At 33.8% G+C, this 139,325-nt stretch overlaps 22 protein-coding genes, 1 long non-coding RNA gene and 1 pseudogene across 24 annotated transcripts; 3 read left to right on the plus strand and 21 right to left on the minus strand.

Annotated features, from left to right (window-relative positions):
• The first annotated feature begins 14,448 nt into the window (after positions 1-14,448).
• LOC126671579 (pentatricopeptide repeat-containing protein At1g63330-like) lies at positions 14,449-17,387 on the plus strand. Its single transcript, XM_050365362.2, has 3 exons — positions 14,449-16,571; positions 16,647-16,781; positions 16,861-17,387. The coding sequence occupies exons 1-3, from the start codon at positions 14,631-14,633 to the stop codon at positions 17,188-17,190; spliced, it is 2,406 nt and encodes an 801-aa protein (XP_050221319.1). The 5' UTR covers positions 14,449-14,630; the 3' UTR covers positions 17,191-17,387.
• Positions 17,350-18,203, plus strand: LOC126672301 (uncharacterized; annotated as a pseudogene).
• A 2,281-nt stretch (positions 18,204-20,484) lies between these two features.
• On the minus strand, positions 20,485-26,434 carry LOC130014619 (phytyl ester synthase 1, chloroplastic-like). The gene is made up of 13 exons (XM_050365685.2): positions 25,423-26,434; positions 25,243-25,294; positions 24,728-24,783; positions 24,085-24,243; positions 23,893-23,997; positions 23,602-23,708; positions 23,272-23,393; positions 23,054-23,162; positions 22,597-22,730; positions 21,595-21,964; positions 21,348-21,461; positions 21,117-21,202; positions 20,485-20,909 (listed from the first exon to the last, which is right to left on the minus strand). Exons 1-13 carry the CDS (start codon positions 25,877-25,879, stop codon positions 20,609-20,611), a joined length of 2,172 nt encoding a protein of 723 aa, XP_050221642.1. The 5' UTR covers positions 25,880-26,434; the 3' UTR covers positions 20,485-20,608.
• A 2,819-nt stretch (positions 26,435-29,253) lies between these two features.
• Positions 29,254-35,429, minus strand: LOC126671872 (phytyl ester synthase 1, chloroplastic-like). The gene is made up of 13 exons (XM_050365686.2): positions 34,356-35,429; positions 34,183-34,234; positions 33,845-33,900; positions 33,204-33,362; positions 33,012-33,116; positions 32,702-32,808; positions 32,378-32,499; positions 32,159-32,267; positions 31,563-31,696; positions 30,538-30,907; positions 30,197-30,310; positions 29,914-29,999; positions 29,254-29,676 (listed from the first exon to the last, which is right to left on the minus strand). Exons 1-13 carry the CDS (start codon positions 34,804-34,806, stop codon positions 29,376-29,378), a joined length of 2,166 nt encoding a protein of 721 aa, XP_050221643.1. The 5' UTR covers positions 34,807-35,429; the 3' UTR covers positions 29,254-29,375.
• A 3,055-nt stretch (positions 35,430-38,484) lies between these two features.
• LOC126673528 (uncharacterized) lies at positions 38,485-49,643 on the minus strand. The gene is made up of 17 exons (XM_050367704.2): positions 49,539-49,643; positions 48,318-48,476; positions 47,870-47,935; positions 47,689-47,778; positions 47,204-47,506; positions 46,964-47,061; positions 46,361-46,396; positions 46,133-46,253; positions 45,745-45,981; positions 45,303-45,398; positions 45,162-45,227; positions 44,911-44,949; positions 44,690-44,824; positions 44,235-44,596; positions 43,895-43,988; positions 43,541-43,732; positions 38,485-38,597 (listed from the first exon to the last, which is right to left on the minus strand). The coding sequence occupies exons 1-17, from the start codon at positions 49,635-49,637 to the stop codon at positions 38,508-38,510; spliced, it is 2,283 nt and encodes a 760-aa protein (XP_050223661.1). The 5' UTR covers positions 49,638-49,643; the 3' UTR covers positions 38,485-38,507.
• On the minus strand, positions 42,006-43,363 carry LOC126673529 (uncharacterized). The gene is made up of 2 exons (XR_007639308.1): positions 42,957-43,363; positions 42,006-42,710 (listed from the first exon to the last, which is right to left on the minus strand). It is a non-coding gene; the product is annotated as an uncharacterized LOC126673529 (long non-coding RNA).
• Positions 49,644-50,066: 423 nt separating the features above from the next.
• Positions 50,067-54,271, minus strand: LOC126672302 (pentatricopeptide repeat-containing protein At1g62914, mitochondrial-like). The gene is made up of 4 exons (XM_056105015.1): positions 53,335-54,271; positions 50,674-51,335; positions 50,506-50,562; positions 50,067-50,462 (listed from the first exon to the last, which is right to left on the minus strand). Exons 1-4 carry the CDS (start codon positions 54,269-54,271, stop codon positions 50,067-50,069), a joined length of 2,052 nt encoding a protein of 683 aa, XP_055960990.1.
• Positions 54,272-55,123: 852 nt separating this feature from the next.
• On the minus strand, positions 55,124-56,795 carry LOC126672303 (putative pentatricopeptide repeat-containing protein At1g12700, mitochondrial). Its single transcript, XM_050366250.1, has 3 exons — positions 55,722-56,795; positions 55,554-55,610; positions 55,124-55,510 (listed from the first exon to the last, which is right to left on the minus strand). The coding sequence occupies exons 1-3, from the start codon at positions 56,793-56,795 to the stop codon at positions 55,124-55,126; spliced, it is 1,518 nt and encodes a 505-aa protein (XP_050222207.1).
• Positions 56,796-57,647: 852 nt separating this feature from the next.
• LOC126672304 (putative pentatricopeptide repeat-containing protein At1g12700, mitochondrial) lies at positions 57,648-59,319 on the minus strand. The gene is made up of 3 exons (XM_050366251.1): positions 58,246-59,319; positions 58,078-58,134; positions 57,648-58,034 (listed from the first exon to the last, which is right to left on the minus strand). Exons 1-3 carry the CDS (start codon positions 59,317-59,319, stop codon positions 57,648-57,650), a joined length of 1,518 nt encoding a protein of 505 aa, XP_050222208.1.
• Positions 59,320-60,171: 852 nt separating this feature from the next.
• Positions 60,172-61,843, minus strand: LOC126672306 (putative pentatricopeptide repeat-containing protein At1g12700, mitochondrial). The gene is made up of 3 exons (XM_050366252.1): positions 60,770-61,843; positions 60,602-60,658; positions 60,172-60,558 (listed from the first exon to the last, which is right to left on the minus strand). The coding sequence occupies exons 1-3, from the start codon at positions 61,841-61,843 to the stop codon at positions 60,172-60,174; spliced, it is 1,518 nt and encodes a 505-aa protein (XP_050222209.1).
• A 1,441-nt stretch (positions 61,844-63,284) lies between these two features.
• On the minus strand, positions 63,285-64,367 carry LOC126672307 (putative pentatricopeptide repeat-containing protein At1g12700, mitochondrial). The gene has a single exon (XM_050366253.1). It carries the CDS (start codon positions 64,365-64,367, stop codon positions 63,285-63,287), a length of 1,083 nt encoding a protein of 360 aa, XP_050222210.1.
• Positions 64,368-65,226: 859 nt separating this feature from the next.
• On the minus strand, positions 65,227-66,892 carry LOC126672308 (putative pentatricopeptide repeat-containing protein At1g12700, mitochondrial). The gene is made up of 3 exons (XM_050366254.1): positions 65,819-66,892; positions 65,651-65,707; positions 65,227-65,607 (listed from the first exon to the last, which is right to left on the minus strand). Exons 1-3 carry the CDS (start codon positions 66,890-66,892, stop codon positions 65,227-65,229), a joined length of 1,512 nt encoding a protein of 503 aa, XP_050222211.1.
• An 852-nt stretch (positions 66,893-67,744) lies between these two features.
• On the minus strand, positions 67,745-69,416 carry LOC126672309 (putative pentatricopeptide repeat-containing protein At1g12700, mitochondrial). Its single transcript, XM_050366256.1, has 3 exons — positions 68,343-69,416; positions 68,175-68,231; positions 67,745-68,131 (listed from the first exon to the last, which is right to left on the minus strand). The coding sequence occupies exons 1-3, from the start codon at positions 69,414-69,416 to the stop codon at positions 67,745-67,747; spliced, it is 1,518 nt and encodes a 505-aa protein (XP_050222213.1).
• Positions 69,417-70,268: 852 nt separating this feature from the next.
• On the minus strand, positions 70,269-71,829 carry LOC126672310 (putative pentatricopeptide repeat-containing protein At1g12700, mitochondrial). Its single transcript, XM_050366257.1, has 3 exons — positions 70,867-71,829; positions 70,699-70,755; positions 70,269-70,655 (listed from the first exon to the last, which is right to left on the minus strand). The coding sequence occupies exons 1-3, from the start codon at positions 71,827-71,829 to the stop codon at positions 70,269-70,271; spliced, it is 1,407 nt and encodes a 468-aa protein (XP_050222214.1).
• A 1,554-nt stretch (positions 71,830-73,383) lies between these two features.
• Positions 73,384-74,466, minus strand: LOC126672311 (putative pentatricopeptide repeat-containing protein At1g12700, mitochondrial). The gene has a single exon (XM_050366258.1). The coding sequence runs from the start codon at positions 74,464-74,466 to the stop codon at positions 73,384-73,386; it is 1,083 nt and encodes a 360-aa protein (XP_050222215.1).
• Positions 74,467-75,318: 852 nt separating this feature from the next.
• Positions 75,319-76,990, minus strand: LOC126672312 (putative pentatricopeptide repeat-containing protein At1g12700, mitochondrial). Its single transcript, XM_050366259.1, has 3 exons — positions 75,917-76,990; positions 75,749-75,805; positions 75,319-75,705 (listed from the first exon to the last, which is right to left on the minus strand). Exons 1-3 carry the CDS (start codon positions 76,988-76,990, stop codon positions 75,319-75,321), a joined length of 1,518 nt encoding a protein of 505 aa, XP_050222216.1.
• Positions 76,991-77,842: 852 nt separating this feature from the next.
• LOC126672314 (putative pentatricopeptide repeat-containing protein At1g12700, mitochondrial) lies at positions 77,843-79,514 on the minus strand. Its single transcript, XM_050366260.1, has 3 exons — positions 78,441-79,514; positions 78,273-78,329; positions 77,843-78,229 (listed from the first exon to the last, which is right to left on the minus strand). Exons 1-3 carry the CDS (start codon positions 79,512-79,514, stop codon positions 77,843-77,845), a joined length of 1,518 nt encoding a protein of 505 aa, XP_050222217.1.
• An 852-nt stretch (positions 79,515-80,366) lies between these two features.
• Positions 80,367-82,038, minus strand: LOC126672315 (putative pentatricopeptide repeat-containing protein At1g12700, mitochondrial). Its single transcript, XM_050366261.1, has 3 exons — positions 80,965-82,038; positions 80,797-80,853; positions 80,367-80,753 (listed from the first exon to the last, which is right to left on the minus strand). Exons 1-3 carry the CDS (start codon positions 82,036-82,038, stop codon positions 80,367-80,369), a joined length of 1,518 nt encoding a protein of 505 aa, XP_050222218.1.
• An 852-nt stretch (positions 82,039-82,890) lies between these two features.
• LOC126672316 (putative pentatricopeptide repeat-containing protein At1g12700, mitochondrial) lies at positions 82,891-84,562 on the minus strand. Its single transcript, XM_050366262.1, has 3 exons — positions 83,489-84,562; positions 83,321-83,377; positions 82,891-83,277 (listed from the first exon to the last, which is right to left on the minus strand). The coding sequence occupies exons 1-3, from the start codon at positions 84,560-84,562 to the stop codon at positions 82,891-82,893; spliced, it is 1,518 nt and encodes a 505-aa protein (XP_050222219.1).
• An 852-nt stretch (positions 84,563-85,414) lies between these two features.
• Positions 85,415-87,086, minus strand: LOC126672318 (putative pentatricopeptide repeat-containing protein At1g12700, mitochondrial). Its single transcript, XM_050366263.1, has 3 exons — positions 86,013-87,086; positions 85,845-85,901; positions 85,415-85,801 (listed from the first exon to the last, which is right to left on the minus strand). The coding sequence occupies exons 1-3, from the start codon at positions 87,084-87,086 to the stop codon at positions 85,415-85,417; spliced, it is 1,518 nt and encodes a 505-aa protein (XP_050222220.1).
• Positions 87,087-87,938: 852 nt separating this feature from the next.
• LOC126672319 (putative pentatricopeptide repeat-containing protein At1g12700, mitochondrial) lies at positions 87,939-89,610 on the minus strand. The gene is made up of 3 exons (XM_050366264.1): positions 88,537-89,610; positions 88,369-88,425; positions 87,939-88,325 (listed from the first exon to the last, which is right to left on the minus strand). Exons 1-3 carry the CDS (start codon positions 89,608-89,610, stop codon positions 87,939-87,941), a joined length of 1,518 nt encoding a protein of 505 aa, XP_050222221.1.
• Positions 89,611-111,695: 22,085 nt separating this feature from the next.
• Positions 111,696-112,855, minus strand: LOC126672320 (uncharacterized). The gene is made up of 3 exons (XM_050366265.1): positions 112,781-112,855; positions 112,330-112,412; positions 111,696-112,215 (listed from the first exon to the last, which is right to left on the minus strand). Exons 1-3 carry the CDS (start codon positions 112,853-112,855, stop codon positions 111,696-111,698), a joined length of 678 nt encoding a protein of 225 aa, XP_050222222.1.
• Positions 112,856-116,884: 4,029 nt separating this feature from the next.
• On the plus strand, positions 116,885-128,471 carry LOC126671921 (uncharacterized). Of its 2 annotated transcripts, none has more exons than XM_050365747.2 (20): positions 116,885-117,459; positions 119,548-119,802; positions 119,919-120,043; positions 120,184-120,228; positions 120,344-120,425; positions 120,503-120,571; positions 120,645-120,815; positions 120,944-121,009; positions 123,370-123,438; positions 123,522-123,665; positions 123,753-123,826; positions 124,085-124,357; positions 125,810-125,901; positions 125,974-126,050; positions 126,869-126,979; positions 127,058-127,100; positions 127,188-127,234; positions 127,564-127,625; positions 127,715-127,766; positions 128,091-128,471. In XM_050365747.2, the coding sequence occupies exons 1-20, from the start codon at positions 117,292-117,294 to the stop codon at positions 128,124-128,126; spliced, it is 2,061 nt and encodes a 686-aa protein (XP_050221704.1). In that variant the 5' UTR covers positions 116,885-117,291; the 3' UTR covers positions 128,127-128,471. The 2 variants fall into 2 exon arrangements, with proteins under 2 accessions (XP_050221704.1, XP_050221705.1); XM_050365748.2 differs by having other exon boundaries at positions 116,886-117,459; positions 125,977-126,050.
• A 1,381-nt stretch (positions 128,472-129,852) lies between these two features.
• LOC126671287 (uncharacterized) lies at positions 129,853-132,413 on the minus strand. The gene is made up of 7 exons (XM_050365048.1): positions 132,256-132,413; positions 131,191-131,238; positions 131,058-131,104; positions 130,421-130,487; positions 130,303-130,346; positions 130,150-130,207; positions 129,853-130,028 (listed from the first exon to the last, which is right to left on the minus strand). The coding sequence occupies exons 1-7, from the start codon at positions 132,313-132,315 to the stop codon at positions 129,978-129,980; spliced, it is 375 nt and encodes a 124-aa protein (XP_050221005.1). The 5' UTR covers positions 132,316-132,413; the 3' UTR covers positions 129,853-129,977.
• Positions 132,414-139,325: the final 6,912 nt, after the last annotated feature.

The raw sequence follows: 139,325 nt of genomic DNA on the forward strand, positions 1-139,325 counted from the left end.
AATAATTACTGCAACGGCGTATGGGATGACAGTTTTAACTACTCGGAATACAAAATCAAAGGAGTTTTGATTAAGGAGGACACAGATTTTGAAATGCTGAAAGCGCTGATATGTGGTGTAGTGAAAGAGAATAGTTGGGAAACCAATTTAGATCTCAAATATCAATTGGAACCTAATCAGCAACCTTTGGATGTCGATGATAATGAAAGCTTCCAATTCTACCTAGAACTGAAAAGAAACGAAGTGAGAATGACACTTTCCTTTGTGTGTCACGGGGAAACAAATTGAAAGTCAACAACTTATGATTGATATCAACAATCAACCTTTGAATAATTTTGATGAAGATCCAATGGAAGAATCAATCTCAAGTAAAACGAGCTTTGATATTATGAAATATGCTGAATTGATATGCAAAAATTCAGAGTTTACAAAAGAGGAGACCTTCAGTACCAGCTGATTCAGAGATTATGTCCACCACCAGTGTGAAAGAAGTTTATGTTGGACAAGTATTCAAAGACAAAAGGTATCTTCAATCTTGTCTTTATTTTTATGCAATTGAGAACCACTTTCAATTTAAAGTGAGTAAGTCGTGTAAAAAGGAATATTTGGTGAATTGTATAGATGAAAATTGTAATTGGGTAGTGAGGGCTTCTAGCGATGGGAAAACAAGTTTGTTTGTTATTAAAAGATGGGATTACTATACTTTTGGTGTTTTAACTTTTTACGAAATGACAATATGGCGTTTGAACTTAATTTTGTCACAATACGGTGTTGCAACTTGTTGAATAGTTACAATATGGTGTGTTTGCCAGTTTCGGACTTTAACCAGTTTTCAAACTTTTTTGTTATTTCAGTTTTAGTCCTTAAACTTTTATTTTTCAAAACAGTTCAGAAATTTCTAAAAATCTACTGGGCTTTGATACCATCGATGGTGAGCCTACTCCTACAATGGCGGAACTAAAGAGTTACTCAAAGATCTTTAATTTTTTGTCTATTATTTCTAGACTCCTTCAGCTTCTCATACTCATGAAAGTATCGAGAGCTAGCAACAAAACCTAACGGTTCTCTGTTCTTAAGAAAATAATTCTCAAATTCACTCTGTTTAAGAGTCAACTCTTCTAAATGCTTAGAAAAACTTTCTACAGATTTGTTTAAAGTTTCTAAAGTCACACTTAGAGAATTAAGACGATCAATAATAGAATTTAACAATCCTATTACTGGTTCCTTACCTACTCCGTGATCTAAATGGAAACAATCAGGATAAGGGCAATTACCATTCATCAACCTTTAAATAAAAACTTCAGATAAATAAAACAATATATTCATCTAAATATATACCTTCAATGAACAGGGTCCACTAAGCTTCCGCAATTGCTTCCACTTCCTCTACGCTCGTCACCAGCAGCTAGAAGGATCTTCTGTGTTATGAATTCCCGCTTCTCTTTAATTGATTATGGGACTTATGAAACACTCCTTCACTAAAACAGACCGTTGTAAAATAAACAACGTATATAGTAGCAAAAACTCTCAGAAAATTATATGAAAACACTCTGATTTATTTTTGCTCCCTTTGTTCATAGAACTTCAGGGTATTTATAGGAAAATACACGAGTAGTTGGTGCCTCTAGTGCTGTTTGCCAACTCAAAAGCAACAATAATTACAAGCACTAACAAAAGTAGTGCGCAATAATAAAACAAGACAGCTGGTGTCTCTGGTACTGTTGTCCAGCTGGTGCACACTAATTTACAATAATTAGATTCCCATACAGCACTAAAGTTGTCTCCACTATCTAAAGTAGTATGGGCCAGTTCACATGTAGTGCTTTGGGAAGGGTGTCCGCCTCAATTATGTATTGAAGCATTCGTCACGCATGACATTTTTGTCATGCCACCTGTGAGTGAGTGAGAGGCAGGTCCCAATTCATTTCGTCTAGTTCCTGCCTTGCTTTTTCAAAGAGTTGATCCTTATACTCAACTACTTTTTTCCAAATCTCAAAGGTTTCTGATTTGAAATTCAAGCTATCATCTCTTTTGACTAGCTTCAAGAGTAATACTTTTGCCTCTTCTCGTCCAGAGATAAATTTTTCATTATCAACTACTTCAAGATCTTTGGACCAGATAGTTATGAACATTCTTCCATCTTCGATAATGATATAGTTAGAATTATTAACAATATTCTCCAGAACAGACTTGAGGAATTCAATATGAAGAGCTTTGTTCGCGAGCTTTGATTCTTCATACATCTTCCACCTTAACTTTTGATTTTGACTATTAATTTTTTGGGGTTCCACAAGTTCTCTATTGGTAACAGGACGAAGATCCCAAATTTGATAAGGATATCAGACCTTGTCATCCTCTTCATATTCCATCATTGTACTTACAATTTGAAATGTAACAAACTCAGATGTTTGTTTAACATAACTTAGAGCTGTTTGCACAATTCCTGGAAATACTGACCGGGGAGTTTCTAAATCCACTTTTAAAATTGAAGTTAGACCTGCTTCTGTGAATTTTAGACTTTCCACCACCATATCTGCTTCAACTTGCAAACCAGGCCATCCATGTGACTGCCAATGGATATAAGGTTGTAACATAGAACATTCTTTGAGAGAACGATCTATCAAATCAACTATTTTCTTCTTGATGGTGTATCTTATATCTGGGGGCAAATATTGATTCATTCTTTCAAGAAGTTTTTTCCTCTCAGAAATATGGTTAAGGAAATCTTCTTCTCCTGCTGAGCGGAGTCCAAGTTGTTTTTCTAATTTTAGGATGTACTGAACAACTTCATCTGCAAAGTGTGATATTTGCTGAAAATCTTTATTTTGGATTCCTCCTTTTAAGCCTGCACACAAATTAGATCCGTCTTTTGAAAGACCAAGACTTTCGTCTTCATAATAATTCCAGGTTTATTCAACCTCAGGATTTTCTAATGATGCAAGAAATCCTCCAAGATCAATATCTTCAGATTTGTTTTTTGAATCTTTTTCTTCTTGAGAATGTGCTGGTTTTTCCACATAATATTTGACTTTAAAGTCAATTTTCCAGAGGGTTCACCCAACGTATCCCACTCAGGACCATCATCGAGAAGATCATCACTTCCTGAATAGTCATCTTCAAAATCACTGAACACTGGTATTTGATGATACTTTCTGTTTGGATTTTTAACCTGCTTGTTGGTGCTTGCCTCATGACTTTTACCAGAGTTGTCTTTTGAAGAAGGTTGGTCATAACAGTCTTCTCTCCTATGCATTTCTTCAATAATTTTTACTGCCCGTTCTTTTGATAAGCCATGCTTGGCAGCTCCTTCAGCTAAATAGTCTCTTTCTGTTGTTTGAGACTCTTGCAGCTTCTCGTTCTTTTGAACCAAGAATTTTTCTTTTCGTTCCTTTTGGGGAACCAAAGGTTTTTATTTAACCTTTTCATAAACCTTTTTAGGGTTTATCAGTTCTTTTGAACTCGCAGCTTCATTTCCTTTTGGGCATTCTGAAGTAAAATGACCAAGTTGCTTGCACCGCCAACAAAGACTATCTTTTGAAGCCTTTGTTTTCTTGTTCGTCCTTTTAGGACCAGAGCCTATGCTCTCGTTCTCTTCATTTCCTCGCTTCATAGGGAACTTCTTTCTTGTATGCCCTTCCTTCTTGCAAATCCAACAAAGCTTGTTTTTGGCAGCAGGATCCATCTGCAATGTCAGAAAGTTCACGAGAAAGAGAATCAACTATTACATTTTTATCATATGCTATATATTCAATATCAAACCTGTAATAACTAAACCATTCTGCAACCTCAAGAGTCTAGTTTGTCTAGCTTCTTTGAAGTTCAGATTCCTAAACCTTTTAACATAAGTAGAATATGTTCTAAGAATAAACCCTTTTGGTGCTAAGAAGAGATAAAAAGCTTTCATACCGTTTTTTGCCGCTAATACTTCCTTTTCACGAATTGGATAATTTAATTCTGCTCCTTTAAAGGTTCCAGACCAATACTTACAAATAGGTTCAGGTTTCCGTCCTTTGATTTTAAGGATTGCACCCCAACTCTTTTCTGAAGCATCTGTCTCTAAGACTAACTCATCTGTATCAGAGGGTAAATTTAAACATGGCAAATTTTTCATTTTTTCTTTTACTTGTTGTACAACTAGAGTGTCTTCTTCATCCCAATACCAAGGAGTTTTATCAGAAGATTTCTTAGATATCCTTCCTAAGTATTTGGACAAATCTTTCACAAATTGTCTAGCATAGTTAGCAAGTCCACAAAATCTTTGTACTTGCTTCCTATCTTCCAATTCATCAGGAAAATTGATAAGTTTTTCAGAGATATGACTTTGTAGCCATATTTTTCCTTTTGCTATTTCTATCCCTAGAAATTTTATCTTTTTCTTAAACCATTCTATCTTTCTTTCAGATAGAATCATACCTTCCTTTTGAAGGATATCAGTCACTTGTTCAAGGTGACTCATGTGTTCAGCTTCATTATTGCTAAAAACTAGCACATCGTCTATATAGACCACACAAAATTTCTTTAAGGCCTTAAAAGCATTATCCATTTTTTGTTGAAATATTCATGGGGCATTTTTCAAATCGAATGGCATTACTAACCATTCATACATTCCTTGAGGAGCATTGGATGTTGTTAATGGTATAAAGTCTTCCTCCATTTTTACCTGCCAATAACCGCTTTTTAAATCAAATTTAGAAAAAATGGATGGTTGTTTAAGACTTAACCTGTCAATTACATCTCCAGTTGTAGGAATTTTATAGCCATCATCTTTGGTCATTTGATTTACCTGACGATAGTCTATAACCATTCGTGCTTTTCCACGCACCTGCTCTGCATGATTAATTACCATAAAAGCTGGACTAGAATGTGGACTTTCACTATTTCTAATCAAACCTTTTTCGAGCAATTCAGGAATTTGTTTATCAAATTCTTCTATCATTTCTTCAGAATATGTTATATTTTTTAATCTGATGATAGTATCAGGATTTTTCAGTTCTAGTTTGGCTTTTATACCATTTAGAACCCATAACTTTAATGGATCTTCACTAAAGTTATCAGCTAACTTGTTTAGAACCTTATCCCATTTGTTTCCTGCAAGTTGTATGCTTCTTGTAATAGGCTTTTCTATTACATCTTGTGTTTGACACAAAATTCCATACCAATTGGTATCATTTGGATTTTCCGATCCAAATAAACAATATATCCATGACTCACCACGATGTGCTCGCACTCTGTAAGCTGGTTCACAAGGTATAGATCCACAAAGTTCGGAAACTTTTACGGGATAAAAACCGAATTTCAATTTTAATTGTGGACTCGTAAGAGTTGTGATTTTGACACCTGCAATTGAGATAAATACATCATCTTGCACAAAAGGGCGATTTTCTTTTTGCCCTTTTAGGAATGCATTTCCTAAAATATCTGCATCTAGTTCGAGAAAGGCTAAAATCTTATCAATAATGAATTGTTTTTCATTAATGATAACAGGAACTTTTTCAGCATAATGTGTTGCTAGATTTACCTCACCTCCTGCCATACGTAAAACAATAGGTTCGGCCAATGACTTCCACCATTCATCTGGTAATGCATTAGGTCTTGCACTACTGATTGTTGCTCATGTGTCTATTAACGCATCTAAACAATAATCATAATAACCTGAAAATTTGAATGTTAGTGAAATATAAGTGCTCAAATTGGTTTTTTCCAAGCTAAAGATCTTTTGTGATGCCACTGGAATAAGTGAATATCATGTTCCAAATATCTTCAAAAGGCATTGACCGTTGTTGCGAAATAGTTTGAATTTTTCGAACAACCTCAGGAAGTATTATTGCTTGTCTCATTAATCTTACACTTTCCTGACCTTCCTCTTCATCTGCATAAATAGGTAGACTTATTTCTTTGTAGCCTATAATTCTCCTATTATCGGATGATTGTCCATCTTCTTCTCTTATTGATGTTCTAGGAATTTTTACCCTATTTTCAGTTGCACTAGACACTGATCTTCTAGGTAGTTGGTCTGATGTTGAAGCATTAAACATGTTCCTAGAGGATAATGATCTCCTGAGAATAGGATCAGAGATTCTAAAAGATCTCATAGGCTCTTCTAAATTCAGAATGATGTCTTTTCCCCTTTGGGTTATCTGAGAAGATCCTATTTGCCTTGAAGATTCAGCTGGTTCTGTAAGCACCCAACTCTTGGGCCAACTTAGTTCTACAGGATTTATCTTTTTCCTATTGAATTGCTTATAGTTATCTGAACCTTCTTCGAACAATTCTGTTACTTTAGAAATGTTCCTCACTCCTGGATTAGTCGTGTTAATAAGTCTAAAGACAATCCTAGTGTGATACGCCAAATACTTGGCCTGAGAACTCATTCTATTCATCTTAGAGAATTTAATCCTAAGAGTCAAAGAATTTCCCAAACATTTATCGCTTAAAGCCATCAAATAATTTGGATAGGCTTGAAACCAGACTGGACCATTTGCTAGGTTAGTCTGAACACCTGATATTAGCTGGTCTTTAAATTCTTTCCATCTTTTGTCTAAGACTGCTGCTATCACAGGAGTGTCCGCTGGGAGATTAAACAAAGGGACTAATCCTACTTGCACTAGACCAACATGGATGTATTTATATTCACCTTTAGACTTGTTCATCATTTCTCTAATTTTGGCAAGTGTAATTAGAGATACATCCAACGTTTCTAATTCTGTGCTAGAAACCTGAGCTGTGGACTCAGACTGGGAGACATCGACTATTGATTTGAAGCTAAATCTAGACTTACTATAAATAGAGTTGATGTCTACCTTTGGCAGTTTCCATTCTAGACAGTTTCTAGATGGATCATCGTACTGAAATGATTCTTCATGCACCAGAATAGTATCCAATGGTACTAACTCATCATCCATATAAGCTCCTGAAGTGTTCATCATGAATATTTTAGCTGTCCATAAATCAGATTCATCATTATCAATTTCATATTCAGAAACTACTTCATAAATTGAATCTACTTCAAAGTCTATATCAGAAAATTCTTCTTCATCTACTGGCTCATATGCTAGACTCTCATTTTCGAAGAATACTCTCCTAAGATTTTCCCTTCGCTTATTCTTTTGAGGACAAGTATCGGCTTTATGACTCTTAGAGCCACATACCCAACAACAAGAACAGTTACTCAAAGGTTTTCCCTTAGGACATTTTGGTTCTCTACCATATTTTTTCTTAAATGCATCTATTCTATCTTTGTCTCTAAGGTTACTTCTTTTTCTAATAAACCTACCTGGTCTATCAGACTTCCTCCTTTCCTCTCTATCCTTTCTCGATATTCTTCTCTTTCTATATCCTTTGAAACTTTTCTTTTTTGAAGAATGTCCAGTTCTAGATTTTTCTTTTATTCCAGAAGAACATCCATACCTTTCCGGAACATACTCAATCTGAGAACAACAACTCTTGTTTAAATAAGGAAGACGTTTTGCATCTTGCCTTACTTGGAGTTCAGTGCATGCCTTTCTCATAGCATACCTCACTGCTTGTATCCTTCCTCCTAAACCATCAACTACTTTGTCTTCATTTAGGAGAAGTTGAAATGCAGTCTTTGCTACTTCCGGCCAAGGATCCGGGAGTTTAGCAAAAAATAATTCTGACATGCAATTTTGCGCCGCCAAGTCTAAATTATAATAATATTTTTGAAATTCACAGGCAAAGTTATCAAAATAGCACATGTCACAGATTTGTAGTTTCATTAAAGCCATTGAAGATTACTCTTTTTCTAATGACTCTGTTGACAACGAAAAACAACAAAATTCTCTTTTCAAGGCGTCTACCACTATAGCTAATACTCCATCTGCAAACACTTCTTTATCAATTTCTTCTTTTATTGGAGTATGAGTTATTAATAATTCCCAGTTTTTTTTAGCATTACCAACCATGGTGGCTTTGCACAATTCGTAGGCACCTCCAGGAGTGTAACCACCTGATTTGACTGTAAATCTAATCATAGTAATCCACTCATCTATTTTTTCGGACGCATGTTTTTCACAATCTAAGTTGAGAAATGCCGCCGGGATAATTACCGGTCTCAAAGGGTTATCCCTAGGTACAAATTATTCTTTTGTCCTATGTGGATAATTAGGTTTGTACATTGTTCTCTTCGTAGAGACTAGCTCATTAAAGGTTCTATCATCTATATGCAGAGGAGCTTCTTCTATCAAACCTAAGGATTTTCTAAGGTCTTGTACCAGATTATTATTATTCATGTTGGCTGCTTTAGTTGTTGGATCTGCAATAAAAGGAACAATTTTTTCTTTTCTTAATTGAAGAATTTCTTTTTCAGTTATTAGTCCTTTTGTCTTTTTAAAACCTTTTTCCCTTTCAATTGCATCTAATCTTTCATTTACCAGTTTTCCTACTTCATTTGCTAAAGTAGATCTTTCTTCTGGTGAATCACCTAAAATTCATTTTGCATGAAAATGTTCAAGGAGTTGGTGCACTTCACTTTGCACGTTGTGTAGCGAAGTGAATCCTGATGGATTACTAGAGTCTGAACTCTCGGCTGGATTACCCATTAAACTAGCTTAATTAAGCCCAATTTAATTAATTATTATTCAAATAGTGTTAATTACACTATTTCAGAAGTTTATTTTTCTTCTTAGTTGAAAATATGGACTAAATTGAAAGTATTTTTTCTTTTTGTACTTATCAGTACTGCTGCTTGAAAACTATAGGAACCAAACCTGCCTTTTTTTGATAGTTAAAAATCTGGTTGGTAACCTGTAACCTGATGGTGACCTGCTAAAAACACCAATTCGTAACTTTTAAACAAGTTCACACACTAACTTGTAATAAAATTTTGTTTAAACACAATTTTGTTATTTTTAAAAAAGTTCACACACCAAAGTTATATTAAACCCTTAAAAGATTAAACAACTTTCATACTTGTCCTACTAAAATCAGAATGGAAGAGAAACGGCAAGCAACCGCTGCAATAATTGGTGAAGTTATAAAATTGAGGTTTTTCAATGTCAAAACAGTGTACACCCCAACCGACATCATAGCTTACATTCAGAAAAAATATGGGGCGGTTTTGTCTTACAATAAGGCATGGAGGTCAAGAGGGAAGGCACTTGATACCATTCGTGGTCTACCGCGGGAATCATATTCGGTTTTGCCTAGTTTTAAAGCCTCATCTTCGTTTTAAAGCATCATCTTCGTTTGACCAACGTTTTTGTAAAAAACAATCCTCCAACCATTTTTAGTAACTTTTTCAACATTTCCAAAACAGATTGACTTAAAATCATATTCAGAGTTTTAAAAAAGCTTCTTGTCAGCATTACCACAACACTTAAAATCCGTTATTATTGAAAATTCATTGATTGAAAATTTCAGCAACTTTCCTGAAACCTTTATCCAAAACTTGTAAAATGCAGGTTCCTTAACCTCTCTCAACAATAAAGCATGAATCACTTGATGTTGAAATTTAAAATCCTTCATGTCTAGCAATTTTCCAAAACATGTATATGAAAAATTTTCGAACGTTTCTAGAATCAAAGTTCTTTTAATGTTTGAAATGACTTTTTCACCAACATGATGCGTAACCTTAATAGGAAAATGGTTCGAAGGTTGTATGAAATATTTCCAATCCTACATACAAATCATTTTAATAGCAAAAACTAGTAAATACATATAGTCAAAGTTATTCACTAAAAGGAACAATAAACAATAACACAAGTTGTTTTCAATTATTACTGAAACAAAACCAAACTCCTACTAAAACGAATCAAACACAAACAGCAAAAAACTATTAATTCCCTATAAAAGTTATAAAACAATATAAGAAATTGTTGCAAAAATTTAAAATACCTTTATAGCCAAAACTGTATATGAAACAGGCATATCCGTCTTCTTAGGAGGTATTTCGAAATCCTCGAAGTCACTTTCATCATCTTCATGAACAACCTTTCGGCGATTCTTCATTTTCGCTGGGATTGCAGCAAAATTAATTTTTCTTTTGCTAGAACTCAGATTATATGTCGATGTCTTCATTTTCTGGCGGGGAGGGGGGTGGTGGTTTACAGGCTGACCTAGTTGAAACAATTCGGAATTGAAATTATGAAAAACTACTGAAATGGGAAGTTTGAAAGAAATGAAAAGAAGAGTTTGAATGAGAAAAGTTAATTTTACAACTTTAACAAGTCAAATAATAGTGTATCAACTCAATCTAGTCAAACGGTATATGTCAAAATAAGTATCCACCGTATGGGTATTATTTAAAAAATTCTCTCTTTGTTATTGGTATGTGCATATTATAGAGAACAAAGGATCAAAAAAAACCCCTCAACTTGGCACGAAGTATTAAATATGTCCTAGTTCGCGATTTGGGGTCAAAAAACACCAATAGTTGCAAAAAACGGTCAAAAACACCCCTTTGTCCCAAAAGAGAGTGAGATTGATAATTTGACCTAATTAACTCTAATTAATTATACTTAACCCTAAACAAACCTCTGATTATAATCTTAATTGGATTCTTAATTTTATTTTTAATTAACTTAATTAATCTAATTTAATTTAATTAACTAATCAAAATAATCTAACCTAACCTAATTCAGTGCCACCGTCTTCACCACCATCAGCCGCCGCCTCCACCACAAGTACCAACACCTTCGTCATTATCATCTACAATTCTGCTAAATACTTAATCTAAGATTTCCATCTGCAATTCTGCCAATTCCTTCACAGCGATTTCTGGCTTCTGACGAGATCTTCTGCAGGCAGGTCTTCACCTGCGATTTCAAGCTCCAGATTGTTCAATGATGAAGCAATGATCACTGTAATAGAAGGAAAATAAGAAGAGGAGAAAACGGATTAGCCGGTGACCGGCTCTAGTGGAAACGGCAGTGATGGCGGCGGTAGTTTGGGTGGGGGTCGTCCTATCTGGCGGCGTGGTAAAAAGATGGCGGAGAAGATGAAGTCGGGCTTGCTGATGCTGCCGGAGAAGATGGAGTCGTGATAGGGTGGAGGCTTGCAGTGGCGGTGGAACTTCCACCGGCGGTGGGATCTATTATTTTTTGTTCTTGACGGCAAGAAGATGAATATGGGGATGGTTGTTTGGGTTAAGATTTGAGTCATGTCAATTCTTGAAACGTTTCATTGGGTTTGTAAAAGTTTTCAAAATCTCCTTCTTTAAAGTCAAGTCGTGTTTGTTGAAATTGTGATTTATTCGTATTGTTGTTTATGATTAAGATGGTATGTAATAATTGATGAATAGTTGAGAAATTTAGGTGATGTGATTATTATGTTTTGGCATTATATGAGTGAAATGATGTGATATATGGAATAGAATACGTTGGGATTGATTATTTTATTATTAGATTGTTTGATTGGTAGTAATGTCGGAATATATGATTAACCGCGATAGATTAGTTTTACCTCCCAAAGATGCTAGTACGTGGTGAGAAAATGAGTTTGAGGAATCATATGAGCTAGAGAATGATCCTAGCGAGGATAGGAATAAATTTTTCACAAATGATGATAAAGTAAAGTATGATTTGAACGAGTAAAAGAGTTCAAATAAGAAATTAAATGGATAAGGTACCCAGTGAGAAAATAGAAAGTATTGGAGTAATTGGTAGAACCTGAACCACAATACGTTTATGAGAGTAAGTTTTTGGACGAGGTTGTGTGGTGGATAAGTGCTAATATTATGCTTGGTATACATGAGTTTTTATGTTGTATGTTATGAGTAGATTGATCTAAATTGAACCACAAGGTGTGAGATCCAAAAGAGGAGGAAATCCAATGCAAGAGAATTGGCATAGATGACAACAAGGAAGAGGCTGGCAACAAGGGGAATTACAAACCAACAATGATCAACGCGATGAAAAGACGAGCAGACGTACAAATAATCAATGCTTCATCTGTGGAAAACGAGGTCACTATGCTTGCGATTGTTGGTACAAGAAAGTTGAAGGAAACATAAAATCCACACACCCAATGGTGGAAACTAAAGAAGAGTGGAATTTTTAATCATCGTGCATCATCGAGGAACTATCCATAAACCGTAAAAAGAACGAGTCTATGAAAGAACGAGCATTTACAACGGTGAGTGATAATCTTGTCAATTACGATAATGATTGGAATTTAGACTCTGGATGCTCCAATCACATGCGTGGAGACAAAAAAAATCTAAGCATCTCGGAGTATAAAGGAGCACGGGTCTTCGTCACTGCAAACGACTCAAAGTTTCCTATCACTCACGTTGGCAAGACAATGATAGTGCCTCGATACAACTCCAAAGAAGTAACATTGGAAAATGTGCTTCATATACATGGTATGAAGAAGAATCTAATATCAGTGTCGTAACTCATATCTTCGGGGAAATTTGTGGTGTTCTGAAGGTGTATTGAAATTTAAGATTGCCAAGTAAGCCATTGATGGAAGGACGAAGACTAAAGTCTATCTACGTGATGTCTGCTCAAACGGAATACGCAGACGAGACAAGGAAGAATGAGATTTTCGACTTATGGCATGCATGTTTAGGGCACGTAAACTATCAGAAGTTAAAGGTGATGATGCAAAAGTCAATACTTAAAGGACTTCCTCAGCTTAATATCCGAGAAGATACTATATATGCTGGTTGTTAGTTTGGGAAAGTGCACCAGTTACCATATGAGGATTCCGAGTATAAAGCGAAGGAGTCGTTTGAGTTAGTCCATTCAGATGTATTTGGACCAGTGAAGCAAGCATCAATTAGTGGCTTTCGATACATGATTTCCTTCATTGATGATTTTTTGAGGTACGTTTGGGTTTACTTTATGAAAGAGAAATCAGAATCACTGCGTAAATATATGGAGTTTAAGGAGATGATGGATAAAGAAATTGGGAAAAGAATTCGGTGCCTGCATTCTGATAATGTGAGAGAATATACATCACATGTTTTTTCAAAATATCTGCAAGATTGCAAGATAAGACGTCAATTGATTTGTCCAAACATTTCACAACAAAATGAAAATAGCAGAAAGAAATAATATACATATGGCGGAAACATATAGAAGCATGTTATACGCAAAGAATGTTCCACCCTGATTTTGGGCAGAATGTATGAAGACAGCTGCTCACGTGATCAATAGACTACGACAAATACCGATTGGATCTGTTTCACCTCATGAGAAGTTGAAGAATATAAAATCCACTGTATGTCACTTTCAAATTTTTGGATGTGTGTGTTATGATGTCTGATCATTTGCGAGCTAATTTGATAAGAAGGCGTTGAAGTGCATATTTATGGGATATGACAACGAAAGAAAAGGGTGGAGGTGTTGTGATCCAACAACAGAAAAATATTATACTTCGAGAAATATAATATTCGATAAAAATTCCTCGTAGTGGTCTTCTCAAGCAGTAGTTCTTCCAGACTCCAAAAAGATAGAGGAGAGATTACAAGAAAATTCTAAAGAAGACAAAATGATTGATTAGAGTACTTGAGATGTGGAGTCAATTGAAGAAAATACCAAAAGTTAATTCCCAAAAAAGGCTAAGTCTCTATAACGTACAGGAGTATACCAACGGACACCTGAAGAAGAAAAACCAAGTCAGCTTGAAGATGGTATTTAAAAAGAAATTCTAGTGGAGCGTGAAATACAATTTAGAAGAAGTGAGAGACAGAGGAAGCTAGATCCTAAATATGTTGGTGTGGCACTTGTCGAAAATGAGAATATAGAGAAACCTGAAACATTTGGAGAAGTCTCACGCAAATAATTAAAACTGAAGTACGTAACAACTGAAATTCAAAAAGCAACTTGATTTGGTAAGCAGAAAAACGCTTTAGTAGAGTAGTCGTTGAGGGGAAGTGTTAACTATCACTGACTCTCTACTTTCTCCAATCTTCTAGCACTTTCCTATTCTAGATAAGATTTTTGTAATGTAAAAAAAAATATACTAGAAAGCATTAGATAACCTACCTAAGTAGCTATAAAGAGTAGTTTTGTCATATTTTATATGAATAAGTGAAGGGTAATTGATTTGACCATTATTGAATTTTTTTTCATCTTATTCGTTGAAGTATTTTTTTTAATCACTGAACTTTAATTTTTTTTTTAATATTTTTCTGATAAAAATACTTAGATAGCAGCCGAAAATTAACGTGTTAATTGTTTTGCTAGTTTTATTTTGAAAATTTATTAGTCGTGCATAATGTTACTTTAAAATGGAATTTTTAAATCGAATTATGTATAAATGAAAATTTTTTAGGTAAAAATAAATAAATTGTGACTGTTATCTAAGTATTTTTGACCGAAAATAGTAAAATTAAAAATTAAGTGTAAAAAAGAAAAAAAATACTTTAGTGACTAAAATAAAAAACTAAAAAATTTACTGATCTTTATAATCAATTATCCCATTAGCGAAAGTGATCAAACTAATATGAGTGACTGAGTGAGTGCATTTGTAATTGTAGAGTGACGAATGTGAGGTGACTGTGCATTTGTAATTGTAGAGTGACGTGTGTGAGGTGACTGTGCATTTGAAATTGTAGAGTGAAGATAAGCAGCAAGAGTGAGTGATTATTACAATTAAATTAAGTTTGTCTCATTTTAATTTTTCTGCAACGGTCACTCCGACCACCACCACCGGAGTATCAAAACATGAGGTACTCTATGACCCTAAAACCCATTCTCTCCACACCCTCTGGTTTTCTAAAAAGGTGTACGCTTTATTCATTCTTCTACATTCACGCTAGTTCGCCTCATAGCACTAAGGTTGATGATGCCTTTGCATCATTCAGTCACATGCTCAACCTGAAACCCTTCCCTTCTATAGTTGAGTTCAATAAAAGGTTATCTTCACTTGTCAAAATGAAACATTTTCAATCTGTGCTTATTTTGTGTAAGCAAATGGAAATAGCGGGAGTTTCGATTAATGTTTATACTATTAACATGATGATGCATTGTTTTAGTCATTTGCATCATGTGGAGTGTGGGTTTTCTCTGCTCGCAAAATGTTTCAAACTTGGATTTCCCCTTCAGGTTAGAATGTTTAATCCCTTAATCAATGGCCTTTGTTTACAAGGTAAAACTGCTCAAGCTCTCCAATTGCTAGATGATATTGAATCTGATGGTTATCAACTCGATGTGTATGCCTATACATTTATTGTTGTTGCCTTCTGTAAAATTGGAAATTTCAGGGATGCCATTTGTCTACTTCAAACAATGACAGCAAAAGGTTGTCAACCTAATGTTGTAACATATAACACAATTGTCAGTGGTCTTTGTAGAGAGGGTAGAGTTATCATGGCCAGAGACCTTGTGTTAGAGATGAAGAGCAAAAATATATGGCCTGATGCCATAACTTTCACCTCTTTAGTTCATTGTCTTTTCAATTTAGACCAATGGAAGGAAGCATTAGCTTTACATGATGAAATGTTTGATTCGAAAATCAAGTCAGATGTAATTACTTTCAATGTATTGGTTGATGGTCTTTGCAAACAAGGCATGATTTTAGAAGCTCTTGATGTGATTAAAGTAATGGCGCGGAAGGAGGTAGAGCCGAATGTGGTCACTTATAATTCATTAATAGATGCATATTCTCAGCAGAATCGATTAAGTGACGCTAGAGAAGTATTTGACATAATGCGAAGCAAGGGATGCACTCCTAGTGCTGTGACTTACAACATCTTCATTAAACTGTGCTGCAAGAACAACAGAGTTGATGATGCAAAACAATATTTTCATGAAATGCAGCTTAAAAATATTACACCTTCTGTTGCTTCTTATAATTCTATGATACATGGCTTCTGCCAAGTGGGAAGGCTTTTTGACGGACAGAAGCTCTTTAATAACATGCTTCGTACAGGCCCTTCTCCGGATATTATTACGTATGCTAGTTTGATAGACAGCCTTTGCAAACATGGTGATTTTGATTCCGTGGCGGCTCTATTTCATCAAATGGAGAAGAGTTCGTTGAAGCCTAATTCTATAATCTACGGCAGCCTAATTCACGGTTTGTGCAAAGCTGGAAAACTCAGTGAGGCGAAGGATTTGTTTTTCAGACTCTCCATTCAAGGGGTGCAGCATGATGTCCAAACATATAATATACTAATCAATGGAATTTGCAGAGAAGGATTGTTAGATGAAGCATACCAGGTCTTCAGGAAAATGAGAGAGAATGGCTGCTTTCCGGATAGTTGCACGTATAATGTGGTTATTCAGGGATTTCTCAGGCACAACAATGAGGCAGGAGCAACACAACTTATTGAAGAAATGCTTGATAAAGGGTTTTGTGCAGATGCCACCACATTATCCTTGGTAATAGATGTTTTGTCTAGTGATGATGGTATAATGAGAAAGCTATTCGAATTTGTCCCGAAGAAGAGAAAGACAGATGATCAATCTCTTAATGATGGAGCAGCAGAAGTGGCTCCAGCAACCAGTGAGCAGAAGAAAGATAAGAAGAAGAAAAAAAAGAAAACCGATGACGATGAGACTCCGGTGCCAAAAGGTGGAAATGGAACTGCAGTACTGGCAATTCATTATGGTGCCCTTGGAGATGGCGAAGATAGCTCTCTAGGACTGGAAAGCCGAAGCAAGGTACTCACCAAGCTTTTGTTCTTCATTTATCTTATTTTTTCGTTGGGAACAAATTTCTTATATATAAATTTATAGCTGGAAGCACGGTTAAGGAGTCTTGAAGGGAGAGAATTGAGTCGGTCCCCTGGATCGGCTAAAGGCAAACCGGAGATAGAAGCTTATGACAAGGACCGAAAGAAGGGAGCTGGCGGATTGATAACTCCTGCCAAGGTCCATCTTTTTTCTCATTTTTTATTTTCTAGGCTTCCCCTGCATATTTGCATTATAACTCTCTTCTATGCTTTCACAGACTTATAATCCCTCGACTGATGCTATACTTGGACAAACACCAAACTCCACGGCTGGTAATGAGGTTGAATTTGTCCCCAAGAAGAGAAAGACAGATGATCAATCTCTTACTGATGGAGCAGCAGAAGTGGCTCCAACTATCCGTGAGCAAAAGAAAAAAAAGAAAACCGAAGAAGGATCCGAAAGGCCAAATAGTGGAAATGGAACTGTAGAGCAGGAAGATGATGTGGAAAAGGCTGATGCAGGAGAAAAGAAGACGAAGAAGCGAAAAAATTCCAAACAAGCCGAAGAAAGATCCGAAAGGCCAAGCAAGAAAGAAGAAAAGAAGTGAAAAAGTGAGGCTTAAGGAAATCTGGTATGAGGTTACATGATTGCTGGGATTGCTGGGTATTGTTTTGGTGTTGGAAAAGTTCAGACATTTTCATATTTTTCTTACCTTTTTCAAATTAACGTTTTAGGTCTGCTGATTGTGTTTATGTCACTGTAGTTAATGGATGGTTTCCCTTGATAAGATTTCTAATTACTGTAGCATGGTTCTATATCTCTGTGTTTATATTTAAATTGGAATTTTTTTTATTTTACTTAGACTGGATTATGCTGTTCAGATATAAGGGTATCTCACACTATGAAGAACCAGAATCCAATATTCATACTGCACTTCCATGCCCCGGTGAGCTCCATGGGCAGGTCTGCGAGATGTGTTTGAGTTCCTAGCCGAGTCTGCTCGCTTATCACCCAGCTCACAAGTGCTTGAGATTGGATGTGGACGTGGTAGTTGGCTTGCATTTTATTCGGTAGCTTAGTCCAGGCCACTATCACTGTCTTGAAAGAGACTAGCTCTCTCTAAGTGCTGCATTCAGATATGAGCTTCCTTCTGAGGGTCTTTTACAGAAGTGACCTCTGATTGTGGCAGGAGAAGGTATGGATTTCTCTAAGTTTGGTTCAGGGGTTATGTACGATCTTATATAGGCTAGTGCTGTTTTTCTTCACATGTCTGGTAAGCTTGTCTGGGTTGGATTGGAAAGATTAGCGAGTTAGTTAGTGTCGCACAATATCAAATTTTGTTCAAGACTCGGATGTGAGGAATGTACCAAGAGGCTAACGAATTTCGGACTTGAGTATCTAGGAAAACTTAACCATGATAGCCTACTTTTTAATCACTACGAAATTTTGTTCTGAGTTTAAAAGATTCAAAGCTTTAGAGGTGCAGCAGATCAACTCGTCTTGTATACTCCTTTTTGTTATTTTCCGCTGACTTGCCTCATAATCTAGAGGGCCTAGCTTAATCGTACTGTTGGCATTTGTAAGTAGAAATGATAGTCAATGATCTTGCAGATTTTTATTGGGGAAATCATCTCAACCTGGACGTAGTCTGTAACTGTATGCTTCTTTAGAAAGCACAGGTTAAATGAAACTTTGATTCCAAAGGATCCAAACACATAGGTGTAGGCCGTGAAAAGAAGTTTGCCCCATTAATTTAAACAAACGTGTGAAACATATAGATTCTTTTCAGATGTTTATGTTATATCTTTATCATTGCTAAAAATTATGATGTGAAATGGATCAGCCAACTACAGTTACAAAATCTGTTTTTTATTTTTGGAATTACAGTGTAATGTTATGATCCTCTTATTGTTATCGAGGACAATGTTGTGCGTGCTCTTGCGCGAGCATGCTAGTTTGTTTGCCCGAGCATGCTAGATTTAAAGAAAGTTTTATTAAAGAAAATGAGAACAGCTTTTTGTGTTAGGTAGCAATAGTACATTCACTTATATGAGTAGCTTTAAGGAGAAGAGGAACTTTGCAAAGTATCTTCGAAAAACACGTCGCCTCTAAGATTCTGATTTCAGATTATTTATTCCTGACACTTCATTGCAGCCTCCATACAGTCGATGGCCGTTGTGTAATTAACATCTCTTGTTTGTGGGCTTGGATGGATAATTGAACTTGTATCTCCTTGCATCCTCAGTGCTACCAAAGGTTTCTGTAAAGCTTGATTCAGTATAACAGGAGTTCATAGCAGGAGAGTGACCAGGCTGGGCAGCTTCTTTCAGAACCTCCATAGCCATGTTAATATCACTAATCGGCTTGGAAAGGTTGGAGTTAGGTGGCGATGCCCATTTTGCAGCACTTGGCCTAGCACAGCCGCGTGGGTAGTCATGTTTGGCTCCGTCCGGATAAAATCCCTGCCACCAGCATAGGCAGGTTCTTCATACGTGAACCGTGGAGCATTAGCATGAGAATGTTTCGCAGATTCCGTGAAGTATTTTGTGCTGATATCACTTGTTGGCTTGGAGTAGGTAGAATTCGGTGGTGCACCACCCCATGCTGTATTGTTATGTCGACACCATCCTCCGTTGCTGCCGTGCTTGCTGAAGTTGTCATCATAGCCATCATTTTTGTATGTTTTACCACTCTGATTTCGCCAATCATGGTTGTTGAAGTCGTCATCACTACTATACCCTCCAGTATGGCCAGAATCGTTGAAATCGTCATCACTACCATACCCTCCAGTATAGCCAGAAAAGTTTGTGGGTTTGGCAGTCTGACTCCTATGTGGTGGACCGAAGCTGTTTGTGTGTTTAACAGTCTGACTCCTGTTTGCTGAGCTTAAATGGCCAGGCCGGGGTTTGCTAGCCTCAGTGTGAACCTTGTTGAGGAATGCATCAACCTTCTGCAGGCGGCTGTGAGCCGGACTCGATGGTGAGTGCCACCTTTCTTTAACAACTTGATAACTCTCCCGTGGACCATGTGATCTGTGAGACACTTGCTTGTGTTCTGAAACAAAAGGTGTCAGAACATGTTCTTGAACAAATGTTTCAGTTGTCACATAGAAATCCGAGTTCTGTTGACCATACAAAACAATTGGCCCTTTCCTCCCTTCAGCACCAACAACGCCTGGCCGGCACACATGATCTAAGGCGCAGTTTGCTTTGCACCAGCCATCAACTGCCGGTGCATTGCAGACAGAAGAGTTTCTGAATGGAAATTTGTTCCCCGCCATCAGTATACTTGGTGTTGAAGCCTTTCTCCTTCAAAATACTCTAATAGATTCCAGTGCTTATGAATGAAGCTAATGCTTATTTGCTTTTATATAGAAAAGTTGTGTAGCGATGTAAGAAATAGAGTCTCTACTGCGCGTAAAAGGGTCGAATGCTAATGAATTATATAATTCCGCACTTATAGATTCCCTTGAAAATGTTTCATAGAATCAGATTCTGTATGTTGATGAATTATAATGCTTCCCCCAAGTTGGAAAAATCATATGAAAAGAATCATTGTGCAGAATACATATTATATAGATATGGTGCATCATTATTGAGATGTTGAATTCAGAAATTCGAGTTGTCTATTCTTACAACCTTTTCACCTCACTGAATAAAAGTTTCAGAATCAAGTTCTGCTCTATCTAAGAAAGATTGAAACGAGCTAGATAATCAAGAATCGAACAGACAATTTTAGTTCAATTTGATATTATAATTTTCGGCTCCATTCGATTTTGAAAGCAAATAATTCCTGTTTACTTTCCATACAAATGGAACCTACCGGTTCACTTCGATTCGGTTATCCGAAAAATTAGCATAACATCAGATGGTTTTTTTGGAAGTAAGAAACTGAGAAGGAATGACAATACAGAAAGCAGCAATTTCATAACTTCAATTATATGTACATTGTACAGACTTGACTGTTGTATAATTGCAAAATTACAGAAGTTTTAAGATCACCAGATCATGTATAACAAAAAAAAATCAAAGATCAAATGCAGGAACTTCATTTAAAGGAGAATAAAATGCACGGTATAGTGTTCTATCGAATATACTCCTAAGAGGATCCTCCTCTCTCTTCTGTATCAAGTAATCCATGTTACGTTTAACTTCAGATTTTACCTGCAAGTATAATTCATTTGCATAACCTCTGTCTTGCAGCAGGTCTTCCTTTCCCTTCAACTCTATCGGCTTTCCGAATAGAAAGTAGAAACGGCCTGGTATCTTCGGCAACAGCCCCGGAATAAACATTTTTTGGTTGGCTACCTCTCCTTGACTCTCATCCCTATAGTTAGATCATAATGTTTGTCAGTAAAGTAGCTAGAATCATAGCTAACTCGTTGAATTCTATGTTTTATTGTGTTGTTTCCATTTCTGAAAATGCTTCTGAAATTTCACCCTTTTTTTCTTCAGAACTTTCCCTTGCAGAGTTCCTGTTTCCATACAATATAGACCTAATTTAGCATGTGTCATCGTATGGACAGTAACTTACCTGATTTTCGTGGCTTTGCGACTAGCCTCTCGTATGTAGTTATTAAGCACCGGGATTTTCATTAGATCGTTGTAGTCAAGAACTAACTGCCACATTCAGGAAATAAGATAAAGGATTAAACTCTTAAAAAATCATCCAGATTCTTGGTACTATTTACTGCACAATTTCCATTGCCATAGCAAGAAATAAGATATAGCAGGCAGAAGGACAAAAAAGTGAAAAAGAATTTACTTCTGCTATATCATCTTCTCCTACAGTTCCAAATGGTACAATTGTGGCTCCACACTTCGCAGCCATTCTTACAAACTCGGGTTGATCAGGCCAAAATAACTTATACGCTTCCCCCTGCAATTGCAAAATAACAAATTGAGGTATTATTTAAGTAATGCAAAAGGACTATATTGAAGGATATCATGCAACAAATACATTACGCTTGTTAACATTGCAAGCGATAATTTAAAATGCCAAATCGGGGTACCTTGTAATGCAGAGCCTCGCGTGCACCTCCGGGATAAAGAAGAACATGTGACTTTGCTGAAAGCAATTTAAAAAGATTGTTTGGCGTAACGGGTGCAGCACCCATTATTTTCAACCAATCATTATAAGAAAAGTCATTGGACGGTTGCTCTAGAGTACCATCAAATAGCACTAGATGCGCTAAACCACGGAGTGGAGTTCTTTTCTCTCTTATAAATTCTTCATAAAATGAATAAAGTTCAAGTCCCATCAACATGTGGTAACCAATGAATATGACAGGACCTTTATTTGGAACTCCAGAAAGACCTCGGACTATCTTTCCATCATCCAGAGTTGAGAACATAGCAGTACCGGTAGAAAAACGTAATAACCTGAAATACAAGTAATCATATGAGTAGTTGGAGCCGTAAATAGATAAATTCATGGGGTGGGTCTCAACTTTACAAAGTCAGTCGACCCAGCAAGTAGTCAAAGCCTAATCTGGGACAACTGGGTAAGTTCACCAGTAATATCTGACCATGAATATTTAAGCAATGTAACAGCAAATAAGTGAGGACGAAAAAGATAGCGACGAATTGATCAAGTGTTCACAGTTTTGTGCTGGTAAGCTTTGTGTTAAATGAAAATTCGAGGAATGGACCATGGGACAACATATATTAAATTCAACAAAGGTTCAATGCACCTCTCCAACTCGGCACAAAAGATAAAAAATGTTTAAATTGGTGGTTTTGAACAAATAATAAACCCACAACTTGACAAACTTGGATCATCATACCCTAAACTTCTTAAAAATGACCCAGCAAACATACATATAAAATATCTGTTTTTAGAAAGTCCAGGAAAAAATGATCCAATTTTACCAAGTTGTGGGTTTATATGTCCAAAACCACCAACTTGAACACTAGATATTTTGTGCCTTTGTTGATAGAAAAATCACAGACCTCAATGAGCTAGATCAAGTTGCCTCCATTAAGAGACAACATGAAGGATTCTATTAACTTACCCAGTTACTTGGTCACAGCCATGTTTGTATTCTGACATGCTAGGTGGCAAGAAGTCTGAGACATGATCAAGCTTCCTTGAACAGCGGTATTTGCCGGTACCTTTAATAATAGTGAGCAAACTAATGCTTTCTTCCTATTGCATCAAAGTAAAAGTTCAAAGAAAGGGAAGAATGTATGATAAAAGCAGCCTACAGTCGAATAAAGTTAAAAGAAAGGAGCCTTATACACATGCACACACACGCGATCAACATCTGATCATTTAAAATGTGATCTCTTTACTCGGAATTGAAGAAATTTCAGGCGTTGATTCAATTTCAATAAGTCATGCAAATTTTAATGAAACCAGAAGCTCAACCGACTCAAAAGTGAGCATAAGGAGCCTAATACACACGCACACACACAAATATACAATCACTTATTTCAGATACATGGATAACATGCTTCATTTTTACATACCAATAGAAGTGTATGTCCATTGTCTTTGAAGTGGCGCACTATACAATTCTGCAGGGAACTATTCAGCCGTTTAGCTTCATCGGCACTAGGAAGCAAATAATCGGCACCGCTGTAATGAGAAAACCAAAACCACCACTTAACTTTGAATTTCATCTTACCAATTCTGGGGTTGCATACAGTGTTAAAGAAAAACAAGCACATGAAAGGAGAATAAAGACCTTGCAAGCACTAGCACTTCGGCTTTTACAGCATAAAGACGGGAATTAGCATAAGCTGCAGCTGTTTTTAGCAGTTTCAACTTCCAAAGAAGAGTTTCCTTAGGAAGAATATCAGCCAAATCCTGAAAATAAACATGTCAGAATGATTCCGATTGCCCATTAGAAATCAATGTATTCCGCATCAATTTTGGTCTATAGTTCTACTTTAGGTTATGGAAATACCATAGTGGTAGAAAATAAAACATTCCACAAGAACAATGAATGCAATGTAAAGAGTATACAGAATGGAAAAAAAAAAAAAAAACAGGCAAAAAGGCTAGCAGTGCATACAGAAAGATATGGCAGCAAAGCGGTGAGATTTCCAGACAGTTGCTCAATTTTTAATCTAGGAGAAAGCCTATATTCGATATCTGCCATTGCCATCTTCAACGGATTACCTGATGCCATGAAATGAAAAATTAGCAACTTTAGAGAAATTTCTTGTCTCGGTGGGGTAATTAAAAGTTGAAGCTATTAGGAACTGCAAAATTTACTGGAAGTTGGGTGTTAATTCAAACACACGCTATACGTGTAAATTATAACAAATAGATGAGTAATATCATAAAACAGGTGATTATGTACCCATCACAAAGCTAAGCAGATAAGGAACTGCATTATGTAATCCTTCAGGGACAGCTTCTAAGACAGGAAGAAACGGTTGCAACTGTGACCTGCCAAATGATGTAGCTAAAATGAAAGAATAAGAATTAATCAAGAACTTATTCAGAATATATGATGAAAAAAATTGTTGTTTATCCGGGAAGCGAGACTGACCTGGATTAACTAGTATCAATACAAGGTCGATTTTAGGATTACGAGCAGCAACAGCAAGTGCCAGACATCCTCCAAAGGAATCTCCTACTAAATAAACAGGCCTAGTAGGGGATAAGGCATGCTGAGCCCTTACAGTTTCCTCGACAAAACTCACAAGTCCTTCAAGAAACAAAATGACATTGTATTACTGCAAGAATACTGGAGTTGTTCTTATAATACTTTATCTTTTGCTCAAACTCATATGGTCTATATAGCACGGAAATAAAAATGCTGAAACAATACTTTTTATATGAATAGGCTATAAGTACATAGTTTCGGAGTTTAGAAAGCATTTCTGAAACTAAAAGCGAAATGCGGATATTGTTTTACAAAATAAGGTATACATATAGAGTTGCAGAGTTTCAGAAGCATTTCGGAAAAAATAAACGAACACCAAAACATAAGATTTGAAAAGTTTCGAGATAAGATAGCATGTGGTATCTATATGTTCTGAAATGGCTATACACTTGAGGATTAACTCTTACAGTAATTAAACAGATGGTAATAAAGTATCAATCAGAAAATTGACAAATCTTTTTCTTTTAAGATAAAATTTTATTTCTAGAAAATATAAAGCACATAGGAAGTGCTAATAGATAGAGACCTTCAAATGGTGTTCTGTCGTAAACTGGAATATGAAGGCACCAAACTTCAAACGCCCTGCATTTGCCAATATCATAAGAAAACAGTCATATTTCTTTACTTGAGGCGAAAACAACAGAAACCGAACAATAATTTCCAGTTTTCAACTATCAAGCATTATAATCACAAAATTATCTAACAGAACAATGAAATCATGAGTAAATTCATAAAACTGATATTTATCAAATTCAATATCAATAAAAACGAATTTTCACCTTTATTTACTAGTTTAGCCTATACTCACTAAGTAAAGCAAATCATAAATGAACAACTAGAAATTTACTCCCTATACTTATTTATAACAATATACTCATGCAAATTTATGTTATATCCATCTATTTAATTAGTTTCCATAAGAATTTATGGTTTCTATTCGAATTTATTAATTTGGAATAGTATAGTTTTAGAACAAAATAATTAAGATACAAGCAAAAGGGGTGTTGAAAACAAAAACCTTAAGTAAATATTACAACTTACTTCCCCAAAGCTTTATGGTGCAAAGTAAGTCCCAAGCCAACACCATCAAGCCCTGCACACATGAACAGCAAATCAAAAACAAATTTACCATTCTAGAATACCATAAATACTTGTACACATAGCTAAATTGTATCCACCAAAAGCTGATCAAATTACGACTCGATTCTTTTTTCATCTTACCGGGCAAAAACAGAAGAGACGGAGAATCTTTCAATGGTTGGCCACACTCGACAGGGCTAAACCACCTCGGTGGTCCGCCATCGGGCTTAAGAGTCATCTCCTTGGCTCCTTGAAGATAATCCTTCACTGTCTTGGTTCCATATCCATCATCCCACAAAACTTCCAAATCTTTATAAACTTTTTTCACCAACTTTTTACCAATCCTAGGTTTTAATGTACCATTTCCTCCATCAGTTAAAACTCTAATCTCCTCTTTTTCTAAACTTCCACCATTAACAAGAGCTCCATTCTTCTGTTTCAACCCAATTACAGAAGCTCCATTCACCCCAACTGAATCAGATGACAGCAGAGGTGAGTCACTACCACCTAAACTCTGAACTCTCACCCGAAACCGAGACTTAACCTCCGAATTCGCCACGAAATAAGGCGAAACCCGAAAAGATACAGCTGAAGCCATTTCTTGATCCAAGAAATGGCAGAGAGCTTAATTAATTCCCAAAACAACAACTTCCAAACACTTAATCTGAGGATTTCTTGAGAACCATTACAAATTCATCACCTTTTATTCTACCCTTTCAAGAACCAAGCAGTAATTAGTAGAGAATAAATTGAAAAAAAAAAGTTGAAATAACAGCAAATTAATAAATCAAACAGGCCTAGAAAACGCCCTAAACCACTCTACCTGAAACACTCACACTCTTTGTGCTTTCTTGCTAAAATATACAATTATACAAACAATAACAAATTATAAAAAAAGTTAAAAGATCAAATATTGAAGCAAACCCAGAGAGCAAAATGGAATAAATAATAACTTCTAGAACAAATATTTCCAAAACCAGAATCTTTCAATGAAAAAATAATAACAGCAAAAGAGATAATAATACCGACGAACGGTCTGTTATCAGGTGAGAACAGACGTTGTTCTCAGGTGAGAACAGACGTTGTTCTCACCTGAGAACAGACAGTGAGAACAGACCACGACCTCCGGTCGCCGGAAGTCGTTTTATTTTTTTAAAAAAAATTAAAAGCAAAAGATATCATTCGGGTCCCTAATTTAAAGGAATAATCCATTTCCAATTTTCCAGGTCCCTAAACTCTATCTGCTTTATTTATCAGGTCTTTAAACTATTTTTTATCCTTATCTGATCCTTCAACTAAGTAAAAATTCATTTTTAAGTCCGTGGATGATAAAGACAACGTCGTTTTGTTATTTTCAAAATGCAAATAAATACCCTAAGCGGCATTGTTTTTGTCTGTCAGGGACTGGAAAATGATTTTTTCTAAGTTAAAAGATCAGATAACGACAAAAAATAATTAAAAGACTTAAAGATAAAAAATAGTTTAAAAATCAGATAAATAAAACAAATATAATTTAAGGACTTGTAAATGATTTTTTTCTAATTAAAATTATTTATCAATATAAGTCATTTGGATGATTAAAATGAAATATATTATAAATAATAAAGATATTTTTGAATCTTTTTCTTAAAAACATTTGACGTCGTTAGCTGCCATATTTAACGGAAGGGTTTACTTGTTTGATAAAAAAATTAAGGTTTTTTTTTCAATTTAAAAATCACAAGTACTTAATTGTGTCCGAAAAATCAAAACAGTTGATTTGTATATTTGAAAAGACCTCGAGTTTTTTTTTTATATTTTTTGCCTTTTGTATTTTTAAAGTATTATGTCGTATTTTTATATTAACATTCTTTTTTTTTGTATTTTATTATTTCTTTTTGTAATTTTATATCATAAATTACTGTAAAAATTTATGAGATTGATTAACTAAAAATAATTTTGTTGGATAGTTGTCACAATCCAAATTCACGAGTCGCAACCGGCATTAGAGAACGATAGGGATTACTCCGAAACCTATAACAAATTTAACGATTTATCGATTCCACACATATATGCATAGCATGTTATATTAAATCTAGTTATATTCAAAATTTCTTCCTTTCTCTTTCGTCGATCATTATCACGTCATGCATATAAAACAGTCTGATTTTATTTTTTTTATTACACATGCCTCAATAACAACAGATGACATCATTTTTTCTGATTCGTGCATAAATATTTTCTTGAATTCAATTAGCACACCCTGTTTGCCAAATCATAATTTACTTATTATGGCAAATCACTTCATGTAAACACCAAGATGTCAGAAAACATGCCAAACATATATAAATAAAAACGATAAATATCATTCAAAATATATATAGCGGTCGAGACGACAGACTACTAATACACTACTACTGCTAACGCGGATCTACTAGAAGAAAGAAGACTATACAAGATTCTAAAAATAACTTTCGTGAACAGCAAAATCGGAAGTCAATCTCAAAGGAGTGAACCAATACCTGAAAATGGTTCAACTTTAAAACATTAGTTAAAACTGGTGAATTTGTACATTTACTAATAAATATTAATAAAACAATATAATAATAATAATAATACATATAACCGTATACTGAAAATAGACGAAATTATAATCATCGATTTATAACTATAACCTCAAATCACATTTATTCATAATCTTTCAATTTATGGGTTAACCGTGGGAATGAGGAACCACTGCCGTTAACTGTGTAGACCCGGACACAGACCACTACCGTCACTTATGACCGGGGCGTTCAACCACTGTCATTTGACTATCACTTATCCAAGAGTTAACTGTTGGTTTGAAAACCATTACCGTTAACTGTCTAAATTAGGGATATCCAAACGATTACCTATTCAACTAAGCAACAATCATTAACCAACATCACAATCCAATAATAAATTCAAGCCAAACGTATTCACATCAATTCCAATCAAAATCAAGCTTATATAAGAATATTTAATCATCCGCATAATTCATATGTAGACCCAAATCGCCTTATAGGCAACCAATATAATGTTATTGGCCCAAATCGCCTTTTAGACAACCAATAACTCATTCTACGTCGTTGGCCTGATTCGCCATTTTAGGCAACCAACGACCATTATCAATTATCATTGAATATCCAAATGAATAAAGGATCAATTTACCCAACTAACTTGCACGGGATTTCAAAAAATTCAAAGTTGAAAATCCGCCTCACTTATATCCTGAATTTGTCCAAACCGGCTCAAAAACATTACTGATGTGGCACCTTAATTAGAGAGTAGGTTTCTAATTAATCATAATTTACTCTAATTAATCATAATTTAATAGTAATTAATCATAATTAGATAGAAATTAACATAGGACCTATTTGAAACTTCTTTAAAAAAATCAATTTTTTTCTCAACGACGAAGAGGAGTTGCTCCTCCAAGACAGGTGTTCTTCTTGGGAGGACCAGATATGCTCCTCAACAAAGAGCTAATGCTCCTTACTGGTGCATCAGCTTCACTTCTCAGGCAAGAAGGAGCTCCTCCTCGCCTGAGATCGATTTTTTAAAAAATAATAAATTTATTTTGTAAAAAATATTAATTATAGGGATTAATTTGGTATGTAAAGTTTTAAATTAAAAGGATTAAATTGTTTTTTTACTATGCACTAATTTAAAATGTTAAAAAAAAATTAGGACCATTTTAAACTTTTTTCCATTAAAAACCAATGTTAGTATTGGCAATTTTGGACGCCAATTTTTTATTTTTAAACACTAAGCAATTTTCCATTAAAAATTTGTTAATGTTAATGCTGGAACAATGTTTATTCCGATTTGTACACATCTATCATTTTTCTGAAAGAAAATTTCGGTGTTTAGAATAGCAAAAAAATGATGATTGCTAATTGAAAGTTCGTGTTAAAACTGCAAAAGTTCATGATTTTTTAAGCCCTTTTTTTCCATAAAAAGGAATGACAATACAGAAAGCAACAATTTCATAACTTCAATGATATTTACATTGTACAGACTTGACTTTTGTATAATTGCAAAATTACAGAAGTTTTAAGATCACTAGGTATGATTATGTATAACAAAAAAAATCAAGGATCAAATGCAGGAACTTCATTTAAAGGAGAATAAAAGGCCCGGTATAGTGTTCTATCAAATATACTCCTAAGAGGATCCTCCTCTCTCTTCTTTACCAAGTAATCCATATTACGTTTAACTTCAGATTTTACCTGCAAGTATAATTCATTTGCATAACCTCTGTCTTTCACCAGCTCTTCCTTTCCCTTCAACTCTATCGGTTTTCCGAATAGAAAGTAGAAACGGCCTGGTATCTTCGGCAACAGCCCCGGAATAAACAGTTCTTGATTGCCTACCTCTCCTTGACTCTCATCCCTATAGTTAGATCATAATGTTGTCAGTAAAGTTTCTAAAATAATAGCTAGAATCATAGCTATGTTGCACAGTAACTTATTGAATCCTATGTTCCGTTATGTTGTTTCCATTTCTGAAAATGCTTCTGAAACCCCGAAATTTCACCCTTTTTTCTTAAGAACTTTCCCTTTCAGAGATTTCGTTTCCGTACAATATAGATCTAATTTAGCATGTACCCCCTTATGAGCAGCAATTTACCTGATTCTTGGGCCTGTGCGACTAGCCTCTCGTATGAAGTTATTAAGCACCGGGATTTTCATTAGATCGTTGTAGTCAAGAACTAACTGCCACATTCAGGAAATAAGATAAAGGATTAAACTCTTAAAAAATCAACCAGATTCATGGTACTATTTACTGCACAATATTCCATTTCCATAGCAAGAAATAAGAAAATCACATCCCAGACAAACAAAAACATCATCACAATCAGAGTCTGATACTGAAAAATAAGATATAGCTGGCAGAGTGAAAAAGAATTTACTTCTGCTATATCATCTTCTCCTACAGATCCAAATGGTACAATTGTGGCTCCGTACTTTGCAGCCATTCTTACAAACTCGGGTTGATCAGGCCAAAATAACTTATATGCTTCACCCTGTAATTGCAAAATAACTCATTGAGGTATATTTAAGTAATGCAAAGGGACTATATTCAAGGATATCATGCAGCAAATTAATTTTCTCGTTTTCTTTGAAAGCGGCATTAACGGAGAGTTAAACTATTGTTCTAGTACTCATCCCTATGACACTATAATAAGACTATGCTCCATCCATTGGTTAACATTGCAAGCAATAATTTAAAAGGCCAAAGAAGTCAGGGTACCTTGTAATGCAGAGCCTCACGTGCACCTCCAGGATAAAGAAGAACATGTGACTTTGCTGAAAGCAATTTAAAAAGATTGTTTGGCGTAACGGGTGCAGCACCCATTACTTTCATCCAATCCATAGAAGAAAAGTCAGTAGACGGTTGCTCTAGAGTACCATCAAATATCACTGGATGCGCTAAACCACGGAGTGGAGTTCTTTTCTCTCTTAGAAATTCTTCATAAAAGGAAGAAAGTTCAAGTCCCATCAACATGTGGTAACCAACGAATATGACAGGACCTTTATTTGGAACTCCAGAAAGACCTCGGACTATCTTTCCATCATCCAGAGTTGAGAACATAGCAGTACCGGTAGAAAAACGTAATAACCTGAAATGCAAGTAACCATATGAGTAGTTGGAGCCGTAAAATGATAAATTCATGGGGTGGGTTTCAACTTTACAAAGCCAGTCGACCCAGCAAGTAGTCAAAGCCTAATCTGGGACAACTGAGTAAGTTCAGCAGTAACCTCTAACCACGAATATATAAGCCATGTAACAGTAAATAAGTGAGAACGAAAAAGATAGCGACGAATTGATCAAGTGTTCACAGTTTTGTGCTGGTAAGCGTTTGTGTTAAATGAAAATTTGAGGAATGGACCATCAGACAACATATATAAAATTCAACTTTATTTCACCTCTCCAACTTGGCACAAAAGATCAAAAATGTGTAAATTGGTGGTTTTGAACAAATAATAAACCCACAACTTGACAAAATTGGATCGTTTTACCCTAGACTTCTTAAAAATGACCCAACAAACATGTATATAAAATATCCGTTTTTACTTTGAGAAAAACAAAATATCCGTTTTTCGAAAGTCCGGGAAAAAATGATCCAATTTTACCAAGTTGTGGGTTTATTTGTCCACAACCAACATGGACACTTATATATTGTGCCAAGTTCAGGGGATGAAATTCATAGACCTCAATGAGCTAGATCAAGTTGCCTCCATTAAGAGACAACATGAAGGATTCTTTTAACTTACCCAGATACTCGGTCAAAGCCATGTTTGAATTCTGACATGCTAGGCGGCAAGTAGTCTGAGACATGATCGAGCTTCCTTGAACAGCGGTATTTGCCGGTACCTTTAATAATAGTGAGCAAACTAATGCCTTCTTCCTATTGCATCAAAGTAAAAGTTCAAAGAAAAGGAAGAATGTATGATAAAAGCAGCCTACGGTCGAATAAAGTTAAAAGAAAGGGAGCCTGTTTGCGGTCAAAGATGAAATTTCTGTTACAAAAACAGTTGTACAAATTATGAAATACAATAATGCAACTGGTATAGTTCATAAATTATTGCCGAGAGACAGAAGTACAAATGCGAGAAAATGGCATTTCTTTCCTGAGTCCATGATGTCAGAGAAGTACGAGATGCATGACACGCGATCAACATCTGATCATTTAAAATGTGATTTCTTTACTCGGTGATGAAAAAATTTCAGGTGGTGATTCAATTTCAATAAGTCATATACAAATTTCGATGCAACCAGAAGCTCAACCGAACACATGCACACACTCATACAAACATACAACCACTTATTTCAGATGCGTACATGGATAACATGCTTCATTTTTACATACCAATAAAAGTGTATGTCCATTGTCTTTGAAGTGGCGCACTATACAATTCTGCAATGAACTTTTCAGCCGTTTCGCTTCATCAGCACTAGGAAGCAAATTATCGGCACCACTGCAATGAAGAAACCAAACCACCACATAGCTTTGAAGTTCAATTTTTACCAATTCTGGAGTTGCATACGGTGTAAAAGGAAAACAAGCACATGAAAGGAGAATAAAGACCTTGCAAGCACTAGCACTTCGGCTTTTACAGCATAAAGACGGGAATTGGCATAAGCTGCAGCAGTTTTTAGCAGTTTCAACTTCCAAAGAAGAGTTTCCTTAGGAATAATATCAGCCAAATCCTGAAAATAAACATGTCAGAATGATTCCAATTGCCCTTTAGAAATCAATGTATTCCGCATCAATTTTGGTCTATAGTTCTACTATAGCTTACGGAAATACCATAGTGGTAGAAAATAAAACATTCCACAAGAACAACGAATGCAATGTAAAGAGTATACAGAACGGAACAAAATAACAGGTGAAAAGGCTAGCAGTGCATACAGAAAGATATGGCAGCAAAGCAGTGAGATTTCCAGACAGTTGTTCAATTTTTAATCTAGGAGAAAGCCTATATTCGATATCTGCCATTGCCATCTTCAATGGATTACCTGATGCCATGAAATGAAAAGTTAGCAACTTTAGAGAAATTTCTTGTCTCAGTGGAGTAATAAAATTTAAAGCTAATAGAAACATGCAAAATTTACTGGAAGTTGGGTGTCAATTTAAGCACACGCTATAAGTGTAAATTTTCACGAATCTCGTAAATAAAAAGGAGTAGATGAGTAATATCATAAAACAGGTGATTATATACCCATCACAAAGCTAAGCAGATAAGGAACTGCATTATGTAATCCTTCAGGGACAGCTTCTAAGACAGGAAGAAACGGTTGCAACTGTGACCTGCCAAATGATGTAGCTAAAATGAAAGAATAAGAATTAATCAAGAACTTATTCAGAATATATGATGAAAAAAATTGTTGTTTATCCGGGAAGCGAGACTGACCTGGATTAACTAGTATCAATACAAGGTCGATTTTAGGATTACGAGCAGCAACAGCAAGTGCCAGACATCCTCCAAAGGAATCTCCTACTAAATAAACAGGCCTAGTAGGGGATAAGGCATGCTGAGCCCTTACAGTTTCCTCGACAAAACTCACAAGTCCTTCAAGAAACAAAATGACATTGTATTACTGCAAGAATACTGGAGTTGTTCTTATAATACTTTATCTTTTGCTCAAACTCATATGGTCTATATAGCACGGAAATAAAAATGCCGAAACAATACTTTTTACAAGAATAGGCTATATGTACAGAGTTTAGAAGCATTTCTGAAACTGATAATGAAATGCTGAAAGGTTATTGTTTTACAAATAAGGTATAAATATAGAGTTGTGGAGTTTCAGAAGCGTTACCGAAAACATAAACGAACACCAAAACATAAGATTTGAAAAGTTTCGATATAATATAGCATGTGGTATCTATATGTTATGAAATGACTATACACTTGAGCAGTAACTCTTACAGTAACTAAACAGATGGTTATAAAGCATCAATTAGTACAATATTGACAAACCTTTTCCTTTTAAGATAAAAAATTATTTTTAGAAAATATAAACCACATAAGAAGTGCTAATAGATAGAGACCTTCAAATGGTGTTCTGTCGTAAACTGGAATATGAAGGCACCAAACTTCAAACGCCCTGCATTTGCCATAATCATACGAAAACAATCATTTTTTTACCTAAGCCGAAAACAATAGAAACCAAACAATAATTTCCAGTTTTCAACTATATCTAACAGAACAATGAAATCATGCGTAAATTCATTAGATTTATATTTATCAAAATCAATATCATTAAACAATTGTTTACCTTTACTAACTACTATAATATAATTTTAGAACAAAATAATTAGGAAACAATTGAAGATACAAGCAAAAGAGTATTGAATAAACACCTTAAATAAATATCATTATAACTTACTTCCCCAGAGCTTTATGGTGCAAAGTAAGTCCCAAGCCAACACCATCAAGCCCTGCACACATGAACAGCAAATCAAAAACAAACTCACCATTCTAGAATTTGTATCCACCAAAAGCTAATCAAATTTAGACTCAATTCTTTTTCCATCTTATCACAACGAGACACCAAATTACCGGGCAAAAACAGAAGAGTCGGAGAATTTTTCAACGGTTGGCCACACTCGACGGCGCTAAACCACCTCGGCGGTCCGCCATCGGGCTTACGACACATCTCCTTGGCTCCTTGAAGATAATCCTTCACTGTCTTGGTTCCATATCCATCATCCCACAAAACTTCCAAATCTTTAGTAACTTTTTTCACCAACTTTTTACCAATCCCAGGTTTTAATCTGCCATTTCCTCCATCATTTAAAACCCTAATCTCCTCTTTATCTATACTTCCACCATTAATAAGAGCTCCATTCTTCTCAATTAAAGAAGCTCCATTGACTCCCACTGAATCAGATGACAGTAGACTTGAATCACTACCACCTAAACCCTGAACTCTCACCCGAAACCGAGACTTAACCACCTCCGAATTCGCCACGAAATAAGGCGAAACCCGAAAAGATACAGCTGATGCCATTCCTTGTACAAGCAATGGCAGACAGCTTAATTACTTCCTAAAACAACAACTTTCAAACACTTCAAACTCACAAAATCTTAGGATTTCTAGAGAATCATTACAAATTCATCTCCTTTTTTTCTACCCTTTCAAGAACCAAGCAGAGAATAAATTGAAAAAAAAGTTGAAAAAACAGCAAATTAACAGGCCTAGAAAACGCCCTAAACAACTCTAACTGAAACACTCACACTCTTTATGCTTTCTTACTAATATACACAAACAACAATAATTATTAAAAAAGAACAAATTTTGAAGCAAACCCAGAAAGCTAAATGGAATGGCTATTAACTTGTACAACAAATAGCCAATGAGCTATACTCAAATATAAATGCTAGGCAGCAATTCTGGCAGGTCGTGGGTTCTGTTCCTCCCACAAACGCTCCTCTCCCCTGTTTATATATTAAAAAAAATGAACTTGTAGAATAAATATCAGTAGAACTTTTTTTTGACAGCAACAAGAGATTGAGAGGACAGAATTAATAGAAAGATGGGGAAATAGAGGAAGCAACTAAGTATAAAGATGTTTTGGATTCTAGCTATATAAAACTTTCCATTTATATCTAATTCAATTTTACTGCAAATTTTATACTTCTATATACATGCAAGTTACCATTTTAACTTATTTTTTTTCTTTTTCTGGTTGTAATGCGGCCACAAATGCAAAATGTTTTTCTTGCTCTATCAGATATCTCAACGGCTATGATTTGTTAGTAAGCAAGAACAAACCAGGAAAAAGGCGGGTAAAAATGTGATTTAATGTTGCAGAATGACACGTGTCAGTTGGAAGTGGTGTTAAAGGAGGAGATGTTGTTGAGCAATAATTCAAGGCCATGCTTCAATGATGACACCACCACCGATTACAGTCAGTCAGGTACTGAACACGCCTTATCTAACAATTACAACATAACCGTTGTGAGATATTATTTTAAAATAAATTAATAGTAATACATTAGCCATCAGTAATATTCCATGATAAGAAAATAAATAATAATTAAATTAAATTTATTGCATATACTCATATCTTGACTTGACGTGGTGCAACAATTGTGTGGGATAAACTATCTTAATTACTTTTGATCTACTTGGAGTAATTGCAAGTTACTCGAAATCAATTAACAAGACTTATAAGTTTAAACAAGTTTAATTAAGTTAAAATTATCTCTTATCATATAAAATAATTGATGTTTAAATATCTTAACTTTTGATATTTTTAAATTTAATTATATTTTATTTTAATTGATCAAATTCCATATAAAAGGTTTAGATATATTGAAAAAATATTTTTTAATTATTAATATTATTATTTAATTAGGGCATAATTGATAATTTTTATAGGTCGGGGTGTAAACAAAAAAAAAGTTCAAGGTAAGCGATTTTTAAATGGGTAGGCCGCATTTTTATAATAACATTCTTTTTTTTTTTGTAATTTTTTTCCCGTAATTTTACACCATAAATTACTTTAAAAATCAATGAGATTGATGAGCTAAAGCCTAAAACAAATAGGATAGGATAGTAACTGACACTGTTAATAAATTATATATTCAAACTAAGCCAAAAGATAGTATTAAAAGGACATATAAAATTAGTTATTACACTTAAATTTTGCGAATATAAAAACGATATGAGACAAGAAAAGGTAAAAGGAGAAGAGTTCCGAAAGAGATGGTTGTAGGCTTATAACCATTTCATGCTACAATACACTTTTTCTTTTTAGGTTTAACCCATCCAAAGGTGGGTCTCTCTTAAAAATCTGTTATGCAATAGTTCTATAGACGGAAATTGTAATAGTAGCTCCATCACCGTTAAATGATTAACAATATTTATGTCAGAAATAATAAAAAAACTCTTATACTTTCAAATTTGTATTATCTTGTCTCTTCTTCAAAAAATTTATTCAATAGGACTTTATATATTCTTTTATTTATTTGATCTCTTTTAAAATTTAACGATGTGACACATTTTGTCAACATATTAACTTAGGTGGACATTTAAATTTGTTTCATGCGCATTTAACGGAAAATATAACGCTCGCTCCTTTATCGTCCAAAATAAACCTAAAAACTCAAAATTAAAAGATCTAAAGATAGGGGTGGCTTCTTTCCAACGGCAATACTACAAGATGGAACACCCATGCTATTGCTATGGTTATAGTTTCTCTCTTGCACAAATAGAATGAATGGCTGCAAATATGCAACGTAATCAATGGTGCTACACTCGAGTATATCATTACCAAACAGCAAATCTGTCAGTTCATAAGCTAAATCCAGCTATGACTCCACAATGTTTTATAAAACGAACTCTTTAACAAAAAAAAAACTAAATTCAAAAATACTGTGGATTATAATATCGATACAAAATACTTGGAGCCTTTAAGAACAAATAAAAAGGGACTAATTCCAAAAATTATATGGGAACTTTTAATTTCAGCAGTTTAAAATACAAACTACTATTAGTTTTAGAATTTAAAAGACCGAATAATTTTTTTAATATAAAAATACTGATGTCAATTGTTTTGACACCCAATATTATGACGTTCACATCAATATTTTTCAATTCGGTATTTCAAATTGCAAAATATTAATAGTCTATCTTATATTGTCAAAAAAAAAAGTTAAGATTTCAAATATGCTAAAGTTTATAATTTATTTTGCAATTAGAGAAAACTAATTGAATTATGACGAGATTGTATAGCTTGAAATGCATTAAAACCATCTTACAAAAAACAAAACCAAGCCATATCTCTGTTGAAATAGTCTTATTGTATCCTTGTGCACTTAGTTTCATTTCCACATCTCAGTAAGAAAGGGCAAAGCTATATGCACATAAACTAAAATGACTATATCAAAATGAATGGGGATTTGTATTATTTCAACAAAAAGAAAAATAAATTAAAATAAAATATACTTACTAGTTACTATGGCTATAAAATGTACCCAACAATACAAATCTACAAAGCTTTTGGTACAACAACTCTAACTTGGCACCCACCCATTAGCAAGTTCGAACAAATCTTGCTGCTAATTCTCTATCCGTAACAAACCCTTGATGCCACCACATGCACAACACTTCCCCCTACAACTCCTATCATACTCGTAAAATATAGCTTCATGTTACATAGCATCTGCCCAGCAGAGGAAAATTGCTGCCTGGATCTTCTTAGCTAATTCGGGCAACGGCCAGCAAAACTGGTTTCCCAAATTGAAAAGGATCATGCCAAGTACCTCAAAGAATCAATATATTCCCCGATATTTTACACAACCACGAGAATTCCATCATCACGAGCAAAGTCCAACCTCTGCGGCTGTGACCCATTTAAATTAGAGTCCGAAAATGGAGCAACCATTTGTTCTACAATAACCAAACAGGCACGGTTTAGCATGTTGCATGTTTAGCAATCAACATCAGTCATCAAAGCTTCTCGCATGGGAACCGCGTATTTTCTTTTCTAGAAATAATAAATACATAATTATTAATAAAGTTTGACTTCTTTACAATTTTTAAAATAATACGGAGAAGATCTTGCCAATTGAAACTAATGACCCATTATATAATTCAAGAAATATTAAAAAATAGAAAAGCAAAGATAAAGAGGTTCTTATATACAAATCATATAAAGATAACATCAGATTAATTACTCACCTCATTTTAAAAGTTGTTTAGAGTCACCTTACTCTGAATTGCAGGACTAGATCGTCAGGTTTCTTCCATATGTAAGCTTTCACCGTGGCTAAGCTCATTTCTGGGGATAGTATCTGGAAAATTCAGAATTTATCATTTAACAGGAGCAGAGGGCATCTGCAAGAATATTCTCAGATTTTTGGTTCAACATGGTTAGACGGTTACAACCACCATTTATTGCAATTGACATTCATCGGGTGTGCGGCGCTAATATACAAGACCAAACTAGGCCAAATGTACTAATTGGACCCTCATGTTTGGTTCGGTTTTGAATTTGGACCCTAATGAACTTTTTTTACGATGGAGGTCCTTAACGTTATCAAATATTTATCCATTGGACCCTCCGAACCTAAAATCCCACGCTGTCCGTTAGTAGTTGTCCACCTCACTGCCAACATGTCATACTTAAATAAAAAACAATAAATTCGTTCATTTGGAGCTGATGTGTAATTAAAATAAAATATTTCCAATAAAAATTTAAAACATCAAGTAATCTTTTTATTTCACATATTAAATTTTAAAAATAATAAAACTGTAATATCACATTCTCTCATCACTGGAAACCCTAACTTCACTCTCTTTCCTAACTTTTCTATATCTCCACCTGTGTGTTTTTAGCTGTCGCCGCCTATGCTTTCAGCTCTAGCCGCCGCACTCGTTCTTTAAGATGCATCCATGGCATTCCTTTCAACTCTAGCTGCCGCCGTTCTCGACCTCAAAAAACCCCGATCTAGTTGTTCCCTCATAGCAGCGGTGGTGAATGGCGCAGTGGCGGATACAGCTGCAGTTCTCCTTATTTTTATTTTGGGAGTTAAAAATGGAGCGAATTTGAAGAAGTTGGTGGTGTGAAGTGTAGTTGGATTCAAAAGCAACTATGTAACCAAAGAAATTTAGAAAAAATCAAGAATTTGGAGCTGTTGATGTTAGTTTAATTCTTGATGGTTTTGTTTGGGTAATTTTTTTTGTATTGGTTTAATTCATGACCATAAGAGTCATTTATGCAAGAATTTATATGGATTTTTAGTGTATCTGAGAAATTTAAGCTTTCGATTGATTTTTCTGACGTAGCAAATTAGAAGGAAGAATATCAAAGGTGTTTCTGAAGGTGAAGGTAACAGCTACAGAGAAGACGATGGCGTTCCCATTTGAATTTTAAGGTTTTTTCTTTCAAAAAATTGTATGCAGCAACTAATAGGATACTAAGGTGGCGGTGGCTGTTGGTTGCCGGAAATTACATGATAGTGGAAAAGTTGATTTTATTTTTTGGGAAAGTTTTAGTTTGAGTTATTTTTAATTGATTAATATGTAATTTAAGAATTTTTATATAATAGTATTTTTGCCACGTTAGCGTTGAATGGACTGAGTTTTTTTATTTTTATTTTAATTTGACACGTTGGCACAGAGGTGGCAATACGCTAACGGACAGCGTGGCATTTTAGGTTCGGAGGGTCCTATTTGAAAAAATTTGATAACGTTGAGGACCTCCATCGTAAAAAAAAGTTCATTAGGGTCCAAATTCAAAACCGAACCAAACGTGAGGGTCCAATCAGTACATTTGGCCACCAAACTATATATGAATTTGTGTTACAATCTTGTGTCTGTCCCAAGATGACTATACTTCGTTCTAACTTTTGTTTGAAAATATCAATTGCTGGAACACTGAGGCCATTGGTACTTTGGTCAAATCCAGCACAAAATAATGCATATATCCCTTATATTTGTACCTCTACAACCTAATCCAATTACCCGACTCGCTATTCACTAGGATTATTATTTGAGAAAAATTGAGAAATACCTAACTTATACAACAATAATTAGACAATTACGGGGCTATCTTTCAAAATTGAAAATTATCATGTCCATCTTTTATTTTTCAAAATTAACTTTTCAAAATTAGCAAAATACGAAATTATTAAACAAGGTAAGTTTCACTTGATAATCAAATCTTCTCCTACAATCTCTATGAAAATCAAATTTTAAGATTACAATTAAAATCTTTCAAAAAGCTGAAGAATCCAGATTTTGCTGCCAAAGACGAATTTATGCCGACGCACAAATCACCACCGGTTGAACAGATTTGTCTCCGTTTTTTGAAAGCCATCGTTGCTGTTGCCGCTGAGAGAAACACTATTAACGCTGAAGAAAAAAAAACCAGTGCCGCCATGAGTGAAATACAGAGCCGCCATTATTGGAGATCCTGATTTAATTTTATGTTGTCTGTATGGCTGCCAAAGATTTTAGATCTGAAGATGAATGAAACGATAGTGTTTTGGCTAATGATTCTAATTTTCAAAGGCTCCATAATTGTCATGTACATCTTAAAAAGCATTCTTCCATAGAAAAATGAGTTACTGAGGTGTTTGAAGAAAGTATTGTTGGTAGTGGTCTGATTTTGATACTGCACTCTTGGTGTTTGAAGAAATGCCTATGAGAATTTGTATTGTTTCTGGTGTTGGTCAACCAATGGTTAATATTGAGTAAACTGTTGGTTAACTTGTTGGTAAACTTGAATTGTGTATTGTGAATATATCGTTAGTAAATTGTTGGTAAACTTGAATTGTATTGTGAATATATCGTTGGTAAATTGTTGGTAAACTTGAATTGTGTATTTAAAACAAATTGTACCTTTTAAAAAATTATTAATTTTACTTTTAATCGCTAATAAATATATAGTCTATTAACTAGTTACCTAATGGTCGACCGAACGATGACCAATTATATACTGAATTAGTAGATTGTTAATAAACTTGAATTTTGTATTTTAAACATACCTTTTAAATAAATTATTAATTTTATTTTTTACTCCATTAATGAACTGTGAGTAAAACACTAATAAAATTATAGTCTATTAATTAGTTATCTAATGGTCAACCAATCGATGACCAACTATAAGCTGAATTAAACTAGTTCATTAGTGTTCTAAAAGTTAACCAAAAGCTGATCAAATGTTATACATGCTAACAAAACGATTTATTTATTGGTTTAATAATATAATACCAATTGTACAATTAATAGTATATAAAATATTTAATTTAATAAAATATAATACAATAAAAAAAAACAAAATTCATCAACACTTTATTATATCAAACAATAACCAACTATGTGCTAAAATATTGTGAATTAACTAATTAACACACAATTTAACTAATTGAAGTTCTCATTCTATCTATGATAAAGACGTATAGCTAATAAACTCATAATACATTACAATCTGAACTCAACACTATATTGCAAACTATGGTATAATGGTTAACTAGCAACAAAATAAATTCAGTATCAGTTTATAACGATTGTATTAATGATATATTCAAAATAAAATTTATTACAAGTTAACCAACAGTTTATCCAATGTTAACCATTAATTAAAGTTCTCATTTTATGCTAAAAATATATAGCTAACAAAATCAAAGTATATTACAATATGAAATCATACACTGTATTGCAATTATGGTATAATGGTTAACTAGTAACAAAAAAAATTCAGCAACAGTTTACTAACCATTTTATTAATGATATACTTAAAATAAAATTTATTACAAGTTAACCAACGGTTTATTTAATATTAACCATTGGTTAACCAATATCTAATATATTGCAAACATAAATAGATATTCTCATAAACATTTCTTCAAACAGCAAAAGTGCAGGCTGTGCAACACGAAAAAATCGAACCACCACCACATCACCATCATCGTTCACAAAAGAAAAATAGAAAATGACCGCAACACCAAAAAATGTATTACAAATTAACTAGCAGTTAACCTAATGTTAACCATTAGTTAACCAACACCTAAAACATATATAACGTCCTATTCTCAAGCATTTTTTTCATCTTGATTCAGTAAAAACTTTGCTGGTAATACACAAAGCACCTGCCCAAAAAATAATTATCTACATTAAATAAACACTAAATTTAACCTTGAAATCAGGACATACTGTTGCACACTAAGACAAAGTTTAAGTTAGAGTTCAAAACTCAAGAACCCAACAAAACTCAAGACCACCATCAGAGAAAATTTAAATCGTTTTTTTCAAAAATTAAAATTATTGGTTAACCATTAGTAAACCATTGGTTAACCAAAATCTCCTTTCGCATTGATTTCCAAGTACCAGGTCTTTCTCTTCCACTCGCAGCTACTTTTCCACCACTGCTGGAAATTCATCAGCTCCGGCGAAGCAACAGCCTACACAAAGCAAACAAATCAAACAATAAACATGCCATAATTTTCAACTAACTTGAAAATTAATATTCCAATACTTTAAAAGTAATGACACACACTATAGACTAGAGATGAAATGCATCAGATCTAGCATAATACAAATCAAAAACAGCAAACTACAAACCATAAGAACGGAGCTACGGAAAATCAAACAATAAGTAGGCAATAATATTAAAAATTAAAGATAAACTAAAAGAAAAATGATCGAACCTGAGCAATAAAGAGAAGCCGCTGGATTATTGATGCAGGAAGACAAAGTGAAGCTCCGGCGAAGCAACGAAGTGTTGATTTCTTCATTTTTTGCAGGGGGATTTTAAGAGGCTGACCTAATTGAAACCATTCTGAATTCAAATTATGAAAAACTACTGAAATGGGAAGTTTGAAAGAAATGGAAACTGGAGTTTGAATGGAGAAAAGGAAGGTGAAAATCTCGCAAGAATCACGACATACAATCTCTCAGATTTTGGAACCGTATTTTTCTCATTTTGAAAGTATAAAAATTGAATTTAGAAAGGTTAAAAATCGAATAATAAGAGATGAAATGACAAATCTCAAATTTCAAACTTAGGGTGGTAATTATCTAATTAATTTGGGCTAATCCCGTAATCCCTCTAAAAAAGTCTTATTATTTCCCTTTCACTTATGGGCTCTTAGTCAAAATCCATAACATTTTTCAAGGCATTCCACAATTTCTAATCACTAAGATTATTATTTAACCTCTCAATTATGGGCTCTTAGTCAAAATTCATACCATTTTAGAAGGGAATACACAAAATAAATGCACACCCAAATACCTGATTGTTGCACATAATCTCTATTGAAGGCCTAAGTTTTTGCCATGGCTTCGCTCCGGATCTGTAAGATCCTTCTCCAACTGCTGAATGCTGCAACTGTCCTCCACCAAGTCCAGGAGCATAAGCCCCATCAGAACTACCACTAGATGCTGGCTTATCAAGGAGCATCTTTTCTATGACATAATTGACAACCTGCATAAACATAGCAGTATAGCACTGTAAAATAGCCTTCAGCAGATTTGGTTTGGACGCATTGAAACTCTCATAAAATACATTTAAACATGTATACATTAAAAACTCATTTCTTGTTCTCATACAGAATTTTCTTTCCTTAAATACCTTAAACAGACTTACTTTATGTATTCTCAGTATGCGAGGTGCACTCAATTTGCCTTGTGAGTGCATATTGAAAGTCGACTCTTCAGTTGCTTGTAGATAAAAACTGCACCTGTAGATATTAAACAATTTTGAGTTGATGATAAGCACAGTAACATCAAAGTGTTTAAAGAAAACCCAAGTTGAGAAGAAGTATAAATTATAAATATATCTAATAATCTAGGAAAAAATCAAAGAACCGGAAAGAAAACAGCCTACAACGATACACCGTTTAACAAAAGCATGTTTTTCTACGGCTCACAAATAAAGAGCTCATCAAGCGAAACAAAATAACAAAGAACTAAGGTCAAAACACTACTTGCTATGTTCTCTTTGAGGAATGCGATTATTCAACACGCAATCTAAGCACCACCACGGGAAGTCCTTCTCATCTTCAGTTCCATCTAAATCAGTAACTTTCTTTCTCCAAGGTCCTCCTTGAGAGCCTTCAGTAATTATTGAAGGAGGGGAAACAGTTGAAAATTCAAAAGGAGGATACACCATGAAGTCATTTTCAGCACTACCATCCACCTCAACTTTGGAATGAGCGAGACTTCTAGGAGCAATATCTTTCCCAGGTAAAACATCCCCATTAACTGAACTGTGAGGTCCAAGTCTTTGCCTTCTTTTGGACAACCAATGAGCCAACAGGCCTTTGAGGGTTTCACGAGCTAGATTAATCTGTGGGTTGTAGATGCAATAGATGAAGCTGATTAACAAACTTAAAGGTAAGTACTTTAAAATCAATAAGTTGTAATTTAGTAAATAACTAACCTTATCATCCTCAGGTTTCCCAGATATGTTAAGGTCAGCTGAATACATCTCAGCATGAAAGCATTGTGGTGTTTCCAAATGAACAGACAAGCTCCCAAGCCTTGTATCCACAGTAAACCACGCAGGAATGCTTACCTAGAGCATCAAGAAATACAACAGTGAAATTTAATTTTAAAATTCAAGAAATCTAATCTGTTGAAAAAACTACTCATCTTGCATACCATTTCAAATAATTGTTCCTTTTTCTCTTCAAAGGGAACCTGTAAAAATATTAAAACAAAAGTATGAAACATTATTGAAAATAAAAAATGGAACTTGAATAAATTTTACATGCATACCCACACAGCAAGAAAAATGAACCGTATTACAGGTGAAACTACTTTACAGCATCAAGAAGAGAGAATGTTCCATGCTGATAAGATAATGGTCTCATTCATATGGAAAAAGACTAATAAATAAAAAGAGATGCAACCTTTCCATAGTCCTCAACTACAACACCCCTTGTGATCTCCCATAACTTCACTGAACCGGCAGTATCCTATCAAACAGGCACAGCACATAAATTCAATAAAACTCCATTTTCACATCTTAACACAGTGGAGTAAATTTATACCTTAGTCAAGACATGCCTTCGATTATTTAAAACTTCATGCTGCACTATTGCTGGAGTTCCAGGTACACTTAATGTTGGTTCTTTGTATACAGGAACCTGCAAAATGTCAAGAAATATATAAATAAGAAATAAAATGATAGAAATATTGAATTTTCTGAAACAAATTTTAGGCAAGTCAGAACATATCAGAACTAGAGAAAATTGTTATCAAGAGTATACAAATGATAGATCATGACATAAAAGATAAAAGAAGTGTTAACACGAGCTTATAATGATACGAAGAAGATCAATACAAGCACTGTGTGGAAAACACTTTTGTCACCACATGCCTAAGAGTGTAAGAGTGGAAAAACAAAGATATAAGTAATAAGGCACCAAGTGCAAGGAAACATGCATCATAAATATGACTTCAGGTGAGCTTTTCGCAATAACTACTACTTACTGGCATAGATCCTTCTAAGGAAATCCTAGCCCTTGAAAAAGACAGGTTACCAGCTAAGAATGAGCCCCCTCTTTGAAAGACCTTTTGAGGATTGCATCCTTCAGCAGGCCATCTATCGACAGAAGAATCTGTTGTTGCAACCCATATACTATCATCATGCAATGCTAATTGCAAAATGGGATGTTCCTTCGTGCAAAGCAAAAGACTCTCTCTTGTCGCCAAGTCCGTCAAATATAACTGAGGCATAAAAAGAATTGGGTATCATGAATTTGAAAATTCAAAGCTCAAGCAAAAGAAACATAAGAAAAACTAGGGGAGATCTTATGAAAAAATACAAGGGAAACTGTGGAAGATTTGATTAGTTAGGAATGAAAGAAAATATACTTACAGAAGAATCTCTCCCACCACTATAAACATGACTAAACGTCGGGGTGCTGGCAAGTGCCCAAACGGAATCTGTATGCACAGCATATGAATGCACACAACGTTGCTGACCAAGGTCCCATAGTCTATGAAAATGCAAAAAAAAAAGGCGAGTCCTTAAGCAATTTGATGATAGTAGTAAGGACAAATGGAACACAGGAAAAAATGGGAAAGAGAGGAAATTGTTCTAAACCTGATCATAGAATCTGAAGATCCTGATAAGCAAAACCTGCAAGAATAAATTTGAAAATCAATTGCTAAAATAACACAATAAACAAACAAAATAAGCTTACCTAAGCTACCTAATCAAATTAAACCGGTGGGCAATTGATCAAATTCCAGAAAACACCCAGCAACACCCCATTAACTACAGTAAGATGTTAAACACAACACCAATTGCGAGTACTTTCTGTTAAAAGGCCTTCATAATAATAGATATATCAATAAACATGGAAGCATAGACACGCATAATATGACTCTTCTTGCTCCCCCTTTCCACACCATAACAATCCTCCACCCTCTCCCTTCGCACTGTTGGCTAAATATACCACATCCTTTAAATGGCAAGTATGTCCATAATTATTTGACATCCAAAAGCCCTTCTCAATTATTCAAAAAAAGGACCTTCTCAAGCATCAATTCTCATGAACGCTCGATCCAGTGTAGCATATAAAAATGGTAATTTTCCTTCTTCATCAACATAAAATTGAAACAAAACAAAAAAAAATTCTAAATGGACCCCTTCAACAAACTAACAAAGATATATTTGATTAAGCTGAATACACATTTAACAAACCTGCCAGTGGAATCCAAAAGCAGAGCTCTGATATTATCAGTATGCCCCCTTAGCTTCATAGCCTTTGAACCAGTTCTTGGATCCCATACACGAACGACCTATACCAATAAAGACAAACAAAATATTCTAAGGCAATAAGCTACCGTCCCATTTTAAATTCCAAAACAAGCTACAGAAATGAATTTGCAACATACATCAAGTGCAAACCAGCACAGAGAAACCATTAAACCATAAATATACCTTCTCAGTTCCACCAGAAACAAGAATAGTTCCACTATCATTCATTCCAAGTGCATAAACTGATTCCTTATGGCCTTTGGCGGCTATTGGTACATATCCATGGGACTGAGACGTATGCGCAGATATACTGTTGCTTGAACTAATGGTGCGTAAACTTGTCATGGGCAATGAATTACTAGATCCATTGACACTGTTTGAATCATCTTCTACTGCATCGTTTGACTTTGAGATCGGCGCAAGCGCGGCTTCAAGATCCCATAAGAAAACCTCCCCACCAAGGCCACCAGAGGCAACAATATTGCTCTAAAATGCAAGACACTAGAAGAGGATCAAAAAGTGATACTGAAAAACATATAGAAGTCAGATTTCATAATTCCAGGCATGATTTTTGTCAAATAATGTGGTAGATCATGTGCCACGATGCATGACAGGACACTTTCAGCCATGATGTCAAAAATCTAAAAAAACATTGACTTAGAAATTACATTTTTTTCAGCCGCTGCAAGACAAGTAACATAGTCAGAGTGCTGACGAATAGTCTTCGTACAAGTTCCATCAGATGAGCAATTCCATGTCTGGTGTATCACAGCAAACATTCAAACGAACAAATCAATCAAGAGAACAACCAAAGACACATAAATAAAAAAAATATAGAGATCAACAGACCTTGAGGGTGGCATCTGAAGAGCAGGAAACAAGTGTATTATCACCAACAACAACGACATCATTTACCTGCATGGCCAAATAAATCATTAAACAGCGTCTCAAGCGTCAGCATAAAAGTACCCAATGCATGTACAAGAAATTCCATAAAGATAAAGATTTCTAAAAGGCTGCATTTGATGCTTGCTCAGAAACATTGAGCAAGTTTTTTGCATGACTCCTTTTCTCCTTCCTTTTAACTGTCATAAGTGGTGCATTAGATAATAAGGCACAACATGCACTATGACGAAAAACAACCAACACAAACTCTCTCCTAGTCTCCTTCAATTTCCTAGATAATTATTAAGACTCAATTTGTTGAATTTAGTCAACAACTGTGAACCATGAACCAGATCCATAATAGCTAACTCATTTAGTTATGAAGACATTGGCACAAGGCAATAGAATGTACCCAATCAACATGTGACTCAAAAGTTGCTGAGCAAGTGGCAGAATCATCACCCAGCACCCATCTCTTCAGTGTTCCATCACGACTTCCAGTGAAGAGGTAATCAGAACCATCATAAACAGATGACTTTAACACAGCCAGGCAATTTACGCCAGCGCAATGCTGCAAATAGAAACCAAACCAAATAACGTTAGTATCTTAACCATGTTAGCATCGTAACTATATTCAAGAAATGCCTATTATGTAAACAAAAATAAGAAAAGTTTCTTTGAGAAAATAAGCTCAACAATTGAGAGAGAAGCCTGTCCCAGCAACTAAAACAAAGTTTAGCTCGCACCAATTGTTATTCTGAAGACTCTGAACTCCAAATAAAATCCATCAGTAGAAGCAGAAAAATGAAAAGCTTTCAACTGAACAAAGAGCAGTAGCATTTATCATCTAACTATAACATAATCATTTGGGCTTTAATACTCACAACGACAAGGCAAACAAACTCAGCAAAACCAAGCACATGCATTCTAGTATAAGGGTTTATCCTGATAGGTAAAAAAACAAACGTACACAACTAGTAATTTTTCCAGGATACTTAAGAGTAACTTGTTGAATATCCTCGTAGAGGGGCCCCAAATTGAGGGGGACATAAGGCTTCAAACAAAGACGAAGGAACAATACAAGTTCGTGTATATCAAATTATCAATTAATAATTAGTAGCCAGGGGGGGTAATAAACAATAAAATGTTTAAAACAGATCACTTAATTTGCTATACTAGATAAGTAGATATAGAGATGAGATTACTGTACTATCATATAAAAACTATACAAAGTAGAACTTGTGCATACTCATAAGAATTAGACACTAGCAAAAGATGTGGTGAGTTGCAAAATATAAATGTGAATAATTATGCAAACTAAATCATAGACAAATATGTTGATATTACATACACCAATCATCCAATTCAGGCATTTTATTACTTCATCGAAAGAAATATGCCGAGTCGCTGACAAGCAAACAATCTTCCCAACACCCTAGCTCCAAATCAATAATTAATAATTTATTACTATAACAGCCGGAAATACTAACAGCACAGGTTCTCACTAAATGTATTACCTAACTATAAATAATTGAAAACATAAACATTAAGTAAGTCACTAGCTGACTTCAAATGCTTCAGGCCAAGTCAAAAGACGGGCAACATAAATCCGAAAAGTACAAAAATGACACACCTGTGTATCTTCAGCATCACTAAGTACATATGTAAGCCTCTTCTCTTTGCGCGGGCGAACAGAATTCGATGTGTTCCCTGCACTACCGACACGGTGCATTGCAAACAATCCTAAAGTAAAATAAGTGGACTACTATTTACCGCCCCAAATAACCACCCACCGCCCAACTTTTGACCAAACTACCCCTAACCTATTTTCAGTTTTTTTTTTTAATTCAATTCTCTCAAATCAATTAAAACCCCAACGAATATTCAAGCGGATTTATAATAAAAATGTTAAAATCGACTAAAAATAAATCTAACAATTAATCGGTTTTAAATTTGTTCATTTAAAAAATTTTAAATTTTTTTTTAAAATTTTTTAATGGACAATCGCCCTAAGATGGCGATGGTCCAATGGACCATCGTCCAGCTTTGGCGATGGTCCAATGGATCATCGCCAAAGCTGGACGATGGTCCAATGGACCATCGCCATCTCCTGGCGATGGTCCATTGGACCATCGCCAACGCTGGACGATGGTCCAATGGATCATCGTCCAGCTTTGGCGATGGTCCAATGGACAATATGTCTAACTAATGCCATGTAGTCCAATACAAAAATCCTCATAGAATTTTTTCGCTTCTTCATCGCCTTCTTTTCTCCTACATCAGCATTTTCCGCAGCATTTTTGCCAGCTTTATGGTTTCTTTTGCCACCATTTGGCACCAAAGTCTCTTCATGATCAGTTTTTTTCTTCTTCTGCTCACCAGTAGTTGGACCCTCCTTTGCAACACCATCAATAATAGATTGGCCATCTGTCTTTCTCTTCTTTGGAACAAAATCTACCCCATTACCAGCCGTGGAGTTTGATGTTTGTCCTAGTATAGCATCGGCGGAGGGATATAAGTCTGCGAAAAGCGTAAAAAGAGTCATATTGCAAATATGCTAGGGAAGCTTAGAAAATAAAAACATGAGTAAAAATATGGACCTTGGCAGGAGTTATCAATCCGCCACCTCCCTTCTTTCGGTCTTTGTCATAGTCAGGCTTCAACATACTCTTTTCTATTTCATGAAACAAAGCCACTACGGAAGGTGTTATATTTTTATGAGCAACAATTATATTTTCATGCTGCATTTCACTAAAAAATTGTTTTACATCATCCATCGTTTTGTTCTTGCAGTACAGTTTAATCAAAATGTTGTAAGTCACAATATTAGGAGTGCAACCCTTGCTTACCATAATGTCAAATACTTTTCTAGCCTCACTTAATTGATTCTGCTGACAATATCCACCTATTAATGAATTGTAAGTGACCACATTCGGCTCTATCTCCCTCTGCGTCATTGTTTCAACTATATCACGAGCCTCTAAAACCATCCCTTCTTTACACAAACCATCGACCAATACATTGAAAATGACTACATCTGGCTTGATTTTCCAATCAAACATTTCATTATGTAAAGCTAAAGCTTCCTTGCATTGGCCTAAATTGAAAAGACAACGAATTAAAGAGCTGTAAGTTACAACATCAGCCAATATATTTTCTCTCTTCATCTCTAATACAAGGTTTTTAGCCGTGGTAATGAAACCCTCCCTGCAAAGCCCGTCGATAATTGTATTATAGGTCACAACATTTGGCTGACAACCTTTTTCTCTCATTCTTTGAAGTAAACTAATTGCAGCACTGGATTTTCCAATTTTACATAAGGAATTAGCAACAGAAGAATAGGCATAAACATCAAGTTGATAACCCTTGGCTTCTATATCATCAAACAACTCGACAGCTTGGGCAATTTTACCTTGTAAACAAAGGCCATTGAGTAAGGGATTAAACATAATCACGTCAAGCCGAAATCCGAGTTTGAAGATTTTTCCTAGCATGGCGAATCCAAAATCGACACGATGCAAATGACAGAAGCAATTCATCACTATGTTAATAGTGTAAGCATTAAACGGAAGTCCTGCCAATTCCAATCGCTTACAAAGAGAAAGCACGGCCTGAAAATGTTTCATTCTGACAAGTGCAGATAACAATTTATTAAACTCAACTATGGAAGGTAAGGGGTTGATGTGAAGCATGGTATTGAATGAAAGTAGGGCATCATCAATATTAGTCATTTTTGTATAAGTATGAAGATGACATATGGTACCAATTTTCCCAAAACTATTGAAAGCAGAAGGTGCAGCTGCAACCAACAGAATGGGTTTTAGGGTCCTACGGAGCCTCATTATGCGCAAGTGAATGATCGATATGAGACTCGAAAGAGTCGATTACCATCTTTGATAAAAAAAATGATCGACATAGGTTTGAGCAGCTGCTGCTATTTTTATTGCGAAGAACCAAAAGTAAGGGGGAGTGTAGTTTATGGTGGAATAATGTACTAGGCGCAGCAAATTTCTGTTGTTGTTTCTTTTACTGATAATTTATTTAAGAAAATTGAGTGTGTAGAATTTATAATTTTATGTTTTAATTTTATGCTTTACTTTTTTAAGATACAAGATTTGATTCATGATAATTCAAATTCAAATATAATTAAATGTGAATGCAAAATTTAGATTTTTATACTTATCTGGTTTTTAAACTTGAATCTAAATATATATTTTTTATTACAAAATGGTATCTAATAATATTAAAAATGGAAAAATTATTTATTTATTAGTACAATTTTTTAATTATCATTACTCATGGTGACCCAAACAATACATCTCATTGACGAAAATCTAGTTTACATATTTTTATAACATTAAATATCAAATGGAAAATTACCTACAAAATTTAATAAAATATTTTTGGATACGTCAAGAGAGATAAGCCGAAAGCTAAAGATGAAATCACTACCACCAACTGAGAAAAAATAGAAAAGGAATAATCACTCAAACTTGAATTGGTCGCAGCATAGCATGCAAATAAATTGCTAATGTAATTTTCCGCAGTATGTCCAATTCTGACAAAACAGCTCATTATCATGTCCATAATTAATTAGAGACAATACAATAAACTAAACAAAAAATGAAACAAAATTATACAGTAGACCAGTATGGAGTTACTGCCTAGATCCTGTAACCTCACACCAGAATTTCTTATGCCTCACTTTTTCTCTTCTTCTTTTCTTTCTTCTTGCTTGGCATTTCGGATTCTTCTTCGGCTTGTTCGGAATTTTTTCGCTTCTTCGTCTTCTTTTTTTCTGCATCAGCATTTTCCGCAGCATTTTTGCCAGCTTTATGGTTTCTTTTGCCACCATTTGGCACCAAAGTCTCTTCATGATCAGTTTTTTTCTTCTTCTGCTCACCAGTAGTTGGACCCTCCTTTGCAACACCATCAATAATAGATTGGCCATCTGTCTTTCTCTTCTTTGGAACAAAATCTACCCCATTACCAGCCGTGGAGTTTGATGTTTGTCCTAGTATAGCATCGGCGGAGGGATATAAGTCTGCGAAAAGCGTAAAAAGAGTCATATTGCAAATATGCTAGGGAAGCTTAGAAAATAAAAACATGAGTAAAAATATGGACCTTGGCAGGAGTTATCAATCCGCCACCTCCCTTCTTTCGGTCTTTGTCATAGTCAGGCTTCAACATACTCTTTTCTATTTCATGAAACAAAGCCACTACGGAAGGTGTTATATTTTTATGAGCAACAATTATATTTTCATGCTGCATTTCACTAAAAAATTGTTTTACATCATCCATCGTTTTGTTCTTGCAGTACAGTTTAATCAAAATGTTGTAAGTCACAATATTAGGAGTGCAACCCTTGCTTACCATAATGTCAAATACTTTTCTAGCCTCACTTAATTGATTCTGCTGACAATATCCACCTATTAATGAATTGTAAGTGACCACATTCGGCTCTATCTCCCTCTGCGTCATTGTTTCAACTATATCACGAGCCTCTAAAACCATCCCTTCTTTACACAAACCATCGACCAATACATTGAAAATGACTACATCTGGCTTGATTTTCCAATCAAACATTTCATTATGTAAAGCTAAAGCTTCCTTGCATTGGCCTAAATTGAAAAGACAACGAATTAAAGAGCTGTAAGTTACAACATCAGCCAATATATTTTCTCTCTTCATCTCTAATACAAGGTTTTTAGCCGTGGTAATGAAACCCTCCCTGCAAAGCCCGTCGATAATTGTATTATAGGTCACAACATTTGGCTGACAACCTTTTTCTCTCATTCTTTGAAGTAAACTAATTGCAGCACTGGATTTTCCAATTTTACATAAGGAATTAGCAACAGAAGAATAGGCATAAACATCAAGTTGATAACCCTTGGCTTCTATATCATCAAACAACTCGACAGCTTGGGCAATTTTACCTTGTAAACAAAGGCCATTGAGTAAGGGATTAAACATAATCACGTCAAGCCGAAATCCGAGTTTGAAGATTTTTCCTAGCATGGCGAATCCAAAATCGACACGATGCAAATGACAGAAGCAATTCATCACTATGTTAATAGTGTAAGCATTAAACGGAAGTCCTGCCAATTCCAATCGCTTACAAAGAGAAAGCACGGCCTGAAAATGTTTCATTCTGACAAGTGCAGATAACAATTTATTAAACTCAACTATGGAAGGTAAGGGGTTGATGTGAAGCATGGTATTGAATGAAAGTAGGGCATCATCAATATTAGTCATTTTTGTATAAGTATGAAGATGACATATGGTACCAATTTTCCCAAAACTATTGAAAGCAGAAGGTGCAGCTGCAACCAACAGAATGGGTTTTAGGGTCCTACGGAGCCTCATTATGCGCAAGTGAATGATCGATATGAGACTCGAAAGAGTCGATTACCATCTTTGATAAAAAAAATGATCGACATAGGTTTGAGCAGCTGCTGCTATTTTTATTGCGAAGAACCAAAAGTAAGGGGGAGTGTAGTTTATGGTGGAATAATGTACTAGGCGCAGCAAATTTCTGTTGTTGTTTCTTTTACTGATAATTTATTTAAGAAAATTGAGTGTGTAGAATTTATAATTTTATGTTTTAATTTTATGCTTTACTTTTTTAAGATACAAGATTTGATTCATGATAATTCAAATTCAAATATAATTAAATGTGAATGCAAAATTTAGATTTTTATACTTATCTGGTTTTTAAACTTGAATCTAAATATATATTTTTTATTACAAAATGGTATCTAATAATATTAAAAATGGAAAAATTATTTATTTATTAGTACAATTTTTTAATTATCATTACTCATGGTGACCCAAACAATACATCTCATTGACGAAAATCTAGTTTACATATTTTTATAACATTAAATATCAAATGGAAAATTACCTACAAAATTTAATAAAATATTTTTGGATACGTCAAGAGAGATAAGCCGAAAGCTAAAGATGAAATCACTACCACCAACTGAGAAAAAATAGAAAAGGAATAATCACTCAAACTTGAATTGGTCGCAGCATAGCATGCAAATAAATTGCTAATGTAATTTTCCGCAGTATGTCCAATTCTGACAAAACAGCTCATTATCATGTCCATAATTAATTAGAGACAATACAATAAACTAAACAAAAAATGAAACAAAATTATACAGTAGACCAGTATGGAGTTACTGCCTAGATCCTGTAACCTCACACCAGAATTTCTTATGCCTCACTTTTTCTCTTCTTCTTTTCTTTCTTCTTGCTTGGCATTTCGGATTCTTCTTCGGCTTGTTCGGAATTTTTTCGCTTCTTCGTCTTCTTTTTTTCTGCATCAGCATTTTCCGCAGCATTTTTGCCAGCTTTATGGTTTCTTTTGCCACCATTTGGCACCAAAGTCTCTTCATGATCAGTTTTTTTCTTCTTCTGCTCACCAGTAGTTGGACCCTCCTTTGCAACACCATCAATAATAGATTGGCCATCTGTCTTTCTCTTCTTTGGAACAAAATCTACCCCATTACCAGCCGTGGAGTTTGATGTTTGTCCTAGTATAGCATCGGCGGAGGGATATAAGTCTGCGAAAAGCGTAAAAAGAGTCATATTGCAAATATGCTAGGGAAGCTTAGAAAATAAAAACATGAGTAAAAATATGGACCTTGGCAGGAGTTATCAATCCGCCACCTCCCTTCTTTCGGTCTTTGTCATAGTCAGGCTTCAACATACTCTTTTCTATTTCATGAAACAAAGCCACTACGGAAGGTGTTATATTTTTATGAGCAACAATTATATTTTCATGCTGCATTTCACTAAAAAATTGTTTTACATCATCCATCGTTTTGTTCTTGCAGTACAGTTTAATCAAAATGTTGTAAGTCACAATATTAGGAGTGCAACCCTTGCTTACCATAATGTCAAATACTTTTCTAGTCTCACTTAATTGATTCTGCTGACAATATCCACCTATTAATGAATTGTAAGTGACCACATTCGGCTCTATCTCCCTCTGCGTCATTGTTTCAACTATATCACGAGCCTCTAAAACCATCCCTTCTTTACACAAACCATCGACCAATACATTGAAAATGACTACATCTGGCTTGATTTTCCAATCAAACATTTCATTATGTAAAGCTAAAGCTTCCTTGCATTGGCCTAAATTGAAAAGACAACGAATTAAAGAGCTGTAAGTTACAACATCAGCCAATATATTTTCTCTCTTCATCTCTAATACAAGGTTTTTAGCCGTGGTAATGAAACCCTCCCTGCAAAGCCCGTCGATAATTGTATTATAGGTCACAACATTTGGCTGACAACCTTTTTCTCTCATTCTTTGAAGTAAACTAATTGCAGCACTGGATTTTCCAATTTTACATAAGGAATTAGCAACAGAAGAATAGGCATAAACATCAAGTTGATAACCCTTGGCTTCTATATCATCAAACAACTCGACAGCTTGGGCAATTTTACCTTGTAAACAAAGGCCATTGAGTAAGGGATTAAACATAATCACGTCAAGCCGAAATCCGAGTTTGAAGATTTTTCCTAGCATGGCGAATCCAAAATCGACACGATGCAAATGACAGAAGCAATTCATCACTATGTTAATAGTGTAAGCATTAAACGGAAGTCCTGCCAATTCCAATCGCTTACAAAGAGAAAGCACGGCCTGAAAATGTTTCATTCTGACAAGTGCAGATAACAATTTATTAAACTCAACTATGGAAGGTAAGGGGTTGATGTGAAGCATGGTATTGAATGAAAGTAGGGCATCATCAATATTAGTCATTTTTGTATAAGTATGAAGATGACATATGGTACCAATTTTCCCAAAACTATTGAAAGCAGAAGGTGCAGCTGCAACCAACAGAATGGGTTTTAGGGTCCTACGGAGCCTCATTATGCGCAAGTGAATGATCGATATGAGACTCGAAAGAGTCGATTACCATCTTTGATAAAAAAAATGATCGACATAGGTTTGAGCAGCTGCTGCTATTTTTATTGCGAAGAACCAAAAGTAAGGGGGAGTGTAGTTTATGGTGGAATAATGTACTAGGCGCAGCAAATTTCTGTTGTTGTTTCTTTTACTGATAATTTATTTAAGAAAATTGAGTGTGTAGAATTTATAATTTTATGTTTTAATTTTATGCTTTACTTTTTTAAGATACAAGATTTGATTCATGATAATTCAAATTCAAATATAATTAAATGTGAATGCAAAATTTAGATTTTTATACTTATCTGGTTTTTAAACTTGAATCTAAATATATATTTTTTATTACAAAATGGTATCTAATAATATTAAAAATGGAAAAATTATTTATTTATTAGTACAATTTTTTAATTATCATTACTCATGGTGACCCAAACAATACATCTCATTGACGAAAATCTAGTTTACATATTTTTATAACATTAAATATCAAATGGAAAATTACCTACAAAATTTAATAAAATATTTTTGGATACGTCAAGAGAGATAAGCCGAAAGCTAAAGATGAAATCACTACCACCAACTGAGAAAAAATAGAAAAGGAATAATCACTCAAACTTGAATTGGTCGCAGCATAGCATGCAAATAAATTGCTAATGTAATTTTCCGCAGTATGTCCAATTCTGACAAAACAGCTCATTATCATGTCCATAATTAATTAGAGACAATACAATAAACTAAACAAAAAATGAAACAAAATTATACAGTAGACCAGTATGGAGTTACTGCCTAGATCCTGTAACCTCACACCAGAATTTCTTATGCCTCACTTTTTCTCTTCTTCTTTTCTTTCTTCTTGCTTGGCATTTCGGATTCTTCTTCGGCTTGTTCGGAATTTTTTCGCTTCTTCGTCTTCTTTTTTTCTGCATCAGCATTTTCCGCAGCATTTTTGCCAGCTTTATGGTTTCTTTTGCCACCATTTGGCACCAAAGTCTCTTCATGATCAGTTTTTTTCTTCTTCTGCTCACCAGTAGTTGGACCCTCCTTTGCAACACCATCAATAATAGATTGGCCATCTGTCTTTCTCTTCTTTGGAACAAAATCTACCCCATTACCAGCCGTGGAGTTTGATGTTTGTCCTAGTATAGCATCGGCGGAGGGATATAAGTCTGCGAAAAGCGTAAAAAGAGTCATATTGCAAATATGCTAGGGAAGCTTAGAAAATAAAAACATGAGTAAAAATATGGACCTTGGCAGGAGTTATCAATCCGCCACCTCCCTTCTTTCGGTCTTTGTCATAGTCAGGCTTCAACATACTCTTTTCTATTTCATGAAACAAAGCCACTACGGAAGGTGTTATATTTTTATGAGCAACAATTATATTTTCATGCTGCATTTCACTAAAAAATTGTTTTACATCATCCATCGTTTTGTTCTTGCAGTACAGTTTAATCAAAATGTTGTAAGTCACAATATTAGGAGTGCAACCCTTGCTTACCATAATGTCAAATACTTTTCTAGCCTCACTTAATTGATTCTGCTGACAATATCCACCTATTAATGAATTGTAAGTGACCACATTCGGCTCTATCTCCCTCTGCGTCATTGTTTCAACTATATCACGAGCCTCTAAAACCATCCCTTCTTTACACAAACCATCGACCAATACATTGAAAATGACTACATCTGGCTTGATTTTCCAATCAAACATTTCATTATGTAAAGCTAAAGCTTCCTTGCATTGGCCTAAATTGAAAAGACAACGAATTAAAGAGCTGTAAGTTACAACATCAGCCAATATATTTTCTCTCTTCATCTCTAATACAAGGTTTTTAGCCGTGGTAATGAAACCCTCCCTGCAAAGCCCGTCGATAATTGTATTATAGGTCACAACATTTGGCTGACAACCTTTTTCTCTCATTCTTTGAAGTAAACTAATTGCAGCACTGGATTTTCCAATTTTACATAAGGAATTAGCAACAGAAGAATAGGCATAAACATCAAGTTGATAACCCTTGGCTTCTATATCATCAAACAACTCGACAGCTTGGGCAATTTTACCTTGTAAACAAAGGCCATTGAGTAAGGGATTAAACATAATCACGTCAAGCCGAAATCCGAGTTTGAAGATTTTTCCTAGCATGGCGAATCCAAAATCGACACGATGCAAATGACAGAAGCAATTCATCACTATGTTAATAGTGTAAGCATTAAACGGAAGTCCTGCCAATTCCAATCGCTTACAAAGAGAAAGCACGGCCTGAAAATGTTTCATTCTGACAAGTGCAGATAACAATTTATTAAACTCAACTATGGAAGGTAAGGGGTTGATGTGAAGCATGGTATTGAATGAAAGTAGGGCATCATCAATATTAGTCATTTTTGTATAAGTATGAAGATGACATATGGTACCAATTTTCCCAAAACTATTGAAAGCAGAAGGTGCAGCTGCAACCAACAGAATGGGTTTTAGGGTCCTACGGAGCCTCATTATGCGCAAGTGAATGATCGATATGAGACTCGAAAGAGTCGATTACCATCTTTGATAAAAAAAATGATCGACATAGGTTTGAGCAGCTGCTGCTATTTTTATTGCGAAGAACCAAAAGTAAGGGGGAGTGTAGTTTATGGTGGAATAATGTACTAGGCGCAGCAAATTTCTGTTGTTGTTTCTTTTACTGATAATTTATTTAAGAAAATTGAGTGTGTAGAATTTATAATTTTATGTTTTAATTTTATGCTTTACTTTTTTAAGATACAAGATTTGATTCATGATAATTCAAATTCAAATATAATTAAATGTGAATGCAAAATTTAGATTTTTATACTTATCTGGTTTTTAAACTTGAATCTAAATATATATTTTTTATTACAAAATGGTATCTAATAATATTAAAAATGGAAAAATTATTTATTTATTAGTACAATTTTTTAATTATCATTACTCATGGTGACCCAAACAATACATCTCATTAACGAAAATCTAGTTTACATATTTTTATAACATTAAATATCAAATGGAAAATTACCTACAAAATTTAATAAAATATTTTTGGATACGTCAAGAGAGATAAGCCGAAAGCTAAAGATGAAATCACTGCCACCAACTGAGAAAAAATAGAAAAGGAATAATCACTCAAACTTGAATTGGTCGCAGCATAGCATGCAAATAAATTGCTAATGTAATTTTCCGCAGTATGTCCAATTCTGACAAAACAGCTCATTATCATGTCCATAATTAATTAGAGACAATACAATAAACTAAACAAAAAATGAAACAAAATTATACAGTAGACCAGTATGGAGTTACTGCCTAGATCCTGTAACCTCACACCAGAATTTCTTATGCCTCACTTTTTCTCTTCTTCTTTTCTTTCTTCTTGCTTGGCATTTCGGATTCTTCTTCGGCTTGTTCGGAATTTTTTCGCTTCTTCGTCTTCTTTTTTCCTGCATCAGCATTTTCCGCAGCATTTTTGCCAGCTTTATGGTTTCTTTTGCCACCATTTGGCACCAAAGTCTCTTCATGATCAGTTTTTTTCTTCTTCTGCTCACCAGTAGTTGGACCCTCCTTTGCAACACCATCAATAATAGATTGGCCATCTGTCTTTCTCTTCTTTGGAACAAAATCTACCCCATTACCAGCCGTGGAGTTTGATGTTTGTCCTAGTATAGCATCGGCGGAGGGATATAAGTCTGCGAAAAGCGTAAAAAGAGTCATATTGCAAATATGCTAGGGAAGCTTAGAAAATAAAAACATGAGTAAAAATATGGACCTTGGCAGGAGTTATCAATCCGCCACCTCCCTTCTTTCGGTCTTTGTCATAGTCAGGCTTCAACATACTCTTTTCTATTTCATGAAACAAAGCCACTACGGAAGGTGTTATATTTTTATGAGCAACAATTATATTTTCATGCTGCATTTCACTAAAAAATTGTTTTACATCATCCATCGTTTTGTTCTTGCAGTACAGTTTAATCAAAATGTTGTAAGTCACAATATTAGGAGTGCAACCCTTGCTTACCATAATGTCAAATACTTTTCTAGCCTCACTTAATTGATTCTGCTGACAATATCCACCTATTAATGAATTGTAAGTGACCACATTCGGCTCTATCTCCCTCTGCGTCATTGTTTCAACTATATCACGAGCCTCTAAAACCATCCCTTCTTTACACAAACCATCGACCAATACATTGAAAATGACTACATCTGGCTTGATTTTCCAATCAAACATTTCATTATGTAAAGCTAAAGCTTCCTTGCATTGGCCTAAATTGAAAAGACAACGAATTAAAGAGCTGTAAGTTACAACATCAGCCAATATATTTTCTCTCTTCATCTCTAATACAAGGTTTTTAGCCGTGGTAATGAAACCCTCCCTGCAAAGCCCGTCGATAATTGTATTATAGGTCACAACATTTGGCTGACAACCTTTTTCTCTCATTCTTTGAAGTAAACTAATTGCAGCACTGGATTTTCCAATTTTACATAAGGAATTAGCAACAGAAGAATAGGCATAAACATCAAGTTGATAACCCTTGGCTTCTATATCATCAAACAACTCGACAGCTTGGGCAATTTTACCTTGTAAACAAAGGCCATTGAGTAAGGGATTAAACATAATCACGTCAAGCCGAAATCCGAGTTTGAAGATTTTTCCTAGCATGGCGAATCCAAAATCGACACGATGCAAATGACAGAAGCAATTCATCACTATGTTAATAGTGTAAGCATTAAACGGAAGTCCTGCCAATTCCAATCGCTTACAAAGAGAAAGCACGGCCTGAAAATGTTTCATTCTGACAAGTGCAGATAACAATTTATTAAACTCAACTATGGAAGGTAAGGGGTTGATGTGAAGCATGGTATTGAATGAAAGTAGGGCATCATCAATATTAGTCATTTTTGTATAAGTATGAAGATGACATATGGTACCAATTTTCCCAAAACTATTGAAAGCAGAAGGTGCAGCTGCAACCAACAGAATGGGTTTTAGGGTCCTACGGAGCCTCATTATGCGCAAGTGAATGATCGATATGAGACTCGAAAGAGTCGATTACCATCTTTGATAAAAAAAATGATCGACATAGGTTTGAGCAGCTGCTGCTATTTTTATTGCGAAGAACCAAAAGTAAGGGGGAGTGTAGTTTATGGTGGAATAATGTACTAGGCGCAGCAAATTTCTGTTGTTGTTTCTTTTACTGATAATTTATTTAAGAAAATTGAGTGTGTAGAATTTATAATTTTATGTTTTAATTTTATGCTTTACTTTTTTAAGATACAAGATTTGATTCATGATAATTCAAATTCAAATATAATTAAATGTGAATGCAAAATTTAGATTTTTATACTTATCTGGTTTTTAAACTTGAATCTAAATATATATTTTTTATTACAAAATGGTATCTAATAATATTAAAAATGGAAAAATTATTTATTTATTAGTACAATTTTTTAATTATCATTACTCATGGTGACCCAAACAATACATCTCATTGACGAAAATCTAGTTTACATATTTTTATAACATTAAATATCAAATGGAAAATTACCTACAAAATTTAATAAAATATTTTTGGATACGTCAAGAGAGATAAGCCGAAAGCTAAAGATGAAATCACTGCCACCAACTGAGAAAAAATAGAAAAGGAATAATCACTCAAACTTGAATTGGTCGCAGCATAGCATGCAAATAAATTGCTAATGTAATTTTCCGCAGTATGTCCAATTCTGACAAAACAGCTCATTATCATGTCCATAATTAATTAGAGACAATACAATAAACTAAACAAAAAATGAAACAAAATTATACAGTAGACCAGTATGGAGTTACTGCCTAGATCCTGTAACCTCACACCAGAATTTCTTATGCCTCACTTTTTCTCTTCTTCTTTTCTTTCTTCTTGCTTGGCATTTCGGATTCTTCTTCGGCTTGTTCGGAATTTTTTCGCTTCTTCGTCTTCTTTTTTCCTGCATCAGCATTTTCCGCAGCATTTTTGCCAGCTTTATGGTTTCTTTTGCCACCATTTGGCACCAAAGTCTCTTCATGATCAGTTTTTTTCTTCTTCTGCTCACCAGTAGTTGGACCCTCCTTTGCAACACCATCAATAATAGATTGGCCATCTGTCTTTCTCTTCTTTGGAACAAAATCTACCCCATTACCAGCCGTGGAGTTTGATGTTTGTCCTAGTATAGCATCGGCGGAGGGATATAAGTCTGCGAAAAGCGTAAAAAGAGTCATATTGCAAATATGCTAGGGAAGCTTAGAAAATAAAAACATGAGTAAAAATATGGACCTTGGCAGGAGTTATCAATCCGCCACCTCCCTTCTTTCGGTCTTTGTCATAGTCAGGCTTCAACATACTCTTTTCTATTTCATGAAACAAAGCCACTACGGAAGGTGTTATATTTTTATGAGCAACAATTATATTTTCATGCTGCATTTCACTAAAAAATTATTTTACATCATCCATCGTTTTGTTCTTGCAGTACAGTTTAATCAAAATGTTGTAAGTCACAATATTAGGAGTGCAACCCTTGCTTACCATAATGTCAAATACTTTTCTAGCCTCACTTAATTGATTCTGCTGACAATATCCACCTATTAATGAATTGTAAGTGACCACATTCGGCTCTATCTCCCTCTGCGTCATTGTTTCAACTATATCACGAGCCTCTAAAACCATCCCTTCTTTACACAAACCATCGACCAATACATTAAAAATGACTACATCTGGCTTGATTTTCCAATCAAACATTTCATTATGTAAAGCTAAAGCTTCCTTGCATTGGCCTAAATTGAAAAGACAACGAATTAAAGAGCTGTAAGTTACAACATCAGCCAATATATTTTCTCTCTTCATCTCTAATACAAGGTTTTTAGCCGTGGTAATGAAACCCTCCCTGCAAAGCCCGTCGATAATTGTATTATAGGTCACAACATTTGGCTGACAACCTTTTTCTCTCATTCTTTGAAGTAAACTAATTGCAGCACTGGATTTTCCAATTTTACATAAGGAATTAGCAACAGAAGAATAGGCATAAACATCAAGTTGATAACCCTTGGCTTCTATATCATCAAACAACTCGACAGCTTGGGCAATTTTACCTTGTAAACAAAGGCCATTGAGTAAGGGATTAAACATAATCACGTCAAGCCGAAATCCGAGTTTGAAGATTTTTCCTAGCATGGCGAATCCAAAATCGACACGATGCAAATGACAGAAGCAATTCATCACTATGTTAATAGTGTAAGCATTAAACGGAAGTCCTGCCAATTCCAATCGCTTACAAAGAGAAAGCACGGCCTGAAAATGTTTCATTCTGACAAGTGCAGATAACAATTTATTAAACTCAACTATGGAAGGTAAGGGGTTGATGTGAAGCATGGTATTGAATGAAAGTAGGGCATCATCAATATTAGTCATTTTTGTATAAGTATGAAGATGACATATGGTACCAATTTTCCCAAAACTATTGAAAGCAGAAGGTGCAGCTGCAACCAACAGAATGGGTTTTAGGGTCCTACGGAGCCTCATTATGCGCAAGTGAATGATCGATATGAGACTCGAAAGAGTCGATTACCATCTTTGATAAAAAAAATGATCGACATAGGTTTGAGCAGCTGCTGCTATTTTTATTGCGAAGAACCAAAAGTAAGGGGGAGTGTAGTTTATGGTGGAATAATGTACTAGGCGCAGCAAATTTCTGTTGTTGTTTCTTTTACTGATAATTTATTTAAGAAAATTGAGTGTGTAGAATTTATAATTTTATGTTTTAATTTTATGCTTTACTTTTTTAAGATACAAGATTTGATTCATGATAATTCAAATTCAAATATAATTAAATGTGAATGCAAAATTTAGATTTTTATACTTATCTGGTTTTTAAACTTGAATCTAAATATATATTTTTTATTACAAAATGGTATCTAATAATATTAAAAATGGAAAAATTATTTATTTATTAGTACAATTTTTTAATTATCATTACTCATGGTGACCCAAACAATACATCTCATTGACGAAAATCTAGTTTACATATTTTTATAATATTAAATATCAAATGGAAAATTACCTACAAAATTTAATAAAATATTTTTGGATACGTCAAGAGAAATAAGCCGAAAGCTAAAGATGAAATCACTGCCACCAACTGAGAAAAAATAGAAAAGGAATAATCACTCAAACTTGAATTGGTCGCAGCATAGCATGCAAATAAATTGCTAATGTAATTTTCCGCAGTATGTCCAATTCTGACAAAACAGCTCATTATCATGTCCATAATTAATTAGAGACAATACAATAAACTAAACAAAAAATGAAACAAAATTATACAGTAGACCAGTATGGAGTTACTGCCTAGATCCTGTAACCTCACACCAGAATTTCTTATGCCTCACTTTTTCTCTTCTTCTTTTCTTTCTTCTTGCTTGGCATTTCGGATTCTTCTTCGGCTTGTTCGGAATTTTTTTCGCTTCTTCGTCTTCTTTTTTCCTGCATCAGCATTTTCCGCAGCATTTTTGCCAGCTTTATGGTTTCTTTTGCCACCATTTGGCACCAAAGTCTCTTCATGATCAGTTTTTTTCTTCTTCTGCTCACCAGTAGTTGGACCCTCCTTTGCAACACCATCAATAATAGATTGGCCATCTGTCTTTCTCTTCTTTGGAACAAAATCTACCCCATTACCAGCCGTGGAGTTTGATGTTTGTCCTAGTATAGCATCGGCGGAGGGATATAAGTCTGCGAAAAGCGTAAAAAGAGTCATATTGCAAATATGCTAGGGAAGCTTAGAAAATAAAAACATGAGTAAAAATATGGACCTTGGCAGGAGTTATCAATCCGCCACCTCCCTTCTTTCGGTCTTTGTCATAGTCAGGCTTCAACATACTCTTTTCTATTTCATGAAACAAAGCCACTACGGAAGGTGTTATATTTTTATGAGCAACAATTATATTTTCATGCTGCATTTCACTAAAAAATTGTTTTACATCATCCATCGTTTTGTTCTTGCAGTACAGTTTAATCAAAATGTTGTAAGTCACAATATTAGGAGTGCAACCCTTGCTTACCATAATGTCAAATACTTTTCTAGCCTCACTTAATTGATTCTGCTGACAATATCCACCTATTAATGAATTGTAAGTGACCACATTCGGCTCTATCTCCCTCTGCGTCATTGTTTCAACTATATCACGAGCCTCTAAAACCATCCCTTCTTTACACAAACCATCGACCAATACATTGAAAATGACTACATCTGGCTTGATTTTCCAATCAAACATTTCATTATGTAAAGCTAAAGCTTCCTTGCATTGGCCTAAATTGAAAAGACAACGAATTAAAGAGCTGTAAGTTACAACATCAGCCAATATATTTTCTCTCTTCATCTCTAATACAAGGTTTTTAGCCGTGGTAATGAAACCCTCCCTGCAAAGCCCGTCGATAATTGTATTATAGGTCACAACATTTGGCTGACAACCTTTTTCTCTCATTCTTTGAAGTAAACTAATTGCAGCACTGGATTTTCCAATTTTACATAAGGAATTAGCAACAGAAGAATAGGCATAAACATCAAGTTGATAACCCTTGGCTTCTATATCATCAAACAACTCGACAGCTTGGGCAATTTTACCTTGTAAACAAAGGCCATTGAGTAAGGGATTAAACATAATCACGTCAAGCCGAAATCCGAGTTTGAAGATTTTTCCTAGCATGGCGAATCCAAAATCGACACGATGCAAATGACAGAAGCAATTCATCACTATGTTAATAGTGTAAGCATTAAACGGAAGTCCTGCCAATTCCAATCGCTTACAAAGAGAAAGCACGGCCTGAAAATGTTTCATTCTGACAAGTGCAGATAACAATTTATTAAACTCAACTATGGAAGGTAAGGGGTTGATGTGAAGCATGGTATTGAATGAAAGTAGGGCATCATCAATATTAGTCATTTTTGTATAAGTATGAAGATGACATATGGTACCAATTTTCCCAAAACTATTGAAAGCAGAAGGTGCAGCTGCAACCAACAGAATGGGTTTTAGGGTCCTACGGAGCCTCATTATGCGCAAGTGAATGATCGATATGAGACTCGAAAGAGTCGATTACCATCTTTGATAAAAAAAATGATCGACATAGGTTTGAGCAGCTGCTGCTATTTTTATTGCGAAGAACCAAAAGTAAGGGGGAGTGTAGTTTATGGTGGAATAATGTACTAGGCGCAGCAAATTTCTGTTGTTGTTTCTTTTACTGATAATTTATTTAAGAAAATTGAGTGTGTAGAATTTATAATTTTATGTTTTAATTTTATGCTTTACTTTTTTAAGATACAAGATTTGATTCATGATAATTCAAATTCAAATATAATTAAATGTGAATGCAAAATTTAGATTTTTATACTTATCTGGTTTTTAAACTTGAATCTAAATATATATTTTTTATTACAAAATGGTATCTAATAATATTAAAAATGGAAAAATTATTTATTTATTAGTACAATTTTTTAATTATCATTACTCATGGTGACCCAAACAATACATCTCATTGACGAAAATCTAGTTTACATATTTTTATAACATTAAATATCAAATGGAAAATTACCTACAAAATTTAATAAAATATTTTTGGATAAGTCAAGAGAGATAAGCCGAAAGCTAAAGATGAAATCACTGCCACCAACTGAGAAAAAATAGAAAAGGAATAATCACTCAAACTTGAATTGGTCGCAGCATAGCATGCAAATAAATTGCTAATGTAATTTTCCGCAGTATGTCCAATTCTGACAAAACAGCTCATTATCATGTCCATAATTAATTAGAGACAATACAATAAACTAAACAAAAAATGAAACAAAATTATACAGTAGACCAGTATGGAGTTACTGCCTAGATCCTGTAACCTCACACCAGAATTTCTTATGCCTCACTTTTTCTCTTCTTCTTTTCTTTCTTCTTGCTTGGCATTTCGGATTCTTCTTCGGCTTGTTCGGAATTTTTTCGCTTCTTCGTCTTCTTTTTTCCTGCATCAGCATTTTCCGCAGCATTTTTGCCAGCTTTATGGTTTCTTTTGCCACCATTTGGCACCAAAGTCTCTTCATGATCAGTTTTTTTCTTCTTCTGCTCACCAGTAGTTGGACCCTCCTTTGCAACACCATCAATAATAGATTGGCCATCTGTCTTTCTCTTCTTTGGAACAAAATCTACCCCATTACCAGCCGTGGAGTTTGATGTTTGTCCTAGTATAGCATCGGCGGAGGGATATAAGTCTGCGAAAAGCGTAAAAAGAGTCATATTGCAAATATGCTAGGGAAGCTTAGAAAATAAAAACATGAGTAAAAATATGGACCTTGGCAGGAGTTATCAATCCGCCACCTCCCTTCTTTCGGTCTTTGTCATAGTCAGGCTTCAACATACTCTTTTCTATTTCATGAAACAAAGCCACTACGGAAGGTGTTATATTTTTATGAGCAACAATTATATTTTCATGCTGCATTTCACTAAAAAATTGTTTTACATCATCCATCGTTTTGTTCTTGCAGTACAGTTTAATCAAAATGTTGTAAGTCACAATATTAGGAGTGCAACCCTTGCTTACCATAATGTCAAATACTTTTCTAGCCTCACTTAATTGATTCTGCTGACAATATCCACCTATTAATGAATTGTAAGTGACCACATTCGGCTCTATCTCCCTCTGCGTCATTGTTTCAACTATATCACGAGCCTCTAAAACCATCCCTTCTTTACACAAACCATCGACCAATACATTGAAAATGACTACATCTGGCTTGATTTTCCAATCAAACATTTCATTATGTAAAGCTAAAGCTTCCTTGCATTGGCCTAAATTGAAACGACAACGAATTAAAGAGCTGTAAGTTACAACATCAGCCAATATATTTTCTCTCTTCATCTCTAATACAAGGTTTTTAGCCGTGGTAATGAAACCCTCCCTGCAAAGCCCGTCGATAATTGTATTATAGGTCACAACATTTGGCTGACAACCTTTTTCTCTCATTCTTTGAAGTAAACTAATTGCAGCACTGGATTTTCCAATTTTACATAAGGAATTAGCAACAGAAGAATAGGCATAAACATCAAGTTGATAACCCTTGGCTTCTATATCATCAAACAACTCGACAGCTTGGGCAATTTTACCTTGTAAACAAAGGCCATTGAGTAAGGGATTAAACATAATCACGTCAAGCCGAAATCCGAGTTTGAAGATTTTTCCTAGCATGGCGAATCCAAAATCGACACGATGCAAATGACAGAAGCAATTCATCACTATGTTAATAGTGTAAGCATTAAACGGAAGTCCTGCCAATTCCAATCGCTTACAAAGAGAAAGCACGGCCTGAAAATGTTTCATTCTGACAAGTGCAGATAACAATTTATTAAACTCAACTATGGAAGGTAAGGGGTTGATGTGAAGCATGGTATTGAATGAAAGTAGGGCATCATCAATATTAGTCATTTTTGTATAAGTATGAAGATGACATATGGTACCAATTTTCCCAAAACTATTGAAAGCAGAAGGTGCAGCTGCAACCAACAGAATGGGTTTTAGGGTCCTACGGAGCCTCATTATGCGCAAGTGAATGATCGATATGAGACTCGAAAGAGTCGATTACCATCTTTGATAAAAAAAATGATCGACATAGGTTTGAGCAGCTGCTGCTATTTTTATTGCGAAGAACCAAAAGTAAGGGGGAGTGTAGTTTATGGTGGAATAATGTACTAGGCGCAGCAAATTTCTGTTGTTGTTTCTTTTACTGATAATTTATTTAAGAAAATTGAGTGTGTAGAATTTATAATTTTATGTTTTAATTTTATGCTTTACTTTTTTAAGATACAAGATTTGATTCATGATAATTCAAATTCAAATATAATTAAATGTGAATGCAAAATTTAGATTTTTATACTTATCTGGTTTTTAAACTTGAATCTAAATATATATTTTTTATTACAAAATGGTATCTAATAATATTAAAAATGGAAAAATTATTTATTTATTAGTACAATTTTTTAATTATCATTACTCATGGTGACCCAAACAATACATCTCATTGACGAAAATCTAGTTTACATATTTTTATAACATTAAATATCAAATGGAAAATTACCTACAAAATTTAATAAAATATTTTTGGATACGTCAAGAGAGATAAGCCGAAAGCTAAAGATGAAATCACTGCCACCAACTGAGAAAAAATAGAAAAGGAATAATCACTCAAACTTGAATTGGTCGCAGCATAGCATGCAAATAAATTGCTAATGTAATTTTCCGCAGTATGTCCAATTCTGACAAAACAGCTCATTATCATGTCCATAATTAATTAGAGACAATACAATAAACTAAACAAAAAATGAAACAAAATTATACAGTAGACCAGTATGGAGTTACTGCCTAGATCCTGTAACCTCACACCAGAATTTCTTATGCCTCACTTTTTCTCTTCTTCTTTTCTTTCTTCTTGCTTGGCATTTCGGATTCTTCTTCGGCTTGTTCGGAATTTTTTCGCTTCTTCGTCTTCTTTTTTCCTGCATCAGCATTTTCCGCAGCATTTTTGCCAGCTTTATGGTTTCTTTTGCCACCATTTGGCACCAAAGTCTCTTCATGATCAGTTTTTTTCTTCTTCTGCTCACCAGTAGTTGGACCCTCCTTTGCAACACCATCAATAATAGATTGGCCATCTGTCTTTCTCTTCTTTGGAACAAAATCTACCCCATTACCAGCCGTGGAGTTTGATGTTTGTCCTAGTATAGCATCGGCGGAGGGATATAAGTCTGCGAAAAGCGTAAAAAGAGTCATATTGCAAATATGCTAGGGAAGCTTAGAAAATAAAAACATGAGTAAAAATATGGACCTTGGCAGGAGTTATCAATCCGCCACCTCCCTTCTTTCGGTCTTTGTCATAGTCAGGCTTCAACATACTCTTTTCTATTTCATGAAACAAAGCCACTACGGAAGGTGTTATATTTTTATGAGCAACAATTATATTTTCATGCTGCATTTCACTAAAAAATTGTTTTACATCATCCATCGTTTTGTTCTTGCAGTACAGTTTAATCAAAATGTTGTAAGTCACAATATTAGGAGTGCAACCCTTGCTTACCATAATGTCAAATACTTTTCTAGCCTCACTTAATTGATTCTGCTGACAATATCCACCTATTAATGAATTGTAAGTGACCACATTCGGCTCTATCTCCCTCTGCGTCATTGTTTCAACTATATCACGAGCCTCTAAAACCATCCCTTCTTTACACAAACCATCGACCAATACATTGAAAATGACTACATCTGGCTTGATTTTCCAATCAAACATTTCATTATGTAAAGCTAAAGCTTCCTTGCATTGGCCTAAATTGAAACGACAACGAATTAAAGAGCTGTAAGTTACAACATCAGCCAATATATTTTCTCTCTTCATCTCTAATACAAGGTTTTTAGCCGTGGTAATGAAACCCTCCCTGCAAAGCCCGTCGATAATTGTATTATAGGTCACAACATTTGGCTGACAACCTTTTTCTCTCATTCTTTGAAGTAAACTAATTGCAGCACTGGATTTTCCAATTTTACATAAGGAATTAGCAACAGAAGAATAGGCATAAACATCAAGTTGATAACCCTTGGCTTCTATATCATCAAACAACTCGACAGCTTGGGCAATTTTACCTTGTAAACAAAGGCCATTGAGTAAGGGATTAAACATAATCACGTCAAGCCGAAATCCGAGTTTGAAGATTTTTCCTAGCATGGCGAATCCAAAATCGACACGATGCAAATGACAGAAGCAATTCATCACTATGTTAATAGTGTAAGCATTAAACGGAAGTCCTGCCAATTCCAATCGCTTACAAAGAGAAAGCACGGCCTGAAAATGTTTCATTCTGACAAGTGCAGATAACAATTTATTAAACTCAACTATGGAAGGTAAGGGGTTGATGTGAAGCATGGTATTGAATGAAAGTAGGGCATCATCAATATTAGTCATTTTTGTATAAGTATGAAGATGACATATGGTGTACCAATTTTCCCAAAACTATTGAAAGCAGAAGGTGCAGCTGCAACCAACAGAATGGGTTTTAGGGTCCTACGGAGCCTCATTATGCGCAAGTGAATGATCGATATGAGACTCGAAAGAGTCGATTACCATCTTTGATAAAAAAAATGATCGACATAGGTTTGAGCAGCTGCTGCTATTTTTATTGCGAAGAACCAAAAGTAAGGGGGAGTGTAGTTTATGGTGGAATAATGTACTAGGCGCAGCAAATTTCTGTTGTTGTTTCTTTTACTGATAATTTATTTAAGAAAATTGAGTGTGTAGAATTTATAATTTTATGTTTTAATTTTATGCTTTACTTTTTTAAGATACAAGATTTGATTCATGATAATTCAAATTCAAATATAATTAAATGTGAATGCAAAATTTAGATTTTTATACTTATCTGGTTTTTAAACTTGAATCTAAATATATATTTTTTATTACAAAATGGTATCTAATAATATTAAAAATGGAAAAATTATTTATTTATTAGTACAATTTTTTAATTATCATTACTCATGGTGACCCAAACAATACATCTCATTGACGAAAATCTAGTTTACATATTTTTATAACATTAAATATCAAATGGAAAATTACCTACAAAATTTAATAAAATATTTTTGGATACGTCAAGAGAGATAAGCCGAAAGCTAAAGATGAAATCACTGCCACCAACTGAGAAAAAATAGAAAAGGAATAATCACTCAAACTTGAATTGGTCGCAGCATAGCATGCAAATAAATTGCTAATGTAATTTTCCGCAGTATGTCCAATTCTGACAAAACAGCTCATTATCATGTCCATAATTAATTAGAGACAATACAATAAACTAAACAAAAAATGAAACAAAATTATACAGTAGACCAGTATGGAGTTACTGCCTAGATCCTGTAACCTCACACCAGAATTTCTTATGCCTCACTTTTTCTCTTCTTCTTTTCTTTCTTCTTGCTTGGCATTTCGGATTCTTCTTCGGCTTGTTCGGAATTTTTTCGCTTCTTCGTCTTCTTTTTTCCTGCATCAGCATTTTCCGCAGCATTTTTGCCAGCTTTATGGTTTCTTTTGCCACCATTTGGCACCAAAGTCTCTTCATGATCAGTTTTTTTCTTCTTCTGCTCACCAGTAGTTGGACCCTCCTTTGCAACACCATCAATAATAGATTGGCCATCTGTCTTTCTCTTCTTTGGAACAAAATCTACCCCATTACCAGCCGTGGAGTTTGATGTTTGTCCTAGTATAGCATCGGCGGAGGGATATAAGTCTGCGAAAAGCGTAAAAAGAGTCATATTGCAAATATGCTAGGGAAGCTTAGAAAATAAAAACATGAGTAAAAATATGGACCTTGGCAGGAGTTATCAATCCGCCACCTCCCTTCTTTCGGTCTTTGTCATAGTCAGGCTTCAACATACTCTTTTCTATTTCATGAAACAAAGCCACTACGGAAGGTGTTATATTTTTATGAGCAACAATTATATTTTCATGCTGCATTTCACTAAAAAATTATTTTACATCATCCATCGTTTTGTTCTTGCAGTACAGTTTAATCAAAATGTTGTAAGTCACAATATTAGGAGTGCAACCCTTGCTTACCATAATGTCAAATACTTTTCTAGCCTCACTTAATTGATTCTGCTGACAATATCCACCTATTAATGAATTGTAAGTGACCACATTCGGCTCTATCTCCCTCTGCGTCATTGTTTCAACTATATCACGAGCCTCTAAAACCATCCCTTCTTTACACAAACCATCGACCAATACATTAAAAATGACTACATCTGGCTTGATTTTCCAATCAAACATTTCATTATGTAAAGCTAAAGCTTCCTTGCATTGGCCTAAATTGAAAAGACAACGAATTAAAGAGCTGTAAGTTACAACATCAGCCAATATATTTTCTCTCTTCATCTCTAATACAAGGTTTTTAGCCGTGGTAATGAAACCCTCCCTGCAAAGCCCGTCGATAATTGTATTATAGGTCACAACATTTGGCTGACAACCTTTTTCTCTCATTCTTTGAAGTAAACTAATTGCAGCACTGGATTTTCCAATTTTACATAAGGAATTAGCAACAGAAGAATAGGCATAAACATCAAGTTGATAACCCTTGGCTTCTATATCATCAAACAACTCGACAGCTTGGGCAATTTTACCTTGTAAACAAAGGCCATTGAGTAAGGGATTAAACATAATCACGTCAAGCCGAAATCCGAGTTTGAAGATTTTTCCTAGCATGGCGAATCCAAAATCGACACGATGCAAATGACAGAAGCAATTCATCACTATGTTAATAGTGTAAGCATTAAACGGAAGTCCTGCCAATTCCAATCGCTTACAAAGAGAAAGCACGGCCTGAAAATGTTTCATTCTGACAAGTGCAGATAACAATTTATTAAACTCAACTATGGAAGGTAAGGGGTTGATGTGAAGCATGGTATTGAATGAAAGTAGGGCATCATCAATATTAGTCATTTTTGTATAAGTATGAAGATGACATATGGTACCAATTTTCCCAAAACTATTGAAAGCAGAAGGTGCAGCTGCAACCAACAGAATGGGTTTTAGGGTCCTACGGAGCCTCATTATGCGCAAGTGAATGATCGATATGAGACTCGAAAGAGTCGATTACCATCTTTGATAAAAAAAATGATCGACATAGGTTTGAGCAGCTGCTGCTATTTTTATTGCGAAGAACCAAAAGTAAGGGGGAGTGTAGTTTATGGTGGAATAATGTACTAGGCGCAGCAAATTTCTGTTGTTGTTTCTTTTACTGATAATTTATTTAAGAAAATTGAGTGTGTAGAATTTATAATTTTATGTTTTAATTTTATGCTTTACTTTTTTAAGATACAAGATTTGATTCATGATAATTCAAATTCAAATATAATTAAATGTGAATGCAAAATTTAGATTTTTATACTTATCTGGTTTTTAAACTTGAATCTAAATATATATTTTTTATTACAAAATGGTATCTAATAATATTAAAAATGGAAAAATTATTTATTTATTAGTACAATTTTTTAATTATCATTACTCATGGTGACCCAAACAATACATCTCATTGACGAAAATCTAGTTTACATATTTTTATAACATTAAATATCAAATGGAAAATTACCTACAAAATTTAATAAAATATTTTTGGATACGTCAAGAGAGATAAGCCGAAAGCTAAAGATGAAATCACTGCCACCAACTGAGAAAAAATAGAAAAGGAATAATCACTCAAACTTGAATTGGTCGCAGCATAGCATGCAAATAAATTGCTAATGTAATTTTCCGCAGTATGTCCAATTCTGACAAAACAGCTCATTATCATGTCCATAATTAATTAGAGACAATACAATAAACTAAACAAAAAATGAAACAAAATTATACAGTAGACCAGTATGGAGTTACTGCCTAGATCCTGTAACCTCACACCAGAATTTCTTATGCCTCACTTTTTCTCTTCTTCTTTTCTTTCTTCTTGCTTGGCATTTCGGATTCTTCTTCGGCTTGTTCGGAATTTTTTCGCTTCTTCGTCTTCTTTTTTCCTGCATCAGCATTTTCCGCAGCATTTTTGCCAGCTTTATGGTTTCTTTTGCCACCATTTGGCACCAAAGTCTCTTCATGATCAGTTTTTTTCTTCTTCTGCTCACCAGTAGTTGGACCCTCCTTTGCAACACCATCAATAATAGATTGGCCATCTGTCTTTCTCTTCTTTGGAACAAAATCTACCCCATTACCAGCCGTGGAGTTTGATGTTTGTCCTAGTATAGCATCGGCGGAGGGATATAAGTCTGCGAAAAGCGTAAAAAGAGTCATATTGCAAATATGCTAGGGAAGCTTAGAAAATAAAAACATGAGTAAAAATATGGACCTTGGCAGGAGTTATCAATCCGCCACCTCCCTTCTTTCGGTCTTTGTCATAGTCAGGCTTCAACATACTCTTTTCTATTTCATGAAACAAAGCCACTACGGAAGGTGTTATATTTTTATGAGCAACAATTATATTTTCATGCTGCATTTCACTAAAAAATTGTTTTACATCATCCATCGTTTTGTTCTTGCAGTACAGTTTAATCAAAATGTTGTAAGTCACAATATTAGGAGTGCAACCCTTGCTTACCATAATGTCAAATACTTTTCTAGCCTCACTTAATTGATTCTGCTGACAATATCCACCTATTAATGAATTGTAAGTGACCACATTCGGCTCTATCTCCCTCTGCGTCATTGTTTCAACTATATCACGAGCCTCTAAAACCATCCCTTCTTTACACAAACCATCGACCAATACATTGAAAATGACTACATCTGGCTTGATTTTCCAATCAAACATTTCATTATGTAAAGCTAAAGCTTCCTTGCATTGGCCTAAATTGAAAAGACAACGAATTAAAGAGCTGTAAGTTACAACATCAGCCAATATATTTTCTCTCTTCATCTCTAATACAAGGTTTTTAGCCGTGGTAATGAAACCCTCCCTGCAAAGCCCGTCGATAATTGTATTATAGGTCACAACATTTGGCTGACAACCTTTTTCTCTCATTCTTTGAAGTAAACTAATTGCAGCACTGGATTTTCCAATTTTACATAAGGAATTAGCAACAGAAGAATAGGCATAAACATCAAGTTGATAACCCTTGGCTTCTATATCATCAAACAACTCGACAGCTTGGGCAATTTTACCTTGTAAACAAAGGCCATTGAGTAAGGGATTAAACATAATCACGTCAAGCCGAAATCCGAGTTTGAAGATTTTTCCTAGCATGGCGAATCCAAAATCGACACGATGCAAATGACAGAAGCAACTCATCACTATGTTAATAGTGTAAGCATTAAACGGAAGTCCTGCCAATTCCAATCGCTTACAAAGAGAAAGCACGGCCTGAAAATGTTTCATTCTGACAAGTGCAGATAACAATTTATTAAACTCAACTATGGAAGGTAAGGGGTTGATGTGAAGCATGGTATTGAATGAAAGTAGGGCATCATCAATATTAGTCATTTTTGTATAAGTATGAAGATGACATATGGTACCAATTTTCCCAAAACTATTGAAAGCAGAAGGTGCAGCTGCAACCAACAGAATGGGTTTTAGGGTCCTACGGAGCCTCATTATGCGCAAGTGAATGATCGATATGAGACTCGAAAGAGTCGATTACCATCTTTGATAAAAAAAATGATCGACATAGGTTTGAGCAGCTGCTGCTATTTTTATTGCGAAGAACCAAAAGTAAGGGGGAGTGTAGTTTATGGTGGAATAATGTACTAGGCGCAGCAAATTTCTGTTGTTGTTTCTTTTACTGATAATTTATTTAAGAAAATTGAGTGTGTAGAATTTATAATTTTATGTTTTAATTTTATGCTTTACTTTTTTAAGATACAAGATTTGATTCATGATAATTCAAATTCAAATATAATTAAATGTGAATGCAAAATTTAGATTTTTATACTTATCTGGTTTTTAAACTTGAATCTAAATATATATTTTTTATTACAAAATGGTATCTAATAATATTAAAAATGGAAAAATTATTTATTTATTAGTACAATTTTTTAATTATCATTACTCATGGTGACCCAAACAATACATCTCATTGACGAAAATCTAGTTTACATATTTTTATAACATTAAATATCAAATGGAAAATTACCTACAAAATTTAATAAAATATTTTTGGATACGTCAAGAGAGATAAGCCGAAAGCTAAAGATGAAATCACTGCCACCAACTGAGAAAAAATAGAAAAGGAATAATCACTCAAACTTGAATTGGTCGCAGCATAGCATGCAAATAAATTGCTAATGTAATTTTCCGCAGTATGTCCAATTCTGACAAAACAGCTCATTATCATGTCCATAATTAATTAGAGACAATACAATAAACTAAACAAAAAATGAAACAAAATTATACAGTAGACCAGTATGGAGTTACTGCCTAGATCCTGTAACCTCACACCAGAATTTCTTATGCCTCACTTTTTCTCTTCTTCTTTTCTTTCTTCTTGCTTGGCATTTCAGATTCTTCTTCGGCTTGTTCGGAATTTTTTCGCTTCTTCGTCTTCTTTTTTCCTGCATCAGCATTTTCCGCAGCATTTTTGCCAGCTTTATGGTTTCTTTTGCCACCATTTGGCACCAAAGTCTCTTCATGATCAGTTTTTTTCTTCTTCTGCTCACCAGTAGTTGGACCCTCCTTTGCAACACCATCAATAATAGATTGGCCATCTGTCTTTCTCTTCTTTGGAACAAAATCTACCCCATTACCAGCCGTGGAGTTTGATGTTTGTCCTAGTATAGCATCGGCGGAGGGATATAAGTCTGCGAAAAGCGTAAAAAGAGTCATATTGCAAATATGCTAGGGAAGCTTAGAAAATAAAAACATGAGTAAAAATATGGACCTTGGCAGGAGTTATCAATCCGCCACCTCCCTTCTTTCGGTCTTTGTCATAGTCAGGCTTCAACATACTCTTTTCTATTTCATGAAACAAAGCCACTACGGAAGGTGTTATATTTTTATGAGCAACAATTATATTTTCATGCTGCATTTCACTAAAAAATTGTTTTACATCATCCATCGTTTTGTTCTTGCAGTACAGTTTAATCAAAATGTTGTAAGTCACAATATTAGGAGTGCAACCCTTGCTTACCATAATGTCAAATACTTTTCTAGCCTCACTTAATTGATTCTGCTGACAATATCCACCTATTAATGAATTGTAAGTGACCACATTCGGCTCTATCTCCCTCTGCGTCATTGTTTCAACTATATCACGAGCCTCTAAAACCATCCCTTCTTTACACAAACCATCGACCAATACATTGAAAATGACTACATCTGGCTTGATTTTCCAATCAAACATTTCATTATGTAAAGCTAAAGCTTCCTTGCATTGGCCTAAATTGAAAAGACAACGAATTAAAGAGCTGTAAGTTACAACATCAGCCAATATATTTTCTCTCTTCATCTCTAATACAAGGTTTTTAGCCGTGGTAATGAAACCCTCCCTGCAAAGCCCGTCGATAATTGTATTATAGGTCACAACATTTGGCTGACAACCTTTTTCTCTCATTCTTTGAAGTAAACTAATTGCAGCACTGGATTTTCCAATTTTACATAAGGAATTAGCAACAGAAGAATAGGCATAAACATCAAGTTGATAACCCTTGGCTTCTATATCATCAAACAACTCGACAGCTTGGGTAATTTTACCTTGTAAACAAAGGCCATTGAGTAAGGGATTAAACATAATCACGTCAAGCCGAAATCCGAGTTTGAAGATTTTTCCTAGCATGGCGAATCCAAAATCGACACGATGCAAATGACAGAAGCAATTCATCACTATGTTAATAGTGTAAGCATTAAACGGAAGTCCTGCCAATTCCAATCGCTTACAAAGAGAAAGCACGGCCTGAAAATGTTTCATTCTGACAAGTGCAGATAACAATTTATTAAACTCAACTATGGAAGGTAAGGGGTTGATGTGAAGCATGGTATTGAATGAAAGTAGGGCATCATCAATATTAGTCATTTTTGTATAAGTATGAAGATGACATATGGTACCAATTTTCCCAAAACTATTGAAAGCAGAAGGTGCAGCTGCAACCAACAGAATGGGTTTTAGGGTCCTACGGAGCCTCATTATGCGCAAGTGAATGATCGATATGAGACTCGAAAGAGTCGATTACCATCTTTGATAAAAAAAATGATCGACATAGGTTTGAGCAGCTGCTGCTATTTTTATTGCGAAGAACCAAAAGTAAGGGGGAGTGTAGTTTATGGTGGAATAATGTACTAGGCGCAGCAAATTTCTGTTGTTGTTTCTTTTACTGATAATTTATTTAAGAAAATTGAGTGTGTAGAATTTATAATTTTATGTTTTAATTTTATGCTTTACTTTTTTAAGATACAAGATTTGATTCATGATAATTCAAATTCAAATATAATTAAATGTGAATGCAAAATTTAGATTTTTATACTTATCTGGTTTTTAAACTTGAATCTAAATATATATTTTTTATTACAAAATGGTATCTAATAATATTAAAAATGGAAAAATTATTTATTTATTAGTACAATTTTTTAATTATCATTACTCATGGTGACCCAAACAATACATCTCATTGACGAAAATCTAGTTTACATATTTTTATAACATTAAATATCAAATGGAAAATTACCTACAAAATTTAATAAAATATTTTTGGATACGTCAAGAGAGATAAGCCGAAAGCTAAAGATGAAATCACTGCCACCAACTGAGAAAAAATAGAAAAGGAATAATCACTCAAACTTGAATTGGTCGCAGCATAGCATGCAAATAAATTGCTAATGTAATTTTCCGCAGTATGTCCAATTCTGACAAAACAGCTCATTATCATGTCCATAATTAATTAGAGACAATACAATAAACTAAACAAAAAATGAAACAAAATTATACAGTAGACCAGTATGGAGTTACTGCCTAGATCCTGTAACCTCACACCAGAATTTCTTATGCCTCACTTTTTCTCTTCTTCTTTTCTTTCTTCTTGCTTGGCATTTCGGATTCTTCTTCGGCTTGTTCGGAATTTTTTCGCTTCTTCGTCTTCTTTTTTCCTGCATCAGCATTTTCCGCAGCATTTTTGCCAGCTTTATGGTTTCTTTTGCCACCATTTGGCACCAAAGTCTCTTCATGATCAGTTTTTTTCTTCTTCTGCTCACCAGTAGTTGGACCCTCCTTTGCAACACCATCAATAATAGATTGGCCATCTGTCTTTCTCTTCTTTGGAACAAAATCTACCCCATTACCAGCCGTGGAGTTTGATGTTTGTCCTAGTATAGCATCGGCGGAGGGATATAAGTCTGCGAAAAGCGTAAAAAGAGTCATATTGCAAATATGCTAGGGAAGCTTAGAAAATAAAAACATGAGTAAAAATATGGACCTTGGCAGGAGTTATCAATCCGCCACCTCCCTTCTTTCGGTCTTTGTCATAGTCAGGCTTCAACATACTCTTTTCTATTTCATGAAACAAAGCCACTACGGAAGGTGTTATATTTTTATGAGCAACAATTATATTTTCATGCTGCATTTCACTAAAAAATTGTTTTACATCATCCATCGTTTTGTTCTTGCAGTACAGTTTAATCAAAATGTTGTAAGTCACAATATTAGGAGTGCAACCCTTGCTTACCATAATGTCAAATACTTTTCTAGCCTCACTTAATTGATTCTGCTGACAATATCCACCTATTAATGAATTGTAAGTGACCACATTCGGCTCTATCTCCCTCTGCGTCATTGTTTCAACTATATCATGAGCCTCTAAAACCATCCCTTCTTTACACAAACCATCGACCAATACATTGAAAATGACTACATCTGGCTTGATTTTCCAATCAAACATTTCATTATGTAAAGCTAAAGCTTCCTTGCATTGGCCTAAATTGAAAAGACAACGAATTAAAGAGCTGTAAGTTACAACATCAGCCAATATATTTTCTCTCTTCATCTCTAATACAAGGTTTTTAGCCGTGGTAATGAAACCCTCCCTGCAAAGCCCGTCGATAATTGTATTATAGGTCACAACATTTGGCTGACAACCTTTTTCTCTCATTCTTTGAAGTAAACTAATTGCAGCACTGGATTTTCCAATTTTACATAAGGAATTAGCAACAGAAGAATAGGCATAAACATCAAGTTGATAACCCTTGGCTTCTATATCATCAAACAACTCGACAGCTTGGGCAATTTTACCTTGTAAACAAAGGCCATTGAGTAAGGGATTAAACATAATCACGTCAAGCCGAAATCCGAGTTTGAAGATTTTTCCTAGCATGGCGAATCCAAAATCGACACGATGCAAATGACAGAAGCAATTCATCACTATGTTAATAGTGTAAGCATTAAACGGAAGTCCTGCCAATTCCAATCGCTTACAAAGAGAAAGCACGGCCTGAAAATGTTTCATTCTGACAAGTGCAGATAACAATTTATTAAACTCAACTATGGAAGGTAAGGGGTTGATGTGAAGCATGGTATTGAATGAAAGTAGGGCATCATCAATATTAGTCATTTTTGTATAAGTATGAAGATGACATATGGTACCAATTTTCCCAAAACTATTGAAAGCAGAAGGTGCAGCTGCAACCAACAGAATGGGTTTTAGGGTCCTACGGAGCCTCATTATGCGCAAGTGAATGATCGATATGAGACTCGAAAGAGTCGATTACCATCTTTGATAAAAAAAATGATCGACATAGGTTTGAGCAGCTGCTGCTATTTTTATTGCGAAGAACCAAAAGTAAGGGGGAGTGTAGTTTATGGTGGAATAATGTACTAGGCGCAGCAAATTTCTGTTGTTGTTTCTTTTACTGATAATTTATTTAAGAAAATTGAGTGTGTAGAATTTATAATTTTATGTTTTAATTTTATGCTTTACTTTTTTAAGATACAAGATTTGATTCATGATAATTCAAATTCAAATATAATTAAATGTGAATGCAAAATTTAGATTTTTATACTTATCTGGTTTTTAAACTTGAATCTAAATATATATTTTTTATTACAAAATGGTATCTAATAATATTAAAAATGGAAAAATTATTTATTTATTAGTACAATTTTTTAATTATCATTACTCATGGTGACCCAAACAATACATCTCATTGACGAAAATCTAGTTTACATATTTTTATAACATTAAATATCAAATGGAAAATTACCTACAAAATTTAATAAAATATTTTTGGATACGTCAAGAGAGATAAGCCGAAAGCTAAAGATGAAATCACTGCCACCAACTGAGAAAAAATAGAAAAGGAATAATCACTCAAACTTGAATTGGTCGCAGCATAGCATGCAAATAAATTGCTAATGTAATTTTCCGCAGTATGTCCAATTCTGACAAAACAGCTCATTATCATGTCCATAATTAATTAGAGACAATACAATAAACTAAACAAAAAATGAAACAAAATTATACAGTAGACCAGTATGGAGTTACTGCCTAGATCCTGTAACCTCACACCAGAATTTCTTATGCCTCACTTTTTCTCTTCTTCTTTTCTTTCTTCTTGCTTGGCATTTCGGATTCTTCTTCGGCTTGTTCGGAATTTTTTCGCTTCTTCGTCTTCTTTTTTCCTGCATCAGCATTTTCCGCAGCATTTTTGCCAGCTTTATGGTTTCTTTTGCCACCATTTGGCACCAAAGTCTCTTCATGATCAGTTTTTTTCTTCTTCTGCTCACCAGTAGTTGGACCCTCCTTTGCAACACCATCAATAATAGATTGGCCATCTGTCTTTCTCTTCTTTGGAACAAAATCTACCCCATTACCAGCCGTGGAGTTTGATGTTTGTCCTAGTATAGCATCGGCGGAGGGATATAAGTCTGCGAAAAGCGTAAAAAGAGTCATATTGCAAATATGCTAGGGAAGCTTAGAAAATAAAAACATGAGTAAAAATATGGACCTTGGCAGGAGTTATCAATCCGCCACCTCCCTTCTTTCGGTCTTTGTCATAGTCAGGCTTCAACATACTCTTTTCTATTTCATGAAACAAAGCCACTACGGAAGGTGTTATATTTTTATGAGCAACAATTATATTTTCATGCTGCATTTCACTAAAAAATTGTTTTACATCATCCATCGTTTTGTTCTTGCAGTACAGTTTAATCAAAATGTTGTAAGTCACAATATTAGGAGTGCAACCCTTGCTTACCATAATGTCAAATACTTTTCTAGCCTCACTTAATTGATTCTGCTGACAATATCCACCTATTAATGAATTGTAAGTGACCACATTCGGCTCTATCTCCCTCTGCGTCATTGTTTCAACTATATCATGAGCCTCTAAAACCATCCCTTCTTTACACAAACCATCGACCAATACATTGAAAATGACTACATCTGGCTTGATTTTCCAATCAAACATTTCATTATGTAAAGCTAAAGCTTCCTTGCATTGGCCTAAATTGAAAAGACAACGAATTAAAGAGCTGTAAGTTACAACATCAGCCAATATATTTTCTCTCTTCATCTCTAATACAAGGTTTTTAGCCGTGGTAATGAAACCCTCCCTGCAAAGCCCGTCGATAATTGTATTATAGGTCACAACATTTGGCTGACAACCTTTTTCTCTCATTCTTTGAAGTAAACTAATTGCAGCACTGGATTTTCCAATTTTACATAAGGAATTAGCAACAGAAGAATAGGCATAAACATCAAGTTGATAACCCTTGGCTTCTATATCATCAAACAACTCGACAGCTTGGGTAATTTTACCTTGTAAACAAAGGCCATTGAGTAAGGGATTAAACATAATCACGTCAAGCCGAAATCCGAGTTTGAAGATTTTTCCTAGCATGGCGAATCCAAAATCGACACGATGCAAATGACAGAAGCAATTCATCACTATGTTAATAGTGTAAGCATTAAACGGAAGTCCTGCCAATTCCAATCGCTTACAAAGAGAAAGCACGGCCTGAAAATGTTTCATTCTGACAAGTGCAGATAACAATTTATTAAACTCAACTATGGAAGGTAAGGGGTTGATGTGAAGCATGGTATTGAATGAAAGTAGGGCATCATCAATATTAGTCATTTTTGTATAAGTATGAAGATGACATATGGTACCAATTTTCCCAAAACTATTGAAAGCAGAAGGTGCAGCTGCAACCAACAGAATGGGTTTTAGGGTCCTACGGAGCCTCATTATGCGCAAGTGAATGATCGATATGAGACTCGAAAGAGTCGATTACCATCTTTGATAAAAAAAATGATCGACATAGGTTTGAGCAGCTGCTGCTATTTTTATTGCGAAGAACCAAAAGTAAGGGGGAGTGTAGTTTATGGTGGAATAATGTACTAGGCGCAGCAAATTTCTGTTGTTGTTTCTTTTACTGATAATTTATTTAAGAAAATTGAGTGTGTAGAATTTATAATTTTATGTTTTAATTTTATGCTTTACTTTTTTAAGATACAAGATTTGATTCATGATAATTCAAATTCAAATATAATTAAATGTGAATGCAAAATTTAGATTTTTATACTTATCTGGTTTTTAAACTTGAATCTAAATATATATTTTTTATTACAAAATGGTATCTAATAATATTAAAAATGGAAAAATTATTTATTTATTAGTACAATTTTTTAATTATCATTACTCATGGTGACCCAAACAATACATCTCATTGACGAAAATCTAGTTTACATATTTTTATAACATTAAATATCAAATGGAAAATTACCTACAAAATTTAATAAAATATTTTTGGATACGTCAAGAGAGATAAGCCGAAAGCTAAAGATGAAATCACTGCCACCAACTGAGAAAAAATAGAAAAGGAATAATCACTCAAACTTGAATTGGTCGCAGCATAGCATGCAAATAAATTGCTAATGTAATTTTCCGCAGTATGTCCAATTCTGACAAAACAGCTCATTATCATGTCCATAATTAATTAGAGACAATACAATAAACTAAACAAAAAATGAAACAAAATTATACAGTAGACCAGTATGGAGTTACTGCCTAGATCCTGTAACCTCACACCAGAATTTCTTATGCCTCACTTTTTCTCTTCTTCTTTTCTTTCTTCTTGCTTGGCATTTCGGATTCTTCTTCGGCTTGTTCGGAATTTTTTCGCTTCTTCGTCTTCTTTTTTCCTGCATCAGCATTTTCCGCAGCATTTTTGCCAGCTTTATGGTTTCTTTTGCCACCATTTGGCACCAAAGTCTCTTCATGATCAGTTTTTTTCTTCTTCTGCTCACCAGTAGTTGGACCCTCCTTTGCAACACCATCAATAATAGATTGGCCATCTGTCTTTCTCTTCTTTGGAACAAAATCTACCCCATTACCAGCCGTGGAGTTTGATGTTTGTCCTAGTATAGCATCGGCGGAGGGATATAAGTCTGCGAAAAGCGTAAAAAGAGTCATATTGCAAATATGCTAGGGAAGCTTAGAAAATAAAAACATGAGTAAAAATATGGACCTTGGCAGGAGTTATCAATCCGCCACCTCCCTTCTTTCGGTCTTTGTCATAGTCAGGCTTCAACATACTCTTTTCTATTTCATGAAACAAAGCCACTACGGAAGGTGTTATATTTTTATGAGCAACAATTATATTTTCATGCTGCATTTCACTAAAAAATTGTTTTACATCATCCATCGTTTTGTTCTTGCAGTACAGTTTAATCAAAATGTTGTAAGTCACAATATTAGGAGTGCAACCCTTGCTTACCATAATGTCAAATACTTTTCTAGCCTCACTTAATTGATTCTGCTGACAATATCCACCTATTAATGAATTGTAAGTGACCACATTCGGCTCTATCTCCCTCTGCGTCATTGTTTCAACTATATCACGAGCCTCTAAAACCATCCCTTCTTTACACAAACCATCGACCAATACATTGAAAATGACTACATCTGGCTTGATTTTCCAATCAAACATTTCATTATGTAAAGCTAAAGCTTCCTTGCATTGGCCTAAATTGAAAAGACAACGAATTAAAGAGCTGTAAGTTACAACATCAGCCAATATATTTTCTCTCTTCATCTCTAATACAAGGTTTTTAGCCGTGGTAATGAAACCCTCCCTGCAAAGCCCGTCGATAATTGTATTATAGGTCACAACATTTGGCTGACAACCTTTTTCTCTCATTCTTTGAAGTAAACTAATTGCAGCACTGGATTTTCCAATTTTACATAAGGAATTAGCAACAGAAGAATAGGCATAAACATCAAGTTGATAACCCTTGGCTTCTATATCATCAAACAACTCGACAGCTTGGGCAATTTTACCTTGTAAACAAAGGCCATTGAGTAAGGGATTAAACATAATCACGTCAAGCCGAAATCCGAGTTTGAAGATTTTTCCTAGCATGGCGAATCCAAAATCGACACGATGCAAATGACAGAAGCAATTCATCACTATGTTAATAGTGTAAGCATTAAACGGAAGTCCTGCCAATTCCAATCGCTTACAAAGAGAAAGCACGGCCTGAAAATGTTTCATTCTGACAAGTGCAGATAACAATTTATTAAACTCAACTATGGAAGGTAAGGGGTTGATGTGAAGCATGGTATTGAATGAAAGTAGGGCATCATCAATATTAGTCATTTTTGTATAAGTATGAAGATGACATATGGTACCAATTTTCCCAAAACTATTGAAAGCAGAAGGTGCAGCTGCAACCAACAGAATGGGTTTTAGGGTCCTACGGAGCCTCATTATGCGCAAGTGAATGATCGATATGAGACTCGAAAGAGTCGATTACCATCTTTGATAAAAAAAATGATCGACATAGGTTTGAGCAGCTGCTGCTATTTTTATTGCGAAGAACCAAAAGTAAGGGGGAGTGTAGTTTATGGTGGAATAATGTACTAGGCGCAGCAAATTTCTGTTGTTGTTTCTTTTACTGATAATTTATTTAAGAAAATTGAGTGTGTAGAATTTATAATTTTATGTTTTAATTTTATGCTTTACTTTTTTAAGATACAAGATTTGATTCATGATAATTCAAATTCAAATATAATTAAATGTGAATGCAAAATTTAGATTTTTATACTTATCTGGTTTTTAAACTTGAATCTAAATATATATTTTTTATTACAAAATGGTATCTAATAATATTAAAAATGGAAAAATTATTTATTTATTAGTACAATTTTTTAATTATCATTACTCATGGTGACCCAAACAATACATCTCATTGACGAAAATCTAGTTTACATATTTTTATAACATTAAATATCAAATGGAAAATTACCTACAAAATTTAATAAAATATTTTTGGATACGTCAAGAGAGATAAGCCGAAAGCTAAAGATGAAATCACTGCCACCAACTGAGAAAAAATAGAAAAGGAATAATCACTCAAACTTGAATTGGTCGCAGCATAGCATGCAAATAAATTGCTAATGTAATTTTCCGCAGTATGTCCAATTCTGACAAAACAGCTCATTATCATGTCCATAATTAATTAGAGACAATACAATAAACTAAACAAAAAATGAAACAAAATTATACAGTAGACCAGTATGGAGTTACTGCCTAGATCCTGTAACCTCACACCAGAATTTCTTATGCCTCACTTTTTCTCTTCTTCTTTTCTTTCTTCTTGCTTGGCATTTCGGATTCTTCTTCGGCTTGTTCGGAATTTTTTCGCTTCTTCGTCTTCTTTTTTCCTGCATCAGCATTTTCCGCAGCATTTTTGCCAGCTTTATGGTTTCTTTTGCCACCATTTGGCACCAAAGTCTCTTCATGATCAGTTTTTTTCTTCTTCTGCTCACCAGTAGTTGGACCCTCCTTTGCAACACCATCAATAATAGATTGGCCATCTGTCTTTCTCTTCTTTGGAACAAAATCTACCCCATTACCAGCCGTGGAGTTTGATGTTTGTCCTAGTATAGCATCGGCGGAGGGATATAAGTCTGCGAAAAGCGTAAAAAGAGTCATATTGCAAATATGCTAGGGAAGCTTAGAAAATAAAAACATGAGTAAAAATATGGACCTTGGCAGGAGTTATCAATCCGCCACCTCCCTTCTTTCGGTCTTTGTCATAGTCAGGCTTCAACATACTCTTTTCTATTTCATGAAACAAAGCCACTACGGAAGGTGTTATATTTTTATGAGCAACAATTATATTTTCATGCTGCATTTCACTAAAAAATTGTTTTACATCATCCATCGTTTTGTTCTTGCAGTACAGTTTAATCAAAATGTTGTAAGTCACAATATTAGGAGTGCAACCCTTGCTTACCATAATGTCAAATACTTTTCTAGCCTCACTTAATTGATTCTGCTGACAATATCCACCTATTAATGAATTGTAAGTGACCACATTCGGCTCTATCTCCCTCTGCGTCATTGTTTCAACTATATCATGAGCCTCTAAAACCATCCCTTCTTTACACAAACCATCGACCAATACATTGAAAATGACTACATCTGGCTTGATTTTCCAATCAAACATTTCATTATGTAAAGCTAAAGCTTCCTTGCATTGGCCTAAATTGAAAAGACAACGAATTAAAGAGCTGTAAGTTACAACATCAGCCAATATATTTTCTCTCTTCATCTCTAATACAAGGTTTTTAGCCGTGGTAATGAAACCCTCCCTGCAAAGCCCGTCGATAATTGTATTATAGGTCACAACATTTGGCTGACAACCTTTTTCTCTCATTCTTTGAAGTAAACTAATTGCAGCACTGGATTTTCCAATTTTACATAAGGAATTAGCAACAGAAGAATAGGCATAAACATCAAGTTGATAACCCTTGGCTTCTATATCATCAAACAACTCGACAGCTTGGGCAATTTTACCTTGTAAACAAAGGCCATTGAGTAAGGGATTAAACATAATCACGTCAAGCCGAAATCCGAGTTTGAAGATTTTTCCTAGCATGGCGAATCCAAAATCGACACGATGCAAATGACAGAAGCAATTCATCACTATGTTAATAGTGTAAGCATTAAACGGAAGTCCTGCCAATTCCAATCGCTTACAAAGAGAAAGCACGGCCTGAAAATGTTTCATTCTGACAAGTGCAGATAACAATTTATTAAACTCAACTATGGAAGGTAAGGGGTTGATGTGAAGCATGGTATTGAATGAAAGTAGGGCATCATCAATATTAGTCATTTTTGTATAAGTATGAAGATGACATATGGTACCAATTTTCCCAAAACTATTGAAAGCAGAAGGTGCAGCTGCAACCAACAGAATGGGTTTTAGGGTCCTACGGAGCCTCATTATGCGCAAGTGAATGATCGATATGAGACTCGAAAGAGTCGATTACCATCTTTGATAAAAAAAATGATCGACATAGGTTTGAGCAGCTGCTGCTATTTTTATTGCGAAGAACCAAAAGTAAGGGGGAGTGTAGTTTATGGTGGAATAATGTACTAGGCGCAGCAAATTTCTGTTGTTGTTTCTTTTACTGATAATTTATTTAAGAAAATTGAGTGTGTAGAATTTATAATTTTATGTTTTAATTTTATGCTTTACTTTTTTAAGATACAAGATTTGATTCATGATAATTCAAATTCAAATATAATTAAATGTGAATGCAAAATTTAGATTTTTATACTTATCTGGTTTTTAAACTTGAATCTAAATATATATTTTTTATTACAAAATGGTATCTAATAATATTAAAAAGGGTTAATTCCTAAAAAAATCACGAACTTTACACGAAGTTTCATTTTAATCATGAACTTTAAAAGTTGTCATTTAAAGGCACGAACTTTCATTTTGTTTCAAATCTATCGTCAAAGTAAATCCGATATATTTTATCGAAACAAAAATTCCTAATCCTATATACTCTAACTAAAAGATAATAAGATTTAATGTCGATTTATAATTTGGGTCTTTCATTAATGGTTTATTGAAGAATTTAGTCAACAAAAATACACTGAAATGATAGATTTGAAACAAAATGAAAGTTCGTGCCTTTAAATGGCAACTTTTAAAGGTCATGATTAAAATGAAACTTCGTGTAAAGTTCGTGATTTTTTTAGGAATTAACCCTAAAAAAAATTACTACAAAACATTTAAACATGGAATATAGTTTGAGTTGTCAACAGTTTAAGTGTTACTGCAAGAATTCCTTACTTTTAATGTAAGCTTTTGAGATACCAAAGCTTGGTATAATGTAAATTTGTAATGCATTCATTTTTTTTTATTTTTTTTGGAGTGAGTTTTGGTTTTGCCGCTACAATAAGCAAAAGGTGATCAAAGAAGCTGATAATTGAAAACGGTGTCGGATGGGGTGATTCTAGTATTTAATAGTGTGATCTATGGGAAAAGATTTGAAAGATTTTGGATAAATGTGTAGAATGGACACGTGGATAATGACAGTAAAAGGGCAGTGTTTCATTTCATCTGCCTCTCTTGGATTTTTGTTCCACTTTTGTCTTCTTCATTCTTCAAGAATGTCATATACTCCCTACGGTTTATAATATTTATCGAATTTGAAAAATTTTCTTAATCCATAATATCTATCATTATTTTTCCATGTTTGCCTCTCATTAATTTATTGAAAGAATACAATAAACAAATAAAAATGATAATTATAAATGTAAACAAGTTTCAATATGGGGTTAATTTAGTAAAAGTGTTTACAAATTAAGACATATTAATTGTTCTCTTAGTTATTGTGCCAAAACTAAATGCGACAAATATTATGGACAGGAGGGAGTATAACAATGATACTTTCTTCTATGTTATTTTTTTTTTGAAATTACTTCTATATTTTTTTAAAGCAAATTATAATAAAGCTCTCATATATGTCATAAATTTTTATTTTTATTTTTATTTTTAAAAAAAAAAATTAAATGATAAAAAAAATTATTTTTATTTGTGTCAATAATTTAATTCTTTCGTCCATATAGCATTAATCAACAGAGTTAAAGGACTAAATTATAAAAAAAATCAAAAAAACAATATAATCTTCCATTTTAATTTTTGTCAACGATTTCGTCTCTTATGTTTGAAAATTAATTTATCCATAAATTTTTTAACTCATTGACTTACCAAAAATAAATAGAGGGACTACTCTGTTGAAGATAACAAAAGTAAGAAACCATATCATTTGATTTTTCAAATAGGAAAGATCAAAGTGAAAATTCTGACATATATCGGAAATTTTAGCGTAATTTACTTTTATTTTTATTTAAAATTCACTATTTATTATATTATAAAAATAATTAGTCAAAATATTTAATAAAAGTTATAACAAAACAAAAAAAAATATTAAAAAATTAATATTATATTTCTTAAATAGTGTAAAAATGGTAAATTGAACAACATTTTGGGTCGGAGAAAATAATTTTTTATCTTTGCTATTGAATTATATACTCTCTTTCATCGATACAAATTTGAAAATAAATATTAAAATTAAAATTTCCTCTATCTAGAACAAACAAATTAATTTGTAAAAAGATATCATATTTATTTTGAATTTATGATAATAAGTGATTCAGATAATAAATGATTGTGTATAATTTAAAAGAAAAAAAGAAGCTATTTAATTCAGGACAAATGGTGTATCTTTTAAAGAAAAATAGTAAAAAGTATTAAAAGTGTAAGAGTTCTTTTGAAATAAATATATATTAAAGTTATGTAGACTTATTTATAATTTGTAATTTTTATGTTTGAAATAAATAAGAGAAAATAACAAGAAACCCATAAAAAGAGCTTCTATTTTCACACAATACTTTTTTTCTTATACAGTTTACTTCCTTACCTATTTTATTACAACCTTACAATTTTTCTCTAATACTTTTCATCAACACCATCTTTCTAAATACCCACACCTATAGTTAATTCTTTCTTCATCGTCATCTTTCCAAACCCACACCCATATAGTAAATCATGCTTAGCAGTGAAAAGAAAGAATTAAATCCTCATAATTTCTCCTAAATTTTTACTGCACCAACACTGTACAGATTCAAAAAAAAAATAGTTAACATTTTAAAAAAAATCGGCTTTTGTTAACTCGGATTATTTTATCTAATGATGAAGACCGTAAGAAAAAGATCAAGAATCATCCACTGATGATTTTATGGGAAGAAGACATTGGCGATGTGTCTGGCCGTTGTTACCGATGAAGGGATGAACCGGTTGTTGCCGTTGAAAAAGTGGTTGCCGGTGAAGACTAAAACCCGCAAGTTTAGCTAAGTTAGTACTGCAATTTAATGGATTCTAGTGGAACCCATTAACAAAATTTGAAAATTAATAAAATTTTAGAGACAAAATAGTGTACGGAAACAAAAATATAGAACAAACTTCATATTTTCAGCTCTATTTTCTCTGAGTTTCAAGAAAAACTCCTTTGTGTTCGATTTTTAGCAAGCAAAAAATTAAACAGTGAAGGTCTGATCTCTTAGGCAGCTATGCTAAACAAATTGTAGTTTCGATACATATTTGGATACATATACGATACATCTCCGATACATAATTGATACATCCCTGATATATAATTTAGATCGTTCAGACATTTTTTTTTATTTTTTTATCGATTTAATTAAATCTACCGACTAATTCAATCGGTTTGTTATTATATTTTAAAAAATGGATACATCTCTGATACATCTCTGATACATATTTTATTGAATTCTAATCGACTATATTTAATTGTAATTCGAATATATTTTTAATACATCTCCGATACACAATTTATACATGATAGATACATATTTGATACATTGATCGAATGAACTGACTAATTCGATTGGTTCGTTTTTATATTGAGAAAAACTTATAAACATATATGTAATAATACTAATTAAAATGAATTTTTCTAGTGCTTATTGATTTCTAATCGACTATATTTAATTGCAATTTGAATATATTATTAATACATCTCTAATACACAATTTATACATGATAGATACATATTTGATACATTAATTGAATTAACTGACTAATTCGATTGATTCGTTTTTATATATAAGAAAGCTTATAATTAGTATTATTATATTTATTGTTTTTTATATATATTTGATCGGTTTGTTTTCATGATTTGACTGAAAGCCCAAGGTGGAAGAAAGGAAAAAAAGAGTATAAGTACAAAATATTCGATAAATATTTGATACATCTCCGATATATATTTAATGCATCTCGGATGCATACGTGATACATTTTCGATATATAATAATACGTGATATTTATAAAAAAAATATTAAACATGATACATAATTCGATTGGTTCGTTTTTATATTTTAAAAAGCTTATAAACATATATGTAATAATACTAATTAAAATGAAATAATTATTTCATTTTAATTAGTATTATTATATTTATTGTTTTGTTTATACTCGATCGGTTTGATTTCATGGTTTGACCGGAAGCCCAAGGTGGAAGGAAGGAAAAAAATGAGTAGAAATATAAAATATTCGATAAATATTTGGTACATATCGGATACATATGTGATACATATCTGATACATAATTTATACATATTTAAAAAGACTATTGTCAAATTACGTTGAAAATTGAAAAATTATCAAACATATAATTTAATATATCGCCGATACATATATGATACATATTTAATACATCGCTGATACATTTCTGATTTATCAAGTTCTATTTTCAAGGACTGCCATCGTTGGAGTATTATTTATAGCGTGGATACATATCTCATATATTCAAATAAATCGTAAAAAATATATATAAAAACATGATAGACACATTTTTTTAAATGTATTTAATAGATACATCGCTGATACATAATTTGTACACGATAGATATATTTTTAAATGTATTTAAATAGATACATGATAGATACATTTTTACTAAATTAATACATTTTTATTAAATTTACACACTATATATTTTTTACATATATTTGTTTGATACATCATTGATACATAATTATTTATTGTAGTTAATTAAACTAACTTTCTAATTATTGTAAATATTACTTTGAATAATTTTATGGATTTTTTTATATTTATAAATATACAGGAATAATAAAATACGATATATAATCAAAATATATTTTTAAAAGATAAATAAATAACTGTCAATTTTATTTTTTTGGAGAATGTATCAATGATATCTCGGAGATGTATCGGAGATGTATCAGAGATGTATCGGATGATATTACAAAACTGTGTCTATAATTTGTTGATGCTTGCGTGCTATTGGCTGACGCTCTGACGCGCTGACGCGCTCTGACACGCCAATCACATGTGCTAGCTGTTTTTATTCCTTTTTATTAAGATAATGTCATGTTTGCCATGTGTCACCTTTTTAATGGAATGGTGTTTGTTGTAAACTTTTGTGTTTTTGTGGTAGGAATGATAAATAATGGAATTAGGTGACAATGTATGAAATGTTGAGCCATTTTTGTGGTATTTTTGTGATATTCTCAATAAATAAATGTACTAAGATAAATTTTAGAATTGAAATTTTGAAATTGAGTGTATTTATAATTGAGAAAATAACAGAAAAGCCAGAATAATCACCCACTTTTTCACAAATTACCATTTCAATTCATTTGTTTACTTCCTTGCAATTATTCTTTCATCAAATACCAGCTCCCATTCTTAGTTTTCAACCAACACCACCTTCTTCCCTAGCCAACACGTGTATACAATTCTCACATGTGTCGCCCTTCTGATTTTCATGTTCTTTCCTTCTTTATTGATTTTTTTACCGTTTTTTCAAATTTTCCCTGATTTCTCTCATTTCTTCTTCCCTCTCTCACACGATCTCTCTAATTTCAATCGTTTCTGCTTCTCCATTTACAGTTTTCTTGTTCCTTCCTACTTTTTAGCCATTATCAGTGTAGTGTCTAACGTGAATTTAATTTTTAGGGCTCCACATTTGCTATTAACTATATTACCTCTATAAATATCATCATGGTTATGTCTACAAGATCAACTCCTACAAAAGAAAAAATTGATTCTGTTGCTCCTGTCAAAATGAAGCGGAAATTAGTAAAAAAAGCACAAAAAGATGTTGAAGGAAGTGTTGTTGCTTCTGCCTCTGAGAATGTTAAAGCAAAGAGAAAGAAGGTGGATGACACTGGTTTGAAAAGAAGGCGTTTGGCTTTTGATGCTGTACTTGATCCTAAGAAAGTTGAGAAATCCTTGCATATTGAAGAACCAACTCGTTTCGGTCAGGTATTTTTTTTTATATGTGTATTTTTCATGTATAACATATGTATTTTGATATGTTGGGTCATGTTTTGTTTTAAAATTAGTTTATTAAATAAGCTTTTTTCATACATGTATCATTTATGTATATTATATGTATCTTACAGTTGTTTTCATTTTAAGTTTACATTTTTGATATGTTAGGTCATGTTCGGTTTTAAAATTAGTTTACGAAATAAGCTTTTTTAATACATGTATCATTTATGTATATTATATGTATCTTACAGTTGTTTTCATTTTAAGTTTACATTTGTAGGTTCTAAGATCTGTGTTTTTTTTAAATATTAAATACTATGTTGGTGATTTCAATCCTGTTTCTTTTGCTCCATTACAGAATCGGTTGATTGATACCTATTTCCCAAATAGTGAAGTTACTCGAGATGGATTGGGTGTCATATTTTTGAACAAGGTTTTCAAGTTGGATGAAGACGCGGTTAAATTGGCTGTAATTTATTATGTTGTATAATGTATGTATAATATATGTTATTCTGATATTGAAAGTTATTATGTTGTATAATGTATGTATCTTACATATATAATAAATGTATCTAAACTTAACATGTTACCGGATATGCATATATAAATGTTCTTATGATACTGAATGTAATACTTGTGTATCATTTATGTATCAGACTTGTATAATATATGTATCTGCAATTAATATCATATCGGATATGTATGTTCTGTGCAATTAGAAATTGACATACAACAATCTTTAATGTATCAGAATTGTATATAATACTTGGAAATTTTTAATAGAATAAAAAATACTGAAAGAAATGATAATCTAGGTAGCTTTAGGCATGTTTCGGCATGTTTTCCTATTATGTCCAGCTTGTCCGCATTTTCCACATTTCCCTTTTTTCGGATTTTCCCACTTTGACGTGTACCTACTCTTTTTAGGCCTTCCAGTTCTTGTTCTATGTTGGGGTGGTAAGACAATCATGTTCTTGATATGTTCTGGAATAATCTGTTCTTCTTCCTTCTCCAATGGATATACGTTTCAGAATATGTCGCTAACATAGCTGCATTTGTATAGTATCTTGAACAGTACGCATAAGGTTCAATCTTCTTGTCGGCTAGAAATGCTACGTCATGTTTACAAGGAATTTCATCGATATCAAACTTTTTGCATGTACATGTTCTCTTGATCATATTGACTGTGTATTCTTTACCATTCTCGAGAACTGTTATGATATCATCTGAAGATGGTTTCACCTAGTATAATAAAAACAATATCAAGATACCATTTATATACATATTTGATACATAGAAGAGACAAATTTATGAAGTTCACAACAAGTCACATATATAAAATATACATACAACATAAAATGTAAACCAAGAGTGCAACTAGAATGGGGGTTGAATAGTTGCTAATTAAAAACTTTTGCGGATTAAAACGATTGGCAACTATGTTTTGAGAAGAGTAGAGAAGTAGACACAAAATTTTATAGTGGTTCGGTGATTAACACATTCACCTACATCCACTTCCCTCAAACTAGAGGTTTCCACTAAACTTGGAGTTTTGACAAGTTCACTCCCAACTTAGGTTTTCCAAGGCTAAACCCAAACCAATACAAATGCTTAGTTTTTCACAAAGGGCAAAACTAACAAAACCAACAACAACTCTAGATTTTCACTAAGGCAAATCTAGAAACCAAACAAACTACAACAATTGAGTTTCACGGGCTAACTCACAACCAACTAGTTTTGAAAGGTTTTTCACACAAGTAGTTGAAGTTTGTTTTGAGGGCTTGAATGCTTAAGTTGTTAACCTTCATACATACATAGAGGTATGATATTTATAGTCCTCAAAACAATCTTCCCGTTACTCCTTTTGTGTGACCCAAGGAGCAACAAAAGCAGCATTTCCAATAAAGTGAAATACTGAAGAGTTCGCGGTCGCCAACTATAGTTGGCACCCGCGAACTATGATTTTGGAAATGGCCCCAACGGCACTTTTTGCTTAGGTGTCATCTCTTTATTGGTACAAGATATGACCGTTATTCTTGTCTTGTTGTCATCCATACTTCGCACTCGCGAACTCCATGCTTCGCGCTCGCGAGTCGGTTCGCTCCTTCCATTATAAAGGTTGGCATCCGCGAGGCATCCCAGTGAGTTTTGCTGTCTGGAAAAGTTGGCACCCGCGAACTAAAGTTAGCGGTCGCCAACTATAGTTCGCACCCGCGAACATAAGTTGGCACTCGCCAACTTTGTCTGGAAGTCTAAAATTCCAAAACTTGACCTTTTACTAGAGGGGTGCTATAATCATTCCAAGTGTTCTATAATGTCTCTACACACTTAATAAAAAGGTTAGAACACTTTGTGTTGATTGTCATTATCAAAATCAAGGAGATATTGAATTGGATAAAGACCAACATAAAATAGTGTTTGTACTTTATAATATGAGATTTACATACCTGTAGTTTCAGTGAATTAATGTAATTGACGCTTTCAGATACCATTTACATGTATCATCGATACATTTTACAAAAATGTTCTTTTGACATGATTTAACTGTCTTTTGCTGGTAATGATTATTAATTGCATGAAGTCGTAAGCATGCTTGAAGAATTGCTTTATCTTTGAAAGATTGTCCAACTGTCAGATCTATATCTTGTAGTGGATCTGATACTGATTCTTGATTTTGATCATTGTTATAGTCTATTGTATCAATTGCAAGAAGTTTTGTATACTGACCTATTTCGACGAATGTATCAGACATGTATCAATCATGTATCGATACGGTATCTTGATCTATCTTTGATTGTGAAATAGCTGTTGAAACACTTGATGATGCATCTGGAAGAATTGTTTGTATCTGGTTAGTATCACTGATAACTACTATGCAGAGAGGATACACAGTGAAATCGATTTCCCTTTTCTTGATTTTTAAGTAAAATCTGAAACTTGAATCATCACTGATTTTAAGTGGTGGATACTGAATCTTTACTTGATATTTTACCTCAATATTCTGTTTTTTCAAATTTATCTGTTTTTCTTGTGCTATTATGTGTAGAAGATCCAAATATGTAGAGTTGTGAGAAATCAGTACACCAATAACTTCAAAATCTGTATATTGACTTGCTTCTACCCATTTGCCTTTGTATTGTATCATCACTGGAATATAGTCCACGATGATACAATATTGAGATACAATATGTTGAACGATGATACAATATTGAGGAAGAACAGGATGCTATTTTTGAGGAAGAAGACGATAGTTGAAGATTTGATTCGATATTTTTTGAAAAGGAAAAAATCCTATGTTTGTTTAATTTCAGCGCAGATCACGTGGTTGATTCTCCCTAACAATAATAATCTCTCTATTACACGTGTCTTCATATTATAGGGATGGTGGTGGTGTAAAGTTTTTATGTTTTTTTGTAGGAATGTAAAATAGATGAGTTGGGTGGTAATTTGTGAAATAGTGAGTCATTATTGTGGTAATTTTGTGATTTTCTCTTTATAATTTGAAAAATTACAAATGCAATTAAAATAGGTGTATTTGTAAATGAATTCTAAAAACTGATAAGAATAAGTTTATTTGAATAAATTGTCTTTACTTTGTAAAGCTATTTAATATTTTTCTCTTTCATTTTTTATTTTTATTATTAATATTGTTTTGTATTTTTAAAAAAAATTCCATTTCCATCTTTTTTTCATATATATTTTCATTTTCAATTTTCAAAAATCATTATATTATATATCTTTATCATAGTACTAATAACTTTAATATTTTTATTTTCAAATATTTGTTATACATAGTATTTAATATGTCTATATTATAAAAGAAATATGATGATTATTTCTGTTCTTAAGGTATTTTTAATAAAACGTTTATAAGATTAATTTGGAAACAAAATTATAAAGAATTCAATTCTAAATTTATTTCAAACATAAATATATGAAATTCATTCAATTATAAATTTTATATTTTTTATTTCAAACGGTATAGTTTATTTGTAAATAATTTTCATTTAAAATTCATTTATAAATGAATTTCAATTCTCAATTGGAGTTGTTTCAAAAGGGATCTAACAAATACTAGTAGTATAAGGTTGTTGGCTAAATATCCATCAATTAATCTTATTTTATTTTCATAATTAATTTACACATGCATGATCACCTAAGCATAAATTCAACTTTTTTATTATAATTAACAAATAATTATTTCTGAAATTTAAAGCAATAAATATTACAAAAGCATTTTATCTTCACTCAAGGAAAATAAAAATTCTTTAAAAATAAATATCATAAAAGCCACTATAAAATTTAGCAATTTTCCAAAAAGTGAAGTAATGCGTAGTTAATAATGTGTTTGTTGGTGTGTGATGGTGCAGTCTCATGCATGAAAGAGTTGTTGTTTGATGTGATAATGGTTGCCCTACACATTACATAACACCAACAATAATAGCATAAAAATGAATATATTAATTGATGTTTGTGAAGATCTTTCAAATTTTCATGCCCCTCTTTTCTTTCTATTTTCATTTTAATTTTCTTTCTTTTATACTCCGTCGCCATAGGGTTACATTTGCATGTTAAACTCTCAACTTTTCAAAAATTATAGGCAAAAGTATATTTAGATCTTTGAATTTATTCATTTTTTTGTGTTGGATTCTTGCGCTTCTATTTATGAATATTAAATCTATACACTTTAAATTTTGTAAAAATTAAGTCTCGTCATGAAAATAAAGTACTTCACACGTTGTTAGTATGGCTGAAATAAATTTATTATTTATTGTCATAATTTAAATTTATTAAATTCAGTCCTGACATTTTTAATTTAATCGATACTAAATCTTGTCAATGTTTTTCAATTCATTAGTTGTTTTATCTTTTTAAAAAATTAAACTAGTTATGTATATATAAAATGATTTATAATTTCTATATATATTTAAATAAAATAAATTATAGTTTAAATTAATAATAAATTATGATAAATTGTAGCACATATTAATTAAATAACTTTTGAAAGTTATAGTCAAACATGTGAGTTCGATTTAAATTAATAATTTATATCAACTTATCATACATATATTGATTGTTTGTGATAATTATTTACTCTTTTGTCGGATTTTCTTTTTTTATATATATTTCAATTTTCAACAAATTATATATGCTCAATAGTTTATTTTTTAAATGGAGTCATCGTCTTGATAGTGTTAGAGCTTTTTCCGTTGAAGGTTTTTCTAATATGTTGCTTCTTTTATTTTCTAGGATATTTTGACTTTTAAATTTTGTAAACATTAGTTGTTGTGAGCGGAGCAGGGTTTGGGGGCGCTTGTCTAGACTTATGGTTGACTTCGGATCCTTAAAGTTTTTTAAAACTGGAGTCGCCACCTAACTAAGCTAGGAAATTTCTTTTCTACCGACTGGATAACCTCACTCGCTTATGGGTGAGATTATCGATTATATCAGTATTTACAGGGCATATTCGGTTTATCTCATCTCAACATCCAATATCAGTTCACAGGATAATATACTGGAAAATAAAAAAAGTCTGAAAAGCGGTAAACAAATATAACGCGCATATCAAAAAATTTAGGAGAATAAGATTTGAAAAATTGATTCTTCCCCTCAAAACAACAATTTTGGAGAACATGGCATAGAAATTGATACAATCTTACCTATATTGCCATTTTTCCAAAGCTTCCATTGATCATCCACCTTATAATTTGAGATTGGTTTAGTGGACATCAATTGTACCTACAAAAAAAATCACTTAGGTACCCAAATAATTTTGAGTCCTTGAAAGTTAATGCTTAAATAGTTCAAAGAAATTAACCTTAATTGAACTTTTCTTACATAGCAATGAACATTAATGTGACCATATTTCATGCAATAAAAACATTGAAATCTATGGTTCACATTTGAGGTGGCTTGGCTCTAGAGGTCTCATATGAACAAGCACAAGTATGGGAACAAGATTTAACATGAGAGGATGCATTAACATATGAGTTCTTTCTAGTCTTTTTGTTCTATTTTTGGCTATATTGAGAAGCATAGCCATGTCTCAAGAGTTTTGTGACCTTGTTGCTAGCCTTTTGAGCCAAGAATGGCTTAGACCTAGGAGTTTGAGCATGCACCTTCTTTACCTCAATTGGTTTGACTAATTTAGAAGGAACTTCTATAGAAGAAGTTTGAGGCAAAGTGGACTTCACAAATTTAATCCCATTGGAACTAGAAGCATTTTGATTATAGCCAAGTCCAAATTTTATGGTTGGACATCTTTGAGATACAAGAATTGTATCCAAAGTTGCATTCCCTTTTTGAAATCTTGGAAGTGCATCTTTTAATTCAAGAATTTCATTCTTTAGTTGATCATTTCCCTTAAGCAAGTTATCAACATTTAAACCTTGCTTAGGGATAGATTCTATTGATGACTTGAGAGCTTCATTAGACAAATTAAGCTCGTGAAATTCTTTTGTTAAAACAAGCATTTCATATTTAGCTTTAGAAGCTTCATTTTTGAAAAATAACATCTTGGCTTTATAATCACCACATTTAATTACTAGTTCATCAAGCATGCTACCAATATCATCATCATGAGCATCATCATCAACAATATCATCAACAATATCATTTTATACATTAAAGCATGCATCATGTGATTCAACACCAATATTATCCCAAGATATAAAAGATTGAGGGTTTACCTCTAGTGTTGGTTCCTCCTCAAAAGACATGAGGCACAAGTTGGCATCGTGGTGGCTTTCATATTCGGATTGAGAATCATCATCCCAAGAGGCCTTGGATCCCCCTTTTGAACTTTTCCTTGAAGAGGAGGATCTTCCATGATTGTCATTTCCCTTCATCTTGAGTTCCTTCACTCTCTTTGTGAGCCTCAAGAGTTATTCCTCATTGCTTTCCTTCTTGTTCTCTTCTTGGAGAGCACTTGCTGAAGCTTTGAAGGCAATGTTCTTGTCCTTTTCCATTTCGGCTTCAATGAGCTTGATGTAAGACATCTCATGGAGAAGAAGTTTCCCAATCAACTCATTCGTCCTCAAGATTGACAAATCATGAGTTTCAATGATGGCGGTGGTCTTAGGTTGTCATATAAGAATAGGAAGGGATCTTATAATTTTACCATTGATTTTATTTAGCTTGAAGAATTTCCCAAATTGCTCAAGACTATGAACAATCTTAAGTAGCCTTGAGGTCATAGAAGAAACATCTTCATTAGGCAAGCCTTTGAAGCCTTCATACCCTCCAAGAAGCAACTCAAGCTTCTTACCATTCACTTGATGTGTACCTTCATAGTAGCTCTCTAGAGTCTCCCACATTTGCTTAGCACAATTTAAGTGTTGAATTCTACCTTGTTCTTCTCTAGAAATTGAGGAGAGGAGAGTAGTGATGGCTTTTTTATTCATGCCATTTTCCTTCTCTTGCTCTTTAGACCATTCTACTCTCTTCAAAAGGACTCCATTCTTTGTCATACGGAGGTGTTCATCCCCTTAGGAATAGACTCCATAGATCATCCCCTTGGTCCATCGCGGTTGAGATGTTTGCTTGAAGACAATATTTGCAAACGGCTAGTGCCACGTGTCAACACTTCATCAGGGGATCATAAATAAATCTGTTGGATCTTCAACGGTCTGATTTGTCGCGCCCGTGATGTGTTCATCGCGCTCGTGATCCATCCAATGGTCGGACATCGAAAATTCTAAAAGAGTACGGCTATTAGCGTCTACCGTATTGTTCTCCGCCTTTTTTTTGTTTTTTATTTTTCCTTAAATGCTTGTTGATCTCTGGAACGTATGCTTCGAGCTTTAGATTGGAACTTCGGGTTCTTGGCATACACTACGCAAATCCTACAAAAAAATAAGTTCAAAATTAATTGTTGAAAAAAATAATAAAAATTTACTAATAATGAAAAAAATAAAAAATAAAGCGCACAAAAAAAAACTACTGCGAATTGGCCAAACAAATTGCACAGAAGTGCAGGTCACGGAGATGCTGGCTAACAGGAGTAGCTGGGCCAATTGGAGTTGCTGGTTGCTTGGCCAAATAATCAAAGAAACAAAACAATTTACAATATAAATTACAAATTTAAATGAAATGCAGGTTATGGCCAATTTACCTTGCAACAGTCCAAACTCGGACAGTGAGAAAAAAAAATTTAAATAAATCGTAAACAAATTAAAAACAATTCTAAAAATTCCAAATTAATAAAAAATCACAAAAACACATTTAAACGCAAGTAAAATTACTAAAACAAAAATGTTTCAATTCCAATAATGGTAAATCAATTATGACGTCCTAAATACATTTCTCGGCAACGGCGCCAAAAACTTGTTGAGGTTTTCGCAAGTATACGAAATCATACAAGTATTAAGAGTTAGAAATATGCCGATTCCAGCGAGAAATAATCTAAAACCGCATATCGATTCAAATTACTAGTTTAAGGCTAATAAATCAAGGTTTGAATTAACTAATTTTAACCAAATATCTAATGACAAAAACTATAAACTAATTTAACTATGATCCAAACAATAATGATAAAAACGGGTATTAACACTCCTTCACACAATTGCAATTATCGGTCTATGGATTATATTGGCTAAGGTTCTAACTATCTTAAAATATGAATTAACCTTTGTCAAGCATTAATTCACAAAACTCAATTCAATTCAATTAAAGGAATCAATTAATCACTTTCGTGCAACTAATCAATTCTTACAATCAAATATAAATTAAATTCTTAAGCAAACATACGAACATTGAATTAATTATCAAGATGTATCATTAACAATTAAAATCAATTGAATTCTATATATCTATTGAGTTACCATTTTTTAATCAATAACACAACACAAATAATCAACTAAAATTGATCAAATTCTAATTAATATGAAAACAATGGAATCCATAAAATTTTAAGTAATCCATCGACAAATAACTACAATTGTGCTGGATAAATGCTAAACCCAAGAAAAGTTTAGCTACACATAGCCATACTAAAAATTAAAATAAACAAAGAAAGCATAAAAGAAGTCCAATCTCGAACTTCTACCTTCTTCTTCTTCTTCTTCAATTTCTTCTCTTACTTTTGTGTAGCGTAAAAATCAATGGTGTCTCAAATTCCCAATATCCAGCAATTAATTCACTCATCTCTTGGTTGTTAGAGAAAAATAAGGATAAATCTTAACAACTTAACAGATTCGATGAGATTTCAATTTTTAAACTAGATTTAACTTGGCACATTTCGTATTCCTATTTGCAACAGAAATTCGAATTGGAAAATGATAGAACTGGAGATAATTTCCTTCATAAGAGTTGTAAGAAATTAAGTCCTTTAACCATGAGTTTTAAAATCGGGTCATTTTGACTTATGTAGCTCCCGTTATGGTTCCAATATTGAGGTGAGGTCCAGCAGGTCCAAAATTACGAATTGAAACCCAAAATTCCTACACAAAAGCACAAGAAGTAAACCAAAACATAAAAGGTAAAATGTATATAAATAAAGCATTAAATAACTGAAAATGTAAAATAATTAATCTAAAATCTAAACTAATTAACCCCTAAATAAGTGTTGTAAAAACACTTATCAGGGGCAATTTGGTATACATATAAGGTTAGGGATACTTTTCAACTTTGTTGACTTTGAGTGCCTAGCACTCGCGCGGGTTTTGACCATTGGTTTGATCGGAACGAGTTCTCGGTTAAATCAGGAGAGTTGTTTTTCTCGTCAATCTGGTTCTACTGGTTTGATCCAGAGTGGATTCCGGGTTTGGGTTAACCCAGAATCGGCTCTGGAAGTTGCTGGTTCGTGGGCTCGGTATATACACTATGTTACATTTTGGGACTTCTAAGTCCGTTTTATATCCGGCTTGGCCCGTTACGAAGCATAAACATAAAGTACATAAAAGATAGTAAATCTGAGTCTAAACAGAATCTAATTCCGAGCTTAAACGAGTCCTGGAACCTAAATTGAAGATTTGGGAGTCAATCTGGAAACAAGATTCATCAAGAACACATCGCTAAGAGAGAGTGGCGACGCCGACAAGTTGGAGTGGCGGCACCACCAGTTGTAGTTGGCGGCGGCGGTTCTAGGCATCAGGTCCGGGGATTCATCTTTTGGTCCGTTCTCACTCGTTTCAGCTCCGTTTTCATGCAAAAGTCGTCAAAAACACATAAAATCGAACAAGGAATCCAAAAAACACATAAATGAAGTGATTCAACGTGATTTGGACAAAATTGTATAGGTGGACAACAACTATTTTAGGGTGTTTTTATGGCAAAAACACTCTAAAAACACCTAAAAACGTGCTTTCGAAGGTTTCTAATTGATTATTTGCTGAATTTGAATATAGAAATAGCTAATTAACAGTGATTAACAGGCTTGTTCATCAAATTCATGGCAATTTGATAGTATGTCAATTTAACTAAATATGACAATTTTATGGCAAAATAGCAAAACAAGTTAAACGTGCATCCTAATTAAATCATAGCACATGAAAATCAAAGGAATAATAAAGGGTCTTCAGAATTACCGGTATTATCCTTGGCTCGTTTGCTGGCGAAGCGGATGCGGAATCCAGCTTCGAGTCTGTGTAGGACTGTGTTCTTGGAGAATCAAAGCGTTCTTAGTATATTTAGGACTAGATTGAAGTGCGATTTGTGTGTGTAATTCGGCTGACTAGGGTTTCTTAGGGGGAATTCTATTTTTGCTATGTGCTTTTTACCTTTCTGGTCCGACCCTTGACTCAGCTAACTTAAGGCCGAATATATAGTGATGATGTCTAGAGTTAAGCTAGAGTCTTCTAGGTTTTAAACTGTTTAAGTGATAAGCCTTTAAGTATTATGATTAGTTAAAAACTCTATTTAATTTATTAAATTCGGATTTACACTCGATGTCTAGTGAAAAGGTGCTAAAAGTGCAAATTGGTGTCTGAAAAGTGTCAAAAAGGCTACTAAAACCCAATATATATTTGGTTAGGGTCAATTTCAGTCCGTCAAACTTGCAAATTGGCCCATAAACTTCTAATACATTGCAAATTTCTGGACTTAAACTACAATCTCTTTGAGTTTTTATAGGCTTTTATGGCTAGTTACGTTTTGATCCTCCAAATTTACAACTATGCACAGACTACGCCTGCTTAGATTCAGCAAGCAAATCGATAGCTCGTCACCCAGACAAATTTCTCTGGAAATCATCATTGGGCGCTTCAGTCGCTTATCACTTTTTACGTGTCCGGAAAATAGGTGTCTACGAGAAGATCTTTTAGTGATTGATTTAAAAAGGAAGTTGCAACACCATGACATAAAATTATTCACAATACATCATTTTGATTTTGAATATTTTAACTCAAACAATTAACTCTAAACAAATTTAGATTTCGAGAGCAACTTTCATTAGAAGTGAATACCCTCATTCAAATAAGTGAGAAGTTCTTAAAAGCAATTCCGTTATTCCCCTCATCACAGAAAGTATCTTTCAAACTTAGTGCATAAAATAATACAATGGGTTTACCGTTTTCTAAAAAATTAGCATATAAAGCAATTCTTTTTTTCATAATGAATTTCATATTCAAATTCAAATTATTTTCCCATATCCTATTTATATAATTATTAACTCCACTGAAATTTGATGATGAATTCATGCAACAGTTTCAGGTTTCATCAAGGTAAATTAACAATGACACAAATATGCAAAAGTGATGATAATTACGATTTAATTAAAAAAAGGCTTAATCACCAAAAAAAACCTCGACCTTTTAGCCCCTTTTCACTTGTATCCCGACGTTGCAATTTTATCTATAGCACCTAAATTCGCACCTTTCGTTTCCAATTACACCCTAACAACTAAATTGACCCTTTTTCATTAGGAAAAATACCAATTCGATCCTCAGTTTTTAACATAATTTTTAAAAAAACATTTAATGTTATTAAAAAGAACAAAAAACCCTTTTCACTAACAAAATTAATTAAATTAAATTATTATTTTTAGATATATTTAATAGATATGTAATTAATTTAAATTTTATTAAAAAATAAATAAATGAAAACCGTTATTTTATTAAAATTCGTCAATTTTGTTTCGACCGCCACACTGTCTTCCTCCCTCTACTCCAGCCACCTTTTTTGTTGGCCGGAGTAGTTCGACCTTGTTTTTTTCCACCGATGGAGAAGAACATCTGTTCTTCTCCTCCATGGTGGACAAAAACATATTTGTTCTTCTCCACCAGTGGAGAAGAATGTGTTCTTCATTGGTGGAGACTAAATTTAATAATATTAAAAAACATAATTAAATTTTTGAATTTTCGAAGAAGAGGGTATTTTGTTCGTTTTTATAGTACTAGGTGTTTTTTTCAAGTGAAAAATGGTATTTTTTTCAAGTGAAAAATGGTATTTTTTTCAAATAAAAAATGGTCAATTTAATTTTTTGAAGTGGATGGTGCGAAGTTGGGTGCATTTGAAAAAATTATAACGTCTGGGTGGAAATGAAAAAGAGTTAAAAGGTCGAAGGTTTTTTTAGCGATTAATACTTGATGGAGTCTGCCTTCTGAGCCGGTGAGTAAAACCTGCAAAACAAGGTAGAAGCTAACCGGACGGTGGTTGTCCGATTAACTCTCCGATGCTAAAGTCAGTTTAGAGCTTTGAGCAGCGTTTTGTGTATCTGAATGTAATTGTGATTCCAGGCATACCTCGTGCTCCTTTTATAGTAGTCGAGTATACCTTATAGAGTCATAATAGGCAGGTGAATCCTACTTTGTAGGGATTCGGCAACATTGTAGGGATTCTCCTGATTTGTCGAGATCTACCTTAATCTGATAAGAGTCCTATTTAGGAACGTCTTCCTAAATAGTCTTATCTTCCTAAGGTAGAGCTTATCCTTCCATATATAGTGTTTGTGTCCGAATAGGACAATACTTCTATTCTTGGTCGATTACCCGAATCCCGGACCTAACGCGGTTTGGGCGGATCATGTGTGATTCGGTCTTTATTGGCATATCACCGAATCTTAAGGGATTCGGCGTCTCCTTCATATCTTCGGACCTTCAGAGGGAGTCCGGTATCACCTGAGAGCGGATCTCCTGTGACTCGGCTCCATTATATTTACTGTAGGATTCAGTATCCATCATTAGCCCCCCCGCAAGTGAGCTGAAGTAATTGGTATTCATGCCTTAGTAGATTTTAGCTCTTTTGGAGCTGAGTCTTTTTATATCACGGGCGAGTCGTTTTGTATTCTGGGCGAGTCATTTCATATGTTTGTGGGTGACGTTTCTTCTCTAGTAAGATTCTTCACGTTGCCACGTGTCGCCTATCAGCAGAGGGTTGTAACTGGATAAAGGACAAGTGTCTTCGTGCGCCATTAGTTGGTCCTCATTTGTAATTATGGGATCTCGTCTTTTCGACTTCTTTGCCTTAGGCTATATAATTGTTCATTTTTCATCTTCTTCCATCTTTGCTCTTTCTGCAACTGTTATTCTCATAAAAAGAAATCTCTCTTCAAGCTTTCTGTGGGTTTCTTCTTCTGCTTTCAAGATTCCTCGTTTTCGAGTTGCTCCTTATCTTTCTTTCGATCCTGCATATTTGCTTGCGAGGTATTTACCTTTTCGTTAATTTGATTTCTTGTTTTGGGTAATTCTTTTGCAGTTTTGATTCTGTTTTTTCTTGTTCTTCTTGTTCTTCGTCATTTCTTTCTTTTGATCTTTTGGAATTTTAATTTCACCATCATTCCGTGTTTCCCCCTCCTTTTTAAATTTTTTTAAAATGTCAGAAGTAACCGAGGGGGCGAAGGGTGCTCGTGACGAGATAGAATATACCTGGAGCTCCTTGTCGAGAGAACAAATAATTAGCTATGCCGAGGAATTTAGTTTTCCTGGGCCATATGTTATTCTGAGACCTGGAAAATTGTATCGGGCGAATCATAGCACCGATTCGCCTTCCAAGATAGTAATTTTTCATGAGCAGCTTTTGGCGGGTCTTAGGTTCCCCTTAGAATCTTTGATCGTAGAGGTCTGTCATAATTTAGGTATTCCTTTAGGTCAGCTTCATCCAAACGCGATTCGCCTTCTTTGTTCTTTTATGGAATCTTGTAGGGCTCGGATGCAGGAGCCTTCGCTTGCTCTTTTTAATTATTTTTATGTTTTCTCCCGCCGAAAGGGTGAGGAATTTATTTTTGCTGGTGGTTGACCGAATCGGTCTCTTTTTAGTCTTCCGTCTTCTTTGAAGGGTTGGACCCCTAAATTTTTCTTGGTTCAACATTCCTCTTTTTCTTCTTTTTCGTGGAGTTTTACTTCTAGTAAGGTTTCGCTTACTGATGTTCCTGATTTGACTGATGGGGAGAGGGATTTCGCCTTGTCTTTGTTGTCGGATTGTCGCTTTGATAAGCCTAAGTACAGCGTTCTTTTAGAACGATATTTAAGTCGCCGTGAATTTGAGGAAGCCCATGTTATTGCTGGAGGATGTCATCAAGCGTACTTGGACTGGTTCGAGCGGCATTCGCATCCCCGTGTCCTTCCTGGCGTAGATCTTCCACGATCACATCCTCCTCGCTCCAACAACGATTATATAAGTTTTTATTTTCTAATTTATTGAATATTACATATATTTAACATATTGAAATAACTTGTCTATTTATGGTATTACAGTGGATGACGCTGTTGACTACCAAGTTCGAGCATTTCATCGGATCAGTCAGCTCGATTACCGCCCAGCATAGACAGAACTGCGACTTTGAGGGTATTCCGGAGTTGGAGCAGGAAACGGAGGAGGCTAGCGCTACTTTGGAGAGAGTCATTGCCGCTTGGCGTAGTGCTGACTGAGTGCTGTTAGTATATGTTGTATGTTTAGTACTTTTTTTCTTCTTCTGATTATGTACTTTTTTTATTTTATTAGATGTGAGTTTCCAGACATTTTATTAAATATTATGTACGTTTTTGTTATTATGCAATTTTATGAACATTTTAATTTGTTAGATATGTTGTGGATTTCAAAAATATTACACGTATAATAATAAAACACACATAATGAAATAAGGTTCCGAATCAAAATTTTACAATCAACTCAATATGCCATACCTATCAATCTATCCCATTGATCTCTCCTACTACCATATAAAGTATGCCAACACTGAACAATATGTCCCTGTGCTCGAACCACAAGGTGGGAATTGGCGGGACAGGGAAATTATCCTGTAAATTCAACCTAACAAAGTGAGCGCGTCCACTAATATACAGTATCACTATCTCCTTCGATGGTCATGAGTGAACCTCAGAGGAATGCAAAGGCAGAACAGTAAAGGAACAGAACCGCGTCTGTGATAGCGTCCCGCCTTGTATGTAAATAACAGCTGCATTGAAGATAGTGGCAATAGGGAACAAGTCATCCGTCGGGAGTCCTCAAGTGTTTTGCTGCAAATATGCAAAACATTTATATTATTAATAATGACAACATAATTTATATAAGTAGTAATATTACTCGACAAGAATAGTATCAGATATATGTCAGTTGCGACTCTATAACTTTGTCGACCTTCGTCCAGACTGTGTCCAGAGCACCGGTGCTAGAGTTGAGCCATTGCTTAAGCTGAGCATGTGCGCTCTCCACTCTACATGTGGTGGTGTTTCTAAAATGTAGGACTAAATTCGTCCAGTAAGATACGAACTTCTCTCTGTGCACCAACCAAGTTCCCTCAATGTACTCTATCAACCCTGGAAAAGCTTTAAACCGATCTTTGAAGTGTTCCACAGCTACGTTATATTATTCCAAAGTTGGCGTTCTGATAATTTTCTTTCAGGTACTATTCTTGAAAATTTCAGCAAATTCTTGGTTTTTCCCACTTATTCTGTACACTCTATCTTCTACATCCTTATTTATGTGCCACGTACATAGTAGATGAGAAGAACGTGGGAAAACCTCTGACACTGGTCTGATCAGCCCCAGTTCTCGATCAGTAAGAATAGCACTCGGATAAATATGTTCCCCAATCAAGCACCTGCAGTATTGCCCGATGATTTAATAAGAAATTTGAATTTGAATATCATAATTTTAAAATATTAAATAATATAAATATAATCAAATACCTCAGTCTCTCCAATACCCATCTGTAGCTCCCCTCAGTCTCATACTTCATAATTGCATATGCAATTATGAAGTTCTTGTTGGAAGGAGTCATTCCAATAATCTCAAAAAAGGCAGCTTGTACTTGTTCGTCTAGTACGTGGAGTCCATACCGATGATCCAGTAGTACGAACGTAGTAGTCTCACTGAATCAGGATGAGCCATAAAAATGTGGGTCACCACACCTGTATCCTCCTCAGCAAGAGTCCAGTGCACATAATCACTATTCTGAGCCATGTGATAAAATTGAGCAACCACATCTCTACCCTCAAAGCTAGACTTTCTCAAATTCTCTTTGTAGTTGTACACTTGCGTTATTGTAGGGTTGTCAGATGGTACTTTTTCTTTCAAAGCTGTCATAATAGAACACGGCTTTGCTTGTGCCGCACTCATATCTCGCACAATTTCTTTCCCCTCACCACTCAGCCCACTCATCTGACGGTATCCTTCAGGATACACAGCTAAAGCATGGCTGTGTTTACTCGAAATACCAGGATCCGTAAGTATAAACCATGCAGTCTTGCCTAATTTGACAACAATTTTGAATTCGCACTGACACGCTTTTGTCTTCATATTTTTTCGTACGAATGAATCAGAATCTGTGAACGAACCTCTGTAACGCTCACCTCGAGCACATCTTAGAAGCTTTTTTTCCCTCGTTCTTATGTGACGAAATGACTAACTCAAATCCAATCCTTATAGCAGTACTCTTAGCCCAAGTAATTACTTCATATCAGTATCAAACCCATATCCTGGCTTAAACCAATCGATGTAATCAATTCCGTCACCGCCATAATCTTCTAAACGAACCTGCAAAACATAAAATAATTACGTTTAACAAATCCTAATAATATTCAATAAAAATATCACTTAAATTATTAAAAATAAAAAATTATTATTTTAACGTTTTTTTTTAAAAAAAATTAATTTCCGGCTGCGCCGTTTCGGTCGCAGCCGGAAACAACCCCTTGAAGAGGGACAGTCCCCCTTCAGGAGGACGTCCGACGTCCTCTCCGGAGAAGGGGACGTGAAACGCCATGTCCCCTCCGGAGGAGGGGACGCCGGACTTTGGCGTCCTCTCCTCCGGAGGGGACGTGGCGTTTCACGTCCCCTCCGGTGAATTGGGGTCGTCCCCCCTTAAAAAAACAGAAAAAAGAATTTAAAAAATTATTTTTTACCTCGAAAAAGCCGGAAAAACTTGTTTCCGAACGTTGATACTCGTTACCCGACGAATTGTACTCGTTATCCGTCATTTTAATCGACTTTTTATGTATTTGTTCGAATGTGTTCGAATAAGTTGAGAGAACTTTTGTTTTAAAATTTTGTTACAAGGGCAGAAATGTCTTTTGCATGGGCGGTGTTAAATAAAAAGGGGCGGCGAATAGTAAAACCCATAAAAAATACTTTTAAATAGAAAATCCATTTATTAATAGATTAAACCAAGAGAAAATTACACCAAATCACCCAAAATCTGAAAACTTTATGTTAGTGACCCATCTTTTTATTTTTTGCAAAAATCTCTCAATTTTTAAAAGTTGTTTTCGTGATGTACCTCATTTTAATTTAAGACCTATTTTACCCTTTCTTTAAAAGATTTATTGGTGGCTGGATGATATGGTTCTATAGTTAGATCGGTGTTTCCCACCGTGGTGGTTTTTGATCTGTCCAAAGTGGTCGGCGATGGCTGGAAAAATCAAGTCAATTAATAGCTTCAAGGAATCAATCAATTTTATCATTAGAGAAATCTAACTAATGTACTCTATGGCCGGAAAACTTAAACACTACTGATCGGAGGCCTCTCCGGCGGTGATTTTTAGAAGCTATAGCGATTTTAGCGATAACTCAAGGGAGGAAATCAAAGTAATGATGATCCTGTCACATTTAAAGTTGTTCTGATTGGTTGCCCAACATATTGAAAAATGTTGGCGAATTTGTATTCCATTCCAATTTAATTTATATTTTGTTTTTGATTTATATCTTCATTGTTTGTTTATAGAGATTTCAATAGGTGATGCAAGTCCTCCTCCTTCCACTAGTGTTGGAGCAATAGACGATTTTGGAAGCAGATATCTTGTTCAGATTTGATTTTGGTTTGCTGAGGAAATTGTTGTTTGGATTATGAGCACATGAATCTGGTCTTATGTCTCCAAACTCCAGTTTTTGGTCTTGTTTTCTTTTTTCTAATACTCTATAAAGGAGACTTTGATTTCAGATCTTGAATAGATAGGAAGCAAATTTTGTTTGCTGAGGGGCAACCATTTTGCTGTTGGTTGATAAAATGAACATCTTATAACAAAACAGATTTCTTTGGACATGAGTTTAAAGCAATAATTTATTATTTTCTAGTTGGTCTCATTTGCATTTTGAGGATTGCTCTTTGCTTTGAAATACATTTGAGATTGGAATGTGCTTGCTCTATTTTTTTTTAGTTTTCTGCTATATTTTTATTATTTTATTATGAGTTTCTTAAGTTCTATTTTAGTTTTGTAATATGAATTTGATACTTTTAATTTCAGTTTTTAGTTGAATGTTTTTTTTTTAATATTACACTTAATGTATTCTATTTTTTAGATTATTAATTTAAATATAATAGTATTCTAAAGTAAACCAATGTACTATAAATTTAGAATTATCTTATTCTAATCAAAACAATTTATTAAAAATTTAAAAATAAACTTATAATTTGACAACTAAACTAATAGTAAAGTGAGAGTAAACTATTTAAGTTTTTCGCGTTGGTCGGTTTAAACTTAATATGAACTTAATTTGACCTAATATCGACTTAATGTAAACTCAATGTCGATTATATGTAAATTTAATGCCAACTTTTTTTCTTGAGAGGAATTTAATGTTAATTTAATGTGAGCTTAATATAAATTTAACGTCAACTTTATTTGAACTTAGTGTCAACTTAATATCAACTTAATGTGAACTTAATGTAAATTTAGTATCAACTTTTAATATAAATTTAAAGTAAATAAACTTAATAGTAAATCGAAAGTAAATTTTTAATATAAATTTAAAGTAAATAAATTTAATAGTAAATTGAAAGTAATTTTTTTAATATTTTTATAGTAGTCGGTGTACACATAATATAACTCAATATGAACCTAATGTAAACTCAATGTTAACTCAAAAAGAAAAAATAATTTAAAATAAATTCTTAATAAATTGATAATTAATTTAAAATGAACATATTCTAATTGAAATTTCCTATTTTAAACAACACAATTTAGAATGATTTAATGGTGAAAATATACAACTTGTAGAGGCTTTTGTAATTTTGCCTAATTTACATTAACAAACTAAACTTTTTAAGTTTTCCGCAATGGTCGGTGTAAACTTAATATAAACCCAATATGAACCTAATGTGAACTCAACAAAAAAACTTATTTAAAATAAATTCTTAATAAATTGATAATTAATTTAAAATGAACATATTCTAATTGAAATTTTCTATTTTAAACAACATAATTTAGAATAGTCTAATGGTGAAAAATATACAGCTTGTGGAGACATTTATAATTTTGCCTAATTTATATTAACAAACTAAACTTTTTAAGTTCTCCGCAGTGGTCGATGTAATTTAATATAAACCCAATATGAATCTAATGTAAACTCAATAAAAAAACTAATTTTAAAATTAACATATTATAATTGAAATTTTTTATTTTAAACAATTCAATTTATAATAATTTATCGGTGGAACATCTACATCTTATGGAGGCTTTTGTAATTTCGCCTAATTTATATTAACAAACTAAACTTTTTAAAGTTTTTAATATAACTGAATATGAACCTAATATAAATTGAATGTGAACTAAAAAAATTGATTTAAAATAAATTTTTAATGAATTGATAATTAATTTAAAATTAACATATTCTAATTGAAATTTTCTAGTATTAAACGTATAGAGTCTTTCGCAATTAACTTTTTGCAATTCTTTTACAAAGCCAACCAAAATGGAACAAAATAGTAACATAGTTAAATAAAAAAATAATAGATTCAACATCAATACTGTACAAGAAATGAAGATGAAACAAATGTTTTTTTATTTTTTAATGAAACTAACAAATTAAAAGCAGAAAATTAGAAACTAACATTCAAAGAAACGAAAGCTTATCAGCAGAATCATAATTTGAGCAATGTGCAACTATAAAATTTGGAATTTTAACAGCAGTCCCAAGTGTCTTTTCAACAGCAGAATGCATATGGTTGATAGTAGGATGACCCGGAACTTCAGCGAAATGGCCATGAACAACAGCGGGACAACCAAGAACAACACTGAAATGTACATGAACAACACTAGGATGACTCGAGACAATAATGTGATGAGAAAGAACAACAACAGAGTAACCAAATCATCATCAAAATGACCAAAAACAAAAGCAGAGTTTGAGTTCATAATACTAGGACTATAATTGAAATGCAATTATACAAATCAAACTAAAAGTGACGAAATTAAAAGATCGTGTTAGAAAGTTCTGATTTTTTTGAATGGTTGTCTTTCCATTCTTTAAAATCAAGAATTCAAATCGTAATTCGCTAGCAATTGCATCTAAGAGAACAAGAATTAAGATCTGAGGCAATATTTAGTTGTTTCACATTCTACTTAAATATAAACAGAAAAATTCAGTCAGAAATAGGTCTTTTTCTACATTCATTTCAAATGAACTAATTCATCAACACCAATTCATCACTAATTAAACAATTCCACTCAATTTTTTCAAATCTTGAAAATAAAACTATTCATATCTGTCAAGTTCTTTAAGACTATACAAAGCGTACAATCCGTGTAGTAGAATGATTACCCATTTTTAAACCTGCAAAGCTTAAACAATATCTTCTTCCAAAAGATTGTTTCACTCCCTCTTTCCATTTTCTTCAAAGCTCAAACTTATTGAATATGCATTTAAGATCTAATCTCAAATCTCTCATTATACATGCTTCTTAATCGACCAGAATCATCTTAATATGACTAAGGCTGGACTTTCGTCGAACCACCGTGAACCACCGCAAACTCTGCCGCACTATCGTGAACCATTGCCCATCGACGAAAAGGAACCAGTAAAAGAAGGGTAATGGTTGAATATGATAAACTGCATATAGAAGGTTATTTTGGTCATATTTTATTATTAAATAGCTGGTTCTGGGGTATTGAGGGAATTGTGAAAACTTTTTTATTTTATTAAGAGATTAGGGTCAAATTAAAAAAGCTGAGATAAAAATATTAGATATGACCACTTTTGAGGGATTTATGTAAATTACCCTTAAACCAATCATAAATATGTAAGATTGAGCTTGGGGAGGCCCATTAATGGAATCCCAATTCTCTTTCCCTAACCTATTCCAATTTTGCTAACCCTAAACACAGCAGCGCGATCAAGATTCAAGGGGACCTCTATTCTCTTTCCCTAACCTATTCCAGTTTTCCTAACCCTAAACACAGCAGATTCTTCCTCTTCATCTGATTTTCGGTCTCCGATTGCTTAAAAAAGGTACAAAAAAGCACGCCTTTCCCAAATTTTCAGGCGAGCCAAGGCGAGCGCTAAAGCGCATCAAGCGCTCGCCTGACTGAAGGCGCCTCGACTGGATGGTCTAGAGGCGCCATCAGTCGACTAAGCGCCTAGGCGCACCAGGTGAGCGCCTTTGACTACACTGGTTAATGGTGTGTTGTAAGGGGAACACATGGACCAAATTTCAGAGAAGAAGTTTCCTGTCAGTGCAAAAGATTACAAGTTATATGAAGATGTTGGTGAAGGTGTCAGCGCCACTGTTTATAGGGCTCTCTGTATTCCGCTCGACGAGATGGTTGCAATCAAGGTTCTTGATTTGGAAAGGTGCAACAATGACCTGGTATGTGCATTTTTTTGATACATATAGTGATTTCTGGACTGTATATGCAATATAAATTGTGTGTATTTATCAACTCTGGATCAGTTGATGGTACATTTACTTACTTTATAGGCGAAATCTTCAAAAAATACCAAACCTTTGCGATTTTTGTCAGTTATGACCAAACCTTTCAAAATTTCCAAATATGACCCGTTTTGGCAAATTATGTTCCTTTTATAGCCATTTTTGAATCGGTTTGATTTTTTATTGTGATTAAACCTTTTATTATGACATAACACGTAAAGATTTGATATTTTATTGTGATTGAATATTTGTTAATCTTATATACATGGTTGTTATGTTGGCAAAAAAATCGGTTTTGATTTGAATTTGGCTATAAAAGAAACATAATTTGGCAAAACGGGTTATATTTGCGAATTTTAAAAGGTTTGGCCATAACTGACAAAAATCGCAAAGGTTTGGTATTTTTTGAGGATTTAGCCTACTTTATATATGAAGTTCTGCAAATGTTGTGTGATTCAGTGATTGTACATAATTTCTACTCTTTGCAACTTCATGAAATCAAATTACTTATCAACAAACATTAAACTATTAAAGTTAAAACTGAGTTATTGAACAATAGTGCATGCTTCAACTTTAGCTCCATTAGGCTACGTGATATTACTTGGTAGTTTGAAATCTCGATTTACTTGCTTTTTTCGTGCTTTCTCGTGAGAAAAGTGAGATGAATGAAGGAGAAAGGGATAACTTCAGTTTTTTCTCTGTTTGGATAGTAAAAAGGTGAATGTGAAAGAATAGGAAAATTAGATTTTTTATTTTTCCTTCAAGTCTACTTCTTAATATCCTTCAACTTTCTTCTTCTTCCTCTTGTCGGGGTGGGCCGGGTGGCATTGGGAAGGAAAAAAGAAAATAGAAGTTGCAATGGCTTTTTCTAAAGTTATCTTTTTTTACTCTATTTTGTCAATTTCACCATTTGATTTAAGTGACCAGTGGACAAAGTAACCGCAGAAGCACCCTATTTGAATATACCATAGGGCAAAATACTAGTTGAAGTAGGGGGTGTATGTGGTTTGACTTGAATGATTTAGCAAAAACATGCTAACCCAAGCCAAATATACTGGTTTAAACAATTTCAAAACAAAATCAAATCAAATTTGATGTTAAGCCAATACTTTTAGGTTGATTTGATAAATTTTTTGGACTCGATTTGAGCCATCATCCAAATAATCAACAACTTATTTATTAAAAATTCTAATTTATTCTTTTGGTGAATTTATCTAATTTTTTTATTTTCCATATAAAAAGATATTATTTCTAAAATTATAACTAAATATTCTCTTCTTCACAAATATAGCATACAAGTTATAATAACAGTTAACATATGAAAAAGTATAGTATTGTTATATTATAATGCCTTGATATTCATTGAAAAGCTATACTAGAATCGTCCGAAACATAAAGTTCATCAGTTAATACGAACTGCATATGTATTAAAAGACTCAAAAAATAACAATCAGTATGATCATCAAATGTTATTGGTTTAATATGTTATATACCTGCAAATCAAACCAATAATTTATTTTTAACTTAAAACCAATCCATTGTTTATTTAAACCATAATTTTTAGTTTGATTTGGTTGAATAGATAAAAGTAAGTTTAACATTTTTCTTCTGGATAATATTACATCCAAGATTGTGTGAAAATAATTTACCTTTTCACTTCTTTACTATTATGTTTCTGCATAAAACTGATTTAATTTTTCCTTGCATCTTTGGGTAACCAACTACATGCTACATTGTATTATTTTAATTATACCTTGCATTACATTGCCTAAGTATCAAACTGTGTGCATTGCAGGACAAGACTTGTACACCATTCAAACTTTGTTTTGCATTTCTGTGTTCTGATTGCTTAAATTTATGGCGCACGTAAATTGCTTTTACAAATGTCTGCAGTGTATTCATTTTTGCATCATGTGCCACTAGTGATTGTTCTTGGGTTTCTCACTCTGGCTGATCTCGCATAGAATTTAATTTAAAGTATTATGCCATGCTATGCTTTATAATGTCTCTTTATAACATGCGCAGGATGGAATACGACGAGAGGTACAGACAATGAGCTTGATTGACCATCCAAATGCAGTGCGAGCATATTGTTCCTTTACTGCAGGGCACAGCCTTTGGGTTGTGATGCCCTACATGGCTGGCGGATCCTGCCTTCATATAATGAAATATGCCTATCCAGAAGGTTTTGATGAGCCTGTTATTGCTACCTTATTGCATGAGACTCTCAAAGCTCTTGTATATGTTCATGCCCATGGTCAAATCCACAGAGATGTTAAGGTATCCTATTTTCTTATTAAATCATCTCTGAGAGCGTTTTGCATTTCACTATTCATCTTTGCATACTTCGATGTTATGAAGTGATGCTTGTTGGCTTTCTGAACATCACTGTGCAGGCTGGGAACATCTTAATCGATTCTAATGGTGCAGTTAAGTTAGCAGACTTTGGAGTTTCGGCATGCATGTTTGATACGGGAGATAGACAGCGGTCTCGAAATACTTTTGTTGGAACCCCATGCTGGTAATTCATTGACCAATATTCCTCTTTTGTGTCTTCTTTGTATACTGCATAAAGCTGACTTTTAATGTCTATTGTTTTGAAGAAAATTAATGTGCAAGCCTGATTTAGAAACATGTTTTAATTGTATACTTTGCTTTTAGGATGGCCCCTGAAGTTATGCAGCAATTACATGGATATGACTTTAAGTGAGTGAACTGTAGAACTTTCATTTTGGAAATTTTCGAAATACTTTTTTCTTGATTTCTAATGTCGCAAATTATGTGTTGACGAACCCTAAAAAAATTTCCTCTCTGTGAACAGAGCAGATATCTGGTCTCTTGGGATAACTGCTCTTGAACTTGCTCATGGCCATGCTCCTTTCTCCAAGTATCCACCAATGAAAGTAAAAATTATATCTGATTCCTAGTCATTATGTTAGAGGAAGAATTTTGTTGGCACTAATTTTTACAATGACTCCAGGTTTTGTTGATGACCTTACAAAATGCACCTCCAGGACTTGACTATGAAAGAGACAAAAGATTTTCTAAGGTTTTGTTGCGTTTCTTTGTTGAAAAATTTGCCCTATTATGCTTATGAATTTACACTCTGTGCACACTTTCAGTCATTCAAAGAGTTGGTAGCTGCTTGCTTAGTGAAGGATCCAAAGAAACGCCCTACCTCAGAAAAGTTATTGAAACACCATTTTTTCAAACATGCTCGATCAAATGAATACCTTGCTCGAACGATTCTCCAAGGTCTTCCTCCGTTGGGGGATCGCTTTAGGATACTGAAGGTCTCATTACAAAATCATTTCTGGGTTTTTGTTTGATTAATATGGATGTTTTTTGTTGCGAACTTTGTTATTGGATGAGGCATAACTTCTTTACAATATTCCTTATCTTTCTTGTTTTCCTTTTTCAGGCAAAAGATGCTGATCTTCTTGTTCAGAATAAGGCTTTGTATGAGGATAAGGATCACTTATCACAGGTGAAATATGTAGCTTCTTTGAATTTACTTATCATGTGTGTTATTTGGCTTCAGGTCCTCTAGTACTTTGAATTTAGGATTGAAGGGTCGACACATTTCATGTCAGACGTTTCAATTAATTTTTTAATCCTCTATTTAGCAGTTAAATGTCCAACATGAATGGGACAAGTTGTATACATAATATGATAATAATATATTTACATATCTTTCTCTCAATCAAGTATCAACATTATTTTTCCTATTCCGCACAATTTTTTAAATGAATTTTTAATCTTTATACTTTCTTTGAATCATATATTTGAAAAAGTAAATTAAAAAATACAACTTACTGAAGCAAAAGAATCTTTTAAATTCGCTATAGAATTTAACAAAAAAAAAGAAATTAATTCTAAATTGGGACAGTGGGAGTAATTTTTGCTCTAAAAAATTATATTTGAATGACACTTTATTTCATCATTAATTGAAAATGAAAAAAGTTGGAAATTAAAAATCAATATTTTTGTTCTTTAATCTTACAATGTAAAGAAAAGATCATTATATAAATTTTGCTTCAATTTTCAAACTATTTACATATTTTAACATAAAATGAATAATTAAGAAAAAAAATCAATATAAAATCTTATAATTTTTTTATTATTGTTAGTTTTTTAATTAATTTTATACTTAATAATAACATATAAAATTAATTATTTTTAGAGATATTATATTAATTTTAACAATTGTTTTTCGTTTAAATGATTTATATATTTTTGAAAAAGTATTATCATTTAATGGATGGGAAAAATAGTTAAATAACTTAAGACTCTGGAGCTAGGTAGCAGAGATACGGACACGGGAAACGGGGCACTTGGACATGGACACGGCGAAACGGTGTTATTTTAAGGTTTCCTATGTAAAAAATGAAGTTTCGTGTCCGAAACGTCAAATGTCTAAAACGTTTCCGAGTCGGGACACGTTGATTGGATGAAGTGTCCGTGCTATCTAGATTTGGAGTATTTTATTCTCAAAAAACGATTATGGACTAGTAATTATGACCTAAACTCATGGGTAAAAGTAGTTATCGTCATAATATCGTAGTTACGCCTTTAGTAACTACGATTGCCAACTTCTAGGATTGGACAGTATTGAATAAAATACATGTTGATGTTGGTTATAGAATTTATTAAAGGAAAATCGAATTCAGCCAAAACTCTCACCAAGTTTTATATTTCTTTTGGTCATTAAATGTGATACAGTTATACTAGCTGGTGAGTAAAAGGTGACCAGTCTTACAATCTGGACTTATTCAGGCAGTGCAGCCTCTTTTAAGAGCAAACCTCCACTTTACATTGGTGACAGGTCATAGGAAAATGAAATGCATGAAATTTTTGCATGTTCAAGTCTGGCTCAGAAGCACTTGATATGCATTTAATCAATCTTGGAAAGTGTTAGCTGAAAAAAGACAGTTCCTTAACAGGTTATACCAGTTCTTCGCGCATGCCGTTAGTAGCTGCTTTTTTCATGCGATATGCCGCCATTGTGAATGACCGCATAATTCATATTCTCTTTTTTTTTTGTCAGAATCATGTCATGGATTGTGAACTGAACATTGTTTTAGTTCACTGAATGATGGGTGCTGATAGAGCATGCTCTTAGAAACTTGACCAATTAATTTAGAGCAATGTAGTCAAAAATGATATGCCTCTCACTTAAAGCACATAGTGGAAATTAAGCGCTTGCATCACTAAAGCAATGTGCAAATTTTAATACTAAACTAATAGAATTAGAGAGAGAGAAATTAGTTTAAATAGAACGATTGAGTAAAAGTCGATTAGAATAAATAAAAGATAAACAAAAGAAAAAAAGAAAAAGAAGAATCATGGAGATAAGAAGTGATGTGATGCGGAAAAAAATGTGAGAATGAAAATAATAAGGAAGAATGAGAAGATTAACATGGTGTGGGACAACTATGTGAGAGGAAATTTGATAAGAGGTACTAGAACGATGAAATTAAAAGAAACAGAAGATGAGATTAGGACACCAGCTAATTATATAAGACCGAATTGTTGATGCATCTTAACATATACCTAACTAAGCGAACATTTTTTCCCTTGCGCTTGCTCAAGTTCCATAAGCTTGTGCATTCCTTTAGCAGTTGCATGTCTGACTGAACTGGGCTAGAAGGATAAATGCTGTTTTGCAACTTTACAGCTCTGGTAATTTATCCTAAATGTTAAATTTCGTTCATTGGAACAAACGGTGTAGTTGTTTGTAATTTTGTCCATATATAGTATGCAAAGGTGTTTTACATAATCAAGTTAGCTTTAGGGTGCGACACCAAATTTGATGGAACTATTAATATAAATGTTGTCATGTTGCAGCAAGAGTATATAAGAGGAATAAGTGCCTGGAATTTTAACCTTGAGGATTTGAAAAGTCAGGCTGCTTCGGTGAGTAAGTTCAGTCAAGATTATTCGTCTTTGTAGGAAAATATTTGCATGTATTTACATCACTGGCTTTTGGCCACCTGCAGATTCAGGATTATGATGACATGCCAAATGCATTAGATCCCGATGGAAGTGCCAAGCAACGAGACTGGCATAATAACATTGAGCTTCCGGTTGAGAGGATTTCCCACGATAGGGCTAACCATTCAACTACTGCTCCTAGTCATGAGGTTTCAATATGCATGCTTGAATTTTCTTTGTAGTTTTTCTTCCCTCTCATTTTCATCCTTCCAAAAGTCCTCCTCTCATTATTTCAGGATGGATTAAATGATATGCATGATTTGGAAAGTTCACTTGCTTCGTTTCCTATTAAACCTCTTCAAGCACTTAAGTGAGGCTCTTTCTCTTATCACTTTAAATTTTATATAACTAATTGGCTCTAAGGACAGTGGATGATCTTTGGTGTTGGAATAGATATTAAACTGCACCCTTCACATGGAAATAATTACTATTTTAGCTTATACAATGCATTTATTTTTATAGAAGATATGTTGTTGTGCCATTGTTACCATTGTTAAGGACCTATTTTTCCTATTATTTTTGAAGGTATAATTGTTTCTTAAATTATGCAACATGTGATATGATGCAGAGGTTGTTTTGATGTTGGTGATGATGATGATGATACGGATGCAACTAGTCCAAGCTGGAAAGGTTTTGCCCAAACAGCTTCCGAGCAACAGGTTCTCACAAAATTAACATGTAGTGCTGTTAATCAAGGAATTGAAGAAAATGAAGGTGATAATTTTGAGCGAAGCAGTTCTTTACCCCGTCATATTTCTGTGGAGTATAAAAAATGTTTGAGCGGTCCATTAGTACCAGAGAATTCCCTTTCTCCTAAAAAAATCATTGGTGATGAAAATAGGTGGGTTTTATTCTAACTGGAAGTTGATTGTTGCTATAAGACTGCTTTATGTTTACTTGATTTTTGAATTCAGATTGATAGTTCCTCCTGTTTATTTAAGAGCACTGTTATTTTTGTTGCTTTTATTTAAAAAGATAGATGCTATATATTTTGTTACGTTTGATAGTTTTCTTGAATTCGCTAAAAGTAAAAGTAGTTATTTCTTCCCCCTCGTGGTGTTTCACAGTAGAGCTACTGATGTAATATGTTGTGGTGCCTTGAGATCTCTCATGAATGAAATAGAAGGCATTCTTAAAATATATATAATATTTCGTATTCTTTCAAGAGAAATCGGTAAATGGAGGACTGCCCAAAGCTATTTGATACGTTTCTAATTTTTTGTTCTCTGCTAGAAGTTTTCCAGCATGTTTGATATGGCGCTGGTGTCATCAGTGAACTACATTTAGGATATAAGACCAGGAAAACATGTGTATTCCATCTACTAGAGCTGGTTAGAGCTGCAAAAGACACCTGGATGTACAAATGAATGAGACATCGAATTGCATTGTAGTTGAAAGGAAATAACTGTTAGACATGTTTAATACTGGTGTATTAGGTTCTGATATGTTATCAATAGATGTGTACTCGAGCCTAGTCGAGCTTAGTTTGGAATGCTCAAGCTTGTCTCAGCACCTGGCAGCTGATTTTGAGCTTGGTTCGAGCGTGGTTCATATAATATTTGTCTAGCTTGAACTTGACTCAAGCTTGGCTCATTTTTTATTCGTTTGTGCCAGTGCTACACAAGCCGAGATCCGCTAATCTAAAATTAAGAAAATAAACTTATCTATAAAATTTAGATAATTTTATTTTAATTATGATATTTTTAACCCTACACGAGATAACTCATGAGTTCATAATTGAGTTGCTTATGAACTTAACCAAACGGCGTGTCACTAAACTCAAGCTTGGCTTGTTTGAATAAACAAACAGAAAATTATGCTTGAGCTCGGTTTATTTAGATTAACGAACGAGCTCAAGCTGAGTTTGAGCCCAGCTCTTTATTCAGCCGATGGCTCGGTCCTTTTACAGCCCTAGCTTTTAAAGCAGTGCTTCTAGAATAAAACTCTAGCTGATTTTGTTGGTTAGCTTGCTCTTTAGTGGCTACCTACATGTGTTTATTGTAACATATGATGTGAAAGTAAATTATACCCTAAAGGTTATTTAAATCAAATTTTTGGCATAATCTAAAGTGCTGAGAAAAAAAAACGATAACTCCATGATTTCTCAATTCATGAAATAACAATTTCTTGTCTTTTTATATGGTTTACTTAGCTGTTTTGAATTTTGATATGCATCATGAAGTTAACTTTGTTATTGTTATGACTATTTTGGTTGTTTTTAACTGTCCTGTATCCACATGACAGGCTGTGCTTCAAGTAGTTAATAGCTTGTAATGTTCAAAATATGTTATAGGGACCTTTCACAGCCAAAATATCAACCAGAACGGAATTATAGTGGTCCATTGTTATATCGACAGAAAAGAGACAACAACAATCTTCCATCTGGTATGTCAGCTGTAGAATTTTGCATTTGTTTTCTGTTTGCTTATAATGATATGTTAAAATATATTTATGTAGCAGAAGATGTGTCAGAAGGAGCAGTTGTCCAACGTAAGGGGCGCTTCAAGGTTACTTCCGCAGAGCTCAGCCCAAAGGTATATTTGATTGACATATGTTCTCTGGTTAACTTAGGCCCGCATTTTGTTTGCACAGACTTATGTTACATATTAAACAAGAGTTTGCAGCTTGCCCATTTCGAAGAATGTTTATAGCATTTCAAATTTAATTGTTAACAATATCTTTCCTGTGGATGAGTCTTTCAGTCAATTAATGGTGAGAATTGAGATTATGGTTAGGTTCTTTTTTAGTATTATATAAAAAATGTAGTCTTAGCAAAACATTTGTTTTCGGCACCAGTATACACATGTTTGTGGTGAAACCTTTACTTTTGTGTTGAACTATATCTCTATGAACATTACTTGGTTAGTTTTGAGGAGACAGTGTACTGTTATTTCAAGTTGAGATCAGTATTAAAGGTCATAATGAATGCAAGTATTTGATGGCCTTCTTCACAAAGATGGAATTGAAGTTTAGGTAGCAATTCTACTTGACTTTCCCCTTTGATTAGACTACCTGGTCAGTATAGGTTTGTGAAAATGGTGTTTGGCTTTATAGCTGCACTGGATGCACCTGTATCTATTTTGATTTCTAGTAAATGCTTCCACTGAGGTTCCAATGCTTCTGGTTTAAGTTTACTCCCCATGCGAGTTCTTCTGGGTACTTTAGGATGTCTGCTTTCTTAGATCATGTGAATATTTTTTGCTTTTTAAAAATAAAAGTTATAAGGTTGACATTGAGTGGCTCTTTGAGCTTTTTGTTCTATGATGTGTGACTGGATTTAATGTATGGAACTTAGACATTTATCTTTAAGGCAATGGCTTTGTGACCATTGCTATTAATGTTTCTGGTTCAGGGTCCTACAAACTGGTATTTTACCCCAGTTAGTGGAAGTTCGTCAAACGTTACAGCTGCCACCGTTCTCCCATCACTGCAATGCATTCTGCAGCAGAACGCCACACAGAGGGTATATATGTTTCTTTGATGTGTTGAATCTTTGTTGCTATATATCACGTTTCACAATGCTTAATGGTTTTGTTGGCAGGAAGAAATTATTAAACTGATAAAGTATATGGAGCAAGGCTCTGGTAACTCTCGTCTATTGTTTTTCTTATTAGTGCTTGATCAATTTCTCTAGTGTTTTGATCATTTTGCTCGACTCATTATCAATGCAGGCAAGCAAACGGAGCTCACTGAGGCAGCCACAAATGATCCATCACAGGTAGTTCTCCCTTTATTCTTTCGTATTAGAAAAAGCGAAGGACATACAGATGTCACTAAGACAAAAAAATTCTACTGTAAAATGGAATTGCTAGAATAACATACATGATACATGTCTATGATTTTGCTCTTAGAAAGAGTCAATAATAAGCCAAGCCATGAGTAATTGTATTACTTACCCTTTTTTTTCTTTGGCCAATCAGATATGGTCGAATTTTATTAACCAATTTGACTGGAAAGTTGTTCTTTTTTTTTTAACTAACCATGTCTGGCATAGTTCCTGGATCCGTTTGTTTTGAAAAATTGATCTCAATTGTACACAATATGCAGGTATCGCCTACTGCTGCTCGGGAAAGGGAACTGCAGGCTGAATTGATTAATCTGCAACAAAGGTATGGCATGACAACCAGAAAACTAGTACTGATATAATTATTGCTATTTTGGCATGAATCCCAAACTCATTTTAATGTCCCCATGTCAGTGTTGGAAGCCTTGTCGAGGAATTGCAGAGACAGAAGTTGAAAAATGCTCAGGTTTGTTTTCCAAGCTTGGTATATCTGGATCATCCAACCATTTTTTTCTATCAAAGTACTATTACGTTACTAGCGCTAAATGTGATTGTGTCAAAAAAGAAAAAAGTAGAAGGGAATCCGATAGCCATAATTGACTTGCAAATGCTTGTTTTCCTCCTCCCTTGGTGTATTATTAATAATAGGTGTTGCCCTCCTTTTACGAAACATAAATATTAGGAAACTATATTAATTTTCATATATAATCGATGTTTCTGGTTGGTGCACTTGTGTATTATCATCATATTCCATCTCAAGTGGATTGAATGTCCATTCTTTTGTGTGCAGTTAGAAAGACAACTGAACGGTTTGGTGTATAAGTAAGGAGTAATGTTTGTAGCAGGTCGAGAGTATATTCTTTGGTGGCAAAAAGATCATCACGTAACCATCTGCCACGTATCGATGAGGTATAAGGGGCATCTTAGGTTATGCATTGTATTTTCTAGTGTACTATAATATGTGTGAACATGTAAATGGTAGAGATGCCATTCCTCTGAGTCTCGCATCATGTGTGAGACGGTGTTGTAATTTGTTGACCTGATTGTAAATTATGATTCAGTTTTGTTCTCTGTGTATTGTTATTTCCTTCATCGCCTGTTCTGGCCAGCCATGTGGAATAAGGGATTAAATCAAGTTTATGCAGAGGTACTATACTGCTATTTTTTTGTATATTTTCTTCAGAAATTTTGGCTGCTTCTTTTACTGGTAGCAGCTTTTTGTTCCGAAATTTGATTTTTTTAAGTTCAACACTTTAAACACTTCAATTAGGATACATCTATTTTTGTGTATTTACAATTTGATTTAAATTGATGAGGAGTTGATAAGTGAAGATATCATGTGTAGGGTGTACACAAATTGAATATAACCAAACTGAACTTATAAATTTAATTCTGGTCTGTTTAATTTATTTATAGAGCTGAGAAATTTAAATCTACTTTTGAGATAAATTGAAAATAAATGACAGCTAAAGTTGATTGGTTTGAGTAAATTTGAACTACCTAAGATATTTATGAAATTTATTCAGCACCTCAGTTTGAGAAAGTATGCCCCTAATCACAAATTGATAGTTGATAAAATTGCCAAAAATGAAATTGGACTGGTCATTTGTTTAAAAAATATGTTCTATTTTTTTTATGCATGCTTTGTATTATAACTTTATGCGCAAAAGTTTGTATTTTCTATGTTCATGTGAGGTATATGATATAAATTTGTGATGTTTTTTGTAGACAAAAATAGAAGAATAGAACGCGATTTTTCTTTTTGGTATAATATAACTTTTTTAAATTTAAAGTATAATTTTTAAAATTAAGACACATTTTTTATGGATAATTTTGTGATTTTTAAATAAAAGATGAGAGAAGATTGTCAAAATTAGAGTAATGGTGTAATAGTCCAAAAACTCATGATCGTTTGCCCTTTCAATAGATTATGGATTGGGATTCCCTCAAATTCATTTTGAAATTGAGGGGGTCATGTTCATGATCTACACCGCTCATTATAAAATGAACGGTGTAGATGAAAAAGGTACAATTTTAATCAAATTAATCTACAACGGTCATTTTATAATGAACGGTGTAGATCGTAAACATGACCCCTCAAGTTCATTTTAAACTTGATAGAATCCCAATCCTAGATTATATATACACTTTTTGGCGGAACAGAACCAAAATCCGGGGGACCGGTTTAACACTTTTAGAACCCTAAACTGCCAGTTACAAATCGGCTAATTTGAAAAGAAATAAATATAAATATTATGTTTGTCACCTTCGAATATTTGATTAACTTATATAATAATTAATAATTAATAACATGTTATAAGTTTGATTTTTGATCAATTTGATTACTTCGTGGGTCGATTTGATTTTGAGTTGATTTTTTGAACCTTTTTTTGCTTTATAAATACCTCATTTTATTTATGCTATTTAAATTAAAAAAAATGAAAAATGAAATATTAATTTAAAATTTCATTTTTCTATTACTTTTCCAAACCGGCCACCGGTTCACGAACCATGCCTAGGGCTAACTGGGGGCATGGGAAACATATAAAAGATCGAGCAAGACTTGTTATCATTAACTAGAAAAGAAAAGTTGAAATGAAGAAACATCCATAGCTTAAAAATTCTAATTGCTGCAACACTCTTTGAGGAACTGTAAATAATCTGAATTAACTACACATTACATTGTCAGATTTTGAACTACGGCTGAAACAATCCCTTTCATTGTATCCTGCATAACATGAATTTCATGATTTAGAAAGGGTATTATTTTCATTGTTGGAACAAAGATACGCTTAAACCAAAATGGAAACCAAGCGTTTGGTGGTTTAAAAATGCGGAATCTCGCTTACCACAGAATGGTCTTTTAGACCAAGGGATAGTATCAATGTTCTAGATGAGCCAGAATTACTGCCATTAACAAACAATTAGACATTAGACATCTAGAATCAGGATATTCAGAAGAACATACACACCAGCATTTGCTTGCAGACTTATAGTGTTACCTTATGTGTTCGATCAGTTTCCGTGCACAGGCCACTAGCATTGGCTGCACAAATTATGTAAACAATCAAGTGAAATGCAGCATAAGCCAAAGATAATAGAATAGGACCAAGTACTTACCTCATCTCGTTTGCCGAATATCACAGATACATTAAAAGTGGGATCCAGTGAAACCCCTTCCTCCTTCCTGGCAACATAATTTAGATTTGACATGTTGCTATTGTTTTGATCTATATTGCATGGAAACACTGAAACGAGAAACATTGATATGGAAAATGGCGAAACCATATTTTTAACTTATAGATAATAAATATTAAATTGCACATTTTTATAAGTGTTTCTGAAAACTGAAACTAAAAGCCGAAAGGTGGGACTCGCCTACGTAGGTTTTTGATACGACATATGATGCAGGAAAGCAAGAAGGGCTGATAAACCAACAAATTTGAACAGAAACTTTCTATCTTTGAACTGTGTTTGAGTAGAGATGCATGTTTCAAATCTATCAGAAGACAAGAAACAAAGCATGTGATAAATCTGTGTGTGTAAGCTGATTCTATGGCTAATTGAAAGATTATGACCTGAGTTCTTATCAAATTAATTTTTGGACCATGATCCACAGTTACAACATAAAGAAATCTATCTCCATGCTGAAAACAGACCACAACCTCAAACACTTACGTTTTTCTTGTCAAAAATCTAGACATCAAATCAAGAACACCACAAAGAAACTGATTTCTGAGAGAAAGGACATGCATACCTGGCATGTAGTATGGACCCCATTTTTCCTATTTGGGTTGCAATCACCTAAAAGAAGTTATAAAGGTCAGGAATATCCTCATAGATATGAGCAACAATGCTGTTAATGAATAAAAGGATTTCTGAAAACTCACAAGAAAATGATCATCATAACTGCAAATGACTATGTCCGTTTTGCGACCCTGTCAGGCAGAAAGAGCATAAGTTAGGAAAACTTACATCAGCGCTACGAAATGGTAGCTTTTGTTGTAATGCAACAAAGACCTATCACAAGATTTTTTTTTTGGGATGATAACTCTGAAGATATAGATTTCCTATATTCCCTTTCATCTCTAGCGAAATACGATTATTAGGGGCACAATCCTTCATTATGACCGATAAAAGGATCTTGAACATGCATAGATTGCCTTACACTAAAACCTTAAAAAAAGAGAAAATATGATATTTCAGGAGAGAGAACATAAAAGAAAACTTGGAGGTGTAAATGACCGCTACCGGGATGAATTCTAGTTAAATAAACATCCCGAAACCATAGTGAAACAACAACAGAACTCTCTACCACACAGGGGCGGAACCAGCCTTATGGCTGAGGTAGCGACCGCCCCTGCAATTTTTTTTTTTAACAAAACATCCTTGAACTTTTTTTTTTTTGAAAAAATATAGTAATTTTTATGTATTTCGCCCCCTCAAAATAAAATTTGTATGATTTCGTCCCCCCATTTCACAAAAGCTAGTTCCGCCCCTGCTACCACAATTTGATTTTCACAGTACACTGATTAGAGTATTCCCACTTCGGATAAAGAGAAGGTAAATTAGAAATTGGATAATCATGTTGTATTGGAAATCTAGTAACTTGTGAAGTTAAACATGCAAATTTATGTCTTAGGAAACTCAAACTATCAGAAAAACTTCACACATTAAGAAATCACAGCCATATTTTCAGTTTCAAGTTCAATTACACAATCTTGGAACATCATTTATATTATTTCAATTTGTTCACAATTTTAATGAGAACTTTTTGCAATTTTAAAATTGTAATTCACCATCACTGAATTTTAACAAATTATTCATGCAAAGATTAAAATTTTAATACATTCACTCAATTACTCAAAACTCAACTTTACTCCCAAATCATAAACCTAATGAATTGATTACAGCAATATATAAATCAAAACTAAAGAAATTAAAGGTAAGTATACCTGGATATTCATAAAAAGCTTCTTGTGAGGAACTGGAAAGGGTTGGACTGAGGTATCCATTATTGATTAAAGCTCTTAATATTGGCTGTTTTTTGAGCCAACTGAAAAACTTGAGAATTTCCTTTCAAGAAAATAAAATTGAGACTTTGGAAAGAACTTATTTTCTTTTTTCACCTTTTAGGTATTACAAGGCTAATTGTATATTTGGTCCCTCATATTTGGCTTGGTTCTTGTTTTGGACCTTAATGATTCTCCTTTGAAAGTAAGGTTATCAAAAAATAACAAAATGAGGCATCTTTTAACTTTTTTTTCGTCGTTACTCTTGTTGACGTGGATAATGCGTGACATACACGTAGCATTTACAAATGATCTTATTTGTAATTTTTTTAAAATATTAAACTTTAAATTGAAAAAATTATTCATATTTAAATTGAAAATAAATCTGACGTGTATGCCACAATGTTGGTGCTCCCACTGTCCCACATAGCATGAGTAATTAAACGTGAATGGTTTACAATTAGAGTTATTTCACTTAATAACCTCATATAGAGTAACCCTATGTTTTCTTGTTATAAGATCAATAGTTAGTGTGACTACAAAAGAAAATAATTTAAACATTTTTATGGGAAAGAAAGGCAAATTTTATATAGGACTTTGTGCCTTTCATAAAATTTTGACTCTAAATTGATGTTTGTTTCAAATGTTACTTATAGTTGTTAGTTACTAGTTCGTAGCTGATAGTCTTTAGCTAATAAAACAATACTTGTTTGGTGATATCCTATTAGCTATTGTCGTTGATACGTTAAATGATCTTAAAGAGTGTAATATTTTAATAAATAATAAATAAAGTATATTATATTTACTACAAAAATAATTGAAAAATTACGTAAAACATAACATTTAATTTTAAATTATTTAAATATTTTTGATCAGTTTTGAGATTATTTAATTATAACTACTATAATATAAATAACCTCAATAGTATTTAAACAATTTCGATATCAATCTGTAAACAACATAAATATCGAGATCAAACTTGTTAAAATCCAATCATTTATTTTAAACTGTACGCGGTATTTCACACCACATAACGTTATATCAACTCAAAATCAGAGTATGAAACTTATGTACTAAGTCTACAGATACACACCAATATAAACAACTAGTTCTATTGCAGCAATAGAGTTAAAACATTTATTTTACATTTACATTTCAAAATAAAAAATTCTAGAGGAAATGGTGTGAAAGTATGTTCCCGCAAACTCTAAAAACTTATAAAAATATTTGGAACAACATGCCAGTTAAAAATGAGTTAGTTCGTATAAATTACTGATGGATGTTAAAACAAAACTCAAATAGCATGATATAAATATTTTATATATAAGCAGTTTAATATAGAACCGAATGAAACGCTAGTATATAATTTCAAATAATAATCTTATATATACTATGTCTGTGTGTGTGTGTTCTTTCATCCATTATATTTCATATGGCACGGTCCCGAGAGATTCATAACTCTACCGAGTTAACCGTCCTATGGCACAGTCCCAACGATTCATAGCTCTACCGAGTTAACCGTCAACTATTTCTTAATCCCAAAAGTCCGAGAGATCCATAACTCTACCGAGTTAAATTACTAGATACAGGTTCCGAGAGATTACTCAATCGAGATCCTAGTCTCGAGAGTCTCAACCGAATTAACTGTATATATAATATTTATTTATCCTCATTTGAATTGTCATTTCTTTACATTTTTACTATCTCAGCTAAGCCGCAATTCTAGATTTGATATTCCTGATGATCGCCTATTGACACCCAATAGGTAGCATGTTCCATCAGATCTATACTAGTTTCAAATCAGTGAATGTAATGTGATTATATTAAACATTTAGAAATTTAAAGCAATGATCTATTAAATATTCAAAAATAAATATATTCGTAGACGATTGCTATCCCCGAAATACTACTTTTTATGCTGCAGCTATTTAGATCCTGAGACTAATAAGCTCGTTAGATTTAAATATATAATTGTAAAATTAAATATATCTTAACATTTGAGATGACTCTAGACTCACACCTATATTAAAATCACACATATAAACCTAAATACTCTTCCAAAACTATTTAGTTGATTATCGATTTGAGCTCCGATTTTTAAAACATTGTTCACATTTCCGTCGACCAAATTCACAATTTCTAAATCCGATGTTTAAATCTCATTTTCACTTTGTAAACATTTTTCATATTAATTTATAACCTGTCGTTCAAGGCCTCACTCTTTCCAGACCTGCTTATCCATAGCTCATTATCAAATTTATTTCCGAATATGAAAACTTTAGCATTTATAAAAACGTCAATAAATTTTTCAGAGCTCGACATCGATAATACCAAACTAACTAATCCTCTTTCAATCATTCACTTATACCATAAATATTACATAATTCATATTTCGTAACATATCACGAGTAGACCATAATTAATTTATTTATACCGTTAAATTTTTCCTTTTTATAATCTCATTTTAACCTCAATTATCGCCTTTTCAATTAGTCTGTACTTTAATCAAACTTTTCTGTTTAAAATGTTGAAATATTAGGATTAATAACCTTTAATCCTTAATTCAATTCCAATAGGTTTAAGTTTTAAATGCCTACGCCACACAAAGTCCGGAATAGGTGCGACTAGCTCGGTGTGTTTGCACCAAGTGCTGTGCGATGTTGTGCGTTTGTACAACTCTTGTGAGAAACAATCCGGTCAGGTTTGATCATTAACTCATCATTCACCAGTTTTATCGACTATATCCATCAACTCACCCATGTTTCATAATCAAGCAAGCATTTAGAACAACCAATAAACCTCAAACATTAACAAAAACTTAAACCATAGCTTAGTTTCATCTATAATCAACAAATTTAACATTCCTTTCATTAGTATTCAACTTTTCAAGAATTTTCAGCTAATGAATTTGATGAAAGCTTTGTGATACCGACTTTCGATCCTTTAACTTCGTCGATAAGTCTCACCTAAGTATTGATGCTGTAATATCCCGTGTTTTTTTTTCATGGTTTTGTTGTGTTTCCGACTTAGTTTTGGATTGTTAATGGTAGACTTAGCAAGTGTGACACTTTGTTTGGGGTTTGAGTTGTATCTTGTATGTATCGCATGTGTCGTGTGAGTTTTCGATGGCAATTTGATTTGTATTCGGTTTATAATCGATGATGTTTTCGTGTACCTTCTGAATCTGATATGTTTTGATAAACCATGCATATCTCCCAATTTAACTGTTGGATCGGGCTCCGTTTTGGATATGTTGTGCTCAAGAAAAAGTTGACCGTTGGATCCAAAATTGAGGCGCTTTGGAGGGCGCGATGGGCCATCGCGCCTCGCAACGCGCCCCATATGTTTTCTGCGCCTCACCTGTAATTTTGTGTCTTGGCCTTTAAATAGACCCCTTATTCGACCCATATCAGCCCCCACTTATTTTATAAACCCTAGGCACTTAAAAACTCTCTGAAATACGAATTTCCTTGCTATCTCTCACATTCTTGGATTTGGTAAGCGATTCTAACACTCCGTCCTTTGTTAAATCCATTCCTTATCACGTATATTGATTGTTAACTTATTCAAACCCTTTTTCCAGCATGTTGTGGGTGTTGATTCATTGTTTTCATTTGGTTCTTTCGCTGATCTTGCTTCTTAACGGTATGTGTTGCTATCACTTGATTTATGAGTAGGGCTTCATGTGTTAGGTTGCTAGATTGTGTTCTAATGTGATTTACCCATGTTTATGGCTGAATTCGATCTCTGAATTTTCATGTCAATTATGTAATAGGGTGGTTAGCATTAGATTGACTTGATTTAATCATTAGAACTCATGTCAATTGTTGGGTTTAAGTGCTAGTTGATTTTGTATGTTAATGGGTTGTTAAATTGCTGTTTTAGCATTGTTATAGAGGGCTGGAAATTCATGTTTTGGGGCTGATCTTATGTGTTTGAATCAATGGTATATTTTTGACATGCTTGGTAAATCATAGGTTGATTGCATGGCTTATAATGCATGATTTCACCTTGTTGTTGTGTTGATTACTTTTTAATGATCTAGTTGCTGCCCAATATTGTGTTGGGGCCGTTTTGTATCGTTCTTGACATGTTGGCATCGCTTTGTTTGTGTAATACTCATTCGTGTTGATTATGCTTGTCGGCAAGTTATTGCCATGATTTGATTATCGTTTCAAATCTGAGTTTAATGTTTAAATGGATGATTTAATCCTTTTTGGTTCATTTAAAAGAAGTTTAACATACTTGTGTTCGTATGGTGTGATTTGCCAATTGTTGTCTAAACGATGGATTGTGTTATCTCTTTTAAAAGACTACACTTTTTATTCAAGTTATTCAGAATGTAAACTTGGGTTTTATTTTGATTTAATTTTGGGTTGGGTTTGACTATGGTCGCCCAACAAGTGGGAAGAAGCTTGGAAGTTTTGATAACTCGGCTGACTCACTGGTATGGATTTAAACTTGGGTTATTTAAAACTGTTTTCTGAATTATTCAAATTGTGTTTTGAAATGGAAACTTATATGGTTTGTATTCTATAACTTGGGTTATGGTTTGGATGCGTATGAACCTTATGTGTTCGGTTATACGTTAGCTTGTTATTACGTGTGCTAGTCCTACATGGTGTCTAGTACTCCCTAGAGTTAGGTTATGTTTTCAATTATTATTTATACCTTGTCTAGACTCATCGATCGTTCGTGCTTCGGAGACGAACCGGGATTAGATTGCTTGCCAGGTTATCACGTGGATTAGCAAGCAGTGAGTTTATATTGCTATTTACCGCTTTATTAAGTAAATTGTATTTTTGCATATATATATTGTATATACAGCTTTCGAACTGTTTTCGACATTATGGATCTGAATTGGAACGGGCTACTCGATGGGCATCATCGAGACTGTGTGTGCACCGGTATATGATCATATGGTATTGAGGTAGGTTTGAGATACGTCTCGCCTTAGTGAGGACGCCGGTGGAAGATACGTCTCCTGGGACTCACATATTTTATTTGAGTGATAGTCGGGGATCGGTTATGGAGATACGTCTCACCGACACGACAACTGGATTTAGATATTTGTGGTTTAGGGTTTCAATGCTTATCCATAATGATAAAATGCTTTAAATGGTTTAAAAGTATTTTAAAGGTTTTCACTTAATAAATGTAAATAGTTGTATGAACTCATCTCAGTATATCTGACCCCGTTGTTTTTCCAATTTTTCCAGGGTTATGATTTGAGCGAGTCAGCTAGTCTCCGATTCTTTATTTCCTCGGAGGTCTTACTTTATTTTAATAAAGTTATTGAACTGATTTTACTCTTAGACCGCAGTAGTAATTAGAAGTCTTACTTGTTATAGTACTTATTGTCAGATTAATTCAATTGGATTATTTGTTGATTGGCATTATTATATTAACTTATGTTATTTTAATATTTAAGCCATGTTAGAGACTCGGAGTTGACCGAGCATTTATCATATACATGTTGTACATATAAACTGCTAGACTAGGTTGGAGTCTCGGTTGCCCCCGAGCATGTGGTTTTATGCAGGTACAATGTTGTTAATGATAAATGTTTGTTATCCGCAAGGCTAGCTACGGGTTTCGGTACAACCATACCCATACCCTAGCGCCGGTCGCGATTCATGAAAATGGGTCGTGACAGATGCTTACTTCATGTTGATGATTTGTTGATTAAACTTGGATCAATTCAGTGTTTGGATGAAGATATGAGTGTAAGAGATGAAAGAATGAGCTTAGGAGAGTTTCTAGGATTTGGGGTTTCTTCTTTGATCGCGAGAAATGGAAGAAATGATCCGCTCTTTGTAACTCAGAGGCTATTTATAGACGATATTATAATTTAAAATATATAATGAATTAATTAATATATAATTATTACACTATTAGATTATTAAATTACTATTAAAATTTTATTTTATTTTAATTTTAAAAGTGTATTTTAAGAAATATTTATAATTTGTGCGAAAATAACTTATATAATAATAAAATAATATATAGAAATAAATTTAATTGAAGTTTCTTTTTGAAATAAGGACAAAATTGGTTAAATATTAAAATAAAATATTTATTAGAAAATTAATATTTTTTCCTCTATTTTATGTTCAATCCTAGTGGAGTCGTTATTGAAAGCGGGGCGAGCACAATGTGACCCCGATGTGTGCGATTCGCTCTAACTTATGGAAATCTAGTGACCTGAACTGGAATAGAGTTTCCACTTAGTGATCTGGAATAGAGTTTCCACTTAGTAGTACTATGAATATCTTTTATACTGACTAGTCAATTTTACTTACTTATGGATGCATAAAATGACGTGCATCAGATCAAAAGATTTGGGTTTATGTACACAATTAACTCTTGTGGTTCGTTATTTTATTAAACTTATCGATTTACCGGTAATACCCCAAATATAAATATCATGTTATACAAACAACAATATATACAATCTTAATCGCAATAAATGGCCAAAACTGAAAATAATTGGAAGGCTAGAAATACTTGAAATAAATTGGAAAGCTGGTAAACATGTGAGAGCGAAAAGGGCTGGGTTCGTGGATACAAACAACTTGAGAGATTTTCCATTCATTAATTTCATTGGTTCATCAGTATATCCCAGGTAAATATTTATTATGTTGTATAGGAAATAACAAATATATCATCTCATCACATATTAAAAGAATAACAGGAAAACTAGAAATATTGGATACTGTAAACATGCAATAAAATAAATAACTGCGTATGACTCAATCTGAATTGCCATGGTTATAATACCCCGTAGTTTTTTAGTTTAGTTTTATTGTGTTTCCAACTTTATTTTGACGGGTGATATGTTATGGTTTACAATGATATGCTATGAGTATGTTTGGATATGTGTTATATGCGTATCATATGTTATTTATATGTGTAGACACCTATTTTCTGAACAAGTAAAAAGTTATAAGGGATTAAAGTGTCCAATGATGATTTTCAGAGAAATTCATCTGAGTGACGAGCTATCAATCCGT

Source organism: Mercurialis annua, linkage group LG3, assembly GCF_937616625.2.
Source record: "Mercurialis annua linkage group LG3, ddMerAnnu1.2, whole genome shotgun sequence".
NCBI classification, from domain to species: Eukaryota; Viridiplantae; Streptophyta; class Magnoliopsida; order Malpighiales; family Euphorbiaceae; genus Mercurialis; species Mercurialis annua.

Coding starts and splice junctions, on each gene's coding strand:
- LOC126671579 (XM_050365362.2), top strand. CDS start 14,631: ATGAGGTACTCTATGACCCTAAAACCCATTCTCTCCACACCCTCTGGT. Junction 16,572..16,646: donor GACTGGAAAGCCGAAGCAAG/GTACTCACCAAG, acceptor ATAAATTTATAG/CTGGAAGCACGGTTAAGGAG. Junction 16,782..16,860: donor GATTGATAACTCCTGCCAAG/GTCCATCTTTTT, acceptor ATGCTTTCACAG/ACTTATAATCCCTCGACTGA.
- LOC130014619 (XM_050365685.2), bottom strand. CDS start 25,879: ATGGCTTCAGCTGTATCTTTTCGGGTTTCGCCTTATTTCGTGGCGAAT. Junction 23,394..23,601: donor CTTTGCTGCCATATCTTTCT/GTATGCACTGCT, acceptor GTTTATTTTCAG/GATTTGGCTGATATTCTTCC. Junction 21,965..22,596: donor GGCTGTGACCAAGTAACTGG/GTAAGTTAATAG, acceptor CTTGTATTTCAG/GTTATTACGTTTTTCTACCG.
- LOC126671872 (XM_050365686.2), bottom strand. CDS start 34,806: ATGGCATCAGCTGTATCTTTTCGGGTTTCGCCTTATTTCGTGGCGAAT. Junction 30,908..31,562: donor GGCTTTGACCGAGTATCTGG/GTAAGTTAAAAG, acceptor CTTGCATTTCAG/GTTATTACGTTTTTCTACCG. Junction 30,000..30,196: donor GAGAAGATGATATAGCAGAA/GTAAATTCTTTT, acceptor TGAATGTGGCAG/TTAGTTCTTGACTACAACGA.
- LOC126673528 (XM_050367704.2), bottom strand. CDS start 49,637: ATGCACCGTGTCGGTAGTGCAGGGAACACATCGAATTCTGTTCGCCCG. Junction 47,507..47,688: donor TTGCAGCGGCTGAAAAAAAT/GTAATTTCTAAG, acceptor CTTGCATTTTAG/AGCAATATTGTTGCCTCTGG. Junction 46,254..46,360: donor TCTTCAGATTCTATGATCAG/GTTTAGAACAAT, acceptor GCATTTTCATAG/ACTATGGGACCTTGGTCAGC.
- LOC126672302 (XM_056105015.1), bottom strand. CDS start 54,271: ATGAGGCTCCGTAGGACCCTAAAACCCATTCTGTTGGTTGCAGCTGCA. Junction 51,336..53,334: donor CACTTACAATTCATTAATAG/GTGGATATTGTC, acceptor ATCCCTTACTCA/ATGGCCTTTGTTTACAAGGT. Junction 50,563..50,673: donor AGAACAAAACGATGGATGAT/GTAAAACAATTT, acceptor AGTATGTTGAAG/CCTGACTATGACAAAGACCG.
- LOC126672303 (XM_050366250.1), bottom strand. CDS start 56,795: ATGAGGCTCCGTAGGACCCTAAAACCCATTCTGTTGGTTGCAGCTGCA. Junction 55,611..55,721: donor AGAACAAAACGATGGATGAT/GTAAAACAATTT, acceptor AGTATGTTGAAG/CCTGACTATGACAAAGACCG. Junction 55,511..55,553: donor GATTGATAACTCCTGCCAAG/GTCCATATTTTT, acceptor AAGCTTCCCTAG/CATATTTGCAATATGACTCT.
- LOC126672304 (XM_050366251.1), bottom strand. CDS start 59,319: ATGAGGCTCCGTAGGACCCTAAAACCCATTCTGTTGGTTGCAGCTGCA. Junction 58,135..58,245: donor AGAACAAAACGATGGATGAT/GTAAAACAATTT, acceptor AGTATGTTGAAG/CCTGACTATGACAAAGACCG. Junction 58,035..58,077: donor GATTGATAACTCCTGCCAAG/GTCCATATTTTT, acceptor AAGCTTCCCTAG/CATATTTGCAATATGACTCT.
- LOC126672306 (XM_050366252.1), bottom strand. CDS start 61,843: ATGAGGCTCCGTAGGACCCTAAAACCCATTCTGTTGGTTGCAGCTGCA. Junction 60,659..60,769: donor AGAACAAAACGATGGATGAT/GTAAAACAATTT, acceptor AGTATGTTGAAG/CCTGACTATGACAAAGACCG. Junction 60,559..60,601: donor GATTGATAACTCCTGCCAAG/GTCCATATTTTT, acceptor AAGCTTCCCTAG/CATATTTGCAATATGACTCT.
- LOC126672307 (XM_050366253.1), bottom strand. CDS start 64,367: ATGAGGCTCCGTAGGACCCTAAAACCCATTCTGTTGGTTGCAGCTGCA.
- LOC126672308 (XM_050366254.1), bottom strand. CDS start 66,892: ATGAGGCTCCGTAGGACCCTAAAACCCATTCTGTTGGTTGCAGCTGCA. Junction 65,708..65,818: donor AGAACAAAACGATGGATGAT/GTAAAACAATTT, acceptor AGTATGTTGAAG/CCTGACTATGACAAAGACCG. Junction 65,608..65,650: donor GATTGATAACTCCTGCCAAG/GTCCATATTTTT, acceptor AAGCTTCCCTAG/CATATTTGCAATATGACTCT.
- LOC126672309 (XM_050366256.1), bottom strand. CDS start 69,416: ATGAGGCTCCGTAGGACCCTAAAACCCATTCTGTTGGTTGCAGCTGCA. Junction 68,232..68,342: donor AGAACAAAACGATGGATGAT/GTAAAACAATTT, acceptor AGTATGTTGAAG/CCTGACTATGACAAAGACCG. Junction 68,132..68,174: donor GATTGATAACTCCTGCCAAG/GTCCATATTTTT, acceptor AAGCTTCCCTAG/CATATTTGCAATATGACTCT.
- LOC126672310 (XM_050366257.1), bottom strand. CDS start 71,829: ATGACTAATATTGATGATGCCCTACTTTCATTCAATACCATGCTTCAC. Junction 70,756..70,866: donor AGAACAAAACGATGGATGAT/GTAAAACAATTT, acceptor AGTATGTTGAAG/CCTGACTATGACAAAGACCG. Junction 70,656..70,698: donor GATTGATAACTCCTGCCAAG/GTCCATATTTTT, acceptor AAGCTTCCCTAG/CATATTTGCAATATGACTCT.
- LOC126672311 (XM_050366258.1), bottom strand. CDS start 74,466: ATGAGGCTCCGTAGGACCCTAAAACCCATTCTGTTGGTTGCAGCTGCA.
- LOC126672312 (XM_050366259.1), bottom strand. CDS start 76,990: ATGAGGCTCCGTAGGACCCTAAAACCCATTCTGTTGGTTGCAGCTGCA. Junction 75,806..75,916: donor AGAACAAAACGATGGATGAT/GTAAAACAATTT, acceptor AGTATGTTGAAG/CCTGACTATGACAAAGACCG. Junction 75,706..75,748: donor GATTGATAACTCCTGCCAAG/GTCCATATTTTT, acceptor AAGCTTCCCTAG/CATATTTGCAATATGACTCT.
- LOC126672314 (XM_050366260.1), bottom strand. CDS start 79,514: ATGAGGCTCCGTAGGACCCTAAAACCCATTCTGTTGGTTGCAGCTGCA. Junction 78,330..78,440: donor AGAACAAAACGATGGATGAT/GTAAAACAATTT, acceptor AGTATGTTGAAG/CCTGACTATGACAAAGACCG. Junction 78,230..78,272: donor GATTGATAACTCCTGCCAAG/GTCCATATTTTT, acceptor AAGCTTCCCTAG/CATATTTGCAATATGACTCT.
- LOC126672315 (XM_050366261.1), bottom strand. CDS start 82,038: ATGAGGCTCCGTAGGACCCTAAAACCCATTCTGTTGGTTGCAGCTGCA. Junction 80,854..80,964: donor AGAACAAAACGATGGATGAT/GTAAAACAATTT, acceptor AGTATGTTGAAG/CCTGACTATGACAAAGACCG. Junction 80,754..80,796: donor GATTGATAACTCCTGCCAAG/GTCCATATTTTT, acceptor AAGCTTCCCTAG/CATATTTGCAATATGACTCT.
- LOC126672316 (XM_050366262.1), bottom strand. CDS start 84,562: ATGAGGCTCCGTAGGACCCTAAAACCCATTCTGTTGGTTGCAGCTGCA. Junction 83,378..83,488: donor AGAACAAAACGATGGATGAT/GTAAAACAATTT, acceptor AGTATGTTGAAG/CCTGACTATGACAAAGACCG. Junction 83,278..83,320: donor GATTGATAACTCCTGCCAAG/GTCCATATTTTT, acceptor AAGCTTCCCTAG/CATATTTGCAATATGACTCT.
- LOC126672318 (XM_050366263.1), bottom strand. CDS start 87,086: ATGAGGCTCCGTAGGACCCTAAAACCCATTCTGTTGGTTGCAGCTGCA. Junction 85,902..86,012: donor AGAACAAAACGATGGATGAT/GTAAAACAATTT, acceptor AGTATGTTGAAG/CCTGACTATGACAAAGACCG. Junction 85,802..85,844: donor GATTGATAACTCCTGCCAAG/GTCCATATTTTT, acceptor AAGCTTCCCTAG/CATATTTGCAATATGACTCT.
- LOC126672319 (XM_050366264.1), bottom strand. CDS start 89,610: ATGAGGCTCCGTAGGACCCTAAAACCCATTCTGTTGGTTGCAGCTGCA. Junction 88,426..88,536: donor AGAACAAAACGATGGATGAT/GTAAAACAATTT, acceptor AGTATGTTGAAG/CCTGACTATGACAAAGACCG. Junction 88,326..88,368: donor GATTGATAACTCCTGCCAAG/GTCCATATTTTT, acceptor AAGCTTCCCTAG/CATATTTGCAATATGACTCT.
- LOC126672320 (XM_050366265.1), bottom strand. CDS start 112,855: ATGACGGATAACGAGTACAATTCGTCGGGTAACGAGTATCAACGTTCG. Junction 112,413..112,780: donor GTTTTTCCGGCTTTTTCGAG/GTAAAAAATAAT, acceptor TATGTTTTGCAG/GTTCGTTTAGAAGATTATGG. Junction 112,216..112,329: donor GGGTTTGATACTGATATGAA/GTAATTACTTGG, acceptor TGAGCGTTACAG/AGGTTCGTTCACAGATTCTG.
- LOC126671921 (XM_050365747.2), top strand. CDS start 117,292: ATGGACCAAATTTCAGAGAAGAAGTTTCCTGTCAGTGCAAAAGATTAC. Junction 117,460..119,547: donor AAAGGTGCAACAATGACCTG/GTATGTGCATTT, acceptor TAACATGCGCAG/GATGGAATACGACGAGAGGT. Junction 121,010..123,369: donor ATAAGGATCACTTATCACAG/GTGAAATATGTA, acceptor GTCATGTTGCAG/CAAGAGTATATAAGAGGAAT.
- LOC126671287 (XM_050365048.1), bottom strand. CDS start 132,315: ATGGATACCTCAGTCCAACCCTTTCCAGTTCCTCACAAGAAGCTTTTT. Junction 131,239..132,255: donor AGCTTTTTATGAATATCCAG/GTATACTTACCT, acceptor TCTGCCTGACAG/GGTCGCAAAACGGACATAGT. Junction 130,029..130,149: donor GTCTAAAAGACCATTCTGTG/GTAAGCGAGATT, acceptor CATGTTATGCAG/GATACAATGAAAGGGATTGT.